A 144,179-nucleotide genomic window follows, 5' to 3' on the forward strand; every position below is an offset into this window, starting at 1 on the left:
TTAGTACAGGGTAGTTTTCATACCTATTGGTGACTAGGGTCTCGAGATTGAGGCTAAAACGTGGATCACTGTAACACTAGGATGTGTATTTACATTATGGTTATTAAATTGAAGCTGTTGATGAGTGCTTTAGTACAGAGTAATTTTTATACCGCTGGGTGACGAATTAATAATACCCACATAACTATTTACATACGTCCTATTCGATTTGCCTGGCAATAAGGGATGAAGAAGAATGGGAAAAACTTGAGAGAAGAGAAAAGAGGGAAGGAGAAGGAGACTGAGAAAGAGATGGAGTGAGACGAAAATAGAGATAGATGAAGCGAAAAATACGGAGGCAGGAGTGAATAAAAAGATTAGGAAAAAGTGTAGAGGTGGAGGGCAGAGGTGGAGGGCAGAGTTAGACGGAAAAAGCTTATTAAAATGTATGCAGATAGACCAAATTTAGGGCAGAACAACGTCCAACGGGTCTGCTATTATATATATATAACAAGAATTTTAACCAGCACAATACAATAATAACAACTATAAACATACAACAATTGCTGCGACATCATTAATGTTGTTAATGGCACCAACAACAATGCCTAACATTTCATTGTAATCGGATTTTTGCCTTTCCTGTCAACAATGTGATTGAGATAAAGGAAAACAAGTAATTTACTTAAGAAACAAACATCGTAACATAAAAACATTAATGTAAGATAGTAAATACTTGTATCACGTCACTCAAAAAGTATCCGGATTCACAAACAAATAACAGGTAGGTGCAATGCTGTTGTTGTTGTAAGGTCACAATTACTGTATTAAAATTTTGTGGCGCTCTCACTAAAAGACAGAGCTGCTGGCTAATTGCAATGTAATCGAAGGGATATTCCCGAGCGTACTCCAATAAATTATTATGCATAAGGCCATGAAAGTTAAGCAGTCCTCGTTTACCTTTTTAGTTGTATTTTTTTAAGAGCAGTTTTACTCTTGTGGACTGGAAGCACACCAACACGAAAATCCGAATAGACAGTTTTGGCTGGCGTCAGGTTGGTTAGAAGCGGCACGCATTGTGAAGGGCGAAAGAGTGGCAGAAAGTAAGCACTTTTTCAGTGCACTTTTTCAGTGTGATTGCACCTGGTGGTAACGACCCCACCAACTTCTATTTATAACCCTACCAACCAACGACTAACCTACCAACCAGCGTCTGTTTTCCCAATCAACGTATAGATGTTTGGAAAGATCGACGCTGGTACAACTGGAAGTATGGACCTACATGTAAAGAGTAGATGGGCGTGTGGTATTATGGATGAGTAATCCGAAATAGACGCAGGTTTTGGAGCATATTAAGCCCACGAGTGAACAGTTGACAGCACGTGATGGGACTGATGACTGCTCGGGTAGGTAAAGACTGTTTTGATGTATGTTAGGATGGTCGCTATTAGATAGTGGATAGTGTGCTTGCCTGTCATACGGAAGGTCCCGAGTTCAAGCTTCGATGCAATTAACATCAAACTGGGAACAATATACTTTGTAAAGTTGATATGAAAAAAAGGATAGAAAAGAAAAGAAAAGAAAAGAAAAGGAAAGAAAAGAAAAGAGAAGAAATGAAAAAAAAGAAGAGAAAAGACATAATGTAGAATAAAGAGTGGAGTAGAAGGGAAAGATCCGTTGAAGCTAGTTTTTGTATGGTATAGTGGAGACATGTAAATGCATACATAAGTAATCAAAATAAGGTGGGCAGACTAGGCCAGGGCAGAGAACTAAATGAAATACAATTTAATGTTTCGAAAATAAAATTTACGCAGCAGGCAATTTGATATAAAACAAGGAAGGAAGGCTAAGTTCGGGTGTAACCTTCTTTTGAATGTGGGCGGCGCCACGCCCATTGTCCAAAATTTTACTAATTTTCTATTCTGCGTTATAACGGTAACCCACCTACCAAGTTTCATCGCTTTATCCGTCTTTGGTAATAAATTATCGCACTTTTTCGCCTTTTCGAAATTTTCGGTATCGAGAAAGTGGGCGTGGTTATAGTCCGATTTAGTTCATTTAAAATAGCGATCTGAGATGAGTGCCCAGGAACTTACATACTAAATTTCATTAAGATACCTCAAAATTTACTCAAGTTATCGTGTTTACGGAGAGACGGACGAACGGACGGACATGGCTAAATGAATTTCTTTTTTCGCCCAGATCATTTTGATATATAGAAGTCTTTATCTATCTTGATTAGTTTATGCCGTTACGGAGTACCGTTATGCGAACAAAATTAATATACTCTGTGAGCTCTGCTCAGCTGAGTATAAAAATTGTCCGCCAGCGGGTTAAGGAGCTTAGAATATACCAGCGGCAGGTATGCCTGTCGTAAGAGGCGATTAAAATACCAAACTGATTCAAGGGGTTGCCACTTGACACCCTCCAGCGGCACTATTCCCCTCTCTTATGCTTGATCTTCTTTATTTAATAGCAATATTATCAAAATACCAGCCAGCATCTAAGTGGACCATCTTTTGGAAGCTAACAAATACTATCGTAAAATATTTTTGTAATTTTCTCTTTACTCGACTTATTTTATTTGATTTTAATTTAATATGAACACGAAGATTGCTTAAGTAGTTACCGAATTACGGTCGATCAACTTGTTCAACATTTTGTTGTTGGTTCTGTTGGTGCCGTTGCAGAATTTGCTGAATTGTAAATTGTGATGAAGGTCATTTGAATTGAGCTCCCGGGCTTCTTGAATTCAGTATTGAATAAAGACAATTGCTTGATATTTCGTTTTCTTCCTTCCTGGCTCTTTCCCGTGCTTCCAAATAACGTGGTCGAAAGGAACACTTTGGAATACCATGTTCATATCTGCGTTAAGCTCATACAACTCATCACTAGTCGCCATCCGAATACTCCAAAAGCCAATCCCATCAACTTGGGACACCTTCAATTAATTCCGGGCCAGGTTTGATGAGACTTATAGAGCGTAATTTTTGTTTATCGAGAGAGGTTTTCTACTCTACAATTTCCTACTCAGAATTTCTGCTGCTTTCTTCACGGCTATAGTTTCCACCTGAAAGACACTATAGTGGTCTGGCAGCTTGTTGGATGTACTTAATTTTGGATCAACACAGTTTAGTTTAGAACCATAAGTATACACGTGGAAACATGTCCTGCCATTTCGCCCTGTTGAGCCAACCCTTATTTATATGATGAATTTCATATCAAAACCGATATGCATTGAACCCGACTCCCTCAGATTTTGATGAAATTTTGCATACAGGTACACTTTACTTATACATACACAACCTCATTTTTATAAATTGCATTTCGTCAAAGTTGTGAAAAATGCATGAAAAATGGCGGCAATAGGTACTTTTGAGCTGTGATAACTACGGAACCGCTAAACCGATTTCAAAGATCTTGATACCATTGGAAAGGTATTTGAATCATTTGAATCGGCTTTCGAAAATATACACTGTAAAAAAATATTATTACACTGAACAATTTTTTGTTTCAAAAATAATATTTTAAACTTGGAAAAAAATTCAAAGGCCAAGTGTTTAAAATAAAATATATTTTTATTAGAAAGTTCTATTTAATATATATAACATATCCAAAAACTAAAATGGCGTTTTTTTTTCTTTTTTTTATAAAACTTTTTAAGTAAATTCATCTCTTTATATTTTGATATCAATGTACTTTTGAGCTGTGATAACTACGGAATGGCTCAACCCATTTCCAAGATCTTGTTACCATTGGAAAGGTATTCTAATCGGCTATCGAAATCGTACACTGAAAAGCATTTTTTGTTTGTTTTTAAATGCTTGATCTGTGTAATTTTTTCCAGGTTTAATTTTTAAAAAACTTAAAAAAATGGTTTTTCAGCGAAATAAAAATTCTTACAGTATACGTTTTCGAAAGCCTACTTGAATGCCTTTTTAATGGTACCATGATCTTGGAAATCGGTTGAGCCATTCCGTAGTTATCACAGCTCAAAAGTACTATGATGTCAAAATATAGAGAGATAAATTTACTTAAAAATTTTTATAAAAAAAAGAAAAAAAAAAACGCCATTTTAGTTTTTGGATAAGTTATATATATTAAATAGACCTATCTAATAAAAATATATTTTATTTTAAAACGCTTGGCGTTTGAATTTTTTTCCAAGTTTAAAATTTTATTTTTGAAACAAAAAATTGTTCAGTTAATAAAACTTTTTGCAGTGCATATTTTGAAAGCAGATTCGAATACCTTTCCAATGGTACCAAGATCTTTGAAATCGGTTTAGCCATTCCCTAGTTATCACAGCTCAAAAGTACCATAATATTAAAAATAAAGAGATGCATTTACTTCAAATTAAAAAAAAAAAGAAAAAATACGCCATTTTAGTTTTTGGTTATGTTATATATATTAAATAGACCTTTCTAAAAAAAATTTTTTTATTTTAAAACGCTTGGCCTTTGAAGTTTTTTCAAGTTTAAAATTTTATTTTAGAAAAAAAAAATTGTTTCAATGTATTAAAAATTGTTTGCAGTGTATGTTTTCTAAAGGCGATTTGAATGATTTTCCAATGGTACCAAGTTCTTGAAAACTGTTGAGCCATTCCGTACTTATCACAGCTCAAAAGTACCTATTACCGTAATTTTTCACTCATTTTTCACAACTTCGACACCTTGCCACGCCCACAATTTTTCAAAAATGCAATTTCTAAAAATGAGGTTGTGTTTGTATAGGTAAAGTGTACTTGAATGCAAAATTTCATCAAAATCTGGGGGGGTCGGATTCAAAATGTGCTTTTTTTATAGGTTTTGATATGAAACTCATCATATGCGATAGCGAACAGGTTGATAATTGACAAGGTTCGCAGGATCGTATTTCTTGTGGATTACATCGCCATCGTCCTATCTTATTTAACATAAGAACTGCTGCATGTTCTTAATCAACGCTTCGCCAGCGTGTTTGAGTATCTTGACCGTTAATACGTCGTATCCCCCTTTGTCATTGTCGAGTCCCGGAATGTAGATTCCGTAGTCAGGGCTGGAGGTATTGGTATGGAGGTTTGTCATCGTCCGCGTTATCCAGAAATGAGGATAAAGGTTTCCTTCGTACCTTAAGCACACTTCAAACATCAGCTACCAGTGGCCTGTTTCACAAAAAGTACAGGTCTTGCAATCCAAATAAATTTCTTCTGAAAAGAAAAATTTGTCATAACAAATTCACTTGTATTACAAAACTTGTATCTTTGTGAAACGGGGCCCTGGTCGCCTTTATCAACATGCAGAAACTTGCCTCGCCATGAAACTTTCCTTGGTTCGCCGCATTTACTGGTGGCATTTTCTGGTATTATTCCTATCAGCCAGTATTTGAAGCTCTTCACACTCATTCCTTTCAATCAATCGTTTCTTTTTCTAAACAGACGTCTCAGAGAAAACGTGCAAGGGAAATGCTTTTTGACATTTCTTCTTAGTTTCGTTTTGAAATATTTTTCTTTAAGTAGATTTAAATAGCATTTCCCTGTTGTTGTTGTTGCTGTTGTAGCAGTGCTTCGCCCCATCCAATAGGTGCGACCGATCACAAATTGTCATCAATATCCTCTAACGGGAGTCCAAGGAAAGTATGCGTTCCTCTTCCACAAGTTTTGGGTATTGTTCTTTGAGTACTGGATTCACCGGGCAATTCCTAGCATAAAGGTCCGATGCCTATTTGTGGAGTTCACTGAGGACCTGCTTGTGTTTTTTGGCTTCATACGGCTGAGTTCTCAGGTGCCGTATTTCCTCATAATGCTTACGGAGATGACTTCTTAAGCCCCTGGGCGGTGTTGGCTCATCAATCAGATGTCTGTTGGGATGCCCAGGTTTCTGGGTATTCAAAAGGAACTGTTTGGTTAGCATCTCATTTTTCTCCCTGATGGGGAGTATTCTCGCATTATTATGTAGATGGTGTTCTGGGGACATAAGAAGACAACCCGTGGTGGTTCTGGGAGCAGTATTTTGGCAGGCCTGTAGCTTCTTCCACTGAGTAGTTTTTAGGCTTGGCGACCATATAGGGGACGCGTAGCATGCAATCGACTGGCCAATTGCTTTGTAAGTGGTAATGAGCGTTTCTTTGTCTTTTCCCCAAGTACTGCCAGCAAGAGATTTGAGGATTTTATTACGGCTCTGGATTTTCAGTACAATTGCGGCTGCATGCTCACCAAAATGTAGTTCCTGATCAAACGTCACACGCAAGATTTTGAGGTGTTAGACAGTTGGCAGCGTAGTGCCATCGACGTGGATGTTCAAGATGGTCGACATTTGGGAAGTCCGTGTTGTAAATAAGGTCGCGGATGATTTAGTCGGTGATAATGCCAGGTTTCACGAGATGAAAAAACTGAACAGATCGGGGAGATAGCCGTTTATTCTGTTGCAAAGCTCATCAATCTGTGGGCCTGGGAATGTGGCCATTATTGTGCAGTCATTGGCGTAGGAAACGATAGTAACTCCTTCTGGTGGCGAAGGTAGCTTTGATATGTGGGCGATTCTCCGCGAGCTGTCAGGTTTACTAACCCAAAATTTTGGAAAAAAAATATTCGATTTTCAAATATTTTCAATCATTTTTCTATGACTTTTTATAGCTAAAAAATATTCCTAAAGTGGACGAGCTACAGCTATTAATTTCTGTTCTTGATACTGAAACCTGCCACGGTTGTGACATTACACGCGTGCCACGGTTGTGACATTTTGACAATAAATTGCTCATTAAAAAAAGCTAGTATGACTCGCAAGATTTTCCGTAAAATTTTGAGGTTATGTCAGCAAACTTGACGGAAAAATGGTACAATAGACGGTACTTAACTTAAAACTACAAAGATACAAGTGCCACGGTTGTGACACGATTTTTTGATACGTACCGTTTTTCCAGTTCTTGAGTATTTAAAAATGGATATTAGTTATTTTAAGACTGCAAACATTAACATGAAAATATGCGGGGACACTTGCTGATCAAAATTCACAGTCACATATCACAACCCAGTGTGCAATAAAGCAGTACCAACCTAACGATTTGAATAACATTTTTTACTCAAAAACTCATGGACACTTTTCAAAACCAAATTACAAAGCGAAAACAGAAATGTTATCATTAAAACAAAATTTAATATTGCAGATTGAGTCAAGTATTTAATATAATGACAGTTTATTACTCGTGTAATTAAAGATTAAAAAAGTTACCACCTAAAATGTTATGAAAAATGTGGTTGTGGACATGCAACGGTTGTGACATTTGTATGGTATTATGAACTATAACTTCATATCAATAAAATAAATAAAATTCAACATGAAACTTTAAAATAAACATAATTTTAACTCAATTACATAATTTAATTCATAGAAAATGCTTTAATATATTTCAAATTTCGAAAAGACACAAAACTGAAAGCTCGCAGAGAATCACCCATGTAGAAGTTAAACAAAAAAGGGGATAGGACACCGCCCTATGGAACCCCTTGTTTAATTCTTCTTGGCTTTGATGTGCGTTTCTAAATTGCACCGATGCCTGCCGACCACCCAGATAATTTGCGGTCCACCTTTTAAGACTTGGGGAAGGGTAGACCCTTCCAGATCTTGCAGTAACGTGAAAGTTACGAGGACGTCGGGTTTTGGGATCTAACCCAGAACAACCTGTCCGATGCAACCATCCCTTGCACGAGACGCACTGACAAGAGTATGACCGTCTTAAAAATATTCTTTTCCGCCAGCAGCATTTCCCTGCTTTATTCTTGTGACATGCACATTTGTAGTGTTGGCTATTTTCGCAATACTTCTCGTTACATGGATGGGTTTTTCATAATTCGGAATGGAACACTGTTCTCCAGCGGGGCGTGCCAACGCCTTTGGACGGTCATTTCTTGGCTTGTCATTCACTAAGCCACCTTCTTTGGAGCACAAAACCATTCTTCGGGCAGTTTCATAGGATTATCCTGTGAGTTTCGCCAACTTTTTCTACCTTACAGTCGGATTATTCGTCCAAATATACAACATTTTTTTACGTATTGTGACGAATATTAGTATCACTAAGCTGATACTAAGTAAATAAAGGCACAACAGCAATAAGCAAGCTGCCACTTTTGTGTACATCAAATCAATCATTTACCCATATACATACAAGGCAACGAAGAGATAACTCACACACAGATGTAGTCATCAGCCGCAGTGTTACTCACCCATACACACGCATATGGCTATAAGGGAAACATAAACTACAAATAGGTATACATATACATATGTAACTCAATTACCAAGCAGGAGATGCAGCAGTTCTAGAAAGCGAAACGTCTAGACTTTTGCAGAAATATGCGAATGAAGCAACGGAGAGTATAAAAGCAGCGCAAGCTAAATAGTCAGTAATCAGTTTGATTTAAACACGCAATTAGTTGTGAAGTATAAGTGTTATTGTGAATTACCTTAAAGTAGTCTAATAAAGACCATTTTACATTACTGATTATCGGAGTTATTTAAAAATGGGGATAGGACACCGCCCTATGGAACCCCTTGTTTAATTCTTCTTGGCTTTGATGTGCGTTTCTAAATTGCACCGATGCCTGCCGACCACCCAGATAATTTGCGGTCCACCTTTTAAGACTTGGGGAAGGGTAGACCCTTCCAGATCTTGCAGTAACGTGAAAGTTACGAGGACGTCGGGTTTTGGGATCTAACCCAGAACAACCTGTCCGGTGCAACCATCCCTTGCACGAGACGCACTGACAAGAGTATGACCGTCTTAAAAATATTCTTTTCCGCCAGCAGCATTTCCCTGCTTTATTCTTGTGACATGCACATTTGTAGTGTTGGCTATTTTCGCAATACTTCTCGTTACATGGATCGGTTTTTCCTAATTCGGAATGGAACACTGTTCTCCAGCGGGGCGTGCCAACGCCTTTGGACGGTCACTTCTTGGATTGTCATTCACTAAGCCACCTTCTTTGGAGCACAAAACCATTCTTCGGGCAGTTTCATAGGATTATCCTGTGAGTTTCGCAAACTTTTTCTAACTTACAGTCGGATTATTCGTCCAAATATACAACATTTTTTTACGTATTGTGACGAATATTAGTATCACTAAGCTGATACTAAGTAAATAAAGGCACAACAGCAATAAGCAAGCTGCCACTTTTGTGTACATCAAATCAATCATTTACCCATATACATACAAGGCAACGAAGAGATGACTCACACACAGATGTAGTCATCAGCCGCAGTGTTACTCACCCATACACACGCATATGGCTATAAGGGAAACATAAACTACAAATGGGTATACATATACATATGTAGCTCAATTACCAAGCAGGAGATGCAGCAGTTCTAGAAAGCGAAACGTCTAGACTTTTGTAGAAATATGCGAATGAAGCAACGGAGAGTATAAAAGCAGCGCAGGCTAAATAGTCAGTAATCAGTTTGATTTAAACACGCAATTAGTTGTGAAGTATAAGTGTTATTGTGAATTACCTTAAAGTAGTCTAATAAAGACCATTTTGCATTACTGAATATCGGAGTTATTTATTCGACGATTTAGCGATTCGAACTTTTGCAGAAGGTTGGAAATAAGCGTAATTTCTCTAAGTTAGTTACACTATGTAGCTCTTCGTTCGTATTAATTTTTTTCGCTGTTGGCGGCTTGACTTCAGAAGCTAATATATTTTTATAAATGCCATGAAACACCACTTCAAAAACAATTTACTTTGTCCAAGGCGAATCCATACCAGGTGGTGGCAAAGCGAATTCAACCGATTCGCCGTGCAGAACAATGTCAAGTCAAACGAAAATTCTAATTGAGTTCGATTAATTGACATATTAAAGTACAAGGCGCTTTATGGAAAATAATCAAGAAGAAGCAATCCGCTGTTGAGATAACACCTCGTACTGAATTCGCCTTGACTTTGTCATTACTAAAAAACTTATAGGGAGTTCTAAATTTGCAGAACTTTCTGTACCAGTCCTTATACGCTATGTTCTAAGCTCTCTTGCTAAGACTTTGCGATCTAGAATGTTTTTACCAAATATATTTATACTATATATATATACTATAATTATATTCCCCTTAAGTATTAAAAACGCTCTTATTTTTTTTTTTTTTTTGCTTTAAAATTGTGATTTTATTTCACTTCATACATACAAATAAATGTATTAGCATCTTTGAACATATCTTTATGTAAATAAATAAATATGTACATGTAAATATATATATTAAAATCTGAGTTGTTGTATTCTTCGTCTATTTATGTACACATTGCGACGTTGGGTAATGCTTTTTGTTCTTGCTATTTTGTACATATGTGTTTAATAGATTTGATATATTTCACAGATATTTTGTAAATATTATTTTGGTTAACATTTTAATAAAGCTAATAACAAAATCGTCTTAATGCTTTCAACGAGCAACATTTGTATATTAATTTTATTTACTATAACTAAAATCCCTCAAAGTATTATAAAATATTTTATATTATTTTAGTATAAATTGAATTATGAGATTAAATTACGCTTTATAACATTTTAAAAGTTATTGGTTGGGTGCGATGTGATTCCCTATCTACGCCACAGAGGTATATCACCCTTTCTCGCCAGTTTTAAAAAATTGATTGAAGAACGTCCTATCTTACAATTTTTTTTTTTTTTTTTGAAAATGTCCGGGTTTATAATTCGGTTGCATATCTCAGATATACGCATTAATAGAGTTCAGGATTTTGTTCAAATGGCCTAGCATCATTGCATTGCAAACTTCTGTAGCATATTTTTTACAGTACACGGCCATGCAGTGGCTCCGTCAGTCAGTGCAAAAATACAACATAAAAACCGTAGTATATTTTGTCAATATTGAATAGCAAATCAACTGTCAAGAAAAATCACGCAACGTTATGAACGTCAAATACACATAATTCTGAACTCCCTTACTATCTCAGCTCTAAATGTACTAAGATATACTGAACGAAGGCTCAGGCATAGGGAGCTCTTCTTAAAATAGAGCGTTATTCAATTCTCAGGAAGCGAAAGTGTGGGGTGAGACATTCTTCAAAACAATTCCGATAATTGGCTATTTTTCCCAATATTTGCGAATAGTCGAAGCTGTCACTCAGTTCAGAAAATTATAATTGACGTTCAATTGAAAATTCTGAACTTCAATTTTAATTTTCTGAACTTCATTTAGAAATTCGCAACTTCAATTGCAACTTTCTGAGCTTCTCTGAACTATAACTGAAAAAGATGTGGTCGATTAGTGATAATCGGTTATTTTACTAAGCAGCTTTTCGACTATTCGAATAGTCGATTATCAAGAGCTCTAATACAAATGCTTCGAATAAACTTGTAAATTTTCATAATTTAAAATAATTTTGAATAACTAATTTACCACGAATAGCTGAAGTATATAAACTGAAGTTATTTGATGCATCACCTTATTAAACCTTTGGTTAATCAGAACAGATTTTTAATTCAATTAATTTACTTTTTGATTAATCAAATGATTACTTGAAGAAACTTCCTTTTTGATTAACGCAGCTTGATGCAGGAGCAGAGAAATTCACACACTTTTGCTTTAAAAGGTATAGTCTTTCAGTAATTGATTGCAATCATTGATTGTAAAATGGTTATGGATTGTAAGTTTTATAATGATGACAATCAAATAACACAGGCCGACAAAATTTTAGATCCAGTAATGAGGCCTTTGCAACATCTGAATGCGGTGTCAGAATTTTTTAATTGATGCTGGCTTTCAAAATTAACAACACGTTTTTTCCGCTAGATTCACTACGCCTTTTGTCGCGAAAACGTTTTAATTGCACAACATACAAAATATGAAAGTGCAACTGTTTTCCTGGAAAATGTAGTTTTATATTATAAAACGCTTTCTTTGGGAGTTGAAATATTGTTCTTTAAACTCTATTAGGTTTGCGAAATTTTTCGTATACAAAGTATTTTCACAAATTTAAAGTATACTTTTAGGCGGGTTCAGCAAACAATGCATGTTCGAAAGAAAATTAGGTTACATATATTGAAAGTCCAAAATTAATAGTTTTGCAAGGAATTATATTATAAAAGGAATAATAGTTTCCGTCCCTGCCTGCGGCAGATATGTCAATCCGAAAAGGCGACTAAGATACCCAAATGATTCAAGGAGTTGTGTAGCGCAACCCTTTCAAAGGGCTGCGAGCGCAATTTATAGCTTCTCCAACCCAATTGTCAGCCTCACCTACCCGTGACGAATACTGTTTTGGAGGCTCTGGCAACGCCAAGAGTTTTTTTATTGCTACAGCAATAACAACAGAGTTAAGCAAGCCCCTAACATCAGTGAAAATTATCATAAAAAAGCAAGAAGACAAATACAAGCATCATAGCCTTAAAGCTACTGCAGTTTCACCATGTGATTCGCGGTTCGAAATTCGGTAACACTTTGGCATGATTATTACGTGGCGGTTTTCGAAATACCATCGCAATATGCCAGTAAATGTTTCTTTCTTTTCAGTTTCTCTTAAGCAAACATAATAAATGAATATTCAATTATTATAAGCCGGTGTTAAGCTCATAAATTCTTAACTATTAAACATAAATTCAACACACCATTAAACAAACAAACATAAATAAGAAATATCGTTAAAATTTTGTGAAGAAAAAATTCTTTTTAAGGTATTTATAAGTTAAGCACCCTTTCTCGGAAAATTTGCGAGTAAAATTTGGAACAACTTAGCCCACTGGACACACTCATTAAACAAAATAATAATAACCTAAGAATGCAATACGTTGTTTAGTAAGGTGGGTCAAATTTATTGTTGAAAAGGCACATCCAGTTTCTGAATCTATGGGTCATACTGAGTAATATTGCCCATGGGACCATAGGTCTGAAATGAAGTTCGAGCCTCCCCAATTTAGTTAGAAAATTGCATATCAAAATTTTCTCACTTGATTGAGATTGACTTAGAAACAGCATTAAAAAGACAAAAAAAAAACTTTTTTTATGCATGTGTATGTGGGTTTTCGAGTACGAGGAATCCGAATTTGGCATTTATTTTCATGTATTTTATTTGTGAGAGCCGCTATAGGGCATTTTATCGCTTCTTTTTGGGGAAAATCGACGAATTGGTTTCAAAAATCGACGAATGTTTTACTTTTCCATATTGCAAATTCAATCTTTAAAAAGCCCAAAATATTTTCTAACAAAATTAATAATAAAAATTTAAAAAAAAAAATATTTTCTAACAAAATTAGGAGGGCTCGAAATTCATTTCAGACCTATGTTCCCATGGACAACATTACTCAGATTCAGAAACTGGATGTGCACCTGAGGTTTTTTTCCAATACAATTTGACCCGCCCTATTGTTTAGGCTTACAATAAGTATAGATCTCTCATGCACAGTTCTTACATTTGAGCGCCCAAAAAATTGTATTGCTTTTTGTTTTTGTAAAGCCAAATAAAAGTTGCTACATTTTCGTACAAAAAAAATACAATGCACACTGCTTTTACAATTCTAAGCGAATGCATTTTAATTAATTATCAGTACAAAAATTAGTTATAACTAGAGATGGGATTGTACCGGGTATTAACCATTTTTATGGGTAAATACCAGGAAAATACCGGGAATATTCCTTTTATGTATCTTTTTTTGGATATTTAAAAATCATTTTGATCGAGGCTGCTTGGAGCTACAATTCATCAATTAAATTTATACGTCATTTGAAATCAAAAAAAAAAATCGTTTGGATTTTAAACAAAAAACCCAGCAAACACTCGGAGTGAACAATCACTCTGAAAGGAGTTCAAACTTTGAATCGTTTGCACTCATTATGAACTCATTTAGGAGCCTGAACTGATTGCTATATGACTTCTAGCACTCTCATATTTTGCCTCTAACATAAATCTTATACAGACCTCCTTCCGATATCATTTATGAGCTTTATTGGTCTCACATACTACTAATTTTGACTTCATTAATGACAGTACTTCCGGGCTTTTAGGTAGAATTTTTGACACATATCCGAAGCGAAAAACGTAGGGAAGAAAACTGTTGTGATAAAACTCCCATGGAGATAAGATAGAAATGAAATTAGTATTAGTTGAATTAAATTATAAAAATAAATTGTCGCAGAAATATTTCTGAGTTATAATTCCGGAGCTGCCTAGTTTACTAATTTTAATATTTTTCGTTTGTTCATAAGTTCCATGATTCAATCACAAGAGGTTTGCTCGACTGCAGCCATTTTGCTCCCAAATCGAATTAACATCCGTTAACTGTGTTTTTTCTTTGCGAATTTTCGAAAAATATTAGTAGTAGAAACAGGAAGCAATCAGTTTACAAACACCGGATAAGTATTGAACTGCATAATTCTTTAGAACATTTTTTGTTTAATTTTATAGTGAATTTATTAACTATGCCTCGATCCATTAGTATGGCTGAACATTGCACTTTTGTAAACCTATGAATATACGAAACCTAAACCAATTCAAAATTCATCGTTCAACGTCAAAACCTCGACTATTAAATCGATTCACGTAAAAATATCATTAGTAAATATTGGAGATGCCATAACGAAATATACTCATTGGGCATGCTAACTTATTCAGGTAACAGTCTAGAACAGGAGTCTACTGCTAACACGCGTCTAAAAATATCGAGAGAGGTGGCCGCTACAACAACAATCCGAAGGTGGAAAAGAAAAATTGTATCTCTGTCCGGAGATAATTGCAGTTGAAGTTGGCAATTTTCATGTGGTTGTTGTAATGTTTTTGTGCACTGAAAAAGATTTCGTGTACAAACGGATTTTGCACGCATTTAATTTTGATCCCACCTCATTGGTGACCGGCCAAGGTAATTTTTTATAAGCTCGACTGAAGGCCGCCAACGCAACCCGGGATCGGTTTTTCGTCAATATCTTTTGAACGAGCTAGAATTTTTATTTCCGCCTTCGAATTGTATTATCGAGGTCAATACGCGTCTTTTGACACGGATATTTGGATATTTTTGGGCGCGTATTAAAAGTCGACCTTCTGTTCTATTAATTCTGTACGTTGGGGACATTAGTCTCCATTTAAGAATTTGGGGAATCGGTTAATATTGGAAATATTATGTATATACTTATTTCATATATTCGGAACTCGTGTCTAAGTACCAAATGAACGTGTTTCGAATATTATAAATTAACGGTATATCCGGAACACTTCCATGGATACTTAACGGGAAGAGCTTTCCGAAATTTAAGAATAAAAAGGTAAATACTCCCTGTGTAGCAGGACCGCACAAAAGCTTAACTCTTCTGCCAAAGTCAAGGCGGAATATAAAGTTCTAAGTCAATAAGCCATTTTCTTTAATTTTTTTGTTTTTGTCAGTTCATTGCGGCTAATTAGTAGAGTATCACCCCATGCCGAATGCCAATTCGAAATCGCCCTATCTCAACATACTTTTCAAAAATTTCCCATTTCAGGATATGTCACAAAGACGCTCTATATCAGAATTAGGTTGAAGAACTCCTTTTGTCAGAATGATTTTCCTTAAGTCACTCTTATGTCAAAATGCATTGAGTTTATGCTCAGATTGGGAGTTTTTGAAACAAATTTTGAGATAGTGTATATTTGAATAAAACTCTGACGTACGGCATTCTTCAAACAATTTCTGAAAGAATGACCAACCCAACATAACTTTATCAATTCACGAAATATTTAGTAGAAAATGAATTATTTCCCCAAAAACTTTTGGTATTTACAAATTTATTATCACTATTAATATACTACTAAAGGTACTTTTCTACTACAATTTTCGCAGAGGGGGATTGAATTATTCCCCGCTTTCCATACTTCGTTAAAGCAACCCGTCCAGATTTTTCAACTTGGGAGTTTCAAAGATCTGTCATCATTGAAGAACAAACCTCTAGTAATTGAATTATGATAATTTCATCAAAATTGGAGTCGTAAAAGACTCTTAGGTGACAGCATTTTTGAGGCTGATATTTTTCACATATCTCGGGCCCATATTTTTTAAAATCCTTTTAAGATTCCAATGATATACGTTAATGGGATCATATAGGACGTCCATTGCAAGAAGGAAATACATTCACATTCAGCCTCCCAAATGAGCTCATAGCGAGTGTAAACGCTCCAATTTAGATATTTTTTCTGACTCCTTTTTGACTTAAAATTTTTGCTGGGTTAACTAAAATTTGGGCAACGGTATGCATAATCGGGTAAAGGTTTATTAAAAACTCTGGATTACAGATTAAAACTCATTCAACCGATAGCGCAATGGATAACTACCACCAATACATTACAAATCGGGTACATTTTGGATTGAATTTGTGTGTTTGTTTACCATATTTTCCAAAGAATTATTTTTACCCTTCTTTTGGGTAAATATTTGGGTATTTACCCATTTCCCATCTCTATATATAACGCTACTTATAAACTAAAGTTTTTATTAGGGCTAGGGCTATCCGCAAATTCGAATATACGGATATACATACGGATATCCGTTGACATGGATAAAAACCGGACGGCATGGATATCCGTTGACACGGATAAAATCCGGACGGCATTGATATCCGGTTAATATTCGTTTGTGAAGCTATCCAGATATCCGGATTTATGAAGATCCGGTTAATAACCGTATTTTTGGATATCCAGTCAAAGCAACAAATTGATGTACCATATATGTTTATTTAACATTAATAACAATAACTTCGTGGGGCATTTAAATCAATTAACAGTTTTTTTGTTTGCTTCGTTCAATTCTGATATGCATATATTCAACTTATATATTCCATTATCCGGACATACGGATATCCGGATTTTCCGTTTCCGGATAGCCGAACAGCGGATATCCGGATTCCCCATTTGTGAATCCGGATAGCCGGATAGCCGGATTGTTTGCTTATCTATCCGGTTATTCGAATATCCGGTTTATCCGGATAGTTGAAAAATCCGAATGCAGTTCACAGCGCTAGTTGTTATTAGTCACATGTTGAGTCCTTCAAAATAAAACGTAAATGCCAAGGACAATTCATTTTTACATACATACACATTTACATGCATACAAGTTATAAAAAAAATATCTTCTATTTTATTGCTTTTTGTTAAACAGCGCAAAAAATTTAGCTTTTTTACACTTTAGCAGTCCATTTAGATATAAAAAAATAATAATTAATATTCTTGCTAAGTTATTAAAAAACAAAATTCAAAGCTCTTATAAGATGCTACCCTTTTTTACCAACACCAACCCAGTGGTTCACCTAAAGCGATATGCTCAATACTCCACGAGGGTGTCTCTAGCCTACCAATACCCGTCACTTTACGCTCATCATCACCATCTACCGGTATACCGATATGTACATAGGGCAAACGAAATGCGGCATCACCATTTTTTGCCGCCAATGCTGCATACGTATGACTAAGGACAGTATTATTACTTGCATAGGCAGATATTGAATCACATGAATCGAATTGACGTAACGAACGACTTTTGCCCTCATCTGCTAAACGTACGAGTCCAAGCGCAGAGGAGAGGAAGACTTGCTCAAGTCCTTGATCAGTTTCGGCTGATGTCTCAAAGTATGTCGCTCCAATCGATGTCGCAAATAAATAGGCCTCATCGGGTGTTACCGCACGTTGCGCGAGCAAATCAAGTTTATTTCCAACTAACGTAAGGACAATGGGCTCTTGCACATTTCGATGTAATTCTTGTATCCATGCCTTAATATCAACAAATGTTTTGTGTTGTGATAAATCGAAAACTAAAATGGCTGCATTCGCATTCCGATAGTACATTGGTGCGACAGCTTTGAAGCGTTCTTGTCCGGCTGTATCCCAGATCTAGAAGGAAGAAATAAGATTAAATTGTTTATCAATTACACTGTTCAACACTCAGCTGGGTTTTTGGACCAAACCAATATTCTTTGAGGAGATCGAGCCAAAAGCAAAAAAAAAAAGTATTTTCCCGGTTTTGAAGTTAGCTTCCAAAACATTGATATTGGCTGTCGAAGTTGAACTTTGAAAGACACTGTAATGTTTATTGTAGATGCAGTCTGGAACATACCCCTCATTGGGCACCTGTAACCATTTACCAGCCTCTTGTTCAGCTCTCATCAACCCCGCAGCTCGGTTGGGCACCAGTAAGCTGCTGCCCGAGTCACCGTTCGCCGATTTCAGCGGTAATTCTGGGGTATCCATACTCTTTTTCTTGAGTGATAATGACACTGCCCCAAGCTTTTAGGGAGTTTTTTCGATGTTGATGTCCTTTGCCTGATATGAATACGATACGTTACGGTAACAAGCACCATTAAGATACTAGCCCTACCATCTCGGTAACGATTTTATATGATCACATGGAACATTTTAGGCCATCCCACAAGCCCCTGTTGTTGTTGTTGTATTAACTATAAAGACACTCCCCGAAGGCTTTGGGGAGTGTTATCGATGAAACAAATTAGATGGGGTTAATTCGATAACACAAGCAGGTCCTCAGTGAACTCCACAAACAGGCGTCGGACCTTTATGCCGGGAATTGCCCGGTGAATCCAGTACTCAAAGAACAGTACCCAAAACTTGCGGAAGAGGAACGCACACAACGGTTTGTGAGAAAATTTTAAAAGAGCTACGCCACAAATGGGAAGAGAAGCGCCGCCTAAATTTTCTCGGAGGCTATATGTATATCGGTCTAAATTATTATTGGTGTTAGCTCGTCGGTATGGGAAGCTGTGGTGATTATTTCTAGTATGGAATTGAGCTTCGATATAGGGAAATGAAACAGAAGTGTCCATATTTAATTCTTTTTCATTTTAATTCATGAATCCACAGATAGTTTGCTGTTCATCTTTTTTTTTAGACGGGGACGAGTTAAAAGGTGTCTCCTTGAGATATCTCTACGTGCTTAGTGAAAGAAACTCTTTTCAATACAACATCTAGTAAAGCAGAGATGGTTGTGTTAGCTACAAGGTATGAGATCTCTGAATTTAGATCACCGTCAATTGGGGAAATACCGCAGATGCTGTCTGACAGGGCTAAGGACTTAAGGGCCTAACACTGACAGCAAATCGGGGCTATGAAAACTTCTGTTCCCTTTTACTGATATCGAAAAATAGTTGGAAAAGGCGGGGAATTCTTTCAATGGGTAACCCTTCAAAATTCTGTTCGGCAATATGCACTTCTTCCATAGCGCTTGACGCCAGACCCTTCGTACAACACTTAGAATGGCAATAAATGCAATGCTGAATCTATACCAAGTTGATCGCGTTCTCGGGAAATTTTACTTTTTACTTTATCTTTACTTTTTCTTTGCTACAAAGTAATTCGCTTAATAATTTGAAGCCACTATCACCGTTAAATAATATGGTAACCCAACGAACCAATAAAGTTCAGCTGTTGTTGTTGCACGCTAATGACTAAGCAACACTTGAAGCAAAAACCCCACTTGTGAATTTTCATGTAATTCACCCCAAACGCGTACTAGTTAAATAGTATTTATGTATTTATAATCTGAGTAATTTAAATATCAGCAACAGCATTAACCTAAAACATTATGAATGCATTTTAAACTTAAGGCCGCGGTACAATGGCATTTTTCATATAGATGCGTTTAACACAAGCTTATGCATTCCAATAACATCGCCACAATCAACCAAGCTGTTGCGTTTGTAAATATGAAGCAACTTAAGACTTGGCAATTGAACTTTAGTACGCCTTGCCCATTCACATACAACATTTCGCGGAGCACTGTTGTAAACATTCTCCTTATACAACAAAAATACTTGATAACATATTTTGTGTCGTATTCGATTGTTATATTGCAGTTTTCAAATGCGAAAAATGTTAGAAAAGTTACCAACTAGTGGGAAAAAAAATTTCGCTTGCAAAGTGTGCCAACACCCTTAGCCAAAGCAAATGTCAAATTCTTCTTCTTATGATTTGCTTGGAACAAAATTAGGGAGTTGGCTACTTTTCAATATCAGATGGCGCTAGTGTCGCTCATTCTACCATTCTCCATAAAAATACATGCAATCTACTCATAATTCATAAGCATGTGTTACACTCATCTATATGAAAAACTGCTTGTGTCGGGGCTGTAACTCGATGAAAAATTTGGTGCACATGTATACCTTTTAACAGGAAATATTTTCAGTAATAATAGACTAAATCGATTAAATCGCCTTCTTTTATATACAAGATTTTGTAAAAGTGCGTAAATGCAGGTAATAAGCTATTTCTAGTAAAAGTTGGAAAATTTCATTAATAACCCTGCCCTTTTTTTTTTGTAATAACGCTTTTTAGTACAATGGCACTTGTGTGTTTATGTTTGTTGTTCTGTTATATCTTTATTTTAAAATAAACAGTAGGGAATCCCCATATCTGAAGGAAAACTGCATTGTTGCCCGCTCAAGGTCATTGGTGTTAGCATCTGTATCCTTTTTCCTTCTTTTAAACGAAAATTAGTTCAGAATAGAACCATATGTAAATGTATTATTGCGCAGCCTTGTAACACTATTATTCACACAAAACAAACAACAACAGCATTTCAAGTGTACAGCTGGGTATGTAATGTTCGGTTTCACCCGAACTTAGCCTTCCTTACTTGTTTAAATTGTGGTTAAACGCAACATAACTTTTCTTGTGGTACAAAAATAAGAAAAGAATGCGAAAATGTAAACAACGAAGCAAAAACAAGGATGCAACACAGCTGAGCTGACCAGAATTGCAGCTATTGCAATAATTATGTACGTATGTCAATCTGTTTGTGTGCAAGACCATTATGAATCATGAAGTTATGAATGTGCTGATCACTTAATGATCATTTGCATTACTCAGACCAGCATTCTTAAAACAACGACTTAGTTAGACAAATAATTGAAAGTTTTTATGAGCTGCTGATTGCGATAATTTTGTACTTTTTTTGTTGAATTTTTAAAACCAGATTCATTAAATATCATAGTTTTAAATGATATTAGTATGGCGTTTCTATTTTAACGTCTCACCTGCGTACAGTTGGATTTTTTTCTCTCAAGAATGGCAATGTATATTATGTACTTTTATAACAAATGTATTCAATTTTTAGTTTCTTTCGAACACCATGCATTTTGGCAGGGCGAGCAATCTGTGCAAGATTCAGGTCACGCTTGAAAGAGAGGTTGGGACCACTTGGTGGGTTCGCTTGGCTGAAGGGTTCACTAATGTTTGCGGGGTTTGTGCACCAAGGAGTAAGTGAATAATCTCTTCATCTACCATGACAGTTTGAATACTGGACTTGAGACTAGCCATAAAAAACGATCCGAACCATTTAAAGGTAAGGCCCCGATGACCGTCTTATTGATATTCTCGGGAATGCAAAGGCTGACATCACCGCGAAGCTACAGAAAAAGCAATATACATAGATGTAATGGATTCAATTAGTCCTTGTGATGGCCGCGTTGATCTTTAAACCGCATAACAATTCGTCGAGTTTTTCTTACTTTTGTAAAGCTCAAGTGTTTAATATACTGGCAACTGTGCCAAGTTGTGTAGGTATGCGATATTTATAGGAGGTATCGCACACCTTTTTTTTAGTTCCTCCTCTGTTGCTCTCATGACACAATATCGTTGTTGTACATCGACCTCTTGCCCTTCTATATGTCAGTAACCACCCCTCTATATACCGAAGTTGTCCACTATCTACTGAAAAATTCATTTATTCTTCATTTAGCTATAAGGATACTATCCGAAGTTTTTGTGGAGTTTAATGTTGTAGCAGTGCTTCGCCCCATGCAATAGGTGCGCAATTGAAAAGATGGTTGGCGTCATGTGGGGACAACTTGCAAGCAGGGCATATATTATGTATGTTGGGGTTGATTCTGGATAGGTAAGAGTTTAACCTGGTACAGTATTCGTAGCGAAGTTGAGCTAGAATGACGCGCGTCTCCCTAGGGTCATTTCTCTCCTCTTCTGCGAGTTCAGGGTATTTAACTTCCAGAACGGGGCTTACCGGGATATTCCCGGCATAGATGTCCGACGTGTCTTTGTGGATATCACTGAGGACCTTTCCGTGTTCTTCTTCTACATAAGGCGGAGTTCTCAGGTGCCGTATTTCCTCATAAAGCTTGCCGAGATGATTTCACAATTCCCTGGGAAGCGGGGCATCTTCAATCAGATGTATGTTGGGATGCCCTGTGTATTCAACAGAAACTGTTTGTTCAGCATTTAATTTTTCTCCCTAATATAGAGTACTCTCGCCTCACTCTGTAGATGGTGTTCTGGAGACATAAAAAGAGATCTCCTAGCGTTTCTGAGAGCAGTGTTTTGACAGGCCTGTATTTACTTCCAGTGAGTACCCTTGTTGTTGTTGCAGCGATAAGGTTGCTCTCCGAAGGCTTTGGGGAGTGTTATCGATGTAATGTCCTTTGCCGGATACAGATCCGGTACGCTCCGGTGCCACAGCACCATTAAGGTGCTAGCCCGACCATCCCGGGAACGATTTATGTGGCCACATTAAACCTTCAGGCCATCCCCTCCCTCCCCACACCAAGTTCCATGAGGAGCTTGGGGTTGCCAGAGTCTCGTCTGTTAGTGAAACAGTATTCGCCGCGGATAGGTGAGGTTGACAATTAGTTTTGGAGAAGCTATATATTGCGCTGGCAGCCTGAAGGGTTGCGCTACACAGCCCCTTGAATCTGGTATTTTAGTTGCCTCTTACGACAGGCACATCTACCGCGGGAATATTCTGACCCCCTAACCCGCTGGGGTGTGAGTACCCTTAAGAGCCGGCGACGCCAAGTGCTGGCGGCAAAAGATTTGAAGATTTTATTACGACTCTGAATTTTAGGTTAAATTGCGGACAAATGTCTTGTATTGGACATCCACGTCGATGCCATTACGCTACCGACTGTCTTACACCCAAAAATACTGTGTGTGACGTTCGATTAGGATCTACATTTTGGCAAGTTTAATCGATGGTGATGCTTCTTTGTCGGATACAGAAGGTACGTTCCGATAAACAGCACCATTAGGATACTAGTCCGCGCATCTCAGGAACGATTTGAGAACTCGTTTGCTACAGATTGGTGCCTGTTTGATTGAAATCATTCAAGCTGTGCGTCTTAACAAAGAATTGAGAAATTTAAGGGTGGCGTATTTATATATGGGCTATTCCATCCCATTTCGACCAATTTTGAACCCAACCCCTTTAGAATTGGCTGAAAGTTTTTCTTCTTTTTCTAGCTTTCGAAAGACGTTTTTCAGAAGTTTTTCAAATTTTTTCATCCAACTCAAAAAAAGTTATGAAATTTAAAAAAAAACACCGTTTGTGTTTTCAAAATGCTATAACTTTTTCAAAAAGTGACCGTTTGGGATCTTTTTTTTTTTAAATATGTTTTTAAATGTACTTTTCGGAAAAAAACTTTTAAAGTTTTTTTTTTGTAATTTTTCAGTTTTTCGAGATTTTCCGAATTTCGCCCTTTTTTTCTCATAAAAAACTTCAATCAATTCTGCAATCATCCCCACTAATCCCGGAGTGGGCCGAGAATTTTTTTTTTTTTTTATTTAATTGAAAAAAAAACTTTAAAATTTTTTTTGTATTTTCTCCCAAAAGTTTTTTATGAGAAAAAAAAGGGCGAAATTCGAAAAATCTCGAAAAACTGAAAAATTACAAAAAAAAAAAAAAACTTTAAAAATGTTTTTGAATTTTTTCCGAAAAGTACATTTAAAAATAAATTTTTAAAAAAAAAAAGATCCCAAACGGTCAATTTTTGAAAAAGTTATAGCATTTTGAAAACAAAAACGGTGTTTTTTTTAAAATTCATAACTTTTTTTGAGTTGGAAGAAAAAATTTGAAAAACTTCTGAAAAACGTCTTTCGTGAGCTAGAAAAAGAAGAAAAACTTTCAGCCAATTCTAAAGGGGTCGGGTTCAAAATTGGTCGAAATGGGATGGAATACCCCATATATATCTATATGTATATATATTAGACTGGGTCGATTTATTAACCGATATCGCGCCATCGATTTTTCGATGGGATTTGGGTTCATGAAAAAAAATTCCACAACGCATACCCAAAAAAAAAATTTTCGAGCCTGCAACATTTTTTTTTACTTTTTCGACGTTGATTTATAAGGTTTTTTTCATGACCTTCTACAAAAATTTTCATTTGATTGTAAAATTTTCATGTATACCCTCTTCCGACCCCAAAAAAAAAAATATTTTTTATATACAAGTTAACACGCTGGCGGCCCCCCATATGTTGGATTCCCACAAGCTGAAGTTTACAGGTGCAGCTGTGTCAGCATAATCATTCTTCCCACAGTCCCATGGGCCACCTGCAGCTGTGTCAGCATAATTATTCTTCCCACGTTTGATGGGCCACCTGCTGCTGCGCCAGCAAAATTATTGTAAGCAGCATAATTGCAACCCCACACCCGCTTCAAGGCCAAGTGCATTTCATCATATCGCGCAATGACAATATTGCGCAACGTTATCAAACCTATGGGAACCAAGTCAGTACCTATGCACATTGCAGCGGAATCAGCATATTTCTAACTCACAATGTTTTGAGACTTTTGCATTGCACATGCCAGCCAAGTAAGACATCTGCGGGAAGTCAAGGCCACACTCACACCCAGACGTCGCATATGTCTAGCACCAGAATGTAGCTGCACGAAATGTTATAAAAGGAAGCAGCAGTCCACGCAGAGGGCAGTTGCGTCGGGGCTTTCATACTAACCGCTTTCATACTTAATTATAGAATACTGAATAAAGTGTTAAATCTTAAATCTAATAAAGCTTCTTTTCTTATTTAATGTCCAGGGCAAGTTGGCCGTTTAATTTTTTTTAGTGTAAGGATCACAGATCCTTTAAGTTACATATATATTTTTAGTAGGTCATGAAAAAACCTTAAAAATCAAAGTCGAAAAAAAGTCAAAAAAAATTAAATTTCGCAGGCTCGACAATTAATTTTTTGGGTACGCGTAGTGGAACACTTCCTGAACCCAAATCCTATCGAAAAATCGATGGCGCGATATCGGTTAACTTTTGTCCATACAAATCGACCCACCCTAATATATATACATTAGAGCGGGTCAAATTGTATGGATGGATTTTTTTTCATCTGGAGTATAGCAAAAACGGAATCTACAGATGATTCTAAGAAAAATTGCTGAAGACACCATAGCTCTAAGTCCGATTTTATATATACTTATATGTGTTGCTAGCTTACTTATTGTGACGAATATTAGTAACACTAAGTGATACTCACATCACTAATCTGATACTAAAGCCGTGGTTACTCACGAACGTACGTAGAAAAAACGTGTCAGCTGACACGACCTACCTTATGAGTGTGCAATGTAAACGAAAACTCACCGACGTGCAACGCCCATACGTACGTAGCCCGGAACGTAGAAATCAAAACAATTTTGATTTTTTCCGTATGAACGTGTCAGCTGATCGCTCTCTCACTAGACAGAGTTGCCTAGTAAACTTTTGTGCGCTAATTTTTGACCGTTTGCAGTTTTATGCAAAAACACCTAATTAAAGTTTGAAAAATTGTGAAAATAATTCGAAATAATTTTGTAAAAGTGCAGATTATATATATGTAATCTATTTATATTTATTTAATATTAATTCCAGCCTTTTACAATATCAAAAATTAAATTGGAAAAAGTTGATGTTTCCATAAGCATGCATGCAAAATGGTCAATGGCAACAGTGCTTATCTGTGAACAATACACACACAAATATGTTATGTACATGTACACAGGCCCACACATTGATTCCTACGGGCTTGAGAGTTCGGTCAAACGTGTTTCGTACGACAAACGTCCGTACGTCCGGCACACGTCGGTGGGTAACTGCCGCATAAGTAAATAACGACACAACAATAAAGCAAGCTGCCACACTTGTATGTAAGTAAACAAATTAATCATCATGTACACACATACATACAAGCAGCAGAGAGATACTCACAAACGCATGTCATCATCAGCTACTATAGTATACTTCGCTCACATATACACACGCATATGGTTACATACTACAAATAGACGCGCATATGGCTGTGACCAGCAGTGTTGCCAGGTTAGCCTTTTCGAGGCTAGATTTAGCATTTTTTTTGCCTTTAGCCTCGAAATTTTGTGTTTAGCTTCGTGACTTTTTTCTAGCCTTTTTTACTCCGAATATATTTTTAAAAATTGGCGGCCACCGTGGTGTGATGGTAGCGTGCTCCGCCTATCACACCGTATGCCCTGGGTTCAACTCCCGGGCAAAGCAACATCAAAATTTTAGAAATAAGATTTTTCAATTAGAAGAAAATTTTTCTAAGCGGGGTCGCCCCTCGGCAGTGTTTGGCAAGCACTCCGGGTGTATTTCTGCCATGAAAAGCTCTCAGTGAAAACTCATCTGCTTTGCAGATGCCGTTCGGAGTCGGCATAAAACATGTAGGTCCCGTCCGGCCAATTTGTAGGGAAAATCAAGAGGAGCACGACGCAAATTGGAAGAGAAGCTCGGCCTTAGATCTCTTCGGAGGTTATCGCGCCTTACATTTATTTTTTATTTTATTTTTTTATTTTTTTTTTTAAATTTCTAAAATAAAATAATTTCAATAGTTCCTGTGAACACCTAATACCTAATAATATGAGTTCTCTACAAAAGATTAATTCTTTTTCTGTTGAAAATTCGTTGAAAATTTCAAAGCCAGATGTATTTTCTTACTTTGAAAAAGAGAAGTATAGTTATTCTAAAAGTCAAATAGCATTAATAGAGCTGCAGCGGCGAAAGCTTATAACTATACAATGGAAAAATGTACACTCCACCATGGAATTTTGGTCGGAAGTCCGAGAACATAAAAATGCATTAAACGAACCTCCTTTTTTAGAACTTGTCGAATTCATATTTAGTTTTTTAGTATTACCACTCAGTAACGCGGAGGTTGAAAGAGTTTTTAGTGGCATGAAAATTCTGAAAACTAAATTAAGGAACAAACTAAAAATTAAAATGCTTAATGCGCTGCTTAATATTAGATGCTCGTTAAAACGCTTATCTAAATGTTGTAATGACTTTGAAATTACCTATGATCTCATATCTATGGTAAATAGCCAAACTTTATACCCAGACATAAGCTCTTCTGATTCTTCAGACGGGGAATATTTTATATAAATAACTAGCAGACCCGGCAGACGTTGTTCTGCCCTAAATTTGGCTAATCTGCATATATTTTAATAAGCTTTTTCCGTCTAACTCTGCCCTACCCCTCTACACTTTTTCCTAATATTTTTATTCACTCCTCCCTCCGTCTTTTTCGCTTCATCTCCATCTTCGTCTCATTATATCTCTTTCTCAGTCTCCTTCTCTCTTTTCTCTTCTCCCCAGTTTTCCTCCTTCTTCTTCATCTCTTATTGCCAGTCCCAGAGGGTGGTATGTATTTTGTTCCAGTCCCATTCCGAGTCTCAGTCCCAGTCCCACTCCGAGTCTCAGTCTCAGTCCCAGTCCTTGTCCTAATTCCAGTCCCAGTCCGTCTCTGGTATACTTCACGGAAAAAAGCATCCTAAATACTAATATAGACAAATTTATATACGAAATTTCAGGCAAATCGAATAGGACGTATGTAAATAGGTATGTGGGTATTATTAATTATTGTCTTTATTTCGGCTTCGCATGCATATTTATCAGTTTTGCCAGGTTGATGCGACTAAATCGAATATCACAATGTACTTTAGAGCTCTCAGCAACAGTTTTTATTTGATATCCATAATACACACACATTCTAGGGGTATCCGGGTTCATGTTTTGGCCTATATCTCGAGACCCTAGTCACTCAGCGGTGTAAAACTTACTCTGTATTATAGCACACATCAACAGCTTCAATTTGATATCCATAATATAAAAACACATTCTAGGTGTATTCGGGTCCATGTTTTGGCCTATATCTCGAGACCGTAGTCACCCAGCGGTGTAAAGCTTCCTCTGTACTAAAGCATACATCAACAGTTTCCATTTGATATCCATATTGTACAAACACATTCTAGGGGTACCCTTTTCCACATTTTGGGCTATATCTCGAGACCCTAGCCTCCCAGTTGTATGAAAATTATCCTATACTATAGCACTCATCAACAGCTTTCATTTGACATCCATATTGTATAAACACATTCTAGGGGTATCCGTGCCCACGTTTTGGCCTATATCTCGAGACCCTAGTCACCCAGGTATATGAAAATTATCCTGTACTATAGCACTCATCAACAGCTTTAATTTGATATCCATATTGTATAAACATATTCTAGGGGTACCCTGGCCCACGTTTTGACCTCAAGACCCTAGACATGTAGCGAAAAAAAGGTAGACGTTGGCCGATTCTCAGACCTACCCAATATGCTCACAAAATTTCATGAGAATCGGTTCAGCCGTTTCGGAGGAGTTCAGCCTCTAAAACCGTGACAGAAGAATTTTATATATTAGATTAGTTTGTAATATTTTTTTTATGTATATACACATATGCAATCATTTAAAGTAATTCCATGTGCTAGTCAAAGAAAATGTGCCTGATATCTTTTGAAACAGGAAGTTATGCTTAAGTTATGTTTATAAGTTTTTTTATAAAAAAAATTTAATGAATTAACCAAAAAATTTCTGGCCTTTTTTTAGCTTCTTTTTTTCTAAATTTAGCCTTTTCTAACCTTTTTTTTTGCCAATCTAGCTTCTTTTTTTTGCATCACCTGGCAACACTGGTGACCAGGTAGAGGATTCTAGAAGAAGAAACGTCTAGTCATTTGGGCAGAGAGTATAAAAGCAGCAGAAGCTGAGTAGTCCGTTAGCAGTTTGATTTAAACACGCTATCAGTTGCGAAGCGAAGCTTAGTAGCGAAGTACTTTCAAAGTAGTCTAATAAAGACCATTTTGTAATACAGAATATTGGAGTGTTTTATTCAACAGTTTAGGGATACGAACGTAAGCAAAAGGTTGCAAATAAGCGGAATTTCCATACATTCGTTACAATATTACAATCGTGGAATGGTTATAAAACTATCCCTAAAGTCGTCTCGAAACCATTCTGAAATAGTCCCGCATTTATCCTTGAAGCAATTACCCTTGAAACAGTTCCAAAACTATCCTGATATTGTAAAAAAATATGATGAAATAGTCCCAAAAGTTGTCATAAAATGATAACAAATATAAAAAAAAATAAATAAAAAATTCTTAAAACAACATGGTATTTATTCCAAATGATCACGAACACAATCTTGAAACGGTCCAAAACGTGCCGAATTCGCAAAACTTTTCAGAAAAAGTCACCAAATTATCCCAAACGCAATCTCGACACGGTCCGAAGTATGTAGGCTTGAAAACAGTTCCGAAATTTTAAAACTAGCCGAAATAGCTCCGAAAAGAGTTCTAAAGATACATGGTGATGCCTCCGACAAAGCTGTTAAATGATCCCGAACTATCCCAAAGACAAACTTGAAACACGAAATAAACTCCGAAAATATACTAAAACAGTTTTTAACTATACCCAAGGAGCGTTAGACCGCTCCCCAACACACACCCTCCTCCCCCCTTCCATTTCAAAAAATATAGCCCGTAGATCATTATAGACTATTACCTTTCTGCATACCAAATATGATGACCAAACCTATTCTGGCGTGTCACAAAGACAAACGTCTGGACACTCAGGCGTCGAGTTAAAAACAAATTAAGTGATTTTAGTTTCATATTATTTTTCGCATTATTTTTAAGCTTACTTGTAATTTAATTTTTACATCGTCCAATACCACTTTACAGGTAAAAAATGAGGCCGCTATCGTTGGTCCAATATCCTTATGTAATGTGTTTTTTATATATTTGGTAACTAGGCGCGTTTTGCCTACTCCTATAAAAGATATGAGAAGTAAACTTATATATTGTACTTTGTCTAAATTTGACATTCGTATTAAGAATATTTTATTATTAAAGAAGTTTTTACAGAAATAATAAGCTACAAGAGGTTGTTGTTGTTGTTGTTGTTGTTGTTGTTGTAGCGATAAGGACACTCCCCGAAGGCCTTGAGGAGTGTTATCGATGTTGATGGTCCTTTGCCGGATGCAGATCCGGTACGTTCCGGTAACAAGTGCCGTTAAGCACCCCGACTATCTCGGGAACGATTTGGTATGACCACATGCGACCTTCTAGGCCATACCGCCCTCCCACCCCATAGAATCTACTTGGTATTCTAGTCGCCTCTTACGACAGGCAACCTACCGCGGGTATATTCTAACCCCCTGACCCGCTGGGGGAAGCTACAAGTGGTTCTATCCCTTTAGTTATTTTATTATTGATCTCTTGTCTCTTGTCTCCCCGTTCAACAGTGTGTGCAATGCCATTTTCTCGACCGATCACCTGTTTTTGCAAGTGTTAATACTGCTGTTAATAACTGTGGGCCATCGTCTACATTGCTTTCTACTGCTAACTCAGATAATGAAAAGAGTAATATGTCTTATGCACAACAGCTCGCGGCTCCAGCTGTAATTGTCAATAAATCTAAAGCTCGAGACATTGGTGCTTTATCGGTAACCGTATCGGTAACCTTATAACAGCTGATTCGACCAAACTTATGAGAATCAATGCAATCGATTATTGGTGCCGCTAAGGTCGTAACCATATCGTAGCCAACCAATTGGGTTTTGGTTTACCGTCGTAACGATAAACAGCTGATAACGTTAGGGATACGGTTACAGCGATACGACATACGGCACCAATGACTCCGGCTTAAATCTACTGTAGCAAATTCTGCTGATACTGCTAATGTTGTTGATACTGTAAATTATTCGACTGCTAATAACATTTCTGTTAACCTTAATGCTAAAGACATTGCCAATAAAACTGCAAAAACTGCAAATGCCCACGCTGCTGCTGAACACATAGCCGCTGATAAAGTAAACACGAATGCTAAACCTACACCCTTGGCTGTAAACAAGATTTCTCACGATAATGCAACATTAAATGTGGCTGCTAACACTCAAGTTCAAATTACTGCTGTTAATGATATAACAACCATTAATAATGACAATGCTGCTTCCAGCTCCACCAACACAGGTGGTGATTCTACCTCCGCCGCTGTGCGTTTGCCAAATGTTGACAATGCGCAACCGAGGCAGGTGACTGCCGTGCCGCCTCGCAGGACAATTTTTGTATCTCGTCTTCATTCTTCGCTTATGGAAAATGATATTATTAAGTATATAGAAGATAAGCTAGACCTTTCACAACCTATTAAAATAGGCGTTTATAAATTTAATTTTAGATATGATAGGGATATTTCATCATTTAAAATATCAGTGCCAGACGCTTATTTTGATAGAGTTCTTGAACATACATATACATTCTGGCCGAAACATTCAGTTGTGCATTTGTTTACAAAAAACCCTAACGCCGCAGGAACTTCAAAAAACTCAAAAATCCCTGCGGAAACAGTGAAAAAATAACCATCACGTACCAAAATGTTCGTGGCCTAAGATCGAAATTAAGTACCTTTTATCTGAATAGTTTTATTTTTACTTCTCAAGTTATAGCTTTTACTGAAACCTGGTTAAAAGCTGATGATTTTAACTCTGAACTCTTTTCACGTAAATATGTAGTTTATCGGCGTGATCGTGAATCTAGAGCAGGTGGTGTCCTTATTGCTGTTGACTCGACGCTTCCATCTGAGTTGCTGCTATTGGACACCACAAATGACATTGAATTTATAGCAGTAAAGCTTGCCTTGCACAATTTTAGTTTGTTTATCTGCTGCTCGTATATACCGACACGATCGGATATACACGTTTATACATGTCATAGCACTGTTATCTGTAGTTTGTACTCGCAATTGCGAGACAAAGACCGCCTAGTAGTTCTTGGTGATTTCAATTTATCATCAGTAAATTGGATCAATACCATCGACTCAAATTTTATGACTCCCACTACTCAGCACGAGTTTTTAAATAGCCTGCTAGATACATCTCTTCTCCAAATTAATAATATTTTAAATTCCAAAAGGAAAATATTAGACTTAGTTTTTAAAGATGACTCTCTACTCCTAATCAGTCAACTAAATTTTGCGGTTCCTGCTAGGGCGTCCAGACATTTTGTGCCTTTTCATTTACCTCTATGCCGGCAAAATTTTGCTAGAAACAGTCCCCTGCGTCATTGGTGCTCGCGGTACAATGATTTGTATAACTGCATTGGCTTTGAATGTTAGTTTGCTGCTTTACATACTGCTATACTCTTATGTTTAGCCTGATATTTTAATTTTATTTTTTCTTATACAATGCGATGTCAAATGTTTATAACATACAAATTTTCTATGTACCTTTTTTGAATTTTTTAATTTTAAGAATGACTCTGTATTTTACATATATATCTGTCTATTACAATAATTATTCGACCGCTTTGTGTTTGCGTCGACTTTAAATAAATAAATTAAATTAAATAAACAACCAGGAATATAATAAGGCCCTACAACACCGGAATATCATAGCAACCCAATCGCACCATAAATACAACTTTTTTATCAAAGAACTGTGCAATTTATCAAACCATATTTGCCACCACAAATATTCAAGATACGCTAGATTTCAATTATATGAAATGGGAGTTGATACCTTGAAATCAATAGAAAATGAAAAATTGGGGGCATGTTCAACGGAAGTAAGTTAATACTCAACACTCTTAATCATCCCATATACACGGTTTTTGTTGTTGCGTAGAAAAGTATAGCAGCCATCCAGTTGGTAATACCAAGTGAGATTAGGGCCTTTAACGAGTTATAATCCGTAATCGAGATCCGATTTTTAAATGAACACGCGTACTCATTAGATTGATAATTTATCATCATATTAGCAAATTTATTCAGTGTTAGCATTTTAAGAAAATGTCGAAAGTCAAATAAAACTAAATGCAGATGCGTTCATAGTAAGTCTGCCAAAAAAAATTTCTTCGAAGCTGTCACTGCGATTAACTTTAACATTTCAGTCGCTGTCACAAAATTCTCAGTACTTAACAATTTGCCTACTCTACGAAAGACCTAAAGTTTTTCTTCAGAAAGGCTGAGCTCCGACAGTTTTGTATAGTGCATACATGCAAAACTCTAACAAGGTTTGCCAAAATATAAGCGCAGGGCGACCCGATTTTGAAGGATACCGTATCTAAATCCCGCAAAGGATCACCAAAACCTTCGGTAGTGTCTTTATCGCCACAAGAACGAAAAGTCCGTCAGCGGGAAAAATATTTAGCAGATGAGATCAACCATGGATTATACAGGAGAATTATGTCGATACATTTCCGTGAGACTTACTGTACAATACCATATATGTGACCTGGAATCATGAAACGACCCTATTGTGCGAAAACAAGTTTTCAAGAAAAACGCGTTTAAAGTTTTTGTTTAGTTTCACTCTGTGTAGCGACCGACCGTTGTGAGCGAATTTTGTAATTAAAATTTAAGTAACTTCCCGATAAGCTACAAGCTTGAAACATGGAATATGGTTCAGAATCCGATGACAATGCAACAATAAGAAAAAAATCTCCAATAGGTGGCGCATGGATCGAAATATTTCAAAAAATCGTATTTGTGGTCCGATTTGGCTTTAAATGCGATTTGTGAAAAAACGAAAAAAAAAAATAAAAAACTGCAGTGTGTTCCATTGGAAAGAGCGTTAAATTTCCTATAAGAATCAATCAAAAAGTGAACAACGGTATTTTCGCACAATAGGGTCGTTTCATTATTCCAGGTCATATATGTATATGGCATATCTATGTATATATATATATGTAGGTATGTATTTAGTGCGCCGCAAAGAACCTTGAACAAATAAAGCCTGTGCTTCTCGATATATCAATGCGATCAAATACTTTCTTAGACTAGGGTTAGGCTTTACAATTTTATATTGCAATCGTATTTAAAGGATTGGTTCTAGCAGGCCATGTGCGTCTTCTTTGTTTAGATTAATCATTTTGTTAGATAAGAGCTGGCTTGCCTTTTTGGTTTTAAAAGATCGAAAAGAAGTGTTTTTATATTTCAAATGCCTACTATATGACTAGCGCTATGAGAAAGAAAATTATTTTATCTGTTTACATTTAAAATTAATACCTGCAAATTTACCTAGGTATGCATAAAAGGAGTATGTTTTTAATTAAGGCATTTGTTGGTTTTATAGTACTTTAGAGTATACAGATATGGACCAAAAACGTGCTTTTATAAGTTTTTTCTTTTCACTGAACTTAGAAGTAAAGCCGCATGTTGTTGTTGTTGTTGTTGTAGCAATGCTCGCCCCACCTAATAGCCGCGACCGATCACAAATTGTCATCAATATCCTCTAACGGGAGTCCAAGGAAACTTGCCGTTTCAACAGGGGTGGACCATAAGGAAAGGGGGGTTAGAGGCGTTGGTTCCACATTACAATTAAAGAGATGGTTGGTGTCATGTGGGACACATTGCAAGCGGGGCATACATTTTGTATGTCGGGGTTGATTCTGGATAGGTAAGAGTTTAACCTGTTACAGTATCCAGAACGAAGTTGAGCAAGAGTGACACGCGTTTCCCTGGGTAGTATGCGTTCCTCTTCCGCAAGTTCTGGATATTTTTCTTCAAGTACTGGATTCACCGGGCAATTCCCGACATAAAGGTCCGACGCCTGTCTATGGAGTTCACCAAGAACCTGCTTGTGTTCTTTCGCTTCATACGGCTGGGTTCTCAGGTGCCGTATTTCCTCAAAATGCTTACGGAGATGACTCCTTAGGCCCCTAGGCGGTGCTGGTTCGTCAATCAGATGTCTGTTGGGATGCCCAGGTTTCTGGGTATTCAACAGAAACTGTTTGGTCAGCATCTCATTTCTCTCCCTGATGGGGAGTATTCGCGCCTCATTATGCAGATGGTGTTCTGGGGACATAAGAAGACAGCCCGTGGCGATTCTGAGAGCAGTATTTTGGCAGGCCTGTAGTTTCTTCCAGTGGGTGGTTTTTAGGCTTGGCGACCATATGGGTGACGCGTAGCACGTAATCGGCTGGCTAATTGCTTTGTATGTGGTCATGAGCGTTTCTTTATCTTTTCCCCAGGTACTGCCAGCAAGGGATTTGAGGATTTTATTACGGCTCTGAATTCTCGGAACAATTGCGGTTGCGTGCGCACCAAAATGTAGATCCTGATCAAACGTCACACCCAAGATTTTGGGGTGTAGGACAGTCGGTAGCGTAGTGCCATCGACGTGGATGTTCAATATGGCCGACATTTGGGGCGTCCATGTTGTAAATAAGGTCGCGGAAGATTTAGTCGGTGACAATGCCAGGTTCGCGAGGCGAAAAAACTGGAGAGATCAGGGAGATAGCCGTTTATTTTATTGCATAGCTCATCGATCTCTGGGCCTGGGCCTGTGGCCATTATTGTGCAGTCATCGGCGTAGGAAACGATTATGACTCCTTCCGGTGGTGAAGGTAGCTTAGATATGTAGAAATTAAACAAAAGTGGGGATAGGACACCACCCTGTGGCACCCCCTGTTTAATTCTCCTTGGTTTTGATGTTTCGTTTCTGAATTGCACCGATGCCTGCCGACCACCCAGATAATTTGCGGTCCACCTTTTAAGACATGGGGGAAGGGTAGACCCTTCCAGGTCTTGCAGTAACGAGCCATCTTGTGTACCTATATACTTAGCTGGATATGTCTTAAATTCTATAAAAGCAGTGTTTTCTACTTATCAACAAGATTCTACTCTGAGAAGAAACATTCAAGTTTTTCTGTGTTTACCCTTCACATCAGCTACGTTAAGTGTTGGCAGTTCATCAAGCATACATACATACTACATTCTGCCTAAGCTTAAAAACAAAAGAATTCTTTTAATACTTTAATATTATTTCCGAATGAATTACCTAAATTATTTACTTACCTCGTGAACCTAACACCACTACTTTGCCCTCAATTCCGCGCATATTTCATGTGTTTGGTGCTGTTCCTTACTTCGATCCCCAACAATCTTTCGCTTGTGTTCGAAGCACAAATTGCTCATAAATTAGCAACGTATTTGCTACTTTTCGCTAAATTATTTCACAAATTTTTCGTTCCACTGATGTTTTTGAAAGCACTAAATTTCGACCGAATTTGAAACTTTGTATGTTCCTTTCAATTGAATTCTATTTTGCTGATGCAATAATAAATTTGTAGAAAAAAATTAATCACAACAAATGCTTTGAGCCAAGGCGAATCTATACTAGGTGGTGAGAAAGCGAATTCGCCGTGCGGAAGAATGTCAAGTCAAAAGAAAATTTTCATTGATTTCGATTAACTGACATATTGTTGTACAAGGCTTTGTATGGAAAATCAAGGCGAATCTATACTAGGTGGTGGCAAAGCGAATTCAACCAATTCGCTGTGCGGAAGAATGTCAAGTCATAAGAAAATTTTCATTGATTTCGATTAACTGACATGTTGTAGTACAAGGCGCTGTATGGAAAATTATCAAGAAGAAGCAATCAGCTGATTGGATAACACCACCTGTAATGAATTCGCCTTGATGGAAAATTAACAAGAAGAAGCAGTCAGCTGTTGGGATAACACCACCCAAGGCGAATTCAGTAGAGGATGGGATAACACCACCTGTGATGAATTCGCCTTGCCCGCCTCATAAGCAGTCTTTTACACAGTGCTTCGCAAAATTTTTTATGTGAGTAGTAAAGGCGAAACAAATTTTAATTTCGAAGCAAAGAGGATAGATATACAAGAGGGCGCACTGTAGAGTTGGGAACAGTTTGTGAAACCCATCGCGGTTCTGAAGAACTCGATTAGGTTTTCGCAGTCCGTTTTGCTATCTGCCTTCGTATCCACCACCTTCAAATTGGTGAATTTATGCGGCGCACCAAAATAAGAAATGTCAAAAAGAAATCGGCGAACAAGAAACCAATTCGGAGCGGTTGAAGGAAATATTGCAATAAATTGAATTGCTATTGATATATATTAGATATTTATTGAAATATGCCCAAATTTGTTAAACACACATGGAAAGAAGGGAAAACAACATAGAATTTGGCTGTGCCAAGGAGAATCATGTTTGTAAAGAGCATGTACAACACATAAGTGCATTTATATACTTTGTTATTGAAAGTGATTTAATATATAAGCAAATAAAAATTTATAAATAAATAATCATATCAACAATCAAGTGCTGTTATTTATATTTCTAATTGTTCTAATGCATTATTTTGAAGAATGTGTATGTAAATATGCATACAAAAGTCCTTGTATACATAGCGGAACCATAAAGTCATGGCCGCAAATCAGTTGATTGGTAATTTTCTTATACAATTTGACTCTTCATCTTCCGGCGCAGTACGATTTCGACATTAGTCCGTCGAAATACAAAAACAAAGTACATGCAATTTGTCTTTATGTATGTCGCCCTGCTATCTCCTTTTATGGCTCCGGCATGCTTGCTCAGAATTGTGCTGATCATCCCCATGAATCAGGAAAAGTGCCCGCCCATTTTTCCCAAAATAGCCGATTTTACCAGGCGATCAGAAAAAGGGAACAATATATTTGCTGAAATAATATTACCGCAAATTCGAATATCGAATTTCCATATTGTCATCTTCCTCACCTACAGACAATTCATGTTACCGTCTTACTCATTTGCATACAATCTGATAAAAATTTATTCATATCGAATTTCCTCATTTCCATATTGTCTTGTTATCTTCCTCATCTGCATACAATTTTATTTTTCCCTCTTCCTCCCTAACGCACCATCACTTTTTTTTTGAAATCATATGGTATATGGATGGTTAAGTGCCTTATGCTGCGCGCACAACTTTTATAAACTCAGAGTTCGACTACCGCGTCGACTCCATGATTTATTTATTTTTGTTTTTTGTCTGCTTTGGTGGTTGAAAATCAATCAAAAATCAATAAAAAAGTTTCTTTTTACAAGGCTACAGAGGAAGGCAGAAAATTTTAAAAAAGAATTTCGCATCTCTGAATGCTGCTAAGTAAAAAGTACTATACAAACCATAGAGGATAATCGGGCTATCTCCTTTGTACAACATATAAATATGTTTCCAAGTTAGAAATTAACATTAGTTATATATATCTCCCACGCATTCACTCACCATCACTTGATTGAAAATCATGCTTATAACTGCCTGTTAGGGTATGAAATGATATAAGCTATTGTGGCACGGATGTATAGGCAAATGAATTGTTGTAGGATTTCGTAGGTTCGAAGCTCGCTCCAGTTTATTCTTTTTAATTTTTTTTTTTTTAGCTGAAATTATAAAAATGCTTGATATTGCTGCGAAATAGCAAAATTTTGCCGATAAGCGCGTTTCTTTCAACATTTCACAAAACCAAAATTTCAAGACCATCGAAAGCTGGCATGGTAATAGGCGACCACATAAAATATCGAATTTCGCTTAAATATGAAAGCATTTTTCTTAACTTTCATGCCCGCCTTCGCCTCATCCACAAGCACAAAAGTCAAACCAGAGACAAAATCTTAAATTTTGTTTTGTGTCGATTCTTATTACCAACACATTCAAACATTTCGTCCGTCCTCGTACATATAGGCCAAAACTACTACAACCTAAGAGAAAAACTTCCGTTCCCGCCTACTACACCTTGTCCAAAAGCAAACTTATAGAATTAATTTTTTCAAAGGCATTGTAAAAATCCTTGTCTTCAAAGTGTAAGAAGAAGAATCATTGGACAAGAAACATTTTTATATTACCAGGCACTCATAAAAGTTGGCGCGTGTGTGAAATGTATGAAAATAGTTTTTTGGCTTTCGTACGCACATATGCCATTCCTTTTACGCATGAGGCTATACCATACAAAACTTCATATTTCCATTTCTGTTCTGATATTTCGAAGTTTCGAATGAGCAGAAAAAAATCTTCTTTTTCTTCACCGCCTTCACCTGACCATCAAACAAAATAGCAAAAGCGAAATATTTTTGAGGTCGTTTGCACTTGAAAGCGCAATGTATTTGAAATTACGCATGGTCAGTTCATAAGGTTAGAATAATGTAATCAAAGATTTTAAACGCAAAATAGTGAAAAAGGGGAAAAATTGCCAAAAATCGGCGGAATTTTTTATGAACTTGACACTTGCACTTTGTTAGGGTAGAATTAAAAGGGCTATAAAACTGTATACTTGAAATATAATTTCAAATTACAGAAAAAAATCCACACTTAATAAAATAATTAACAAAACTTTAGTTTTTCATATATTTATATTTTTATTTATATTTTTATTTTATTTTCATATGTTTAAATCAAAAATAATTTAAGCAAGCCTGAAACGAAAAGAGAAAATTAGATGCAAAACAATTAGAAAAGGTATGTAAAAATAATTATTTAAAAACCTGAAAGTAAAACAAGAATAATTAATAAAAAAGCTGAAAAGAAACAAAAAGAATTATTAAAAATCTGAAAAGAAAAAAAGGAAAAATTTATTAAAAATATTTAATCAGTTTAATGAAAATTGGTATAACTAGACACGATTTACGAATTCGCTAGACTCTTAATGGCGAATTCTCTCAGGATATAATCAACTAAGATTGAATCATTTCTCAGAGAAGCATAAGAGCATATTCTCTGATTTTTTCACCTGGTTTACAAAAACGACTAACATAATCGATTTTGAAAACCTAGGCTCGTGTGTCAAATGTTTATTTTAAGAGATTTTTTGAAGGTAAACACGATTTTCGAGTTCGCCTACCACTTAATAGCGAACTCTCACACGATGTATCAATGCAGAATACATCATTTTCACCGATTATGGGAAAAAGTAAGTATTATGAATGTGAGTGAGAGGGAGATTTCTTTGCCATTTCTTAGGAGTTTTTCACTTGTTAAATTAAAGGGGAGGATGCATCAAAATAGTTAAAGGGAATTGGTTCTTTTTAAAAAGAACACTTATTTGTACAAATTTGTGCTAAAATAGATACATTCTACCACAATATTCTTTATTTTAAGTCGAAAAGTTTATCATAAGCAACGGAAGAGCTCTTGGTATATTTGATGCTGCAATCCAGAAATTGCGCAAGAATTTTTTAAGAAGGCTTAAATAGACTTTGGCATATGACGAAAGGCGGATGCAACTCGACTTGGCCAGAAAATTGCTTTGCTGAATGGAAGGAGGCAACTCCGGCGAATTTGTGTTATCCCGCCGTCTTCTTCTTATATTCAGTGAATACCACATGAAATGCAATACAATTTTCAAACAAATGTGCAACAATAAATAAACTTTTAAATTTTTAAACAAAATAAGAAATGCGCAATGAAATTTCAATTCACAAAACAGCTGACTTCGAAATTCGAAATTCCTATTCCCCAATTATTGTTCTGCCTAGGAGAATTGGAGGAATTTTTCCGCGGGAATAAAAAAATCCGCGAGAAAAAAATTTCGAGGGAATATTTAAAATTGGGCTGTTTATCTCCAAATCGGTTTCTGTGCAGTCCAGAGTCATTTTTCGGATTTTCGTGAAAGGCAGTTGTTAGAAGCAACATTTTTTTTTTTTTTTGCCCACGGATTATTGATATTGAGGTGAAAATGGATCTTTTGACACAGCTGATCTAGATTTGTATCCGTTTTTAACATTTCCTTATAATGCATTTGCATGTTAAACCTCTATCCGTATCTGGTTCATATTTCATTGGAACACAAGGATTAATTTCGAAAATTTTCACCTTATAATGAACCACCCTCTTAAAATAAGCCAGGGCAACGGAAAAGATTATGGAAATCAAACCGGAGCAAAACAAAACAAAAAAACAGCTGATCAGAGAATGCCGATTATCTTTGCTGGTTGGCATTCGCATTCTGCAATCGTAAATTTTACCACATACCCGCATATATTCTCCTAGCTGTTTATAACACGTCTAAAAATCTGCAAAACATATTGCATTTCAATTGTTTATAGCACTACACCTGGAAACAGAGTAAATGCAGAACTAGTTTAGTTTAAAGGCAACCGATTCGCTGATCGTCTACCAACTGAATCACACACCACATCGCTCGCCTGTCTGCCTTCACTTCTCTTTTGCACAACATTCAACCCGAAGAAATATGTCTGAAGTAAATTTTGATTGTATACATTCAATTGAACCAAATGCTTTGGACAATACACCCACCGCCGCCCTCAAAGCAACCGATACTACCTCCCCCACTGCCCCCTCTTCAACAACTAATACATTCACCGCATCTAATACCCCTTCTTCCACTGATGCAAATGGTAGCGCAGTAACGTCGGAGCAAGCACCGAAGCCATTAAAAAATTCCAAAGATTCCTATCTTGAAGCAACGCGCATTTTAATTGTGCTCTTGGAGAATATATTAAGCGAACCGCAAAATACAAAATATCGCACAATACGTTTTCAGAACAAAGCAATTAAAGAAAGATTACTGTCTGTAGCAGGCATTGCGCAGCTGCTTGACGCGATTGGTTTCAAATGTAACATCTCAGATTATACATTGCCACAGGAGGTGCCATTAGAAAGAATTCAAAAGTATAGGGACGTTTTGAAGGAACGACGTGAATCCTGGCTGAAAACCACATCATCGACAATTGAAGGTATGAAGATATGTCTCTGTGTAAGTTTGTGATAATCTGATTATATAAATAATTGTGGGCATATATGTACGTAATAAACGTGGGACATTTTTCCATTTTCAGGTTTGGCTGTAAAAAACTCTGCAAAAGTGAATGGCAATGAAATGGCGGCTGATACGCAGCGGGAACAAGAGTTAGCACCAACAATTATTGTACCGTCTGTTCCTTATCAAGTACGCATAAGATTTCCACGTGTGCTGGTTCGTAATTTATTCTTATGTTTTTGCTTTTTATACCCATAAAGTAGAAAATATTGTTTCACCACATTCATACACGTTCTCTGTCTAATAGTCTACGAATAATGCCTTCCTACAATCTTTGGAACATCATTCAGATGAAGTTATGCAGTACGAAGATGAAAAATTATTAGCTGCTGGTCGTGCTCTAATTCCCATAGATGAGCTAACACAAAAAGCAAGCGAGAAGCTTATTGCGTTTCAAGAACAAATGAACGCTACAGCATCTAACGAAAAAGAGCCTTGTATTAGAGATCTTATAATAGTCGAATTGTGCAATTGGTTTAATACAGAATTTTTTGAATGGGTAAATAATGTACCTTGTTGCGTATGTGGTAATGAGGATAGTAAATTGCAACGTACACAAACGGAAGACGATGTGCGTGTTGAAATAAGCTTTTGTTGTGGTCAAGAGACAAAATTTTATCGTTACAACGATATAGCGCAACTGTTGGTGTCGCGCAAGGGACGATGCGGTGAATATGCCAATTGTTTTACGTTTCTTTGTCGGTGTTTGGACTATGAAGCACGACTTGTATATTCACGCTTCGATCATGTTTGGACGGAGGTATGTTTTATATGATCGAAAATTAAAAATTATTTTAATTGTTTCAATGAATTATGCATTCTTTTTGTAGGTCTACTCAGACACTCAAATGCGCTGGTTGCATATAGATCCATCTGATAATGTTGTAGACTCTCCGCTCATGTATCAGCATGGTTGGAAGCGTCCAATTGATTATATTTTCGCATACTCTTGCAATGATATACAAGATGTTACATGGCGTTATGTGAATAATCATAAACAAACATTAAAATTAAGACGACATTGTAATGAGAATGACTTGATTACCGCTATACTAGCTATACGTAAAAAACGTCAGACGGGTCTTAGCGCTGAACGCATAAAAAATTTGAGCCAACGTTCTATGTTAGAACTTTTTGAGCTCACTCTGCAGCGGTTGGCACTTCTGAAATATTTTATGTAACACCATTATTACGTTTTTTTTTTTCATTTATAGTCAACCTACTGAAAACGAATTAAAGGGTCGTAGCTCGGGTAGTTTGGCTTGGCGCCAATCACGGGGTGAACACACTTTTAATAATGTACGATGGTTTTTAAGTAATGCGATGCAGATGTAGTTAAATAATTCGATTGTATACATTTTTTTCAGATCTTTGTTTTCAAACCCACCATTGACGAAATTGACGCCGGGCAATTTAATATGCGTTATAGTTGTGCCAAAGATATCTATGAGCGGTATCTTAAAGGTAACTGACGTTTTAAGTTTTTCATGTGTACCATGTTGTTGTTGTTGTAGTAGTGCTGCTCATCCAATAGTGCGACCTCCCATCCCAGCGGATTAGTGGCACATAATATACCCGCGGTAGGTATGCCTGTCGTAAGAGGCGACTATAATACCAGATTCAAGGGGCTGTGTAGCGCAACCCTTCAGGTTGCCAGCGCAATATATAGCTTCACCAAACCCAATTGTCAACCTCACCTATCCGCGGCGAATCCGGTTTCACTAACAGACGAGGCTCTGGCGACCCCAAGCTCCTCATGGAACTTGTTGGTGGGGATGGAGGGATGGCCTGAAGCTTAAATGTGGCCACAAAAATTGTTCCCGCGATGGTCAGGCTAGCACCTTATTGATTCTGTTACCGGATCTGTAACCGCCAAAGGACCAATCACGTCGATAACTCTGTAGATGCCAATGTTTTGACAGGCCTGTATTTTGTTCCAGAGAGAACCTTTAGGTCCGGCGACCATATTTGGACGCGTAGCATCCAAGCGCTCGCCCAATTGCTTTGTAAGTGGTAATAAGCGTCTCTTTTTCTTTATCCCAAGTGTTGCCTGTAAGAGATTTGAGAATGCATGCTCGCCAAAATGTATATCCTGATCGTACGTCACACCTAGTATTTTTGGATTTAAGACAGTCGTCAGCGCAATGCCTATAGCTTAGAATAAAACTATATTTTTTTAAATTTTATTAATTTTTTATATTAAAATATTAATATTCATATTGAAATTTTAGATAAGTTTAGATTATTTATTTATTACGGCCAGAAGCCTAATTCGTAAATTAGAATATATTACAGTTTATTTTTATCTTATAGCTAAGGTTTTACAATATTCATATAATTTTGTTTTAAATACTGTTATTTCGTTGCAACTTTTTATATCCATAGGCAGATCATTGTAACTTTTCAGACCCTTGTAGAAAATGTTCTGTTGATCAATTTCAGTTCTAAAAAATGGCAATTTGAAATTATGTTTGTTCCTCGTATTTATGTTGTGAGTTTGCTCAACTAATGCTATATTTTTATTTAAATACTCAGGTACATTTCCATGTTTTATATTAAATATAAATTTCATGGAGTGGAACACTGACAAGAAAATTTTCTTTGTGAAATATTATTCAAAATAAATTAATTCAAAAATAATTTATAAAAATATAGTTTATCTAAGTAAAGTAGATAACTCCACATTTACTCCCCCTCCAGTGAAACGAAAAATTTATATTTTAATGTTAATTTACAGTGTATATTAAGTACTGTAAGAATTTTGTGTTATAGTTTGAAAAAAAATTTGAATTGTGTTAATTGCGTTAAAAGTTTATGTTAGTATTGATGTAAGTACCCAATCTTTTGATGATTTGATGTACTTGATAGCTTGTTTTTAGTTGTAGTTATTGTTTACTTATTGTATTAATATTTTATGTATATAAATATTTGGTTGTGTTATTGCTATGTTGTTGAAGTTAAAAATAACTTATAAGCTGTTTGTTGAATATTGTCAATTATGATTATGTTTTTGAAGAGCCTAGAATGAGGTTGAATGATAGTAGATGGCAACTTTGTGTGCACAATCACTCAAAAACTAAAAACTTGTATTATGCAGAATATATGTTCAATATATAATTGTACTCTGCATAATGTATGTCCAAGTTGTTGATAAGGAATGGAAAGTTGATTCCTTTATTCGTTTGAGGGTGATATGAAATTGTCAATGATTTGTGTCATGTTAATGAGTTTAATATTGAATTTTTAATATGATTTTAATTTCAATATGAAATAATTGATATATGTCAATAAAAATTATTTTAAGAAATCTTTTGAGATTTTTTAAAATTGATTGTAGTTATTAGTTTGATTTTAAAAATTTAAGTTATTTCTTGTTTTTTTTTTTTTTTGTGTTGTTTTCGAATTGAAAATGAGGTTATCGTTTGTATTTTGGGTTAGAATATTTGGTGTTGTGAAAGTTCTTGTAAACATAATTGATAAATATATTTATTTATATACTGGAGAAGAAGTTTACACAAGTAAAAATAAATTTGGGAATATTTAATTGAATAAAGAAACATTTTATTTAATAATATGGTAATCAAGAAAAATATTTTCTTTTAAATGTATCAACATATAATTAAAAAGTTAAATATTGGAAAAATATTAAAATAAGTAAAAAATATGAATCTCCAAATAAATTTTTTTTGAAATTTTGATTATTGATTGTTGTTATCGTAGTTAATTTTAAATTGATTGAATAGTAGTTTCATGTAAAATTATTGATTGTTGATATTGGTAGAAAATGTTGAAATTTGATAGAAGAAAAATTTGTATTGAAAAAGGTTGAAGATTGTTGATAGATGCTGGAGTTAAAACCATAAATTGATATTGAGATTGAATGTTGTTAATTTGCACAGAAGAAACTAATTCTGAATTGAAATTGTAGTTATTTGTTAATATTGTAGATGCGCAAATGAATCAAGTTTGTTTTCGTAGTACAGAAAGAAGATCCAAAGATATTCAATTGAGAAAGTTGAAGATGACGTGATTAAAATATGGCACGAACACAAAATTCATGGTAGTATTTTATCCTGTTAATTTCGGGTTTTTTTATTTTTTATTTAAATTTTAATGGTTGTTCTAGTTGTATGAGAACGCACTGAGTTTAATTTTTAAAATTTATGTTAAACAGTATTCAATGATGTGATGATTTGGAACAGGATCGTGTGCACATTTGCTAAAACCGGTAGATAGTCTGTAATTGGTTCAGGCAACTAAAACAAATTTTCTTTGGTAGCACTTCACTTTGCTGCACTTCTATTTGTGGTATTGTATTGGTCAGTAGTTTTGCGATACGTAAAGCGCCACATTCAGCAATTATATAAAATATAGATATAGGCCCGTTGGTAGGATCGCCATTATAGTTTAGAATAAAACTATATTTTTTAAAATTTTATTAATTTTTTATATTAAAACATTAATATTCATATTGAAATTTTATAAACACTGACAAGAAAATTTTCTTTGTGAATTTTATTCAAAATAAATTAATTCAAAATAATTTATAAAAATATAGTATATCTAAGTAAAGTAGATAACTCCACAATGCCATCGACGTAGTTGTCCAATATGGTCGACATTTTCGATGTCAGCCGGTTCTATGTACCGGAGCGGCTCGGTATTTTTCCCAACCAAGTGGCGTCATTTCAGTGTAAGCCCATTTGATGTGTAACATCTTTGCTCATGGTATGGGAGGAATCCCAAATGTATGTGAAAGGGTAAGTGCGGAGGAGCACTGTACTTGGTTAAATTAATATGAGCGCAATCAGACACCAAATAAGTGAATGAAAAAAGAAAGGGGAAGCGGAAAGAGGGGGGATAACTCATTAGAAAGACAATGAAAGAGAAGTTGACGTTTTATAATTATATGGTGATGGTAACGACGCTTATGGGCATCGTAACTGTAACAGCGAAAAGAAAGAAAGGTTTGACAAAGGAAGGAACGGAATATAAGTAAAAGGAAAGAAAAGTATGGAAAGAAAAAAAAAACACGAAAGCAAAGCAAAGAAAGTAAATGGAGAGAAAGGAAAATAAACCAAAGGCAAATTACCTAAACTGATGACGAACTAAAGTCGGACCTTTGCGAAGATCAAACCAATACCGGAAAGAAACAAGAACCGAAATCGGAACCTAAATTAAAACCGGACCGAATCCAGAACCGAAACAGAAATCCCACGCAGATACGGAAAGAGAATGGAAAATCCAATTCTGCAACCCCAGCCGAAACCAAACTGAAACCGGAAATGAAACTGAGGCCGACCCCGGAGCCGGAAGTTGAGACAAACCGAAACTGGAATCGAAACCAGAGCTAAACCCTGATAAAAATCGAAATCGAACCAGAATGAACCAAAGTCGAAAGCAGAAAATATACTATAACCATAGCTGAACCTCGAGCCATAATCACGGTACTAGGACCAAAAAAATTAAATGCGAGTGTCGATTGGAGTAGAATCAACTATTTGTCGATTCCATATTTTCCTTTTAATTTTGTTACTATGCAAGTTAATCGCTAAATTTATCTTATACGAAACACGATTTTGATATTTCTTTAATAAATCGATTTATATAACATACTTTTTATCCACTATAAAGATAATCCATTATCGCTCAGCGGTAGAATATCTACTGCGATCGACACTTGCAATAGGGGGAGAGTGAGGGCGGAAATCTATGTTGTTCTTGTTGTTGTCGCGATAAGGTTACTCCCCGAAGGCTTTGGGGAGTGTTATCGATGTGATGGTCCTTTGCCGGATACATATCCGGTACGCGTCGGTAACACAGCACCATTAAGGTGCTAGCCCGGCCATCTCGGGAACGATTTATATGGCCACATTAAACCTTCAGCCCATCCCTCCCTCCCCACCCCCAAGTACCATGAAGAGCTTGGGGTCGCCGGAGCCTCGTCTGTTTGTGTTTAGTGAAACGGACGCTTGAAGGTGAGGTTGACAATTGGGTTGCGGAATCTATATATTGCGCTACACAACCCCTTGGACCCCATCTTTTTTGCCAATTCAAAAATATTAGCTTTCACATTAAACTTCACGAGTACAAGAGATTGTTGAGCGCAATTCAAAGCGTTATAGTTTCACAGCTTCTCAAATCCATTTGTCAATTTCACCTACCCGAAGCAAATCCTGATACTAAGATGTATGTATCATACACATATTTTTTTAGGAGTCGAGGGTCTCTCGACCTCAGCGGACATTCTGAAGCATTTGCGAAAGCATGCTATTGTATTTTGTATTTAGCAAATCCCGCAACTGGGTATATATTCAGTAATTTCATACAATCTTCATTTTCGTTTTTACTTAGTGCCTTTATGACTTTTTACTTTAGAGCAAAGCTCCCATACAAAAGTACTGCAAACTTACAAAACATGGCAGAGTGCACAATTTTCATCCAGAAATATATTTCGCAAAGTAGAACGCGACTGGAAAATGACCTATCTAGCGCGTGAAGGTTTGTTGCTTTACATTTTCTTTAAAAAACAAATTTAAATCTCTTCCTTTCCATTTGCAGAAGGTACAGAAGTAGGTGAAATCATTTGGAAATTTGACTTTACTGGCTTAAAAATTAAATCATACAATTTGCGTTTTGAACGCAAAACATTTGGCGAGGGACTGATCGATGTAAATGTGATTGCTGACAATGGTAATGTAGACATTGTTGGCGCCTCAGTATTTGAAATAAAGGCTGTGTTGTCGGGTGGTAAAGGTGATGTTGCTTGGCAGCATGCTCAATTATTTAGACAAGGTTTAAATCAAACTGAATATTTGTACGATTTACAAATTGAGTTTATGTAAGTATTTTCTTTTTTTGCACTAAATTATACCTCTGTGCTGTTTTAACTAAAAAAAAAGAATTGTGACAAAAGTAGATATGTATATGATTCCTACTACTTAAATGTTGACGAGGAAGCAAAACAAGAACAGAAACCCAAATGTGCAACATTATGTCTAAATTTAAATTTTATGTAAGCTATACTTTAAAGCATATTAATGTGTGTATGAAATATTTATGTATGTATTTTTAAATCTTAAAAATATAAAATTTATATTTGATATACCACAAAAGTATACAAAGTTACATCATATTTGTTAAAGACAAACTTAGTATTTTACTCGGTAATTCATTTCCTTCAAGGCATATCTTCTTCACTTTTTTACATTTCACTATTTACTAACTCGAACCACTGACGCATGGCTTCGCTTAGCACCAACGGTAGTTGATTTAAATCGCGCACAATCACATAATACGGGAATGGAAAATCATCCAAATACGATTTAATATTCATACGTTTGTCGGGTAGCATTTCCATTGTTTGTATGTCAAGTATGGAATCCTAAGAAGAAAAGGAATTTAAGAAAATTTATTTTGAAAATTCTTTATAGTATGAAGTAAGCAAAGATGGATGATTATTCCATGTCTAATGTATTATTTAGATAAATTTCTACTATAAAATATTTTGTGTAAAATCCCTTCGACGTGCTTGAGAAAGCCTGTAAGTTTTCACTGTTTTTTGAAGCACGTCTTTTTATTAGATGGTCAATGAGCGCTTTTAGCGAATACAACAGATTGCCTTTTGCCAGTTGCATGGCAAGAGGACGACGAAGATCTCCCTTCCTCGTCGCGCTCTCGCCGGCAATAAAGCCGAGAAACGAAATTAGTTGGGGTAATTTATACCCGTGTATGAACAGCGACAAATATGAGAATATTCTGCTACAGTATTTGCATAGTTATTATATCCTATTTTTATTGAATGTGGTATTCTGTTTGATTACAGACCATAGCTTACTTAAATCATTTATCGCAAAGATTGATAAGGATGGATGAACTTTTATTGTTTCAATGCATACATACATTCCAAAAATTAATACTAAATTTGCCAAACGAACCCAACGAAGAATTGGGTTAAAAAACGACTTCAAGGAAAAATATAAGGGTGCCAACACTTAAGGAAGTTTTAAAAGTAACGTTCCTTACAAAAAAAGGAAATTTTTTGAAGTCGCGACAAAAGTTGTATAATATTATAATTTTATAATAAATATTATCTAATCGAACTGCAAAGTGGAATAGATTTTTATATACAACTAACAGACCCGGCAGACGTTGTTCTGCCCTAAATTTGGTATATCTGCATACATTTTATTAAGGCTTTTCCGTCTAACTCTGCGCTCCCCTCACCACTCTTCACTTTATCATAATCCTTTTATTCATTCCACCCTCCGTATTTTTCGCTTCATCTATCTCTATCTTCGTCTCATTCTATCTCTTTCTGAGTCTCCTTCTCTCTTTTCTCTTCTCTCGAGTTCTCATTTTCTTCATCCCTTATTGCCAGTCCCAGAGGGTGGTATGTATTTTGTTCCAGTCCCATTCCGAGTCCCAGTCCCAGTCCCACTCGCAGTTCCAGTCCTAGGCCTAATCCTAGTCCCAGTCCGCCTCTCGTCTACTTCCTGGAAAAAGGACCTTAAATACTAATATAGGCAAAGTTATATACCAATTGATGTAAAAGTCGAATTAATTAATAATATAATGATTCAGGCTATGGAAAGTTTAACCTACGAGAAAGAAGTGCATATCAAGTTAATGAATAAATGGTATGATAGAGAATTGGCACAAATGAATAAATATAAATACAATATGTACACGCGTGCGTTACAAACTGGAGAGTGGGATGAATATAAAAATATAAATAGGTCTTACAAAAAATTAGTCAAATTGAAAAAAATAAAGTATATGGAGAATAAAATCATTTTGAATGAATATAATGCTAAAGAAATGTGGAAATATCTCAAACAAACGGTCAACCAAACTAAAGATAACGAAGGGATAAAAAAGGTGATACTGGATGGCATACTGGTTGAAAACGAAACCGATCTGGCGAATGGTCTAAATAGATTTTTTGTAAACAGTGTGATTGAAATTAATAATAACATCGAAACCTGTCAAGTAGCACTAGAGGATACACAAGTCCATTCAAAATTAAAGTTTGCTGAAATTACCACCGATGATGTTATTAATATCTTAACAGACTTTAAATATAAAATAGGTGGAAGAAAACTGCTATCCGAAGGTGTACTAAAAGATTGTATATCGTATACCGGATATTTCTATGCTCAAATAATTAATAACAGCTTAGAAGATGGTGTAGTACCTGAAATGTGGAAAACGTCAACAATAATACCTGTGGAAAAAGTTAAAAAGACAATGCAACCTGAAGAACTTAGACCCATAAATACCCTGCCAAGTGATGCTAAAATTCTCGAAGTCGTTGTTAAGAATCAGTTGGTGAATCATCTTGAAGTAAATAATATATTAGTCTACCAACAGTCAGGATTTAGGAAAAAACACTCCTGTGAGACAGCGCTGAACTTGGTGATATCTGATTGGAAAGAAGAGCTAAACAACAAAAAATTAGTGGTTTCAGTTTTCCTTGACCTCAAAAGAGCTTTTGAAACGGTGGATAGAGAGATATTAATAAAAAAAAAATGCAGCGGATTGGCATAACTGATATTGAACTTAAATGGTTCCGCAACTATTTGAAGCAGAGAAAGCAGAAAACAGTTATAAATGCTGTGACGTCGGATGAATTAGAGGTACCCATAGGGTTACCTCAAGGCTCAGTATTGGCACCTATATTATTTCTTATATACATAAATGACATAGTCAATGCTATCGAAGGTTGTGAAATTAGACTTTTTGCGGATGATGCATTAATTATGATAAGTGAAAATAATATTAATACTGCACTCGCCAAAATGCAACATGAAATAAATAACTTGTATAAATGGTTGTGTGGTAATAGACTGAAACTAAACATAAATAAAACTAAATATATGATAATAACAAGGAGGAATATCAATGAGGAGGATATAGCCGAGCTAAAAATAAATGATGAAATCATACAAAGAGTTAACAGTATAAAATACTTAGGAATAATAATTGATAATAAACTCAAATTTGAAGATCATATAAATTATACAATTAAAAAAGTTGCTAATAAAATAGGAGTGATGCAGAGAACAACGAAATTCATTCAGAAAAAGTACAAAATAATCTTATATAAATCAGTTATAGAACCGCACTTGGTGTACTGCCCGTCCATTCTTTTCATAATATCGGATAAAGAAGTAGACAAGCTCCAAAAGCTTCAAAATAGATACATGAGATTTATTCTTCAGAAACCTAGAGATACACGAACGGCTGACATGTTGAAGACTTTAGACTGGTTAAGTGTGAAACAAAAGATTTTTCTCCACTCCATGAAATTCATATTTAATATTAAACATGGAAATGTACCTGAGTATTTAAATAAAAATATAGCATTAGTTGAGCAAACTCACAACATAAATACGAGGAGCAAACATAATTTCAAATTGCCGTTTTTTAGAACTGAAATTGATCAACAGAACATTTTCTACAAGGGTCTGAAAAGTTACAATGAACTGCCTATGGATATAAAAAGTTGCAACCAAATAACAGTATTTAAAACAAAATTATATGAATATTGTAAAACCTTAGCTATAAGATAAAAAACTGTAATATTTTCAAATTTACGAATTAGGCTTCTGGCCGTAATAAATAAATAATCTAATCTAATCTAATTTCAGGCAAATCGAATAGGACGTATGTAAATAGGTATGTGGGTATTATTAATTCATGTCTTTATTTCGGCTTCGCATGGATATTTATCAGTTGTGCCAGGTTGATGCAACAGCTTTCATTTGATATCCATATTACACACATTCTAGGGGTATCCGGGTCCACGTTTTGGCCTATATCTCGAGACCTTAGTCACCCAGCGGCATAAAATTTACTCTGATCCTAGTGTTACCCTGATCCTGTTAAGAGGCGACTAAAATACCAAATTAATTCAAGGGGTTGGCAGCGCAACTTATAGCTTATCCAACCTAATTATGAACCTCACCTACCCTTGGGGAATCTTGTTTCTCTAGCAGTCGAGGCTCTGGAGACCCCAATTTTCTCATGGATCTAGAAGGTAGGAGGGCGGGATGGCCTAGAAGGTTTCATGTCGTCATACTAAATCGTTCCCCAGATGGTCGGACTAGTACCCTAATGATGCTTGTTACTGGAACGTGCTGTATCTGCATTCGGCAAAGGACCATCAAAATCGATAGCACTCCCCAAAACCTTCGGGGAGTGTCCTTATCGCTACAACAACAACAACATGTCTAGTGTGTTTCTTATCAGTCGCTTGTTTAATTTCATATATTTCTATCGTAAATAGAAACAAAGTTTATTCCACCCGGCACCCAACGTTGGGCGCCTGAACATTCCAAGGGGCGCTTGAAGGTTTCAAAGAAATTTTGAGAATTATCTACCTCTAAGGTGAAATAAGATTGGTTTTTATTTGCACTATAGCCTGTTAAATCAGCTCAAGTTCAGAATGCAAAGCAATATTAACTTATTAACGTACAAAATCTTCTATAGCTTAATTTATCCCGTAGAATGCGATCTCTTCACTACTTCGCTACAAAATCTCTCAATCATTGACAAAGACGTGTTGCCTTAAAAACTAAAAAAAATTAGTTTTCGAATATGGCTTAAATTTTAAGCTCGTCGGTTTTAAGGCTCAAATTGGATTAGTTTAAATTGAAATAAAAATATTCCGATAACAACATTGTAGTTTTGAGATGGTGTGATTCAACATCATAAGCTACGTAAATAAATTTGTTTAAATTTTAATACAAACCTTATTATCTGGATTATCTATTATTATATAGACTATGAATATGCGTTGCAAGCGCGCCAATTTAATTGCATTTCGCACCTGTTTCAAATAAAAGCATGATTAAAAGTAGTTTTAAAATATCAAACCAAATAACACAAATCTAACCTTAACACGACCCTCGCCAAAAATGTTACGTCCATCACTCAGCACAAGCAAAAGGTTTTCGAACAACCCATTATCGCTGCCCATTGAACCTTCTTCCACATTAGCCGTACGAACAAAATCGAGCAACTCCGCAATTTTCGTTTTATCTTGAGCAAAATTGAGTGCATTCACCAATTTGGGGCCATCAAATTGTTCTGTATGGTTTAAAATGATTTTTGGTGCTTCTCCGAATGAAATAATACTCAAACGACCACTTTCGAGTAAAGTTAGCGCTTGCGAAACCAGCGAAATCGCTTCGAGTGTTAGAGTTTTTGAATTGTTATGATGCATCGATTTGGAATCATCGATGGCAATTGTAATTTTGTAATCACGTTGTGCTGCCTTCGTGCGACGTAACCATATTTTATCTTTTCGAAATTGTGACGCTATATAGGGTATTATCTTTTTCATGTTAATACGCCTTCCCGTACGGTAATCACCTTTCAGTCTTGTACATTTTGTGGGTTCCAAAATTAGTCGCAATTGTTCGCAGAACTCACGTGCATTTTGTGCCATACGATTTGATATTGTTTGCCATGTTTCGTAATCTTTATGTACTGGTAGAGTCTATAAAAAAAGAATGGATTATTGGTGGATCATTCCATGTTGAATAGACGCCGCTTATGAGAATCGTTTTATTGCGATTTTAATGGACACAGTGTAAATTTTTAATTTACCATAGTTGTATAATTAAATTTTTAGAATTTTTAAGAAAAAAAAACCAAAAATAAAAATAGCTTCCCAAGGGTGCATTTATGGATCGAGGCTGGTGTCACAGCTTCAGCATGGGCATTAAGCGGTATTCCCTTGAGAATTTTTTTTAAAGAGCTGGCAGCTCTATGAACATACTTTGCTATGTACTCTAGACTGTGTCAGAAATGATCTGAGGACAGTTCCGAAAGCAAACCCACAATCATCTCGAAATAGTCCACATGTGATGCGGACATGAATCATGAAATTGTCCTTAAATGATCTTAACTGATCCCGAAATAGTCAAACCGGATCTCGAAAGCAATCTACAAATAGCCTTGAAATGATTCCGATCACCATTCCAAAATTATTCCTACAGCAAACCCGAATTAGTTCCGAAACGGTTTCTAAATATTCACGAAACGGTTTTTAAAAAAATCTGAAATCATCCAGATAACAATTCTAAAAGGATACAAAGATAGCCCCAAAGGCGATCCCAAAATAGCAAAATAAAAATAGTTCCGAAATAGTCAAAATGGTCCCGAAAAAAAATCCGGAAATATCCCGAAATGATCCGGAATTAAGGAGCCTTGTGTGATTCATTCATTCAGTTTTTGGAACTTAACCGCTCTGACGTTAACTAACGCCAATTGGGAGCAGCAAGACAGTGCAAAATTTTCTCTACTCGTCATTTCCAAACCAGTGAAGGTCTCCCCTTCCTCTGCTTCCAAAACGGTCTTCTTACATTTTCATAGCATCTAACCAGCGAAGCCATTCGTCTGTTGCGTGAATCGCGCTAATATTTACCAGATATTCAATGGGAAAATCCAAAGTTTTTATCATGTTCTACGTGGTTCTTTTCGAAAAAGAAAACATTCGACGTTAGAATAATAACGAACAGATAAACACATTTTCTGACACAATATTTGAGCCTTTAAAACTTGTTTACAAGAAACAAAGTAATCACACCGCTACAACAGACACAAAACAATAAACGCATTAAAGCAACAAACCCACAAAGAAGGTCAAACGACTAGAATTACTGACTTTTACCTCCCTCAGTCAGCCACAAAAAACGATGAGTAAAAACCACCCTCGGTTCTGAGAACACACAGCACATTAAAGCAACAAACCCACAAAGAAGGTCAAACGACTAGAATTACTGACTTTTACCTGCCTCAGTCAGCCATACAAAACGATCAGTAAAAACCACCCTCGGTTCTGAATGAACACACAGCACATACACATACATATACACAAGCATCAATTTTGACAATACCTGCTCATGTACCTACGAATTATAAATACAAGACAAACGACAACAACACATCAGAACGAAAATCGACACTGATAATGGCACAACGCCGAAACCGGTTTGTCTCGAAACAAAATTTGACAAGGGATGACGGAAAATCATTCAAATAAACATTCAAACCTACCGTTTTATTAGCCGTCAGCTGTTGCTGATATAAACGTCGCATTTCCAATTGCTCAGCTGTGCTTAATTCCTCACTTCGTGTCACATTCTCCAAAAGTATCTCTTTACTAAATAGTAAAATATGATAATAATTTTATATGTATTTCATTACACTAACAATTTCTACTCACTTGCAATGAGCTGATGTATCATCACTGCGCTCTGCGGTCATAGTGGTAACAATTTCACCTTCAACTTCCATTTCTTCCTTGGTGTTCGTGCGCTCTTTGCTACGATCTGTTTTTGATGGTTTATCAGATCTCTTATCAAACTTTTCTGCACTCATTTCTTGTGGATCCTCCGCATCTTCGTCAGTTTTATGGCTTTCGTCTTCATTGTTTTCCATTTCGTCGTTTTCCGCATTTTGTTGTTCTTCGTCGTTTTGTTCATCTTCTTGATGTTGTATTTTCTTTGATTGCTCTTCGGTCGCGTTATCCAGCGTTGTTATATCGCTTTTCTTTGGATCTTTAACATGTTGGAATTCTTCGGCATCTGTTTTTTTATCATCATCTTCTTCGTCTTTGGCGTCGTCGCTCTGTTGTTGTTGTTCTTTCACTTTATCTATTGTTTTCAATTGTTTCAACTTATTCATTTCCGCTTCACCTAAAAATAGGCAGTTTTATAAGTATAAAAATATTGAGCTTTGTTAAGTCAAGTCGTTAACTCACCTAATGTTCGCTCTTCATTCGTTTTTCCCTGTTTACGCTTCTCCTTGGACTCTCGCTCTTTCGTGCTCTCATGCTTGGCCACCTTTTCCTTAGTTTCAGCGATGCCTTGGTGGCCGCCTTCATTGGTCTATTTAAAAAGTTATTGCTCAAATTATAAACCACTTGCTCTAAAAAAAAGCTTTATATACTCACATCGTTTTCCGCTTGACCAACTCCATCTTTCTCTTCTCCCGTTTCTTGTTCATCTAATTTTTGTTCCTGTTTCACTTCTTCATCTTTCTCGCTTTGCACTTGATCTGGTGTGCCTTTGTTTTCTGTTTCTGGTACTGATTGCATATTCTCTTCCTTGCTCGTTTTGTCCTTAGACTGTTCGTATTCTTCCGGCTTTTCGCTATGTTCCTCCTCCTCTTTTTCAGCTTCTTGTTTATCCTCTGTGGTGGTTTGTGCTTCTTGTTCGCCACGCGTTTGTGTTTCATCTGATTCCCCATCTTTGTCTTCTTCATCTCGCTCTTTTTCTTCATCACTATTTGTATCTTTTCGCAGTTCGGTATCTGCATTTTCCGCCTCTGAGTCGCTATCATCTGATTTTGTTTCGTTTTCTTTTCCTTCTTCCTCTTGCTCGTCTTTAGAAGGCTCATTTGGGTTCTCTTCCATATTTTCTTTCATTGTATCAATATCGAATGGATTTTCTTCGCCTTCGCGCTCGTCTTCGCCCTCTTGCTCATTATCCATATTCATATCACCCAAATCCATTTCCTCGGCCTCCGGTGGTTCTTCCAACTCATTGTGATAAGGATTGGGCTGATCTTCATCCACTTCAGGTTCTTTCATATTTTCAACGTCCTTTTCTGGTTGCTTACGTTTATCGTTTGTTGTATCATTTGTAGCATCTAGACCTTCGTTCTCGTCATCGTTTTCTTTGGCAGCCTCATTCTTTGTTTCCAAATCATTGTGCGTATCTTTTTCATCTTTCGTGCCCTTTCCTTGTTCATTATCATCCTGTTCCTGCTCTTCATCTTCTTCTTCTCCTTTCTCTTCATCATCACCCCATATTTGCTCATCCAACTTTTCTGCCTCCTGCCCGGTCTCACCCATTTCTTTATTCATTTCACCATCATCTTCCGATTCACCGCTGTCATCTTCTTCATTCTTCTCTATATCCTGCATTTTTGCGTCAAAGTCCTCACTCACATCAATTGACTTATCTTGCTTGCAGTCTTCCGGCTGCTTGCCTTGCTCCTCTTTGCGATCCTCCGGCCGTTTTGCGTCGTCTAATTGATCTTCAGACTCAATCCTATCCGACGCATCATTCTCACCAGTTCCATCTTCCAAACCGAAACCTTCACCCTCTTTCTGCTTCTTGGCCTGCCCTTCTTCATCATGCATCAGATCGGGTGGCACACAAAAACCTTTGCTGCCGATCTCTACAAAAACGGTCAACATAACAGAGAGCATTTTCGCTGAGACTTTGTGTGCGCCCAATTGTTGGAACAGATAGTAATCGGCCAATAAATAATATTGTTCTAAAATGGGCATAAGTGTGATGAGCTTGCGCGCAGAAGCCAACTTTAGCTGCGTTGGTATTGCATGTTTGAGCGTGAGTAGGACGTGCGACAGTTGCTGCACGATGTTTGCGATATTAAGCGTCTCCCAATCAGATTCGAGCGCAGTATGTAATTGTTCCTTCAAATGTTTTTCTTGCAACTCGAGCTCATTGTGCGCTTTACTGGGTGACGACGTTGACTCCTCAGTCGACTGAGTAGCAGTTGGTATTTCAGTGTGTTTTTTGTAAAGTTTCTGTAAGGCCAGTAATACAGCATGTAGAATACGTTCCAACACAGCTTCCACTTGTTCTAAATTTGTTGGTGCAGTAGAGGGAGATGAGGAAATGCGATTCCTACAAGCTTTGATGTCTGAAAGCAGCGCTGAAATCGGTTTAGCGAAAGGTAAATCTTCGCCAACGGCTCTACTCAAGCTAGTAAATATTTGCTGAATGTTTTGTTGCAATTCTGCATGCGTTGCTTTGTAACCGCTTACCATTGCTACGCTCAGGAATTCCTTATCATTTTTTAACATATCAATGAGCGTTGATTTGGCAGTTGTAAGCACATACTCACAATTTGAAACGATGACACTATAGTATGGTGAGTTTTGCAGCAAACGATTTCCACTACTCAGCAAAACATTATCTGCTGCACTTTCGGTAGATGGCGCACATGTCAACAGCAACGCGAACTGTTCTATAACATAACGTATGTGGGAGATGGATTCGCGCAAGCAAATATAAGCTTTACGCGTTTCGTTAAAGCCGAGGGCCTGCACAGCTTTAGCAGAGTCTTCAACACATGCTACATCGTGAATATCTTTTATTTGCTGCATTAATATTTCTAAATCATAAATTTGCTTACACGTACTGGAAAGTATACGTCGTTGACTTTGCACCAGGAGAAACATATCGACAGCAAAACCTTTGATGCGTTCGATATTGGGTGGACCCAATTCGGAAAGCGGTGCTAGCATGATGTTTTGCAGTAAACGCAATTTAAATTCACATTTAGCATAATAACGATCTAAGTTCTCATTTAAATGCAATAAATGTGCGTGGAGACGCTTATCATTGCGCGCGCCTAACATTGTCTTAATACAGAATGGCGGTATGGTCAGCTCTGAGAAATCATTACGTAGCGATAATTCCATTAAACCTGATTTAAAACTCAAACCAAGTTGTGCGAGCGTTTTAAATAGATCAGCAAGCCCTTTGCGTTTTTGCTGCAATATTTGTTTGGCTTCTATCAGTTGTTTAGGGCGTTCCTTGCTACGATCCACACTAAGCGCTCGCAATTCATCACAACGCTCCAATTGCGCACAAAGCACGCTATCCAAAGCGATTGTCAGTTTCGGAAACTTAGCGTGACGTACAGTTTCTTTGACAATATTCCGTGATATTTTGAATAAGCGACCAACTTTTTGCAAAAGTTGCTGACTATCATTTGAAGCCTGCACTACAAGGTCTTCAGCGTGTGCGGCGCCATTATTAGCATCATGAGCGAATTTCTCCGACAACTTTGCTGCTGCTATAAAGTTTTTAACTTCTACTAAATAATATTTAATGCGCGCATCATAGCGTAATTCACGTCCTTTATCATTTTCAAAATTGTAATCTTTAACAGTAGCATCTTTTGGTTGAAATACTGGTGTTATTTTTTGCTGCAATTGTTGTTGATATTCTTTTAAAAATTTATTCAAATTACGGTGAACGCGCGCCACATTATTTCGCATACTAAAGTAAGATAAATCTTTATTATAACTTTCAATCTTGACGAGCTCTTTTAGTTTCTTTTCAATAGGCGAACGCATGTTCAGCGCAGTCTCTTCAATTTCTTGAACAAATTGCGCAAAATAGATTTGTAAATTGCGCAAGCCGGATATGAGTGCGCGCGCTTTTTCAGTTGCGGCGCTATTTACAGTAAATTGGTCGAGGTTATGCAAATATAATTCGAATGCTTGTAAAAGTTGTAGGCGCACATGAAAATCGCCATAATTTGCTGCTTCAACAAACTGGCGTAGTATGCGTACAATATCGTTAGCGCTAACTTTCGACTTTTTGTGCAAACAATCAGACTCATCGAGCACTTCACCATCGGCGAAACGTTTTTCTGCGCTTTTCATATCCGTAAATGTGCTATCCAGATCCCGTTCTAAACGATATTCACGCAAAAGTTGATAAATGAAAAACCAATATTTATGTGCATTAGCTTCGACTTTTTCCTTAGTCTGATTGAGGCAATTGCGCCAACATTGCAATTCCAATTTCATCCAACGTTGCACACATTCAGCTACTCCCACTTCTTGCTGACGCATATGATTACCTTTATGCGCTATCTCATTCCATTGTGCCAACTTTTGACGCAGTAGTTGAAAGCCAGTGTTGAAGCGTACCACTGGTGCTGTGGCTGGCAGCGTGCGTATTCGTTCAATTACACGTTTTATATCAATCAAGCCTGCATGTTCAGGATATAAATCTAGCTGGACCTCGGTATGCGCTTCAATATCTTTAAGTAACTCAATACAACCCATTATTTCAGGTATGTTCGAATCTTTGTAGTAATTATAGCTGCTTTTATGTTCATTCAGAGTTTGCGGCATCAATAAATCAGTATTGGAGAGTTGCTGTTGTTGTAGCGCAAGTGCAAAAATGCAGCTGTTATATGTCTCCTCTGTGAATGCATCATTTAGGCCACGTTTGTAATACGCATATAAGGGAACAAATGCGCGCATGCGCGCTTCAAATGGTTCAACGAATTTTAATTCATCGCGTTTCGTTTTCGTTGCTTTGTAATAATATACGCGCGTATACTGCTCCATTAAATCTATGAAATTTGTCGATAAAAATGTGTAATCTTCATCGCTTATTAGTTGCGTGATTTTCTTCTTCAAATTAGCTTTTTTATCTAATTTAACAACTTTCTCAAGCGTTGCCTCTATTAGAAATTCACCAAAATCTTCTTCAACATTTGTGGGAAAATGTGTTTCGATTTCTTGGAGCTCCAGCAATTCTTCATCTTCTTCAGCGCACTTTGTTTTATTAACATACAAACTTTCCTCTTCTGCTTTTTGTGCTCGTCTGCGCTCCTCTTCAGCTTGCCATATTTCATTTGTTACAGAAAAAATAAAATCAAGCTCATGAAATATGCATTCATTTATTGTTTGCGAAATTGCAATATTGTTGCGCAGCTCGGTGAGTTTTGCTTTCAGTAAACCAAAATAACTGTACTCACTATGTGGCAGCTGTTGCATTACACAATTTATATATGAGCTCTGCTTCAGCACTGCATGTGTTGAATATTCCACTTCTGATTTTATTAAATGATGAGTTGCTGGAAATTCTGCAATATTTGCCAAAGTTTGCGATAATTTTTCACTTGAATTCAAATTTGTGTAGACTTGTTTGTGCTCACTCTGCAATTGCACAATATTACTACTCGCTTGTGTGAGTAAAATTTTCAAGCCTTCAAAGCTGAAACGTAGTTTATCGATAGAATATTGCAGCGGTTGTATGAAATCTTGATAGTGATCCATATACGCTTTTAAAGTGTGATTTAGAAAACGTTGTGAGTTCGTTATCCATAAATTCAGTTTACCTATAACTTCAGCATTATTGTTAAGAGATTTTTGTGCTGTATTTGTGTGAAATTCACGTGTGAGTAGCAACCATGAACGTTGTGCGCTTTCGATAAGCGTTATTAAACTTTGTGGTGAGCAATTTGTGCGAAGATAATGCCCAATATCTTCGACAAGTTTGCTATAGAGACATTTTTCTGGACGCAACGCTAATTTTTGCGCAAATTTTTGTTGTTTAACGTGCAATGCAATTAAGCGCGCTTCAAACGCTTTGTATATTTCAACACCGAAATTTTTATATTTCATAACAATGCGCATAAAATCATACGCTGTAGTCATTGTATACAAACAATTTATATCCTCTACAACATACAAATTCTTCAAACGATTCTTTTCAACGGGATCAATGATTGGCGTGAAAGTGAGCAAACACACTTCAATAGCACCAATCAAACTATTTAGTAATGCGACTTGATATTGCATTATTTGTTGATTGTAGACTGGAACATGCGTATATTGCTGCTGCAAGAGATTCATACTTTCAAGCTTTAAAATTTCTGTATGCTCTTTCTCTAAAATCTGTACCAGTTTTTCAAAGTGTTCATTATATTCATTAAACTCCTCCCTTTCCAAACTCTCACAAATATGTCGCACATATGCAACTTCATGCAGCAATTTCTGTGCATTCATTTTCACAATACTAAAATTATTTTGCACGATACTGTAATCGGTTGCCATCAAAGCAGCATTTTGCCATAGAAGTTGCTGTAGATGTTTCAATGTTGCTTGCCATTCACTCAATTCATTTAGCGGTATGGGGCGAAGCGTGCCATTTTCTTGATATACTAGTGACAAGAACACATTTAGAAAACTACAGCCATCATAGGTATAAGTACAATCAATATCTTCGGCCACTCTGCGCACATTTGTAGCATTTTCGCGCGTCGCTAAATTGCACAATTGTATATTGTTAACCGCATTTATTAATTGTGCATAATATGAATTAAAATGTCTATAGCTGCCATTTAGATATTGTAATAGCTGCTCGAATACCTGCACGCTTTCAACGCTTTTTAAATACTCCATCATATGTGTCCATACTTTTTCATAGCGCTTGTACATGTTCGAATTGTATGTTTTAATTAAACACCATGTAAAATTATTGAGTGATGTAGTTTCCTCACAGTAAATTTCATTAATCTTGGTATCGTTGGAAGCACTGCAATTGCCAATAATACATAAAGCTTTAGCTAAGTAAAATTCACGCAGCGCAAGCAAGCGCAAATCAAACTCTTTCGGTTGCAATTCCGCCTCCAGCTCATCTTGTGAGTTCACAGCATTTTGTAGTGCAACAATTTCTGTTTGAAGAAGATCTAAATCTTCATATGCTGCATTGCTTTTTTCTTCCAGTTGCTCATTTATAAATTCGTGTAATGCTGATTGTAGATCGTCAGGTATTTCAGTGCTATGTGTTTGTTGTACTTCAATTTGCTTCACCTTGCAGCTGATACGTTGTTCGAAGCATTTATTGATGATTTCGCGTGCTCGTTTGGCATTATCGGATTTTTGTGTAAAAAATTTTCTTAAAACAAATAACGGGGTATAGCTGCCATATAACGGTACAACATCAAGCACGTGGTCCATGAGCCGTATCAGTTTGTAAAATTTAATCTGTAAAAAAAATAATTGGAATTACGATAATTTGAAAAAAAAAAAGAAAAATTAAAAAAAATTTTTAAGTTAAACCCCAGCCAGCATTTTTTGAAATTTTTGATCATAAAATATTTAAATATCATACATCAAGATGATTAAAAACGTTCAAATTTAAAAGTATTTTCCATGACGGAACGATACAAGGTGGCAGCATGGTGACATACCTACAAACATAAATAAAAATTCTATGTATTTTGTTTTTGTAAATTCGATGGACAAATGTCAAAATCGTACTGCGCCGAAAGTTGATGTATCAAATCAAATAAAAAAATGGTATGATCAGCTGTCCCATGCTGCCACCTTGTATCGTTCCGCCATGGTATTTTCTATTCGAAAATTAATGTATCGTCGGGAGAAAAATGTACCATAAATGTGATTATTCTTGAATAATCATTTTTGATTCATGTTTCGAAACACTTTTTATTCATATTTGATATCACTGTAAAATTTAGCATTAATTGTTTTAGAGTAATATTTGACTGCTTTTCACAGTCATTTTCTGATCATATTCGTGAACATATTTCAATCGTTTTGGTTGAGATTTTTGAATCATTTTTGAATGCGATTATGATGCATTGATTCTTCATATATCATTCAAAATAAGATACTACATAGTAATCTTATTTCATCAGGGGAAGAAAGAATGCGGAAGTGAGCTATTTGAGCCACAGGTCACTCGCAAACAAACTTGACCGATATACACCTGCGACTACAACATCCAACCTCAGCTATGATCGACAATATCTTAAAATACGGTACAGTACGGGATGTTGAAGACATATCCAAGTACATATGTCAAGAGAGTTTCACTTACCTAGGGTTCAAATAGCTCACAACCTTTGTATTGTCCAAATATTATGTACATATTTTCTGGGAAGCCGAAGGTGGAGAAATGGTTGGGGAAATCTTCGTTCGAGCAGCATTTGCATTATATTTGCTTAAAGAACATCTTAATAATAAAATTTTGATATATGTATGTACATATTTTTTCTTAGCTTCATGATTGAAAAAATGTGTGCACGTGAAAAAATAAGATTTTCAATGAAAAGTAAAATTTTAACAAGTATAAAATTTATTGCTCAGTCAACAAAGATAGTCGGAAAAGATTCAGAAAGCTGATTGAAAAATTACTACAAATTTTTGATCACTCAAAGTAAACACATTTGATTCAAATATGATTCCAAAATGTGATTGAAAAACAATATTCAGTTTTTGATCATCAAAAGTATTCATATTTGATTATTCTTTTTGTTGATTTTTATGAAATATTAAAATCTAGTCATCAAAGGACTTAAAAAATGATTCCAAAAAGTGATCGAAAATGATTTTCAGTTTTTCATCATCAAAAGTATTCATATTTGGTTATTTCTTGTGTTCACTTGTATGATAACTCATTATTGTGATTATTCAGAAAGAGTAATCAAATTGTATTGATATGTAGGGAAATTCAAAATTGAATCAGCTAAACGCTAAGTGGGATTGAATGCAAACATCACAATATAAACATCCTTTTATAAATATCGTATCAAACTTATCACATCACTAATATAAAAAAGTAAGGAAAGCTAAGTTCGGGTGTAACCGAACATTACATACTCAGCTGAGAGCTTTGGAGACAAAATAAGGGAAAATCACAATGTAGGAAAATGAACCTAGGGTAAACCTGGAATGTGTTTGTGTGACATGTGTATCAAATGGAAGGTATTAAAGAGTATTTTAAAATGGAGTGGGCCATAGTTCTATAGGTGGACGCCATTTCGGGATATCGCCATAAAGGTGGACCAGGGGTGACTCTAGAATGCGTTTGTACGATATGGGTATCAAATGAAAGGTGCTAATGATTATTTAAAACGGAGTGGGCCTTAGTTGTATAGGTGGACGCCTTTTCGAGATATCGCAATAAGGGTGGACCACGGGTGACTCTAGAATGTATTTTTACGATATGGGTATCAAATTAAGGGTATTAATGAGGGTTTTAAAAGGGAGTGGCCCTTAGTGGTATATGTGAAGGCGTTTTCGAGATATCGACCAAAATGTGGATCAGGGTGACCCAGAACATCATCTGTCGGGTACCGCTAATTTATTTATATATGTCATAACACGAACAGTATCCTGCCGAGATTCCAAGGGCTTTTGATTTCGACCTCCACAACTTTTTCATTTCTTCTACTTAACATGGTAGGTGTCACACCCATTTTACAAAGTTTTTTCTAAAGTTATATTTTGCGTCAATAAACCAATCCAATTTTTGATATTTGGTACAGAATTATGGCATTTTTTTCATTTTTCGTAATTTTCGATATCAAAAAGTGGGCGTGGTCATTGTCGGATTTCGGCCATTTTTTATACCAAGATAAAGTGAGTTCAGATAAGTACGTGAACTAAGTTTAGTAAAGATATATCGATTTTTGCTCAAGTTATCGTGTTAACGGCCAGCGGAAGGACAGACCGTCGACCGTGTATAAAAACTGGGCGTGGCTTCAACCGATTTTGCCCATTTTCACAGAAAACAGTTATCGTCATAGAATCTATGCACCTACCAAATTTCACAAGGATTGGTAAATTTTGGTTCGACTTATGGCCTTAAAAGTATTCTAGACGAATTAAATGAAAAAGGGCGGAGCCACGCCCATTTTGAAATTTTCTTTTATTTTTGTATTTTGTTGCACCATATCATTACGGGAGTTGAATGTTGACATAATTTACTTATATACTGTAAAGATATTAAATTTTTTATTAAAATTTGACTTAACAATTTTTTTTTTTAAGTGGGCGTGTTCGTCACCCGATTTTGCTAATTTTTATTTAGCACACATATAGTAATAGGAGGAACGTGCCTGCCTAATTTCATCATGATATCTTTAAGGACTGCGAAATTACAGCTTGCAAAACTTTTAAAGTACCTACTTTTAAAAGTGGGCGGTGCCACGCCCATTGTCCAAAATTTTACTAATTTTCTATTTTTCGTCATAAGGTCAACGCACCTACCAAGTTTCATCGCTATATCCGTTTTCGGTAATGAATTATCGCACTTTTTCGGTTTTTCGAAATATTCGATATCGAAAAAGTGGGCGTGGTTGTAGTCCGATTTCGTTCATTTTAAATAGCGATCTGAGATGAGTGCCCAGGAACCTACGTACCAAATTTCATCAAGATACCTCAAAATTTACTCAAGTTATCGTGTTTACGAACGGACGGACGGACGGACATGGTTAAATGAATTTCCTTTTTCGCCTAGATCATTAATTTGATATATAGAAGTCTATATCTATCTCGATTAGTTTAAGCCGTTACAGATTACCGTTATGCGAACAAAGTTAATATACTCTGTGAGCTCTGCTCAGCTGAGTATAAAAAAAATTCGAAAAAGATCACGTTCCAAATACTACTACAACAGTCTCAGAGGACACAATATGACTTCTCCTTAAAAAATATCCCATCAAATGTTATAAGCAAAATAAAAATTATTCAGGTATTTTGTTTGTTAACTTTTTCTCTACACCACAGTAGTATACCGTCAATTGCCTCATCTTGGAATATTCCCGCAAGGAAAGTTATTAATGTTTGTACATGGGGCAAATATACGAAATTTTCGCCAAAAATTGGAAATCGTCAAAAAGTGTAGAAAAAAAAAATTTGTACCAAATTTGTGTTTCTTTTCATTTACTTTTAAATAAAACCTGGTTTAAAAAAAAAATAATTTTCTACAGTTTTTGACGATTGCCAATTTTTGTTGGAAATTTCGTATATTTGCCCCATGTACAAACATCAATATCTTTCCTTGCGTGAATATTCCAAGATGAGGCAATTGATGGTATACTACTGTGGTGTAGAGAAAAAATTAACAAACGGGTATGAAGTGATAAAAGTAAAATTGTAGCTGTGCCCACAAAGAAACATGCTCCTGAAAAAAATTTACGCAATTAAGCGCTTCCACTTTTCTGCCTCTACCTTCAAAACTGATAGGGGCACATCGAATTTGAAGCTCCAGGTATTTTTAGTCCCTGATAGGCTATTATCGTGCATAATCCAAATTTCAATACTCAGTTGTCTCAAAAAGCTATAAGCAAAAAACTGTCAATATTGAAAATGACAAAAAAAAGTATCGCTACTTTGATTGATGAAAGTTTTGAGTATTGGAGGGGCTCATTAATTTTGCTCATACTTTTAGAACCTCCGTCTCAAAAACAACATTCGGTTTAAATTCCATAGCGTTTCAGCGATACCTCAAAATTTTATTGAAAAAATTCAAAAAAAAAAAAAATCAAGGGTATCGCTTGAAAAAGTGTAAAAATCGACGTTTTTTACGTTTCCAAGTTCTGCAAAAACTTACTATCAACTTTCTTGATTTTTAAAATCATCAGATCGTATAGTCAAACGGTCAAACTTAATGTGCTTATACTTTTTTCTGGCCTTAAGTTTTTTGCCCGTGTGCAAAACCCGAGTATCCAAAAAAGTAAAAGTTTTTGGGATTTGCCCATAAGACCTTCATATTATTGAACAAATAAAAATTCTATATAACAAGTAAAGATGTCTAAGTTCGGGTGCAACCGAACATTATATACTTAGCGTGAGCTTCAATTTTACATTTCATTTCAGATAAATTACTTTTCTACATAACACGTGGCACCGCCCTTAAAATAAAAATGTCTCCGCATTTCCTCATACAGTAAAACTTGATAAGTGAAATATATATTGATTCAAAACTAGTTTTTGCTAAGTTATAGCTTATTATTATAGTCTACGACTTTTTATACCTTTCATGAACATGAAATGGTATATTAACTTTGGTCCGATGTTTGTAACGTTGAGAAATATAGAAGATAGACTCACCATTATGTATACCGAATTGATCAGGGCGACGAACTGAGTTGATATAGCCATGTCCGTCTCTCCGTCCGTCTCTATGTTTGAACGCAAACTAGTCCCTCAAATTTTGAGATATCTCAATGAAAATTGGCACAAGGATGTATTTTTGTATTATATTAGACATTTGTCGGATCCGGTAGGATCGGACCACGTTAACATATATCTCCCATACAACCGATCGTTCAGATAAGACGATTTTGGTCATTCCTGCCACAATTTAGAAAGTATAGCCACCGTGGTGTGATGGTAGCGTGCTGCGCTTACCACACCGTATGCCCTGGGTTCACACCCCGGGCAAAGCAACAACAAAATTTTAGAAATAAGGTTTTTCAATTAGAAGAAAATTTTTCTAAGCGAGGTCGCCCCTCGGCAGTGTTTGGCAAGCGCTCCGGGTGTATTTCTGCCATGAAAAGCTCTCAGTGAAAACTCATCTGCCTTGCAGATGCCGTTCGGAGTCGGCATAAAACATGTAGGTCCCGTCCGGCCGATTTGTAGGGAAAATCAAGAGGAGCACGACGCAAATTGGAAAAGAAGCTCGGCCTTAGATCTCTTCGGAGGTTATCGCGCCTTACATTTATTTTATTTTTTATATCATAGAAGATATCCTGAAAAAACCACTTTGATCGGAGCTACATATATACATATAGTTATAGAAAAGATAGAAAGATTTTTGGCCATTTCTCCCTTAATTTAGAAAGTATAAACGTAAAACTCGGTCATATATATTTTAATATATCATAGAAGATTTTCTTAAAAAATCACTTTGATCGGAGCTATATATAGTATATATCCCATACAACCGATTGTTCAGATATAAAGATTTTTGGCAATTTCTCCCTTAATTTCCAATATAAAAACGTTAAACTTGGTGATATTTATTCTAATATATCAGAGAAGATTTCATGAAAAAATTACTTCGATCGGAGCTATATATAATATATATCCCATACAACCGATCGTTCAGATAAGGGGGTTTTTTGCCATTTTTATACCTTTCATGAACATGAAATGGTATATTAACTTTGGACCGATGTTTGTAACGTTGAGAAATATAGAAGATAGACTCACCATTAAGTATACCGAATTGATCAGGGCGACGAATTGAGTTGATATAGCCATGTCCGTCTGTCCGTCCGTCTGTCTGTTTGAACGCAAACTAGTCCCTCAAATTTTGAGATATCTCAATGAAATTTGGCACTAGGATGTATTTTTGTATTATATTAGACATTTGTCGGATCCACTATAAAATATATCTCCCATACAACCGATCGTTCAGATAAGACGATTTTGGTCATTCCTGCCGCAATTTAGAAAGTATATACGTGAAACTCGGTGATATATATTCTAATATATCATAGAAGATATCTTGAAAAAATCACTTTGATCGGACCTATATAAAGTATATATCCCATACAACCGATCGTTCAGATAGAAAGATTTTTGGCAATTTCTCCCTTAATTTCCAATATAAAAACGTTAAACTTGGTGATATTTATTCTTATATATCATAGTAGAATTCATGAAAAAATCATTTTGATCCGAGCTATATATAATATATATCCCATACAACCGATCGTTCAGATAGAAAGATCTTTAGCCATTTCTCCCTTAATTTCCAATATAAAAACGTTAAACTTGGTTATATTTATTCTTATATATCATAGAAGATTTCTTGAAAAAATCACTTTGAGCGGAGCTATATGTATATAATATATACCTATCCCATACAACCGATCGTTCAGATAGAAAGATTTTTGGCCATTTCTCCCTTAGTTTCCAATATAAAAAAGTGAAACTTGGTGATATATATTCTAATATATCATAGAAGATTTCCTGTAAAAATCGTTTCGATCGGAGCTATATATAATATAATCCCATACAACCTATCGTTCAGATAAGGGGGTTATTTGTCATTTTTTATTTTATATTTATCTTAAAAATCGTTTAGGTATGTACATCTGTTCACTATATATTTCTTATCTTATACGTCCGATTATTTTGAGATTACGAACGGGATAAGATTATTGTTCAGCCCCATTCATGAAAGGTATGAAGTCTTCGAGACAGCCGAAGACAGTCTCGTCCTTACTTGTTTAAACTTGTTTTATATCTAAGTAGCCGTGGTCTTTAACCGATCTCGTCCATTTTTCTAGAAATATTTCCTGCTATAGGGAAAATTTGTGTACCCAATTTTGTTACGATATGTAAATTTTTCTTCGTGTTATGGCCGCCGAAACATAGAAAATTGCTTAGTCATAAAATGGGCGGTGCCACGCCCATTTTTTTAATTTTTATTTTAATTTATTGTTATAAATCCACTTGGGAAATGAAATACCATTGATATAAAGCTCTTTGCAATAGCTTATTTTATTCGTCCACGACCCTTTTAAAAATATTTTATATAAAAGTGGGCGTGGTCCTTAACCGATTTCGTCCTTTTTCTTCAAAGCATTCCTTATAGTAAAAGCAACCTTTCCGCCAAATTTTGTTACGATAGGTTTAACGATTTTTGATTTATGATTAATAATATTTGTACAATTGATTTTATCACAAGTGGGCGGTGCCACGCCCATTTAAAAAAAAAAATTTCAAATTTTTATCAAGAGTCTTAATATCAGTCCACACGTCAAATTTCAACATTCTAGGTGTATTATTTACTAAATCAAGTTTTTTGTGTTTTCTAAAATGTTATATATATAAAAAGTGGGCGTGGTTATCATCCAATTTCGCTCATTTTCAATACCAATCTATTCTAGGTCCAGCTCGTGTACCAAATTTGGTGAAGATATCTCAATATTTACTCAAGTTGTCGTGTTAACGGACGGACGGACGCACGGACGGACATGGCTCAATCAAATTTTTTTTCGATACTGATGATTTTTATATATGGAAGTCTATATCTATCTCGATTCCTTTATAGCTGTACAACCAACCGTTATCCAATCAAAGTTAATATACTCTGTGTGCAAAGCACGTAATATACTCTGTGTGCAAAGCACGCTGAGTATAAAAAGGGCGAACTCAAAAACATCACATCAAAAATATTATATCAGACTCAACCACAGATATCACATAAACAGTTTCTAATTATATGATAAATATGTAAAACTGAGCCCGAATTTACAAAGCTTCTCATTCGCAACGAAGAAGAAAAAAAGTGAAACTTGGTGATATATATTCTAATATATCATAGAAGATTTCCTGTAAAAATCGTTTCGATCGGAGCTATATATAATATAATCCCATACAACCTATCGTTCAGATAAGGGGGTTATTTGTCATTTTTTATTTTATATTTATCTTAAAAATCGTTTAGGTATGTACATCTGTTCACTATATATTTCTTATCTTATACGTCCGATTATTTTGAGATTACGAACGGGATAAGATTATTGTTCAGCCCCATTCATGAAAGGTATGAAGTCTTCGAGACAGCCGAAGACAGTCTCGTCCTTACTTGTTTAAACTTGTTTTATATCTAAGTAGCCGTAGTCTTTAACCGATCTCGTCCATTTTTCTAGAAATATTTCCTGCTATAGGGAAAATTTGTGTACCCAATTTTGTTACGATATGTAAATTTTTCTTCGTGTTATGGCCGCCGAAACATAGAAAATTGCTTAGTCATAAAATGGGCGGTGCCACGCCCATTTTTTTAATTTTTATTTTAATTTATTGTTGTAAATCCACTTGGGAAATGAAATACCATTGATATAAAGCTCTTTGCAATAGCTTATTTTATTCGTCCACGACCCTTTTAAAAATATTTTATATAAAAGTGGGCGGGGTCCTTAACCGATTTCGTCCTTTTTCTTCAAAGCATTCCTTATAGTAAAAGCAACCTTTCCGCCAAATTTTGTTACGATAGGTTTAACGATTTTTGATTTATGATTAATAATATTTGTACAATTGATTTTATCACAAGTGGGCGGTGCCACGCCCGTTTAAAAAAAAATTTCAAATTTTTATCAAGAGTCTTACGTCAAATTTCAACATTCTAGGTGTATTATTTACTAAATCAAGTTTTTGTGTTTTCTAAAATGTTATATATATAAAAAGTGGGCGTGGTTATCATCCAATTTCGCTCATTTTCAATACCAATCTATTCCAGGTCCAGCTCGTGTACCAAATTTGGTGAAGATATCTCAATATTTACTCAAGTTGTCGTGTTAACGGACGGACGGACGCACGGACGGACATGGCTCAATCAAATTTTTTTCGATACTGATGATTTTTATATATGGAAGTCTATATCTATCTCGATTCCTTTACACCTGTACAACCAACCGTTATCCAATCAAAGTTAATATACTCTGTGTGCAAAGCACGTAATATACTCTGTGTGCAAAGCACGCTGAGTATAAAAAGGGCGAACTCAAAAACATCACATCAAAAATATTATATCAGACTCAACCACAGATATCACATAAACAGTTTCTAATTATATGATAAATATGTAAAACTGAGCCCGAATTTAGAATTAGAAAACATAATAATTGAAATTCAATTATTATAAGCCGGTGTTAAGCTCATGAATTCTTAAATATAAGTATAAACTGAACACACCATTAAACAAACATACATAAATATGTAAAACTGAGCCCGAGTTTACAAAGCTTCTCATTCGCAACGAAGAAGAACTTTACAAAAACAAATCTACATGGCACACAAATTAATATAGAGACAATGTCTCAATTGTGTTGTTAGTGTAGAAATGAGAAAAACTGAATTAAGCATGAAAACAAATACCAGCAGGATAGCCTAGTGGTTAAAGGCAACTGCAATTTCACCATGTGATTCACGGTTCGAATCCCGGTGAAGCCTTTGATAATATTACAAAATTGCCTGATGATGATTACGTTGGCGGTTTTCGAAATGGTTCCATCGCAATATGCCAGTAAATGTTTCTTTCCTTTCAGTTTCTCTTAGAAAACATAATAATTGAAATTCAATTATTATAAGCCGGTGTTAAGCTTATGAATTCTTAAATATAAGTATAAACTGAACATACCATTAAACAAACATACATAAATATGTAAAACTGAGCCCGAGTTTACAAAGCTTCTCATTCGTTGGCGGTTTTCGAAATGGCTCCATCGCAATATGCCAGTAAATGTTTCTTTCCTTTCAGTTTCTCTTAGAAAACATAATAATTGAAATTCAATTATTATAAGCTGGTGTTAAGCTCATGAATTCTTAAATATAAGTATAAACTGAACACACCATTAAACAACCATACATAAATATGTAAAACTGAGCCCGAGTTTACAAAGCTTCTCATTCGCAACGAAGAAGAACTTTACAAAAACAAATCTACATGGCACACAAATTAATATAGAGACAAAATGTCTAAATTGTGTTGTTAGTGTAGAAATGAGAAAAACTGAATTAAGCATGAAAACAAATACCAGCGGGATAGCCTAGTGGTTAAAGGCAATTGCAGTTTCACCATGTGATTCACGGTTCGAATCCCGGTGAAACCTTTGATAACATTACAAAATTGCCTGATGATGATTACGTTGGCGGTTTTCGAAATGGTTCCATCGCAATATGCCAGTAAATGTTTCTTTCTTTTCAGTTTCTCTTAGAAAACATAATAATTGAAATTCAATTATTATAAGCTGGTGTTAAGCTCGTGAATTCTTAAATATAAGTATATGATTGAAAGTTTCACGTCAATAATACCATATCAAAAGCATCAAATATAATTCAATCTGAGACTTGGGATGTATTTATCAGCTGCATATATCCGGATAAAATTTTCGATTCTAGTTCGAGTAATCTTGTGCAACTCATTAAAAAAACATATCATATATTTTAGATTTGATGTCTTAGTATAAAAATACATATGCTAACTTACCTGTTCCTCTTGAAAGAATGGCGCAAAATATGTCAGATGTTTATTATAGACTTTACGCATTAAATTCAGCGGCGCTTTGATGCTTAGCAAATACTCTCTTATGCCCTGTAGACTTTCATTAAATTCCGCGTTCAATTGACAATAATTTGGAAACATTGATGAGAGTAATTCTAAAAGATTTTTTTCCAGCCACTTAAAATGTAACATCAATTTATCCATTAAACTTCTATTCAATTCATCTCTTATCAACAACTGCATTTGAGTTACACCCAAAAGACGATTATGCCATAAATAAGCCGTTATCAACGCCGTAAATGTATTCATATCAATATGTGCATAGTCCATCGAAGCGCTAAGTACTGCAGGTAGACTTTTAAGAAAATTTGAGAGACTTCGCAACAGCAGATTATCATAACGATCCACAAAACGGCGCGCAACAATAGCCTGCGAATAGGTGAGTGCATTCATAACGCTCGTATTGCTTTCGCTTGATTGTGGTATAGGTTGAAGTAGTAAATGTGCGATAAGCTGTGCGCTTAGGCAAAAACTTTTATGATTTTTATCATGCGCTGGTTGGGTGGCATAGGCGCGTATACGTGGAAACAGTTTAGTGTTCCAAGGTAGTTGTTGTAATGTGGAATCAAATTGCGCGCTAACATGTTTAATACAATCAAAGAGAGATTTTGATAAATTCTGTAAATCGCTGAATGAAGACGAGCACAACAATTTTTCTAAATACAAAAAACGCATTTCAACATCGCGCATTGTGCTGGCTTCGTACAACATATAAATGCAATATCTCATAATTTCAGCGCGTTCTAATTTCAAAAAATTCACATCTGCAAATTCGACAAAAACTGCTGTTAAATGCGCTTGTATGTCATCAACAACAGCAATGTTTAGCAAACTTTTAAGCGGTTGAGTTTGTAATTTAATTAAAGCAAGCACATCCAATTGATCGGCATGCAACATTATGTCCGCAAAACGATCTTCGTCCTCTATAGTCGGTGTTGTGTTGTTTTTACCATGCTTTTTAGATTCATCCAAGACAATCACACGTAACTGATCTTGATAATATGCCAAACCATAACCAATTAAATCTGCATTTGCTGCATAAACATACACTTCCATGCCGCTTACATATATCGCACGTTCCATCTCATAACCGATGCGTGCGTAAGATGCCGTTAGAAAAGCGAATTGCGTTAAATGTGATATATTATAGTTATTGATCTCTGTCGAGTTTGTAAGACGCGTATGTATTTTGAGTATACAATTAATTGCATTCATACCACGCACGCCATTCAAATATACAATTAAACGCATATCATCTGTGTTGTAGTTTTCTTTTGCCAGCGCCAATTCAATACAACGATTACGCATGGCACGCGATAGTTCACCATTTTTAGGATCAATTGTTAGAAAAGCACGAAAGTTGGGCGCTTTTTCAACCACTTCTGCGCCCTCATTTGCCGTCACACCTTTCTCGGATATTAGTAAATTGCCATTGGGCTCAAAAACAGGATTGAGACGATCTAAAACTGCTGATGAACATAAATTGACATGTTCCAATAAAATGTGTTGTCCAAATTTAAGTGATTTAACAATTTTCGAATCAATCCATTCAAATGAGCCACCAGTATTTAATGTATCAGCATTGCGCACATGTTGCTCTAATGTTTTAAGCCGTTGTTGTTGTTGTTGTTGTATTAATGTTGTTTGGAATAAGGATGCGTCCATTGATGATGATAATGATGAATCATTACTGCTGGCGCACGGTAATAGCACATCAATCACCTTATTTAAACGTTGTATACGCTTTCGAAAACTTAACAGCTCATCTGACATGGACGACGTGGCATTGTTTGTGGCTATGTTTTGGAAATTTTAATATTATTTGTGTAACTTTTTTATAAGATCACAATTACTTGAATGTTAATCATACCTAGTTTAATATTTGATTCTTTGCAGTAATCACTCCAAACTTGTAGTATCTGTGCTGCATTTTTATATGCATTTGATTTTTTTTCTAATACCAAGCGACGGAGTTGATATGTGAGCTCTGCTTCAATACTCTGTGATATCTCCTCTAAATGCCGGTTTAAATCGATCTAAGGATAGTCAATTGAATTTAGGTTGTTTAGTATTTGAAAGACTTAAGCTGTAACCATTTTTGCTTTTAATTCAATTCGCAGCCGGTTTATGAAAATTTCTATAGACAAACTTTAGCTTTATTATCCCAAAGTGTAGGTTTTCACAGCAAAATGAGTTAACTCAACCAACAGATAATAGCTCAGAGCCCTAAGTACTCCTCCCTCTTTTTGCTTTTGAAAAACTACTTGCCCTCTAAACCCCTAAAACAGTGGTCACGAAAATTTAAACTGTTGCTGTGTTTGTAAGGGTAAAACTATCGTTGTGGAAGTGGTTTAGTCGTTGATTAACGAGCAACGACGCAAGATGTATGCAAGCATGTTTGTTAGCACTCAAATATTAATTCGTAAATATGATTTTTTTTGCTTGAGTCTAACAAAAAATTAAAACAAAATATGTATTGTTACGAATGTTAGCAACACTAAGGGGTACTGCGATCTATATGCCGATGCTAAGCAGTGACGTGAATGCATATCAATAATTCAATCATTATGTCTACACATACGCGTGCATGCGGCGGAGAAGCAACGCACAAGCGCATGCAGATATCTTATCTGAAATGCTCCTAAAGGTATGCAATTGTGATTGTGGAAGTGTCGCTCACACATACAAGCGCATGGAGTATGAGAGAAGCTATAAAAATTATACATCTGTAGTTGTAGCTGAGAAATTTATAACTAACTAGTAAGTTCTGGAATTAGAAAAGCCTAGAAATATGCAACGCGGAGGTCGGACAGTATAAAAGGGCGACAACAGTGGAGGCGAGAGATCAGTTTCATTTAAGCTATCAGTCAGTTTGGTTATTAAGCAAGCTAGTTGCAAAGTATAAGTGTTATTGTGAAGTACTTTAATAAAGGCCATTTTTCCATTATTCAATATTGGAGTTATTTATTCAACACTTTTGCGATACGAACGTTAGCAGAATATTGCAAATAAGGGGAATTGCAGTAAATTCGTTACAATTGGTGTCAGAAGTGGAAGTGTTGAATAAATTCCAGAGGACAACAAGGACATGGCAAAATTCAGTGAATTGAAGATCCAGCAACTGAAAAAGGAGTTGGACAGCCGTGGATTGAATATAACCGGCAATAAACTCGAACTTCAGGCACGACTACGAGAGGCAATGGAATTAGAGGGAATTAACGTGGAAGAGTATGTCTTTCATCTTGATGGCGAGGAGACAACAAAAATTGAAGAGAAAAACGAAACATCGCATACAGTTACCAGCACAGACTTGAACACGATATTGGCTGCAATATCTGCACAAACATCGACAGTAACATCAATGTCGTCGCAAATGTCAGAAATGTCGTCACAAATGTCATCCCAACTGGAAGCGCAAGAGGCACGTATAACAGAAATGTCATCACAAATATCCACAAATATGTCATCCCAACTGGAAGAGCAGAAGACATATATGGCATCCCAACTGGAAGAGCAAAAGACATATATGACATCTCAGTTGGCTGAACAGTTGAAAGCACAGGAGGCCCGCATATCCTCGCAGCTGGAGGCACAGGAGATAAGGGTAACATCGAAGCTGGAGGCCCAGGATACAAAAATTTTACAGTTTGAGGAAAAAATCGAGGCCGAGGTGGATGCTTTGAGAGGACGTATCGAGCAGTTGCAACTTAATCGCACAGCAGTTTCAACGAGTAATCCAAAGGTAAAAACACTATCCTTTGACGGTTCTGTTCTTTTCCAGGTCTTCAAGCTGCAGTTTGAGAAGAAGTGAACAACTGGAATGCGGAAGATAAAGTTGCTGCACTGTTCGTGGCATTGAAGGGGCCAGCAGCCGAAATCCTACAGACGATTCCCGAAGGAGAGCGGAACAACTATGAAGCATTGATGGCTGCTGTATAACGACGTTATGGAAGCGAGCATAGAAAACAGATATTCCAAATTGAGTTGCAAAACATCTACCAAAAAGCAAATGAGACATTGCAGGAGTTTGCTTCAGATATTGAAAGATTGGCTCATCTTGCAAATGCGGACGCACCCGTGGAATACACTGAAAGGGTAAAAATTCAGTTTCATAAATGGCATACGAGATGTGGAAACGAAGCGGGCTACATATGCGAATCCAAAACTAACATTTGCTGAAACGGTATCGCATGCACTGACTCAGGAAACAGCCTCACTTTTGAGTAAGCCAGCGTACAAAGCTCATGGCGTGGAAGTGGAAAGGCCAGACTGGGTAGACGCAATTTTGGAAGCATTGAAGGGTACGCAGCAGAAGAATAATGATGTAGTGAAATGCTTTAAGTGTGGAAAGCCAGGGCGTATTGCGTGTTATTGCCACACCAACCCTAACAGTTCCAACAATGTGGGTGGTCGTAAACGCAGAGCAGAAGGAGATGAGCAAATCTCCAAGACCACTCAATTGTTAAACTAAATCGAGTCAGCCGCAAGGGGCGACAGCTGGCTCCCGCAATTGAATGCCCCATAATCTCTATCTCGCAGATTGGAAGAAGATCGAGCAATCTTACTGTTGGAGAACATGTGGATGGAAAGGAACGTTTACTGACTGTAGATACGGGTGCATATGCTTGGAGCAAGATTACGTACAGCCACGGGAGAGGACACTCAGGTAATTGGAGAAGTAGAATGTGAAGTAGCAATTGGGAACGTCACGGTACTACACAATTTTATAGTGGCAAATATTGTTGATGAAATCATAATTGGAGTGGACTTCTTAATCAACCAAGGCATCAAGATCGATATGCAAAGCAAGACGATGCGATATAAGAACATGGATGTGCCACTTAATTTCGGCTACGAGAGGCTACAGCAGTAAACGAGTGCTGGTGGAAGAGAGTCAGCAAATACCACCAAAAGCCGAAGCAGTCATCTGGGCAAAGGTTGATGGAGATTGTGGGACAAACAAATTGTGGGTTGTCGAAGCAGCAAACAAATAAGCACTGCAAATACTTGTAGGAAAAATCCTGGCTATGAGATATCGGACGATACGACTCCCCTATGTTAGCTGGTTTACCAGTCTTTAGTAGCTGGACCACCTTGGCCATTTTCCATTTCTCGGGTATGACAAAGGTGGAAAGAGACAAGCTCCTGGTAGTGTTCCACTGGCGAAACGGGAAGTTGTGAGTCAAATCATACACGAAATGAGCGACAGCGGCGTCATGATGGACGTATTCCGGTAAGAGTATTCAATGAGTTCAAGTCACCATTCAATTTGACCAAAGGAGCTATTTTGAGAAGATGCCAAGAGGCTAAAGTAGTTATTAACTGTGAACAGCTCCAGGAACACGTTTCATCTAGTAATACTGATCTTTCAAATGACATCACGGCATGGACGCAGGGGCTAGAGGAAGCCTATCAGAGTAAGGCAAAACAACTGCTCTTAAAGTACGCGAACATATTTGACCAGGATGGTTCCAAACCAGGCCGCACCAATGTTGTGAAACATCAAATTGACACTGGAGACGCGAGGCCGATACGTCAAGCTCCTGTTGTTGTTGTTGTTGTAGCAGTGCTTCGCCCCACCTAACAGCCGCGACCGATCACAAATTGTCCAAGGAAACTTGCTGTTTCAACAAGGGTGGACCATAAGGAAAGGGGTGTTAGAGGCGGTGGTTCCACATTATAATTAAAGAGATGGTTGGCGTCATGTGAGGACACATTGCAAGCGGGGCATACATTTTGTATGTCGGGATTGATTCTGGATAGGTAAGAGTTTAACCTGTTACAGTATCCAGAACGAAGTTCAGCAAGAGTGACACGCGTTTCCCTGGGGAGTATGCGTTCCTATTCCGCGAGTTTTGGATACTTTTCTTTAAGTACTGGATTCACCGGGCAATTCCCGGCATAAAGGTCCGACGCCTGTTTATGGAGTTCACCAAGGACCTGCTTGTGTTTTTTCGCTTCATACGGCTGGGTTCTCAGGTGCCGTATTTCCTCAAAATGCTTACGGAGATGACTCCTTAAGCCCCTAGGCGGTGCTGGTTCATCAATCAGATGTCTGTTGGGATGCTCAGGTTTCTGGGTATTCAACAGGAACTGTTTGGTCAGCATCTCAATTCTCTCCCTGATGGGGAGTATTCTCGCCTCATTATGCAGATGGTGTTCTGGGGACATAAGAAGACAGCCCGTGGCAATTCTGAGAGCAGTATTTTGGCAGGCCTGTAGCTTCTTCCAGTGGGTAATTTTTTGGCTTGGCGACCATATGGGCGACGCGTAGCACATAATCGGCTGGCTAATTGCTTTGTATGTAGTCATGAGCGTTTCTTTATCTTTTCCACAGGTACTGCCAGCGAGGGATTTGAGGATTTTGTTACGGCTCTGAATTCTCGGAACAATTGCGGCTGCGTAGTGCCATCGACGTGGATGTTCAAAATGGTCGACATTTGGGACGTCCATGTTGTAAATAAGGTCGCGGAAGATTTAGTCGGTGATAATGCCAGGTTTCGCGAGGCGAAAAAACTGGAGAGATCAGGGAGGTAGCCGTTTATTTTATTGCATAGCTCATCGATCTGTGGGCCTGGGCCAGTGGCCATTATTGTGCAGTCATCGGCGTAGTAAACGATTGTGACTCCTTCCGGTGGTGAAGGTAGCTTAGATATGTAGAAATTAAACAAAAGTGGGGATAGGACACCACCCTGTGGCACCCCTTGTTTAATTCTCCTTGGTTTTGATGTTTCGTTTCTAAATTGCACCGATGTCTGCCGACCACCCAGATAATTTGCGGTCCACCTTTTAAGACATTGGGGAAGGGTAGACCTTTCCAGGCCTTGCAGTAACGAGCCATGGTTGACCGTATCAAAAGCTTTTGATAGGTCTAGCGCTACGAGTACTGTTCTATGGTGGGGGTTTTGATTTAAACCGCAATTTATCTGGGTGCTAATGGTATTTAGCGCGGTGGTAGTGCTATGGAGTTTTCTGAAGCCATGCTGATGAGAGGCTAGCTGCAAATTTGCTTAGAAATAAGGGAGCAAAATGGCTTCAAGCGTTTTTGCTACTGGCGATAGGAGAGATATCGGACGATACGACTCCCCTATGTTAGCTGGTTTACCAGGCTTTAGTAGCGGGACCACCTTGGCCATTTTCCATTTCTCGGGTATGACAAAGGTGGAAAGAGACAAGCTCCTCGTAGTGTTCCACTGGCGAAACGGGAAGTTGTGAGTCAAATCAAAGAAGAAATGAGCGACAGCGGCGTCATCGAACCATCAGCTAGTCCATGGAGCTCACCGGTAGTACTTGTAAAGAAGAAGGATGGAAAAATGAGGCTTTGCGTGGACTACCGGAAGTTGAATGACGTTACGAAAAAGGATAGCTACCCAATGCCAAGAATTGACGACACTCTGGACTCGCTATCTGGTACGAAATGGTTTTCCACACTGGACTTGGAAAGCGGCTACTGGCAAGTTGAGGTGAAGGAGGAAGATAAAGAGAAAACAGCCTTCAGTGTTGGTGATGGTCTTTGGCAATTTACAGTGATGCTTTTTGGACTTTGTAATGCACCAGCTACTTTTGACAGACTCATGGACCAGGTACTGAAAGGTCTACATTGGAAAACATGCTTGGTGCACCTGGACGACATTATCGTATTGAATTTTGATGAACATCTTAAGAACTTGGAGGAAGTTTTCCAGAGAATAGCTGGCGCTAGTCTGATTTGTACCAAATTTTTCCAGCGCAGCCCATAGCCTACATGAGCTTACAAGAAAAAATAAAGCTTTTGAATGGAAGGAAGAGCAAGAAGTGGCTTTTCAAACATTGAAGGAGCGGTTGTGCACTGCCCCAATGTTAGCATATCCGATTCCAGGAGCAACATTTATTCTAGATACAGATGCGAGTGGATATGCTATAGGAGGCGTTTTATCACAACTGGTCGATGGACAGGAGAAGGTAGTTGCATATTACAGCCGTTCGATTGGAATACCAGAGAGGACCTACTGCGTTACGCGGAGAGAGCTGTTAGCATTGGTAGAGTGCATTAAACATTTTCACAAATACCTCTACGGCCAGCGATTCCGTGTCAGGACAGATCACGCAGCGTTAAAATGGCTTCTGCAGTTCCGCAATCCGGAAGGACAATTGGCACGATGGATCGAGCGACTACAAAGCTATGACTTTTCCATTGAGCATCGAAAAGGTAGTACCTATGGGAATGCCGATGCAATGTCACGAAGACCATGTAGTTTGGAATGCAAGCACTGGTCAAAGGCCGAGGCTAAAGAAGACATTATAGATCTCCGGCTAATGACTATAACGTGTACGGATGAATGGGACAAGGAACAACTAAGAGTCAGCCAGAAGGTACAGATCTGTCACATGTTATGCAAGGGCTCGAACGAAACGAAAGACCAAGCAGAGAGGAGATGTCAGCAGAGAGTCCCATTGCGAAGTCATATTGGGCACAGTGGAACAGTTTAGAATTTATATCCGGTTGCTTGCATCGAGTATGGGAGAGTGAGGATGGTCAAAGGAAAAAGAAACTGATAGTTGTTCCCAGAAAGAGCTGCATAATGGTCCAAGCGGAGGTCATCTTGGAATCACGAAGACGCTCGAGAAGATTAAACAGAGATTCTATTGGGTTGGTTGTCGTCAGTCGGTCGCTGAGTGGATTGCGAACTGCGAGGTTTGCAGCAGAGCGAAAGGGCCCAAAACCCGAAGTCATGGCCAGATGAAGCAATATAACTCAGGTGCGCCATTTGAAAGGATCGCTATGGATGTCGCCGGTCCATTTCCTACTAGCAACGGCGGAAACAAATATGTACTGGTAGTTATGGATTATTTCAGCAAATGGCCAGAGGTATACCCAATCCCAAATCAAGAAGCGGAAACAGTAGCAGAAGTGTTTATAAACAATTGGGTTGCAAGGTATGGTGTACCAATGGAGTTACATTCTGACCAAGGCAGGAATTTCGAATCAGCTCTGTTCCAGAAAATGTGTAAATCATTGGGCATTCGAAAAACATGGACAACTGCATTGCATCCTCAGTCCGATGGTATGGTGGAACGATTCAATAGAACATTGGAGGAACACTTAAGGAAAGTAGTGGGTAAGTTCCATAAAGAGTGGGATACCCGCATACCATTATTCTTGATGGCTTACCGATCAGCAGTGCATGAGACAACGGGCCAAACCCCTGCAAAAGTAATTTTTGGCAATGACCTTAGACTGTCAGCTGATTTGAAGTTTGGGATAGATGCCGATGCAGAGAGAAATGTCAAGAAATCCACTGGTGATTTGGAAGAAGAGCTGAAAGAAATACACAATCTGATAAGGCAACGAACAAAGATTATGAGTGACAAGATGAAAGTCAGATACGATAAAGCAATCAATTCGGAAGGTTTTCAGGAAGGAGATTTGGTGCTGTCATACAACCCACAACGGAAAAAAGGTTTGTCCCCGAAATTGCAGTGCAATTGGGAAGGCCCATACAAAGTCGTAAAACGGATCAACGATGTAGTGTACCGCATACAAACCATCGGTAAACCACGAACCAAAATGAAAGTGGTCCATTTGGAAAGGCTGGCAGCGTTTAGATCGAGAGATTTGTCTGATCGGGACGATCAGACTTAGGTGGAGGGCAGTGTTACGAATGTTAGCAACACTAAGGGGTACTGCCATCTCTATGCCGATGCTAAGCAGTGACGTGAATGCACGTCAATAATTCAATCATTATGTCTACATATACGCGTGCACGCAGCGGAGAAGCAACACACAAGCACATGCATATATCTTATCTGAAATGCTCCTAAAGGTATGCAATTGTGATTGTGGAGGTGTCGCTCACACATACAAGCGCATGGGGTATGACAGAAGCTATAAAAATTATACATCTGTAGGTGTAGCTGAGAAATTTATAACTAACTAGTAAGTTCTGGAATTAGAAAAGCCTAGAAATATGCAACGAGGAGGTCGGACAGTATAAAAGGGTGACAACAGTGGATGCGAGAGATCAGTTTCATTTAAGCTATCAGTCAGTTTGGTTATTAAGCAAGCTAGTTGCAAAGTATAAGTGTTATTGTGAAGTACTTTAATAAAGGTCATTTTTCCATTATTCAATATTGGAGTTATTTATTCAACAGTTTAGCGATACGAACGTTAGCAGAAGATTGCAAATAAGGGGAATTGCAGTAAATTCGTTACAATATATTGCCCACATTAAAAAAATTTAAGAATTATGTGCAAGACAATTTCTTTGCAAGATGTATTTTTTGCAATGCGCAACTAAACAATAATAGCCTCTTTCGATGTTGCTCATTGTTGCTCTTGTTGTAGCAGTGCTTCGCTCCATCCAATAGGTGCGAGCAATCACAAATTGTCATCAATATCCTCTAACGGGAGCCCAAGGAAACTTGCTATTTCAACAGGTGTGGACCATAATGAAAGGGGTGTTAGAGGCGGTGGTTCCACATTACAATTAAAGAGATGGTTGGCGTCATGTGGGGGGCACATTGCAAGCGGGGCATACATTTTGTATGTCGGGGTTGATTATGGATAGGCAAGAGTTTAGCCTGTTACAGTATCCAGAACGAAGTTGAGCTAGAGTGACTCGCGTTTCCCTGGGGAGTATGCGTTCCTCTTCCGCAAGTTTTGGTACTGTTCTTTGAGTACTCGATTCACCGGGCAATTCCTGTCATAAAGGTCCGACGCCTGTTTGTGGAGTTCACTGAGGACCTGCTTGTGTTTTTTTGCTTCATACGGCTGAGTTCTCAGGTGCCGTATTTCCTCATGATGCTTACGGAGATTACTCCTTAAGCCCCTAGGCGGTGTTCGCTCATCAATCAGATGTCTGTTGGGATGCCCAGGTTTCTGGGTATTCAACAGGAACTGTTTGGTTAGCATCTCATTTCTCTCCCTGATGGGGAGTATTCTCGCATCATTATGTAGATGGTGTTCTGTGGCCATAAGAAGACAGCCCGTGACGTTTCTGAGAGCAGTATTTTGGTAGGCCTGTAGCTTCTTCCAGTGAGTAGTTTTTAGGCTTGACAACCATATAGGGGACGCGTAGCATGCAATCGGCTGGCCAATTGCTTTGTATGTGGTAATGAGCGTTTCTTTGTCTTTTCCCCAAGTACTGCCAGCAAGGGATTTGAGGATTTTATTACGGCTCTGGATTTTCGGTACAATTGCGGCTGCATGCTCACCAAAATGTAGATCCTGAGCAAACGTCACACCCAAGATTTCGGGATGTAGGACAGTCGGCAGCGTAGTGCCATCGACGTGGATGTTCAAAATGGTCGACATTTGGGACGTCCATGTTGTAAATAAGGTCGCGGAGGATTTAGTCGGCCATTATTGTGCAGTCATCGGCGTAGGAAACGATAGTAACTCATTCTGGTGGCGAAGGTAGCTTAGATATGTAGAAATTAAAGAAAAGTGGGGATAGGACACCACCCTGCGGCACCCCTTGTTTAATTCTTCTTGGTTTTGGTGTTTCGTTTATAAATTGCACCGATGCCTGCCGACCACCCAGATAATTTGCGGTCACCTTTTAAGACATGGGGGAAGGGTAGACCATTCCAGGTCTTGCAGTAACGTGCCATGATTGACCGTATCAAAAGCTTTTGATAGGTCTAGCGCAACGGGTACTGTTCTATGGTGGGGGTTTTGATTTAAACCGCAATTTATCTGGGTGCTAATGGCATTTAGCGCGGTGGTAGTGCTATGGAGTTTTCTAAAGCCATGCTGATGACAGGCTAGCCGCAAATTTGCTTCGAAGTAGAGGAGCAAAATGGCTTCTTGGCGTTTTGGCTACTGACGATAGGAGAGATATCGGGCGATATGACTCTCCTATGTTGGCTGGTTTCCCAGGCTTTAGTAGCGGGACCACCTTGGCCCTTTTCCATTTTTCGGGAATGACAAAGGTAGAAAGAGACAGGTTGAAGACATGTGCTAAATATTTGAAACCCTCTTTAACTAGGCTTTTAAGCATCGGCATGGCTTTGCCGTCTGGGCCCACTGCTTTGGACGGTTTAGCATGACCGATGGCATCATCAACCTCTTTGGCGGTGATGGTAATTGGAGACGCGTTGAATTTATGTTTATGTGCGTGCCTGTTGGCCCTCCGTCTACCTTTCTCGACAGCAGAATGCATTATATATGTTTTTGGTCTATCGGCCTATTGATAAAGGATTCAAGGTTCGAAACGAGCTCAAGGCCAGAACAATACTTTTTTTTAATGATTATTGTTTTCTTTAATTCTTCTATAATTGAAAAATTGTATTTTGTTTTCGGAATAGTAAGTAGAAATTTTTCAGACAACCTGCGATAGCTGCGCAGATAGATCCATTTCGAAGGGTGCTAAGCCTTCATCATCAGTACGCTTAAGGCAAGCTGCGCTAATCATTTAGCTATACAGCGGTTGTTGTTGTTGTTGTTGTAGCAATGCTCGCCCCACCTAATAGCCGCGACCGATCACAAATTGTCATCAATATCCTCTAACGGGAGTCCAAGGAAACTTGCCGTTTCAACAGGGGTGGACCATAAGGAAAGGGGTGTTAGAGGCGTTGGTTCCACATTACAATTAAAGAGATGGTTAGTGTCATGTGGGGACACATTGCAAGCAGGGCATACATTTTGTATGTCGGGGTTGATTCTGGATAGGTAAGAGTTTAACCTGTTACAGTATCCAGAACGAAGTTGAGCAAGAGTGACACGCGTTTCCCTGGGGAGTATGCGTTCCTTCTCTGGATATTTTTCTTCAAGTACTGGATTCACCGGGCAATTCCCGACATAAAGGTCCGACGCCTGTCTATGGAGTTCACCAAGGACCTGCTTGTGTTTTTCCGCTTCATACGGCTGGGTTCTCAGGTGCCGTATTTCCTCAAAATACTTACGGAGATGACTCCTTAGGCCCCTAGGCGGTGCTGGTTCGTCAATCAGATGTCTGTTGGGATGCCCAGGTTTCTGGGTATTCAACAGAAACTGTTTGGTCAGCATCTCATTTCTCTCCCTGATGGGGAGTATTCTCGCCTCATTATGCAGATGGTGTTCTGGGGACATAAGAAGACAGCCCGTGGCGATTCTGAGAGCAGTATTTTGGCAGGCCTGTAGTTTCTTCCAGTGGGTGGTTTTTAGGCTTGGCGACCATATGGGTGACGCGTAGCACGTAATCGGCTGGCTAATTGCTTTGTATGTGGTCAAGAGCGTTTCTTTATCTTTTCCCCAGGTACTGCCAGCAAGGGATTTGAGGATTTTATTACGGCTCTGAATTCTTGGAACAATTGCGGTTGCGTGCGCACAAAAATGTAGATCCTGATCAAACGTCACACCCAAGATTTTGGGGTGTAGGACAGTCGGTAGCGTAGTGCCATCGACGTGGATGTTCAATTTGGTCGACATTTGGGGCGTCCATGTTGGAAATAAGGTCGCGGAAGATTTAGTCGGTGACAATGACAGGTTTCGCGAGGCGAAAAAACTGGAGAGATCAGGGAGATAGCCGTTTATTTTATTGCATAGCTCATCGATCTTTGGGCGTGGGCCTGTGGCCATTATTGTGCAGTCATCGGCGTAGGAAACGATTGTGACTCCTTCCGGTGGTGAAGGTAGCTAAGATATGTAGAAATTAAACAAAAGCGGGGATAGGACACCACCCTGTGGCACCCCTTGTTTAATTCTCCTTTGTTTTGATGTTTCGTTTCTGAATTGCACTGATGCCTGCCGACCACCCAGACAATTTGCGGTCCACCTTTTAAGACATGGGGGAAGGGTAGACCCTTCCAGGTCTTCCAGTAACGAGCCATGGTTGACCGTATCAAAAGCGTTTGATAGGTCTAACGCTACGAGTACTGTTCTATGGTGGGGATATTGATTCAAACCGCAATTTATCTGGGTGCTAATGACATTTAGCGCGGAGGTAGTGCTATGGAGTTTTCTGAAGCCATGCTGATGAGGGGCTAGCTGCAAATGTGCTTGGAAATGAGGGAGCAAAATGGCTTCAAGCGTCTTTGCCACTGGCGATAGGAGATATATCGGACGATATGACTCACCTACGTTAGCTGGTTTCCCAGGCTTTAGTAGCGGGACCACCTTGGCCATTTTCCATTTCTCGGGTATGACAAAGGTGGAAAGAGACAGTTTGAAGACATGCGCTAAATATTTGAAACCCTCTTTCCCTAGGTTTTTAAGCATCGGCATGGCTATGCCGTCTGGGCCCACTGCTTTGGATGGTTTAGCGCGACCAATGGCGTCCTCAACCTCTCTAGCGGTGATGGCAATTGGTGACGCGCTGAGTTTGTGTTTATGTGCACGTCTATTGGCTCTCCGTCTATCTTTGTCGACCGTAGGATGCATTATATATTGTCGGCAGAAAGCGCTCGCGCATTTTTTCGCATCCGACAGCACCTTATCGCCAAAGGCGATGGAAACTTTGTCTTTGTGCATAGTCTGATTCGATAGGGACTTTACGGTGGACCAAAGTTTACCTACACCGGTAGAGAGGTTACAACCTCTTAGGTGCTCTTCCCATTTCGCCCGCTTGTGTTCGTCCACAAGCAATCTGATGCGTTGGTTTATATCCCTTATTTGGGGGTCGCCTGGATCAAGCTGTCTTATAAGGTCGCGTTCCCTCGCTAAGCTCGCGGCCTCCGCCGGGAAGTGGGGCCGGATTTCGGGAATTCTCCCGGCGGGAATGAAATGTGCCGAGGCGGATTCAATGACCTTACGGAAGGCACGCTCCCCTTGGCGGGCATCAGTCGGGATAGGGAGGGCAGCAAAGCTGCTGTCTGTTGCAGATTTATATTCTTCCCACTTTCCTTTTTTGAAGTTTTTGAAAGTGCGTTTTTCGGTGACGATGAAGTCGGCGGTACGCTCGAACGAAATAAGTATGGGCAGGTGGTCGGATGCCAATGTTACCATCGGCTGCCAGTTGACGCAGTTTACGAGTTCTGCGCTCACGATTGAAATATCTGGCGAGCTATGACAGCTTCCTACCATACGTGTGGGGGCGTCTCCGTTAATTGTGCAGAACGTCGTTTCGTCTATTTGATCCGCCAACATCTCACCCCTACTGTCCGCCCGCAAGTTTGAATGCCATAGGTCGTGATGGGCATTGAAATCGCCTAAGATAATGCGATTGTTGCCAGTGAGTAAGGCCTCGATATTAGGGCGGTATCCACTGGGGCAACAGGTGACAGGAGGGATGTAGATGTTGATGATTTCTAGATTTGCATCGCCTGACCGGACAGATAGGCCTTGACGTTCTAAGACATTGTCACTGCGGTCGATGCCAGGATCAAATATATGATATTGCACAGAGTGGTGTATAATAAACGCGAGGCCGCCTCCATTTCCGCTCTCGCGGTCTTTCCTGTGGACATTATAACCAGAGCAGGTCTGCAATGCAGATCTTGCTGTGAGTTTAGTCTCTTGAATCGCAGCAATGCGGATGTTGTGCCGCTTCATGAAATCGACTATCTCCGTAATCTTCCCAGTTAGTCCATTACAGTTGAACTGCAGAATTCTGAAGTGCATGAGGGGTGACGCCGCCACTCTAGGGGTAAGTGAGGGGTGACTACGCCTAGGATGTGGAAGGCCAGGACGCACTTGCTGTTGTGGCCTTGGGACTGGGCGCCCTTGGGCAAGCATTGGGGTACCCGGATGATTTGGGTTTGCGACCTGGCAACATGGCGCGATGAAACCCGTCGAGGGGTTGCCGTCGCGGAGACCAGAACATCTAGGAAAGTGGCACCACCCAAGGCAGGAGCTGCATTGAGCGGATGTCGCAAACCTATATATTCTGTGCTGGCAGACGGTGCAAACGGAGGCAGGGACTAAGAGTCTGTTTCCCTGACCTGCACGATTGCTGCCAGAAAAGAGGGGAGGAGAAGAAGACTGGGGCAGGGGCTGATGCTCAGCATTGCTACCAGCTCTACTACGAAGGTAGTAGTTATGAGTGGTATCAGCTGTTTGAGTTGTTGGCGCCGTGGGGCGCGAGCAGCAGCGGGTACTTGTTGTGGCTTGCTGAGCAGCGAAGCTGCTGGAAGGTAGTGGGGATACGCTTAGGCGTAGACTACGGGACGCCCTTGGGCGTGAGCAGCAAGGAGCCACAAAAGATTTATAAAAGTTACGTGGACGTCGGGTTTTGGGATCAAGCCCAGAACAACCTGTCCGATGCAACCATCCCTTGCACGCGACACACTGAACAGAGTATGACCGTCCTAAAAAGATTCTTTTCTGGCAAATGCAGCAAAACCATTTCTCAGGACCGGGGTGAGGAGACGGACCCGGATTGGGTTCGATACCTTCCCGGAGTAAGAGAATATGTAGCAGTCCTGCTGCAAGGAGCTGCTGGGAGGATGACAATTTGTGGGAGGGACGAAACAAATTAAATGGGGTCACACTGAAATGACAGTCCTTGGTCGGGAAAAATCCCGAGTCGCTCCGGTACATAGAACCGACTGCCTTGGGAAGCTATACAGCGGTATTTGGTTTGACTGATAAATTGCTACTTCTATTCTTCTTTACCAACTATATTTAATCAGCGTTGCGCCATCTGTTGCAAGACACTGATAATGTTGGATTGTTTTATTGTCAATTACTTTGTTTGACATTTCCCAAGTGCTCTTGGTTTATTAACAATTGTTTTTTTTTTTGCTTTATATATTGTCGGCAAAAATTTTGTCATTGTGCTTACACGGATTCGATAGGGGCTTTACGGCGGACCAAAGCTTACCTACACCGGCAGAGAGGTTACAACCGCTTAGGTGCTCCTCCCATTTCGCCCGCTTGTGTTCATCTACAAGCAATCTGATGCGTTCGTTTATATCCCTTATTTGGGGGCCGCCGGGATCGAGCTGTCTTATAAGGTCACGTTCCCTCGCTAAATTTGCGGTCTTCGCCGGATAGTGAGGCCGAATTTCGGGAATTCTACCGGCGGGAATGAAGCGAGCCGAGGCGGATTCGATGACCTTGCGGAAACCACGCTCCCCTTGGCGAGCATCAGTCGGGATAGGGAGGGCAGCAAAGCGGTTAGCTGTAAAGGATTTGTATTCATCCCGGAGCAAGAGAATATAGAGCAGTCCCGCTGCAAGGAACTGCTGGGAGGATGACACTTTGTGGGAGGGACGCAACAAATTGAATGGGGTTACACTGAAATGGCAGTCCTTGGTCGGGAAAAATCCCGAGTCGCTTCGGTACATAGAACCGACTGCCTTGGGAAGCTCGTCGACTTGTTCAGCGACTACTAAACGAGAGAATACTAATATATGTGAAGTGAGCGTAAATAATTATTTCACTATCTGACGACCTCTGCCGTAAAGCTTAGATGTTCAGACTATGAATTGTTTTTTCGCGTTTTTCGCAATCGGAGTGGGTTCTTCTGGTTGTTGTGAGTCGTCCCGTCAAAAGGGCACCACCATTTACGAATTCTCCCCGAAGTCTTCTAACAGAAGTGCAAGGAAACTGCCGCTTTCAACAGGGTTGGGCCATAGAAATGTCAAAGTTATAGGTTTCCGTTCAACATAACAATTAACAAGTAAGGAAGGCTAAGTTCGGGTGTAACCGAACATTACATACTCAGCTGAGAGCTTTGGAGACAAAATAAAGAAAAATCACCATGTAGGAAAATGAACCTAGGGTAACCCTGGAATGTGTTTGTATGACATGGATATCAAATGGAAGGTATTAAAGAGTATTTTAAAAGGGAGTGGGCTATAGTTCTATAGGTGGCCGCCATTTCGGGATATCGCCATAAAGGTGGACCAGGGGTGGCTCTAGAACGTGTTTGTACGATATGGGTATCAAATGAAAGGTGCTTATGAGTATTTTAAAACGGAGTGGGCCTTAGTTCTATAGGTGGACGCCTTTTCGAGATATCGTCATAAAGGTGGACCAGGGGTGACTCTAGAATGTGTTTGTACGATATGGGTATCAAATGAAGTGTTAATGAGTATTTTAAAAGGGAGGGGGCCTTAGTTCTAAAGGTGGACGCCTTTTCGAGATATCGTCATAAAGGTGGACCAAGGGTGACTCTAGAATTTGTTTGTACGATATGGGTATCAAATGAAGAGTTAATGAGTATTTTAAAAAGGAATGGGCCTTAGTTCAATAGGTGGACGCCTTTTCGAGATATCGCCAAAAAGGTGGACCAGGGGTGGGCCTTAGTTGTATATGTGAAGGCGTTTTCGAAATATCGACCAAAATGTGGACCAGGGTGACCCAGAACATCGTCTGTCGGGTACCGCTAATTTATTTATATATGTAAGATCGCGAACAGTATTCCTGTCATGATTCCAAGGGCTCTTGATTTCGCACTGCAGAACTTTTTCATTTTCTTCTACTTAATATGGTAGGTGTCACACCCATGGTCATAGTCGGAGTTCACCCATTTTTATTACCAAGATAAAGTGAGTTCAGATAAGTACTTGAACTAAGTTTAGTAAAGATATATCGATTTTTGCTCAAGTTATCGTGTTAACGGCCTTCAACCGATTTCGCCCAATTTTACAGAAAACAGTTACCGGCATAGAAAATATGCCCTTACTATATTTCACAAGGATTGGTAAGTTTTTGTTCGACTTACGGCATTAAAAGTATTCTAGACAAATTAAATGAAAAAGTGCGGAGCCACGCCCATTTTGAAATTTTCTTTTATTTTTGTATTTTTTTCCATCATATGATTACTAGAGATGAATGTTGACATTACTGTAAAGATATTAAATTTTTTGTTAAAATTTGACTTAAAAAAATTTTTTTTTTAAGTGGGCGTGTTCGTCATCCGATGTTGCAAATTTTTATTTAGCACGCATATAGTAATAGGAGTAACGTTCCTGCAAATTTCATCATGATATCCTCAACGACTGCCAAATTACAGCTTGCAAAACTTTTAAATTACCTTCCTTTAAAAGTGGGCGGTGCCACGCCCATTGTCCAAAATTTTACTAATTTTCTATTCTGCGTCATAAGGTCAAGCTACCCACCAAATTTCATCGCTTTATCCATCTTTGTTAATGAATTGTCACACTTTTTCGGTTTTTCGAAATATTCGATATCGAAAAAGTGGGCGTGGTTAAAGTCCGATTTCGTTCATTTTAAATAGCCATCTGAGATGTGTGCCCAGGAACTTACATACCAAATTTCATTAAGATACCTCAACATTTACTCAAGTTATCGTGTTTACGGACAGACGGACGGACGGACATGGCTAAATGAATTTCATTTTTCGCCCAGATAATTTTGATATATAGAAGTCTATATCTATCTCGATTAGTTTATGCCGTTACGGGGTACCGTTATGCGAACAAAGTTAATATACTCTGTGAACTCTGCTCAGCTGAGTATAAAAAAAATGTATTTAAAAATATATTTCTTAAATACATTTGCCCTTTTCTCAAATAATGTTGGAAAAGATGTAGTTTGGTAATACATTGCATTGTCGAAGACAGTCAATTCCACGACTGTCGACGCTATAATTTAGGTATGGCAAACCAATACCGTATACGTACGTGTAGCTAATACCAAATTCTAAAAAAGCTTACCTGCTGAAAACTGCCCGTCACAGAATCGTCTATGTTATCCGTATTACAGACTTGATTCGATAGCGTGCACAAAAGATCAACCAACTTCGTTTTCCCGGTATCAGTTGGTCCGCAAAGCAATACAGGCTTCTCCATACGTACACACTCCACCAAATTTTTCAGAATCTCGCGCTGTGATGAAAGCAATATCGGAGATTGTTCCCTATTCCTTAACGGGCGTAACGCGTAAATATTTTCATTACGCTCTAACACTATATCATTCAAATATATCTTATCTGAAGTCCAATAGAGTGCGACATCCTCAGAAATGGCATTCAATGCGTCAGCATCACAGTGGAATACACGAGTGAATGCATTGCGTATAAAACGTTTATCCTCTTCACAGCGCATGCGTTGGTAATATACCAATTTCATGCGTTCATAGAGTGTTAATAGAAATGATTCGAAATTTTTACAAAATAGATCCAAATGATTTCTTGAGGAGGAATCAGTGTGAAATATAAAACCAGTATCTGTGTGTACAAGCAAATCACACCAGCGTAATATATCACGTAGATTAATTTCGTAGGGACCACCGCGATAGCCAAACTCTAGCGTGGATATGCCACTATCGAGTATTTCGGAGAATTGTACAAGACGTTGGGTGAGGTCTAAAATTACTGTGGGTGCATTCAAAGCGGTTTCATTTATAGATTCAATTTTTGAGTCGATCTGCTTTGTTACTTTTTTGTATAGTTCAAATAAATTTACGCGCTCAGCAATTTGACATCTCGTAAGTAATTTAGCAAAACGATTTTGTAATTCTGTAAAGTGTGTTTGATATTTGCCATTCACAACGTAGAGTAAATCTTGTGTTGTAAGTTTGCGCAGATAAACTTTATTGAAGCGATTCAGAAAGGATTGCGGCAAGCCCTTACGACCACCACCTTGCTTCAGCGGATTCTGACAAGCAAATACGCGCGTCTCTTTGCTAAGAGTGAACGTTTTATTCAGCTCAGGTATATAAACCTCACCACGATGATCGAGTATAGCATTGAGTCCTTCCAACACCGATTGTGGTGCCAAATTTAACTCATCTAATAAAATCCATGTATTTTCAGCTTTCAAAGCGGCCAATAGGGGACCATCACGCCACACAAAAGAGCCAGCAATATCCGATTTGTGGCTTTTATTTGACTCCGCGACTGTAACAGCATCTAAGATATTATCCTCAGCTGGCAAATCAGTACCGAAGAGATCTGCCAGATCAGTATGCTCGCATAGATTTATGCGTACAATGCGATAACCAGCAATAGCAGCGATGCTCTCCACTGTGGATGTCTTACCAACGCCTGGTGGACCTTCGAGTAAAATCGGTTTGCGCAGTGATAGCGCGGAGAGCAAGCGAAATAGATTTTGTTTTGTAGTAGGTGCTTCGAATAGAAAACTTTTGCTTGTAGCAGTGCTTGCGCTGGCATTGGTGGCTATGAAAAAAGGTTGTATACCAAATTTTTCACCCGAATGTATAACTTCGGTGCCACGCTTTTGCGCCAATTCATCAAAGGTAAATTTCTGGTATAATATCGTAGAAGCGCGCGCAATAGCAAATTCAATTACGCGCTTACGTAGCAGTTCAACATGCGCCAAGGTTTCATGCGGCATTAGCTCCAATGCATCTAAAAATATTGTTTCCAAACCAAAAATAGCTTTCTCCGGAAATGTTAAATGCGCATTGCTTACAATATAATTAGCCCACGCTAGAATGTCACGTATAGAATATTTGAATTTCTCAATTGAAGCGCTCATGTGTAGCACGACTTCTACAAGATATGTGGCAATTTGTGTTATTTCCGCTTTGTTAGTGTTTTCTTTAGTGGTTTTGGCCTGCTCTAGCATGCAGTTGCTTGCTATTTGAATAAGGTCTTCTTTGCAGTCTGAAGGCAGACACCATATTTCAGTGAAACGATTACGTAGCGCAGGTGATAGCTCCTTTTTGCCAAAATCACCACCGGGATTCATAGTGGCTAGAAATTGAAAACCTTCTTTGGCTTGCACAACAAAATCGTTTACAAAATCTGTTGCATTTGCTGCAAGATCGCCCTCAGCAGCTACGCCACCTTTTTCTGCAAGTAGCACAGTGCGTTCTGGTTCTAATATGCAATTTAAGCGTTCAAGTACTGAATCTTCTGCTAACGAAATTTCATCAGCCATAAAATAAGAACCTTCTTTCATGGCTAATATCAAAGGACCATCAGCCCATTCAAAAAGTTTCTTGCCAGTATTATTTTCCTCATCCAAACTGCTGTTATCGCGGCATGGTCTGAGGCCACCCAAAAAATCTGCGCCCTCAGTGTGCATATGACAATTGAGTATGCGCAATTGTACATCACGTATGCTGGCCAACAGCTGGCATACAGTAGTTTTGCCACAGCCTGTAGGTCCTACCAACAGCACAGGTTCGTTAAATTGTAGCGCCTTAGCAGTCAGCACAGCCATGCGCGTCATATTACGCGTCCAAACAATGTCGGCGCGCATTTTATAAGTTTTAATGTCATTTATAATAGCACGCGTTACTGGCGAGCAAGCTTCGTCGCTAGAGTGTGCATCGAAAAGGCGCGTGCAGTCAACGTGTTTGCGAAAGTTTTTGTATAAAGTTTCTTCAATAATTTCTATCTCAATATCTGTGCGCACTTTTGATGACAGCACCAAATAGCCTTCCTCTACCAAATGCTGATTCCAATCATATTGCGCATTATCTAATAATTGCTTATCAGCATACGTGTAACGATTACCCCAACGAAAGAGATCCCGCAGCGTGAATACATTTTTGGTAGTAGTTTTACGATTCTTCTGCAAATCCGACATACATAGCACCATCTTTTTGGCATACGACGTTGGGATGAGGCAACGTTTTTCTAAAATTGTCTCCAATTCATCACGTGGTATTTCTGGAAAATGTAGCTCGATGAACCGATTTTTGAAAGCGCGCGATAACGTCTTACGGCCGCCGTATAAACCTGGTGGATTTTGTGTAGCGAAAAGCATGAAATTTGCATGAGCTTTCACAAGAGTTTGCGTTTCTGGTATATACAATTCACGATTGTCATCAAGCACACGATTTAAAGCTTCCAAAATATCAGTGGATGCCAAATTGAGTTCATCCAATATGATCCAATAACCATTACGCATTGCCTGCACGAGCACACCTTCTTTGAAACTTAATTTGCCTGTAACATCTGCTACATAAGTGCCGATATATTCTTGTAGATCAGTGTGCTCATGATTGTTAATGCGTAAGCAATGATTACCACTACGACGTGCCACATAATCAATTAAACTTGTCTTACCAGCACTGGTGGGTCCCTGCAATAGCACAGGTAATTTACCAATTGATATAATACGCGCCAAGTCACGTAGATTTTCTTTAACGCTTTTTGTTAAAATATAGCTAACGTATTCCTCAGGTACTTTGACCCCTTGTTGTATCCAATAACCTTCGAAATTTAAATAGTCCTCACCAGGTTTGGGTATGCTTTGATTTAGCACAGCCTTAACATTACTCAGTAGCGCTTGTTGTATTAAATATAGCACCACATTATGTGACACAGCATCGAGTTGCGTTAGAAAGCTCATACAGAAGCTCTCATATAAATTGCGCTCAACGGAACCACATAAATTTTTAGCACATATCCGTAGTGAACGACACAGCGTGCGTAGCGAGTATACTGGCCGATTACCAAGTCCATCATTCAATTCGAGTTTAGATAATTGTTTGAGTTTCTTATATAATTGTACTAAATTTGCAACGCTTCTCGATTGTATACCAGTATTTTTTAAATAATCACTTATAAGCAAAGTTAAATCAGCATCTGTTGTTAGTTCATCTACGAAAAATTCTGTGAAACGATTACGTATGCCAACTGGTAGATCTTTCTTGCCAATATCTGTATTAGGGTTCATGCAAGCAAATATGCGAAAATCGGGATGTCTCTTAACAGGCGTAAAATCGCCGCGCTCCAGCAGTACCACTGAACCATCCGGCTCGAGTATGGTTGACAAGCATTCTAACATTTCAGCTGATGCCAAATTGATTTCATCCAATAATATCCAATTACCATTTTTAATACAATTCACCAGTGAGCCAGGTATGAAGGCAAATGATATATTAATAGACTTGCTTAGCTGCGTATTCAACTTTTGCGCGCAAACTTTAAGCGCTTTCCAACGCGGTATTAAACCCAATTCCTTTTGTCTTAACTCATTACGTTCCGCCTTGGCGAATACTGAATTTATTACTGTTTGCATTAATTTGATGATAACAAAATGATTGCCTTGATTATAACAAATTTCTAATTTATTCAAAAATGTTATATTTTTATCAACATTAAAAGTTTCACGAAAGAGCGCATCAAACTCAAGCCGCAAAGGTGTCATAACGTACGTTAAATCAACGGGTTTAAAGCCGCCAATTAGATCGGATACATCCGATTGATTATTCATGTTTACCACAACCAATTTGCGGAAAGTGCGTTCAGCCAAATACTGTACAGCAGATGTTTTACCAACACCCGTCTCGCCCACAAGCAGTACTGGTTCCGCATGTGATACGCAAACCGCTATACGCTCCAAAATACATGAAGCCATACGCGTAAACGAAAATGTTGCATTTTTTGCTGCACTCAATGAACGTTCTAACATTACAATTTCTTGCTCGGCTGTTTCTTTCATAAGCTTTTGCCGTTTCCTGGCTTTTGTTGGACCTTCGATTTCAGAGTCTTCCTTCAAATCTATTTGCGTTTTACTGCTTAATTCATTTCCAATTGGTTTCACATATAACTCGGTTCTACCCACTTTTATGCGTTGATTATCAGCAAATACTTCAGGTTTATATTCATCTGCAAAATATTCACAACGCGATTGTATAATTCCTAATTTAGCACCAATACTTGTAATTAGTTTGGTTTTATCTTTGCCTTGTGACAAGTAAGAGCAGAAAACGTCGACAGCATTTTGAAAAACGAAGTACGCACATTCTGTGCTGGTTACAGAAAATCCCGGATTCGACCGTTGACATAGCTTGATTAAATCGCGTGTAGAAACTAATCGTGTTGAATTCGGTATAGATGTAAGTGTCACGGGTTCAAATGGCAAAGAAATATATTTTTCTGTGGTATCTGCTTTGTCTGACGACTCTTGCTGTCGCAAATTATCGGCTGCTGTGTGATCACCGCTAGAGAAGGTGAGAAATACGTCGACTATGCGATTAGCTATTGTGGCTAATTTTTGATAGTTGGTGCTAACTATTTTACAGAGTTCATTACGCGATAGTGGTAAAATGTTAATTGTATAAAGATATTTTTCAAGCAATGCATAGAGTGATTTTTGACTGGAGTTTGTTACTGATTTATTGGTGCTGAAACAAAAAAATTAGTTTATTAAATACAATTTCTAATTTGAATGTAAGTTGGCTTACCGCACAGTCACAAACAATTGAAAACCAGGCTCAATTTTAACACAATCACGAAAACCAGGAACACTTAAGTAATTATTTTCCAGCAAGCTACTCAAAATCGTATAGGTGTCCTGCGTGGCTGAGTCAAGGTCCTCTAAAAGCAGCCAATAGCCATTCATGACAGCCTAGAAATATATGAAATTTTTTTTATTATTATTAAAAGTAATATTTGACAAACGACCGCCGCTATGCACAAAACTCCACCAAACCTAGGGAGTGTATTGTGGCTGCACGTAATAAAATACAAATTATACGCTTTTGCTCACCTTTGTAAGCACACCAGGCAGCCAAACAAATTCGCCTGGAACATCGGTGCAACGATATTGCCCCAATAGCATTTTACTATCAGTTTGTTCTCCCAATTGTATACGTAAAAAACCATTTGTATTTGCGTAATTTTCAGCTGCGTTATCTTCAAAATTATTTAATATATCACGGCTTAGTTTTCTTTTATTACCCCCCGTTAATTTATCATTTCCATTAACAGTGACACCATTACTTTGTGCTTTAATTTCCGTTTTTGTCTGATTGACTTCACTTGGCTTTGGATAAATACGTCCGGTTTTACGTGCCAAATACTCTACAAGCGTAGTTTTGCCACAACCAACCGGCCCAGACAAGCATATAGCTTTCGCTGAAGATATACCTAAAGCGATGCTACGCAAGTTAACTTTTGTAGAGTCCACATTTACTATATTATCGTACAAGCCATCATTCTGTGCATAAAATTCATAATTGTTCTTATTGAAAATAGGCAATAGTACGCCTTCAATATTTGTAATTAAATGCGACTTTATGGTCAATGTAATTATCTTATCTGTTGTTGCATCTTTTAATGGTATATTTGTTTGAACGGACGTGCGTATATTTCGCTCCTCATCCCATTGCAGTAGTGTTGAAGGTGAAAATTTATCATTCATATTTTGTAACTGTGCGGCAGTCATATTGGTTAATATTGCGATGATGTGATTGCAATATAATTGATATAAGCTTTTTTCTTTTGCTGTTTCAACATATTGTTCCAGAAATATAGACCAATTCCAAAGATCTTTGAAAAATACTGGATTCGCCCTCAACAAGTTATGGCAACATTTTACAATGTCGAGCGAAGCGATGGTTGAACCATTTTTGGAACGTTTTTTAGATAGAGTACCTTCGGGACACTCAAATGGTGCTGGTTTATTTCGGAAGTAAGCGACTGCATAACTAAGTTATAAATACATATAGAATTAATACATATAAAATACTAAATTTATTAAGTTACCGTTGCATATCTATGGACAAACGCACCATCGTAGAAAGTGCAACACATTTTTTTTGATATGTTTCAAAGTTGCTTGCATCCACCAGCTGCTCATCATGAGGAATACTGCGTGTGACTAGCAGCAACAAAACATGTTCAAAGGAAAAAGCTATAGCAGCCGTCCATCGCTCATCCAAAATATGGTCACTCAAATATGTGAAAAGTGCAGTTAGATCATTTTCATCCAATTCCTATAAACGAAAAACAAAAACAATAAAAAATGTTTTTAGGATGTCCGTAAACAAAAAAGTTTAATTGTTTGTTTACATTTTTATTTATAAACTCTCGCAGTATTCTCTGCTCAGCTGTTTGTGACGTCGACTGCAGGTGCTGCAGCAATTTTACAACGGAGCGCCGTATTTTGTTTACACTTATTTCCATTGAAAACTTTTATAAATTTATCTATTTCGCACAAATTATGGTTGAATTTATATAATTGTACACTCTGCTTGGTATCTAAATAGAAATTTTTTCAGGTTGTTAACTAATTATACCAAAAAATCTCTTAATAATAGCACATAGCTGAAAGCGACCAGTTCAAAGCAAACCACAGAAAACATGCGGCTTTTCGAACACGTGTACGAACTAGTGATGTACCGAGTCAAGCTGACTCGAGTACTGACTCGAGTACTGTAGAAGTACTCAGGTACTCGAATCTGCAAAATTTAGTATTCGGATACACGGACTCGAGTCCAGTACTCGAGTACTCATAGAATTCGAAAGCGGAGTACTCATAGAAGCCAAAAGCGGACAGCGATTTAAATATCGCAATAAATATTGACTGTGTGACATAGAAAAATGAGCTTACGATATTTATGTATCATCAAAGGCAGGCATGCTTAACCAACGAACCGATATCATTTCGTTACGATAATTAACGTTAATAAACGAAACAAAGTCATTTCGTTTCGTTTATTAACGTTAAGAACGTCAAATTAACGAAATGATTTTGTTTCGTTTTCTGCCATATCAAAACGAAATCAAATCGTTTATGTTGATTATTAATTTCAAACTATGCTGGCAAAGCTGATTGATGGCGGAGTCATTAAGGTGAAAGCATTAGCCAAGCTGATTGCAGCTTTTCTCATTAATTTTGACAGTACGAACATTTCTCAGAGTAATTTTGACATTACCACCAACGAATTACACAAACAAATTACATGGAGTTTGTGTGTATGTCCGCTCGCTGTTACCACCTTATGGCCTCACCATGGCTATAGCATTGCCAGCACAATTCAAACATAAAGAATCACTTTTTTGTTAACGTTTTTAACGTTAACGAATGCTTTTCGTTTCGGTTAAAAACGAGATACAATTTATCTTGATAATTCTTTTATCGGTAATATTTCGAAGTGTTTCAACGGAAACGGTGGAAATTTTTTGATAAACGATTAGCTTAACGTTAAGGTGCATCCCTGATCAAAGGTATCAACATTCCCTGCAAAAATTGTTGGATTACGTGTTCCATTTTCTTCATGTTGGAGTACTCTAACAGTACTCCTTTGCAATGCGTTTGCGGACCACCATCAGCCGATCATTGCTCGTTTTTTAACGACCGTGATCACGACACGATGACGATCGAACAGAGTTGCCAAAAGTAAAATATTGCATACAAATAACTGATAATAAAATTCTACTATGGCAACTCTGATAAAATCCAACCGCGCACTAGTTTTATGTATACATACTATAGTATAGAGAAATATTAGTTTCTTTATTCACGCAAATGCTAAATAACATAAGAATATTCGTAGTAAAAAATATAAAAGTTTTATTGCCCCTCTTCATTTACCTTCATTTTAAATTAAATTCACTCCGATAATTCTTTCCGACACAATTTCTCTTTAGTATTTTGGCATATGATCCTCTGTGGGTGCTCCATGGAGTACTACAGTGAAAGTACTTTGGAAAGTACTCTCACGTATGTACTCTATGGAATACTCACAAACAAAGCTAGAGTGGGATCACCTACTCCTCTCCTAGGACATCGCAATGCTAATTGGAGCACATTTTTTGTATGAATAAAGATTAGTTTTGGAATACTCCTATACTCCCAAAGGACTATTCCTTACATTATTTATGGAGTGCTCGCGTTTTTTGTAGGGTTGGATCTCAATCATTTACATTTGACGTCTTCCAGTGAGTTTTACTGCTCCGGCTCACGCTCACTTCTCACGGGAATGCTCTGGATCATTGAGAGACTTGAAAAGCAGATGTCGTGAAATTTTCGCACACGTGAAATGTGATAGGCAGATGTCGCCGCTGTTTTTCATTTAACTCATACGGCGAAGGACTAAGCAGCGACATCTATTTTTGAAAAAGTAGGTTTATTAAAGGCCGCGTTGCCAACCTAAAAAGAAGTAATTAACAAATTATCTGGCTCACAAATAGAACCAGACTTCTATCTAGATTTGTTTGGCTCAAATCGTTGTTGTTGCATTTACATGCAAAATTATTTATCTGGCTCAGGATTTTGCCACCGGATAACTGCAATTATTACTGCAATTGTATTTTTCAAAAATGTATTCTTCGATTGCGTGTGACATGCGATTGATTTAACGAAATCATGGCCCCCAAAGGTTTGTCAGATATTTGGAGATTTTATAATTAACTTGAAAATAAGAAAATGGAATGCAAGGAATGTAAAAAACTTTTGTAGATTTTGGAAATACACAAATTGGTTGAAGCCTTTTAGAAAAGTGCATTCACGTCTATATTTGACATATCTTAATATATAAAAATCACGTGTCACAAATCTTTGGTCGCGATGGACTCCTAAACTACTGAACCGATTTTGAATTTGTTTTGCACCCCGTGTGTAGTTTGATCTAACTTGAAAGAGAGGATAGGTTATATCTCAGTTTATAGTCGGGGGTTTCTGAGGTGGGCCGCGATTTAGAGGTACTATGAAATTTTTTTAATTCAGGAGAGTCTTTAGTTGTTCCATGTGTAATTTTTAAGCCGAATTTCAAAAGCAACGACAATCTGCATTTCGTTGTAATATTATAGTGAAGTGTGAAAAATAAAAATCTATATATATAAAAAGAAAGGCTAAAATATGTGTTAGTTGGTCGCCGGTGTTTGAAGAGATGCGTCGGTCGATTTTGTTCAAACTTTCACACAAGTTGCGTAAACCTCACGCGGTGGTTACTACATATGTTTGGTTGCGACCGACGTACAGCGTCTGGAGATATAGGCCTAAACGTGGACCCGAGTACCCCTAGAATGTGTTTATAGAATATGGATATCAAATGAAAGCTGTTGATTAGTGCTTTAGTTACAGAGTAATTTATTATCCAGAGACGGACTTGGACTGGGATTATGACTAGGACTGGGACTGAGACTCGGAGTGGGCCTGGAACTGAGACTTTTGGAAGAAAAAAACAAAATCAGCTGCCAAGATGACAGCTGGATGGTTGGTAGCACTGCGATATTGTAATGTTACCTTCAACGAGCTCTTGTACTTTACATAGGCAATATACCAGAGCTCTTGTATTTACATAGGCAATATAACAGAGCTCTTGTATTTACATAGGCAATAATGTTAAAGTTTCTCGCTGCGGTAACGCTGCGTTTTGACATTCCAATATAAACGTCATTTAATCATATGGTATACAATTTTTGTTTGTGTATATTGCAGACAATTTTGGTTTTATTGATTGAAAAAGATAATATTCCATTTTTTAATCAGATAATAGAACAGCAGTTCCCTCAAAATGGCAGATGTACGCGATATTCTGGATATGGAGCGCGCGAATACGCCAGAATTGACAAAAGAAATGTTCCTTATCCAAAAGAAGAGGAACTTTGAAAAGTAAGTAAATTTTCCCATTAGTTTAATATATATTGCAAGTATTACTCTTAAACACAATATTAACAGAGTCAAAGGAGTTTCCAAACGACCAGAAGGCATGCACCGTGAAGTTTTCGCCTTGCTCTACAACGACAACAAGGATGCACCACCGCTGCTGCCTACAGACACAGGTAAGCTACTGTTTTTGGATATATTGTACTTTATTTTATGCTAAATTTATAATATTAAATAGCTCTTGGTATTGGTTCTGGTTATAAGCAAGCAAAGGCACGTTTGGGTATGAAAAAAGTTCGTAAATGGGAGTGGGCACCATTTAATAATCCAGCGCGTACAGATGGTGCAGTATTTCATCATTGGCGGCGCACAACGGACGATCAGAAGGAATATCCATTTGCAAAGTTTAATAAGCAATTACAAATACCCACTTATTCAATGTCGGACTACAATACACATTTGCGTACAAATATACAAAAGTGGACTAAAGCGCAAACAGATCATTTGTTTGATTTAGCAAAGCGGTAAGTAGATATAGAAATGGCAAACATCATAAAATATAAAGGCTAGCAGGTGGCATTGGAGAGACCAGAAAGTACCACTTCACTGCTTATGTCGTGATTTTAATAAACACTGTAAAAATTTAGACGTCTGCGACTCGTTTCTTGGTATTAAAAAATACCTTTTAACTACATTAAATTTGTAATTCGAAATGAGGCAAAGAACGCTAAACCGTGATATACTGTTCAACCCTCTGTTTCAAATTTGAAGTACCAGTTACTTGAAACTTGTTTGCAAAATTGCGTTGTGATCATTATTTTTTTTATGTATGCAATCAAATTTACTCTGTATAAATTCTATTCTGTATATATTTTATCTACTATTAATTTGCTTATTGTCAATTTCATAAATTATTATTTACTAGCTCCTTCATGAGTACATTTTAACACATTTTCAACATTTTATCTTTTGCTTACTTCTAAGTTTTCAATTGAAATTGTCAAGCGTTTAATTCAATACTGTTTAAATATTACTTTAAAATTGATGACTGCTTATGTTGTTTATATCGTGTATTACATCTGAGATTTAAGTGTCGGTATATTTGGTCTGTATAATTGTTTAATTTGTAGACTGATAAATAAATAAATAAATAAACTGAATGCTTATTTTTGTCTCAGTCCAAAAACCGCGTCTAATTTTGCCTTTTTGAAAGAGTTAGCTTAAAGAAGATATCTGGCAAAAAAATTATTTTTAGTTCGCATCGCATTCACACAATATCAATTCTTCAATTATTCTTTTTTAAAAATATGCATTATCCTTGCTTAGCTTCGATTTGCGATTTATTGTTATGGCAGATCGTTGGGATCGCGCCCAACATGGTGTTAAATCTGTAGAAGATCTTAAAGAGCGGTACTATGAAGTTGTTGGCCTACTCAGTAAGGCCAAGGCACTGTCAGGTGACAAGAAGGCTTATGCTTTTGATGCCGAACATGAGCGCAAACGTAAAGATCAACTTAAAAAACTGTTTGAACGTACAACACAACAAGTCGAAGAAGAACAAATGTTATTGAATGAGTTGAAGAAGATTGAAGCACGCAAGAAGGAGCGTGAACGTAAAACACAAGATCTACAAAAGCTCATATCGCAAGCGGATCAGGTATGAATATATAAATATAAACTTTTTTAATAAAATAAATGTCTACCTTTTTCTTTCAGAAAAGCGATGTTATCGCTAATGTGCAAAGTGTTCGCAAATATGAAAAGAAACTTGTCAAAAAGAAGCTTCATCATCAACCGCGCCCGTCGAAAGTAGACTCCGTTGTAAATGCTATTGAGATAGGTGGAAGTGGCATCAAATTTTCAGATCTTCGTGGTTCTGGTGTGTCATTGCGTTCACAAAAAATGAAACTGCCAGCAAATATTGGACAACGCAAAGTAAAAGCTTTGGAACAAGCAATACAACAATTTAAAGTTGGTGAGTTTCTTAAATTTCATCTTCGTATTGTAGCGATAAAGGCACTTCCGGATGGTATTGCGGATTGTTATCGATGTTGAAGGTCCTTTGCCGGATATATATCCGATACGTTCCGGCAACCAGCACCATTAGGATACTAGCGCAACTTAGGGATAATTTTATAATATTATCAAGAACCTTCTTGGTGATCCTGCACCCGTCCCCTAGGTCATAAGGAACTTGAGGTTACTGCATTCATATCTCTAAAGGATTTAGTTTCGAGTAGGTGAGGTTGACAATTGGGTTGGGTTAGCTTTGAAGCTATAAAGCTTAATAACCCATTGTACTCAAATTTAATTCCTTACAGTTTTGTTCCTTAATGGCTGGTGTTGGATTAAGTTATAAGTGGTTGAAATTACTATTAGTATGTAAACAACAGTTGATCATAATGTTGTTGTTCTTATTGGGATGGGATAATACTGTTCCTAAAATAAAATTATCGTGACCTAAGTTTGGCCGCAACTAGATTTCGCCCCAGTTGGATTACAGTAGGAGGACGATATCAAATCAAAAGTGTTGGATAACCGGCTAGTTATAAACAAAGTTTTGATTCCGTCCATAGTTCACGAAAATAAGTGTAATGATACATAAAAAATAAACATAAAGAGCTCTCCTTGCACTATTTTTGTTAATTTACTTTTAAACATCCTTTTCCCTTCCTCAGACCCCTCACCCCCACCCACAGAAGACATATCCAATGCATTCAATGAATTAAGGTCAGATATGGTTCTGTTGTGTGAGTTGCGAACGGCTTTGGCTACGTGTGTTTATGAAATGGAAAGCTTGAAACATCAATATGAGGCAGCATGCCCGGGAAAGGTATGTTACCGCTAATATTTTCTTGATTTTTTAATTATTAAACAATATTTTGTATCTTTTGCAGACTCTAAATATTCCACCGTCTTTGATACCAGCTGAGCATATTAAACAAGAAGCAATAGATGCGGGCACCTCAAGCAACAGCACAAACGCATAAAATTATTTCTAGTCAATGATATCAATATATGTATGAACTATAGATTACGCGGCATGAAATATAATAATTACTATTCTACGCCTTGTAAACAATTCAAAAGCTCTTTTTTGTTAAAATGGTACATTGTCATGAACTAAAGCAAATTTATTTTCTACAAGTACAACTTGCACTGCCTGTCTCAAATTCTACATATTTAATAGTGCACATAAACGTAAGCAAGATATAGACCTCGTATATAGCAAGTTTGAATGTACGCCTCTTAAGGTGCTAAATGGCTGGTAGAGCGTACATTGTGTTTAGAAATACATAATGGGAAAGCTTAATGAACTCGTTTCGCTGTTTTGTCCTTTTGTGTGTAAAAATGCTTTTATGGCAGCTAGTAGGTGGCTAAAGCATGGATACAATTTTTCACAACTTTTCTAAATGATTGTAAGCTAAATCTATTTGTACTACTGTAAAAGAAATTGAAGATGATACTGTAATTCTTGGTAAACGATATTCATTCACTGTTAGCAAAGAAATGGAACAGCGCCATTAGTTTCGCTTGCTACCTAAATGCACAAATAAGGAAGTTTTGCGAAAGGCGGTCAAATGCTTTATATATTCACACATATTTGGAATTATTGCTAAAGCACGCTAAGAAAAAGGAAGAAAATGATTTGTAAAATAAGAATATCATCACTAAAGAATGTATTTTTATGCCACAATGATACTAATTTGGTGTGTTTAACGCGCACATTCATTAAGTGTCAAATTACTAAATGAATGAACGAAAGACTAGCTCAAATACAGGTTTAGTGGTATGGTCATCTTGGTATGTATAAACGTTGATTATTGCATTACGTTTGTACTTTTTGTCTGAAAGATATGTGAATGTTGAGAATGATGATTTAGCTGGTTACCTTCGCATTGCCACTCACTTAACATCACACCTACACATACACTCATCAGATTGCGACAATGCTTACGTTTTGTTCAAATTGTGTGGCTATCGTGTTTACGGTTTTTTTTTATTACTATATCACACATACGAGGGTACTAACAAAAGTTCGCTTCCCCAGGCAGTCGGTTCTATGTACCGGAGCGACTCGGGATTTTTCCCGAACAAGGACTGCCATTTCAGTGTGCCCCATTTAATTTGTTGCGTCCCTCCCACAAATTGTCATCCTCCCAGCAGCTCCTTGCAGCAGGACTGCTCCATATTCTCTTACTCCGGGAAGGCATCGAATCCAATCCGGGTCCGTCTCCTGACCCCAGTCCTGAGAAGTGGTTTTGCTGCATCTGCCGAAAAAGAATATTTTTAGGACGGTCATACTCTGTTCAGTGTGTCTCGTGTAAGGGATGGTTGCGTCGGACAGGTTGTTCTGGGCTTGATCCCAGAAACCGACGTCCACGTAACTTTTATAAATCTTTTGTGGCTCCTTGCTGTTCACGCCCAAGGGCGTCCCGTAGTCTACGCCTAATGCCCCCCCCCCCCCCCCCCCCCACTACCTTCCAGCAGCCCCGCTGTTCAGCAAGCCACAACAAGTACCCGCTGCTGCTCGCGCCTCACGGCGCCAACAACTCAAACAGCTGCTACCACTAATAACTACTACCTTCGTAGTAGAGTCGGTAGCAATACTGAGCATCAGCCCCTGCCCCCGTCTTCTCCCCCCCCCCCCCCCCCCCTATTTTCCGGCAACAATCGTGTAGGTCAGGGAAACAGACTCTTAGTCCCTACCTCCGTTTGCACCGTTTGTTTGCCAGCACAGCATATATATGTTTGCGACATCCGCCCAATGCAGCTCCTGCCTTGGGTGGTGCCACTTTCCTAGATGTTCTGGTCTCCGCGACGGCAACCCCCCGACGGGTTTCATCGAGCCATGTAGCCAGGTCGCAAACCCAAATCATCCGGGTACCCCAATGCTTGCCCCAGTCCCAGGGCCACAACAGCATTTGCGTTCCGGCCTTCCACACCCCAGGCGTAGTCACCCGTCACTTACCCCCAGAGTCCCCTGCGAAGACAGTCACCTTGTAGCGGTGCAGGGGCTTACGCCGATCGCATATGATACTAATTGGTCAGATGGGAGCGGGGCAACCGCGCTCACCTGACAGATGTGGTCGAATGCGATCGGTAACCAGGAACTGTCACCTCCTAATCCAGGGTGTCATGCGTCACCGTGCCCATTGGAGTGGTTTGCAGCCAGGAGGTCCACAACACCGGCTGTATTATAACGGCGCCTCCCCAACACCGGGCCACCTTGGGGAGTAACCATGGCCTTACCGCGTCAAGGGGCTCTGCCGCGGCGGACCAACCCAGTTCCCCAAATTAAAGCAGTGACAACAACGCTTGCCATGTCAAGCAAGTTGTCGTAAGATAAAATGATGAACAACAAAAAACCAACAACAACAATAACAATAAAAGCAGAACAAAAAAAACAGGCTTCAAGAAGAGCAGCGGGCAGAGATGCTCTTCTTAGAGCATCAGAGGGATGAATCTCCCTCCACTAGCATTGGAGTATACAGAGAACCGGCGCTTAAAACCGCGAACCCCAAGGGCAACACCAAAACCCAAGGAGAGCAGCGCGGGCCCGAAGAGCACTCCAACCAGGAAGCAGAGAAACCCGCGATCCCCAGTGGACCCCTATACACTGGTGAGCAGCGCGGGCAAGGCAAACAAGGTGAACAGAAGGCGGCGGCAGGCAACAAACCCGCGATCCATGGAGGGCCCAGTACCTCCATTGCGCAGCGCGGGCCGCAAGAGAAAGCAAAAGATCCCTCTAGAGGGACGAGTAAGTCTAGGCGCTCACCGTCGGAGCATGACTCAAGTAGCAGCTCACAGAGCAACTATGGAAGGTCCCAGGAAGGGAAAAATAAAGAGCAGAACCCGGAGGAGTGGAAGCGGCCTAACAGAAGGCACAACAGAGGCAGGCAACCTGCACTTCCACCACGGGGCAGTCCAGGAGCGCTGGATGATAAGAGGCGCTTTGGACTAAGTGGGGCTGGGGTAAAAAGATATCTCCGATATCTAGAGGAAGGCCTGTCGCCCATGGAGGCAAGAGCCAGGGCAGATGAGCGCAGGCATGAACCAGACCACGGGCAGAGAAAAGCCAATGCTCAAAGAGGAAGCAGAGAAGGAAGAAGAGCACAGCCAGCGGCAGCTGACCAGTATGCGCCCGCTCCCGCTGAAAAGAGCAGGATCGGGCAAATTATGCCGGAGGAAACTCCAAGCTCAAAAAGGCAACGGGCCCACGCTCCCAGGAACACTGCACCCACGGGCAGGGAGATTCAATCCAGGGCGACTGGCGTACACGCTGGGATGGCACCAAGGCAGCAGAGCTGTTCGGAAGCCCTTAGGGGTATCCGAATAGCTGTTCTGCCCAGTAACTACCCGGCGGAGGCCCTAAGTCAAGAGGACCTGACGAATCTCCAAGAGCTCATAATGGACGGAGTGTTCAGGGGATGTGGGCATGCCCTAGTTGTTTGCGGGGTATACTTCCGAGCAGGGCTCCTCCTCGTGGACTGCGAGGACGAAAAAACGGTTAAGTGGCTCGTTGAAGTGATACCGACGCTTGAGGGGTGGACAGGGCCACAATTACCCACGAGACGCGGGGATGAAATACCGCCAACGCATAATGTGACTATGTTCCTCCCCAGAAGTGCGGAACGCCCCAAAGAGTTTGCGTTACGGCTCCTCGCCAATCAAAATGAGGGCCTCAGGACGCAGAGATGGCGCGTCATTAATTGTAGCGCAGAGGAAACAGGCCTACGTCTCGACGTGGGCATAGACGAGGAATCGTATCAAATCATACGCAGGAACGGACTTAAGCTGCACTATAGGTACCGCCTGGTCCTAGTGAGACCCTGGAGGCAGAGGCAATCAGGGAATAGTGAGCAGCCGGAAGACAAGGCGGAGGCAGAGGGCACCGACAGAGGCGAGCTGTCGGACGAGAACATGACGGACGCGAGCACCGATACCATCAGAGCTCGCGAGACCACGAACCCTCCCACCGCAGCAAGCAAGGACAAAATCGTGCAGCCTGGGGATGAAAAAGAAATCCCCACCACACAAGAGCTCATCGAGGGCCTCGACCTCCAGGAGCTGGAGCTGAATAGGTGGGACGAAAGCGAGAGCGGATTGTCGAATGACGATGATCCGATGAGGCCGGCCGGGCCAAAATGACCGGCACAAGCATAAAAATAGCCCAGATCAACCTCCATCACGCCATTGCAGCCTAGGCTGTACTGATGAGGAGGTTCGCCTCGGATGATCTGGGCATCGCCCTCATACAAGAACCTTGGGCTTCCAACGGACAGGTGTGGGGCCTTAATGTAAGTAATAACAAAGTTATTTGGGATCTCTCACAGCAGAGACCAAGAGCATGTGTAATGCTTAAGTCAAACATTAACTATTTTTGCATTACAGAATTTTTAAGCCGGGATCTGGTGGCGGTGCAGATCGAGGCAAAGGTGAATGGAGACAACACCAGCATTGTGCTGGCCGCAGCCTACTTCCCGGGGGACGACAGCACAGTCCCTCCAGTTAGCGTGCAGAAGCTAGTGGAGCACTGCAGGAAGCGATGCTAACTCCCACAACACGGAGTGGGGCAGTAATGATACCAACCAAAGGGGTGAGTGTTTACTAGAATATATAGTCAGCAACGATTTGAATATATATAACGTCGGGAGCAAACCGACGTTTGTCACGAGAGTCAGGGCAGAGGTCCTAGATATAACACTTGGCAACAACCTAACTGAGAATATGATCTCGAAAGGAGAGTATCAGAAGAACCCTCCCTATCGGATCATAGGATCATAAGGTTTGAGCTGGGTGCTGTATCGGGGCAATCCAGCCCTAAAAGAAATCCCAGGAAAACAGACTGGGGCAGCTACAAAAGTATCATTGAGGCTAACGCGGATAGTCTCAGAAATAAGAGCAGAAGCACTAACTGTACTGAGTTAGAGGGCAGAGTGGATAGAGCAAATCAGATAATGATAGATGCCTACAACTCCAGTTGCCGAGTCTCCCTAGTTAAGGGTAAGAAGGCAACCCCCTGGTGGTCGCATGACCTGACACTACTAAGGAAGAAAGTCAGGAAACTCTTTAACGGAGCAAGGAGAACCGGCAACTGGGAGGAATACACTCAAAATCTAACAAAGTACAATAAAGAGATAAGGAAAGCTAAGAGGGAAAGTTTCAGAAATTTCTGTGAGGGAATTTCTAGCACACCTGCAGCGGCAAGGCTCCACAAGGCCCTAGCCAAAGAGCAGAGGGAGATTAACTTAGCGATTAGGCTTCCAGACGGTACCTATACCGGAACGGTGGAGGAGCGAGCGAGGGCCCTGCTACATACGCATTTTCCGGGTGCCTCTCCGCAAGTACCGGAACCTGTGTTCCCCAGAGTGAAACCAACCCCATCAGACTGGCAATTGGCCAACTCCCTCTTCAGTGAGGCCAGAGTCAGATGGGCAGTGGAATCCTTTGAGAAATACAAATCTCCGGGGGTGGATGGCATCTACCCGGTGCTAATGCAGCAAGGGACAAAGATTATCCCACATCTGGCCAGGATCATGAGAGATAGCCTGGCACTGGGATACATACCCATGATGTGGAGAAGAGCAAAAGTGGTTTTCATACCAAAAGTAGGAAAAAAGGACTATTCGCAGGCAAAGTCCTTCAGACCAATAAGTCTAACTTCCTTTGTCTTGAAGGCAATGGAAAAGATATTGGACCCAGAAATTAGGTTGAACGCCCTCAAGAGCTGGCCCCTACATCATAGCCAGCATGCGTACAGAGCGGGTAGGTCCACGGATGCAGCTCTGTACCAATTAACATCTGAAATACAGAGGGCGTTCGAAACAGAGGAAACAGTGATTTGCGCTTTCCTTGACATTGAGGGTGCCTTTGACAACACATCTCATGAAAGCGTAAACATAGAACTGCAGATAAGAGGAATTCAGTTGCCTATCCAGAGATGGATTGACAATCTACTCCGCACAAGAATCGCTGAAGTCCATGTAGGCAACAGCGCAGTTAAGGTTAATACCACGAGGGGGTGCCCTCAAGGAGGTGTTCTATCACCCCTTCTGTGGAGCCTAGAAGTGGACGAACTCCTGCAAAAGCTATCTGACAGTGGCATAAGATGCCAGGGATATGCTGACGACATCGTCATAATTGCAAGGGGTAAATTCGAGAGTACGCTCTGTGACATAATACAGAGAGCATTGAATATTACAAAGGGATGGTGTGCCAGTGTGGGGCTTAACATCAACCCATCTAAAACGACCATCATCCCAACCAGAAGAAGGGCCCTACCAACCCTGAGATCAATTACAATAGATGGCGTGGCACTAGAACATGGAACCGCGGTGAAATACTTGGGGGTCATTTTTGACACCAAGCTCCTATGGAAACAGCACTTCGACTCCATGACAGCTAAGGCCACGAGGTCCATCATGATATGCAAACGTTTAGCAGGCAAATCATGGGGCTGTAGCCCGCATGTGCTAAGATGGATGTATACCATGATAGTGAAACCTATGATAACATACGGTTCGATAGCCTGGGCATCGAAAACAACTCGGGCGACGACGAGGCAAGCGCTGTCAAAACTTCAGTGACTGGCATGTGTATGCATCACGGGAGCTATGCGCACATGCCGTACAGCAGCGCTGGAGGCTATCCTCGATCTGACCCCGCTGCATATATCAATAGAGCAGTCAGCCAAGCGAACCCTCCTGAATATTGCTAAGGAGGGCTCGGGCATAGGTAAAGTCATATCGTCCCGAAACATGGAGGAATTGAGAGAGAAGATCCCAATCTCTTAACTCCCGAGGGACGATATCCTCAGGCAGATAGTCTATGAGAAAAGGTACAAAGTAGAACTGGGAGACAAGGGTACGTGGGAGGAAAGCAGAATTGTGTACATTCATCAGCTAAATAGAATAGTATGGTACACAGATGGCTCGAAGACGCCAGAGGGGATTGGATCTGGAGTCATTGGACCCAGAGCCAAGATATCAACGCCTCTGGGAGCACACCCGAGCATTTTTCAAGCGGAAGTATTCGCTATAAGCCAGTGTGCTGACCTGACCCTTCGGCGCGAATACTCCAACGAGACAATTGCCATACTCAGTGACAGTCAGGCCGGCCTCAAGGCGATCTCGGCGTCTGAAATAAAATCAGCACTAGTACTTGAGTGCGTTGAAAAGCTAAATCAACTAGGAGCACACAACAAACTGTTGTTGGCCTGGGTTCCTGGCCACAGGGGAGTGGAGGGCAATGAGCAAGCGGACAGCCTGGCAAGGGAGGCAGCAACGACACGACCTATTGGTCCTGAGCCCTTCCTGCCAGTAGGCCCGCAGGAAATCAGAGGGCATCTACTATTAGAAGAAAGGGAAAAGAGGGAAGAACACTGGCGCAATATGCCAGGCTTGAGGCAATCTAAGTTACTGCGGGGGGGCTATAACACAACTCGATATAGGGCATTAATGGGCCTGTCGAAAGATAACCTGAGGATCCTAACAGCTATTCTTACAGGACACTGCAGACTGAACAGCCACATGCAGAAGCTGGGCATACTATCGAACAACACATGCCGATTTTGTGATCGATCAGCGGAGACGGCGGAACATATACTCCTGGAATGTGACGCAATCTCAAGACGTAGGGCTAAGTTTTTGGGCTTACCATGGCCAGAGCATTCTCACATCAAATCCCTCAAGCCAGGTGAACTGCTAGGGTTCATCAGAGAAGTCGGCTTGGATGAGGTGCTGTGAAGCAGTTGAGGGCACAATAGACCAATGGTCGTAGTGAGATCCTCAATTAATTATCTATCTACCCCCAGAGTGGCGGGGTCTCCCCTTATGCACTTCAGAATTCTGCAGTTAAACTGTAATGGACTAACTGGGAAGATTACGGAGATAGTCGATTTCAAGAAGCGGCACAACATCCGCATTGCTGCGATTCAAGAGACTAAACTTACAGCAAGATCTGCATTGCAGACCTGCTCTGGGTATAATGTCCACAGGAAAGACCGCGAGAGCGGAAATGGAGGCGGCCTCGCGTTTATCATACACCACTCTGTGCAATATTATATATTTGATCCTGGCATCGACCGCAGGGATAATGTTTTAGAACGTCAAGCGATGCAAACCTAGAAATCATCAACATCTACATCCCTCCTGCCACCTGTTGCCCCAGTAGATACCGCCCTAATATCATAGCCTTACTGGCAACAATCGCATTATCTTAGGCGATTTCAATACCCATCACGATCTATGGCACTCAAACTTGCGGGCGGACAGTAGGGGTGAGATGTTGGCGGATCAAATAGAAGAAACGAGGTTCTGCACAATAAACGGAGACGCCCCCACACGTATGGTAGGAAGCTGTCACAGTTCGCCAGATATCTCAATCGTGAGCGCAGAACTAGTAAACTGCGTCAACTGGCAGCCGATGATAACATTGGCATCCGACCACCTGCCTATACTTAATTCGCTCGAGCGTACCGCCGACTTCATCGTCACCGAAAAACGCACTTTCATAAACTTCAAAAAAGGAAAGTGGGAAGAATATAAATCTTTTACAGACAACCGCTTTGCTGCCCTCCTTATCCCGACTGATGCCCGCCAAGGGGAGCGTGCCTTCCGTAAGGTCATTGAAGCCGCCTCGGCGCGTTTCATTCCCGCCGGGAGAATTCCCGAAATCCGGCCCCACTTCCCGGCGGAGGCCGCAAACTTAGCGAGAGAACGTGACCTTATAAGACAGCTTGATCCAGGTGACCACCAAATAAGGGATATAAACCAACGCATCAGATTGCTTGTGGACGAACACAAGCGGGCGAAATGGGAAGAGCACCTAAGAGGTTGTAAGAGGAGGTTACAACCTCTTAGGTGCTCTTCCCATTTCGCCCGCTTGTGTTCGTCCACAAGGTTCAAGGTTGTAACCTCCCCCCCAGCGGGTAAGGGGGTAAGAATATACCCGCGGTAGGTATGCCTGTCGTAAGAGGCGACTAAAATACAAGATTCAAGGCGTATGTAGCGCAACCCTTCAGGTTGCCAGCGCAATATATAGCTTCTCCAAACCTAATTGTCAACCTCACCTATCCGCGGCGAATCCTGTTTCATTAACAGACGAGGCTCTGGCGACCCCAAGCTCCTCATGGAACTTGGGGGTGGGGAGGGAGGGGACAGCCTGAAGGTTTAATGTGGCCACATAAATCGTTCCCGAGATAGTCGGGCTAGCACCTTAATGGTGCTGTGGTACCGGAGCGTACCGGATCTGTATCCGGCAAAGGACCATCACATCGATAACACTCCCCAAAGCCTTCGGGGAGCAACCTTATCGCTACAACAACAACAACAATAGGATGTAACCTCTCCACCGGTGTGGGTAAACTTCGGTCCACCGTAAAGTCCCTATCGAATCCGACTAAGCACAAAGACAGAGTTTCCATCGCCTTTGGCGACAAAGTGCTGTCGGATGCGAAAAAATGCGCGAGCGCTTTCTGCCGACAATATATAATGCATCCTACGGTCGACAAAGATAGACGGAGAGCCAATAGACACGCACATAAACACAAATTCAGCGCGTCACCAATCACCATCACCGGTAAAGAGGTTGAGGACGCCATTGGTCGTGCTAAACCATCCAAAGCAGTGGGCCCAGACGGCATAGCCATGGCGATGCTTAAAAGCGTAGGGAAAGAGGGTTTCAAATATTTAGCGCATGTCTTCAACCTGTCTCTTTCCACCTTTGTCATACCCGAGAAATGGAAAATGACCAAGGTGGTCCCGCTACTAAAGCCTGGGAAACCAGCTAACATAGGTGAGTCGTACCGTCCGATATCTCTCCTATCGCCAGTGGCAAAGACGCTTGAAGCCATTTTGCTCCCTTATTTCCAAGCAAATTTGCAGCTAGCCTCTCATCAGCATGGCTTCAGAAAACTCCATAGCACTACCACCGCGCTAAATGCCATTAGCACCCTGATAAATTGCGGTTTAAATCAATACCCCCACCATAGAACAGTGCTCGTAGCGCTAGACCTATCAAAAGCTTTTGATACGGTCAACCATGGCTCGTTACTGCAAGACCTGGAAGGGTCTACCCTTCCCCCATGTCTTAAAAGTTGGACCGCAAATTATCTGGGTGGTCGGCAGGCATCGGTGCAATTTAGAAACGAAACATCAAAACCAAGGAGAATTAAACAAGGGGTGCCACAGGGTGGTTTGTTTAATTTATACATACATATCTAAGCTACCTTCACCAGCGGAAGGAGTCACAATCGTTTCCTACGCCGTTGACTGCACAATAATGGCCACAGGCCCAGGCCCAAAGATCGATGCGCTATGCAATAAAATAAACGGCTCCCTGATCTCTCCAGTTTTTTCGCCTCGCGAAACCTGGCATTATCACCGACTAAATCTTCCGCGACCTTATTTACAACATGGACGTCCCAAATGTCGACCATTTTGAACATCCACGTCGATGGCACTACGCTACAGACTGTCCTACACTCCAAAATCTTGGGTGTGACGTTTGATCAGGATCTACATTTTGGTGAGCACGCAGCCGCAATCGTTCCGAGAATTCAGAACCGTAACAAAATCCTCAAATCCCTCGCTGGCAGTACCTGGGAAAAATATAAAGAAACGCATGACTACATACAAAACAATTAGCCAGCCGATTACGTGCTACGCGTCACCCATATGGTCGCCAAGCCTAAAAATTACTCACTGAAAGAAACTACAGGCCTGCCAAAATACTGCTCTCAGAATCGCCACGGGCTATCTTCTTATGTCCCCAGAACACCATCTGCATAATGAGGCGAGAATACTCCCCATCAGGGAGAGAAATGAGATTATGACCAAACAGTTCCTGTTGAATACCCAAAAACCTGAGCATCCCAACAGACATCTGATTGATGAACCAGCACCGCCTAGGGGCTTAAGGAGTCATCTCCGTGAGCATTTTGAGGAAATACGGTACCTGAGAACCCAGCCGTATGAAGCGAAAAAACACAAGCAGGTCCTTGGTGAACTCCATAAACAGGCGTCGGACCTTTATGCCGGGAATTGCCCGGTGAATCCAGTACTTAAAGAAAAGTATCCAAAACTCGCGGAAGAGGAACGCATACTCCCCAGGGAAACGCGTGTCACTCTTGCTCAACTTCGTTCTGGATACTGTAACAGGTTAAACTCTTACCTATCCAGAATCAACCCCGACATACATACAAAATGTATGCCCCGCTTGCAATGTGTCCCCACATGACACCAACCATCTCTTTAATTGTAATGTGGAACCAACGCCTCTAACACCCCTTTCCTTATGGTCCACCCGTGTTGAAACGGCAAGTTTCCTTGGACTCCCGTTAGAGGATATCGATGACAATTTGTGATCGGTCGCGGATATTGGGTTGGGCGAAGCATTGCTACAACAACAACAACAACAAAAGTTCACTAAGTTAGTGGCACGAAGCACACAACACAATGCTATACCTTCCACCTCTTGACCTGGTGGCGAAGGAAATAGCGGTCATCGCCGCTCTACGCATAAGGGAAACAGGTCTCTGGTCAAATGGATCTAGTGGTCACGCAACAATCCTGGACACGAACGCCCCAGTCCCAATACCGGTGCGCACTGACTACTGCACGGCAAAGAAAGTCTTCGTTAAAAACTATAGTATATATATACCATCGCGGGGGTGGGGAGGGAGGGATGGCCTGAAGGTTCAATGTGGCCATATAAATCGTTCCCGAGATGGTCGGGCCAGCACCTTAATGGTGCTGTGTTACGGGAGCGTATCGGATCTGTATCCGACAAAGGACCATCACATCGATAACACTCCCCAAAGCCTTCGGGGAGTAACCTAATCGCTACAACAACAACAACAACCAGAAAACATACGGTACCGGGTGGAATCAACATTTTCACGGATGGTTCTAAGCTTGGCGGGAAGGTGGGAGCAGGCCTCTTTTCGCCGGATCTGGGTCTAGAGGTCTCTTTTCGCCTACCAGATCACTGTAGTGGTTACCAAGCGGAAATGCTGGCAATACACAGGGCTGTGAACCATCTCGGGTCTATGCCTAAGGATGGTAAACGGGTGTTTATTTTCTCAGACAGCCAGGCCGCATTAAAGGCCCTGGACTCACTCGTCGACAACACATTCGGTCACTGAATGCCGCAGATCTCTTAACGAGATGGCTCAGCACTTCAGTATCAGCCTTATATGGGTACCTGGGCACAGGGATATTGAAGGCAATTGCAGAGCAGACGAGCTGGCCAGAAGAGGCACCACCGACCATATCCTTCCGGGAAATGATTCGGTAGGTATACCCTTGGCCACTTTCAGGCTTCGTGTGAACACAAGCACTATAAGAATTGCGAATGGACTGAGGTCAGCCATATCTTCGTGTGAGACATCCAGGCAAACCTGGCCCTCATATGACAAGGCACGCACAGAAGCGCTTCGGATTTTAAACAAATCAGTTCTATCGTCCCTGATAAGGGTTCTTACAGGGCATTGCTTAATAGGCACGCATGGTGATAGAATGGGGGTAACGACCTTCGACTATTGTCGAAGCACCTTCTCTGTAATTGTCCAGCGCTTAGTAGGCGTAGGTTGGCCATCCTTGGTAAACCTTTTCTACATGACCTCGCTGATGTCTCTAGCTATGAAGTAAAGGCTCTAGCAAAATTTATTATTTCCACGAGGTGGTTAGACCCGCTTTAGGCAGGGTAGGGGTCCTCTTTGACACCGTATAGGGTATTACAATGGGCCCATTGGTGGCCTAAGTAGTGAGGTGTTACCATAGTGTCCAGCTCAGCCCTTGCAACCTAACCTAACCTAACCTAGTGGCACGAAATTTTTTAGAATATATTCGATTTTTGCAGTTGTTTTGAAGTATTAATCGCTACAACAACAACTACAGCGTAATGTGCTATTTATTAATTCTGTTCTTGCTATTTATTAATGATATTTATACGACAATAAAATATTTCAAAATCTTAATGTTATCGTAATGTAACTAAAATAACAATTAACTTCCTTTTGGCATGTTATGGCTCTGAAAACTATTGGAGGGATACCGCAATAGGCAAAAATATGCAGATTAACGTATGTGGGTAATGAATATTTATATGCTGGATTTATTTTTGCGATACTGCCTTTGTTTGTGCCGGTTGTGGCTCAGCATTAAACATTTTCTCATGGTGTCTTCAAATTCGATCCTGCCTTGCAGTTTAAAAACATCTAAATTAATAGGAATGAACAATGTGAGTATTGAGATTTTAAAACTATTTATATTACAATACCAAAAAGTACGCTGTTCACGAATTTCAGTTTAGATAAAGGCCGTTTGCCATGCACTCCGTCCCAGTTAAAATAGAAAAGAACTTTGTCAGAGAAAAGTTGTCTCATTACTCCAGTAATGTCTGATGATGCACCTTTCAGCATAAAAATATATGATTTCTAAATACCGAAAAACCAATTTAAGTTATGAAACACAATTAAAAATATTCAAAAATACCATTGATTCTTGATAATCATCTGAGTCCAACTTTTTCTCAATGTCATAAACTGAAGCCAGCGATGTTAATGGCATAACGGCGGAGAGCTCGGTGTGAGTATCATTTTCCGTTTCTCCGCTGATACGGCATACTATTTTGTGCGTTTTCTCAATCAGAACTTTGGAGTCACGCATGACTTCATGTTGAGCCATGACTTCTGCCAATTCTGGAAGCTGAATGGATAGAATAAATATTAATGAATGAGAATCAAGGTATTGCGGCTACAATTACTAGGGTTTCACAAATAACAGTTCAATATTTCACTATGCACCTTTTCTTCGATCTTAGTCAATCTAGATTCCAGGTCGATATGCTTCTGTAATATTGTTTGTAGTATCGCCATTAAATTTTCGTTCGTTGTAGGGAGTGGCCCTTCGTTGGTTATGGAAGTAGCCGCATTATTTAAAACGGTACTCGTTGTATTTAAGGTGGAGCGAAAGGACGCGCTGTGTTGTGCTACATCGACGAAATCGGCGTTTGTTGAATTAGAGGGAAGTACATCAATCAATTGGTTGTGTATTTGGTTGGTATTCGAGCTGGATGAATTATTGAAATTGTTGTTTATATCGTTTGAGCTAGATGGAAACGGTTCGCTGTGTTGTGCTACATCGCCCAAATGGGCATTTGTTGCATTCGAAGTGGAAGGAAATGCGACGACCAAATTGACACTTACTTTGCCTTTTACCAGCTTAATCTTCTTATTTCTTAATTCGTTGGCTGAAGAGCTAGACGAATTACGGAAAATGGCGGTAATTGCGTTTGATTTAGATGGTATTCGCTCAGTGTTTGTGCTACATCGACGAAATACATCTGTCGCAGCTGCATTAATATCAGCATCTACCCGAGCAAATTTTGAAACATTGGCGTAGTCTACACTGCGCTTAACATCTTGATTTTCTTGACTGGCAAGATTATAAAAGGTGTGTCTCTTCATATTTCTTACCTCCTCTAGGGCACGTTCAGAATCACCCCAAAATAGCAAAGACCCAAACACGCAAGCGTAAAAGTTCTGCTTCCACAGCTAATATAAAAGAGGCTTAATATTGGACAGACGAATAAGGTAATATTTAAAGACGGAGGTCGACTGCTAAACACGTTCTTCAATCATGAAGGCCATACTTCTTAAGGAGCATAAGATTATCCTCAATAAAAGTTTAGAACAGTGGTCGACTGTTAATACGCGTCCAAAAATATCGACGCGTCTTGACGTCAGTCTTAATAATCCGAAGGCGGAAAATAAGTATCGTTCCGGTCAAAAGGTATTAAGGAAAAACTGAAAAATTACCCCGGGTCCCCCGACAAGGGGTATGATCCATAGTACTTTAGCGCAGAAAGCTTTTCTGCATTGGCGGCCTTCAAAGGGCTTATAAATAATTACCCTGTCTGGTTCACCAATGGGGTGGGATCAAAATTATAGCCGTGCAAAATTCCTTTGTACACAAAATTTTTTTCAGTGCACAACATTAAAACAACGAAATGCAAATTGCCAGCTTCAACTGCAAATACCGAGGTGCGTGTCTGTTGACACCTCTCCCGATATTTTTGGACGCTTATTAGCATTAGTGGACCACTGTTCTAGATTTTTACCTTATCCTCTTTTAATGTGGAGTACCTGGGTACCTGGGTGACCGGATTACCGGTGCCGAGATCAAAACGCGTCTTTTGAAACTACTCCCGACATTTTTAGAGGTGCTTTAGCAGTCAACCACCTTCGTAAGCTATTTCTTCCAAGAATTTTTATCAGCAACCACTGTTTGTTCAACACACGCACGTACAATAAGAGAGTTACTCTGTTGGTCTGTTGGTGTACCTTTCGTATTTCGTTGTATAAACAACTTTTGCACACTTTATTAAATTTATTTGCAATTTTAATTGCTTTTTTGTTGGGAAATTTTAAATTTTTGTAAAAGCACGCGCACAATATGAACATTTAGTGATGAAACGATATTTCGCTTTTGGTGATTGCATCGCCGCTATTGACAAATCGCTAATAGCTATTGCAATCCAAATATATCAGCGATTGGCGATTTTCCTTCATTCGATTCTTTTGAATGACAATCACCTATGGCAGAATATCGCCAATAGCGATTGGCGATTTTCCTTCAGCATGAAATTCTAATACTAATAGTGTTAGCGGCGATGTAATCATCGATAGTGAAATATCACTACTCATTTGTGTGGTTTACTTTCCGACTGAGTAAAAAAGTTTATTGGATACAAAAGGAATAATTTTCTCGAGAATTGGAATAAATATGCTTTTACAAAAGTTTGCCAGCTTTTATCGAATAATCGGGATAGTTGTCTCAAGAACTGCACAACGAAAAAAAATTCTCGTCAACTGATGGTGGTAAATAAGGCCTGCTTTTTGTGCAGAGAAATTGTGGAAACGGCGAACGGAACAAAGCAAACTTGTGCAACAACAATTTCGACGACGAAGTGATGTGCAGTAATTGCAAAAAAATGGTTTTGCAATGGACGTGGAAGCACATCTTGATCCCAAATTGTTAATCATTCGGTGAGGGCTAAACATAGGGAAGTCACCCCACATTCTGAAGGTACACTTGGAGAAACAGTACTAAAATAGGTAGTAGTGCAGTTTACGGTACCCACCCTAAAGTTGGGCCAAGATTTTCGAGTGGGCTATCAAAAGACGCGTATTAATCTCGGGAACAATAATCCGAAGGCGGAAAAGAAAAATGTTATCTCTGTCCGGAGATATTTGCAGGTGAAGTTGGCGATTTTCATGTGGTTGTTGTTGTGTTGGTACCCAAAAAAAAAATTGTGCATCACCGTGGCGGTAGCCACGGTTATACCACACACCCGGACTTGGCATGGCGTAGGCCAGGATTATTTTTTATAAGCGCGGCCGAAGGTCGCCAACGCAGAAAGGTGTTCTGCGAAAAAATACTATGGATCCCACCCCCGGTTTCGGGGGCCCTGCGGGTCTTTATTTGGTTTTTCGTTAATATCTTTTGATCGGTTAAAAAAAGGTACCTCCGCTTTCGGATTCTTGATCTAGACGTGAATACGCGTCTTTTGATACCTCACCCGAAAATTTTGGCCCAAATTTCGGTGGGTACCGTAAACTGCACTATTACCCTAAAATGTTACTCGTGTGGCGTACGTAATGTATTTGTATTAGGATTCATTCCAGCACAGCCAGATTCTGTTGTAGTGTTGTTATGCCGGTAAGCTGAAAATGGAGTAAATATTAAAAACAAATAAATTTAAATTTTAGTCAACCATGTACAGCGCAAAACTCTTTGAAAAATATGAATTGGGATCAAGAACAATGGAAGCCACTTATAAGTGATCGTGGTTGCCGTGGTTGGTTAAGGTGCCTACCGAGCAAGAGCAGTTGCTTGCGCGACAAATATCAGCAGCACAAATAAACAAATTGAAGGAATTATGGAAGGAAAATATTGATGCAACATTTCAGGATTTAGAGAAGCCAGGTATAGATGCTGAACCATCACAAGTGCTTTGCGTTATGAAGATGGTTATCAATACGAGCAAGTTTTTGGTCCACTTTTGCGCCTAGAAACAGAATACGATAAAAATTTAAAAGAATCGAAAACACAGGAGGGTATAGAAATAAGATGGGACGTTGACTTAAACAAAAAAACAATAGCATATTTTACGCTTGCTAAAACTGATTCGGACATGAAACTAAGGTGTAACGTTTTACAAGACGGTGCACCACCTAATTTTTATCAAAATTTCTGAAAGGTGGTATCAAAAGACGCGTCTAGGCCTCCGTTTTAAGAATCCGAAAGCAAAAATCAAAATTTTATTTCAGTAAAAGTTATTTACAAAAAACCGTAAAACGACCCCGGGAGGGTCCGAAATATGGGGCCTAATCCACAATTTTTTTTGCATAGAATACCGTTCTGGGTTGGCGGCCTTTGGCTGCGCTTATAAAAAATTACCCTGGGTGGATCCGACACCGGTTTGGGGATCAAAACTAAATGAGCGCAGAACACCTTTCTGCATTAGTGTGTGTGTGCATCAAATGTGGCAAAAAACAACAACCACATGGAAATTTGAACCGATTTTTTGCTTATATCTTTTGACAGAGATTCTTAAAACGGAGGTCGAGACGCGTCTTTTGATACGACCTTGGATAAATTTCGATAAAAATTAAGTGGTGCACCCTCTTGTAAAATGTTACCGAAACTAATGCATGTGTTATTCATAAGCTAATACTTCTAGACTGTAGCTTTTAACAGTATTATAAAATTTGTGTTTTTGATGGAAAAATAAAAGAATTATAGAAGCATATATCACTCGTCTTATTGTAAACGGATTAACTCAAAATTTAAGTTTTTTTGGGAGAATGCAATTCAAGCTTTGTCATATGGTTTGTATATGGTTGAATTCCCCGGCTAATTTGTGGGCACTGAAGTGGGTGGCTAATTTTCTGCTAAAGAATATTTTTATAATAGTTTGAAGAATTTGCTATATTTTTCCTCTGTATTTTTCATAAAAAATTGATTCAATTTACTATACAAATATGCAGCCAAATACAACTTTCAGAATAAATTCATACGGAGTATTTTTGAATACATCGGTGTAGTATAATATAGTAAATAAATCATGTTTTTATGGTGTTACATATACAGATTTATTTCGGGTTGATTCATCTTACATTTAAAAATCAAAGCATTTTCAATTAACAAAATTTATAAGTAAAAGATACATAGACATCTATTTCCGCTAGTTTTATCTCAATGAGTGTAATACGAGACTGAACATAATGTCAGCCAGTTAATAATATATATCATAACATCTCAGAAAATTAGAATTTCACATTACATCAATTTACAATAAAAGGTACATATTTTTTTCTTTTTATTCTAATTTTGATTCATGTATTCTGTATACTAAATTATATTAATGTATAACATTCAATCTACTCCGGTAAACAAACTTAAACATTAATTTTTTAGATTAGATTAGATTATTTATTTATTACGGCCAGAAGCCTAAGGCAAGGTGCACACGAGGCTACGCGTCATAGACGCGTACAAGATGTTTCATATAGCTACAATTTCTCTACGCCTCAAGATCTGCACACGAAACTACTTTCGAGCGTCGCTACAAAAAAGGAAACAATTATTGAAAAAAATAAAAAATTTAATTTCTTCAGCTGTATCCGTCCCCGAAACCAAAGGAAAATAGGTATTAAACGCTGTTTGCATCCCCGTGCCTTTGTAAATTATAAAAGGCAATTTTAAACCACCGCGGACTAGAGAAAAGGGTGATTTCTAGTTTCCAACACTTTTTAGCCTTTTAAACGATTCAACAATGTCTAACCAAGCTGTTGTGGTGTTTAATACTCTTTTTCGCTTTGTTAATATACCTTTCACGCACTTTTATTAACTAAAGTAACATTTTTTAACTAATTACACAAATTTGCATACAAAAAAATGTAAACAATATTTTGTTCTTCCTTTTTTTCAAGCGTACGTACGCTCATCGACCAACATTGCTGTACGCTTAGCTACACGAAAATTTCATGCTTTGTCGCTTTCATGCAGCTGACGCCTCGTATGCAGCTCTCCATTCAAATACATGTGTTCGGCATCAAAGCGTACAAATTTCGCCTGCAGCGTCTATGACGCGTAGCCTCGTGTGCACCTCGCCTAATTCGTAAATTTGAAAATATTACAGTTTTTTATCTTATAGCTAAGGTTTTACAATATTCATATAATTTTGTTTTAAATACTGTTATTTGGTTGCAACTTTTTATATCCATAGGCAGATCATTGTAACTTTTCAGACCCTTGTAGAAAATGTTCTGTTGATCAATTTCAGTTCTAAAAAACGGCAATTTGATATTATGTTTGCTCCTCGTATTTATGTTATGAGTTTGCTCAACTAATGCCATATTTTTATTTAAATACTCAGGTACATTTCCATGTTTGATATTAAATATGAATTTAATGGAGTGGAAAAAAATCTTTTGTTTCACACTTAACCAGTCTAAAGTCTTCAACATGTCAGCCGTTCGTGTATCTCTAGGTTTCTGAAGAATAAATCTCATGTATCTATTTTGAAGCTTTTGGAGCTTGTCTACTTCTTTATCCGATATTATGAAAAGAATGGACGGGCAGTACACGAAGTGCGGTTCTATAACTGATTTATATAAGATTATTTTGTACTTTTTCTGAATGAATTTCGTTGTTCTCTGCATCACTCCTATTTTATTAGCAACTTTTTTAATTGTATAATTTATATGATCTTCAAATTTGAGTTTATTATCAATTATTATTCCTAAGTATTTTATACTGTTAACTCTTTGTATGATTTCATCATTTATTTTTAGCTCGGCTATATCCTCCTCATTGATATTCCTCCTTGTTATTATCATATATTTAGTTTTATTTATGTTTAGTTTCAGTCTATTACCACACAACCATTTATACAAGTTATTTATTTCATGTTGCATTTTGGCGAGTGCAGTATTAATATTATTTTCACTTATCATAATTAATGCATCATCCGCAAAAAGTCTAATTTCACAACCTTCGATACCATTGACTATGTCATTTATGTATATAAGAAATAATACAGGTGCCAATACTGAGCCTTGAGGTAACCCTATGGGTACCTCTAATTCATCCGACGTCACAGCATTTATAACTGTTTTCTGCTTTCTCTGCTTCAAATAGTTGCGGAACCATTTAAGTTCAATATCAGTTATGCCAATCCGCTGCATTTTTTTTATTAATATCTCTCTATCCACCGTTTCAAAAGCTCTTTTGAGGTCAAGGAAAACTGAAACCACTAATTTTTTGTTGTTTAGCTCTTCTTTCCAATCAGATATCACCAAGTTCAGCGCTGTCTCACAGGAGTGTTTTTTCCTAAATCCTGACTGTTGGTAGACTAATATATTATTTACTTCAAGATGATTCACCAACTGATTCTTGACAACGACTTCGAGAATTTTAGCATCACTTGGCAGGGTATGTATGGGTCTAAGTTCTTCAGGTTGCATTGTCTTTTTAACTTTTTCCACAGGTATTATTGTTGACGCTTTCCACATTTCAGGTACTACATCATCTTCTAAGCTGTTATTGATTATTTGAGCATAGAAATATCCGGTATACGATATACAATCTTTTAGTACACCTTCGGATAGCAGTTTTCTTCCACCTATTTTATATTTAAAGTCTGTTAGGATATTAATAACATCATCGGTGGTAATTTCAGCAAACTTTAATTTTGAATGGACTTGTGTATCCTCTAGTGCTACTTGACAGGTTTCGATGTTATTATTAATTTCAATCACACTGTTTACAAAAAATCTATTTAGACCATTCGCCAGATCGGTTTCGTTTTCAACCAGTATGCCATCAAGTATCACCTTTTTTATCCCTTCGTTATCTTTAGTTTGGTTGACCGTTTGTTTGAGATATTTCCACATTTCTTTAGCATTATATTCATTCAAAATGATTTTATTCTCCATATACTTTATTTTTTTTAATTTGACTAATTTTTTGTAAGACCTATTTATATTTTTATATACATCCCACTCTCCAGTTTGTAACGCACGCGTGTACATATTGTATTTATATTTATTCATTTGTGCCAATTCTCTGTCATACCATTTATTCATTAACTTGATATGCACTTCTTTTTCGTAGGTTAAACATTCCATAGCCTGAATCATTATATTATCAATTAATTCGACTTTTACATCAATTGATAAGTTTATGGTAAAGTTGAAGTTAAATGATTTAAGGATGTTTATTAAAATATCACTATTATATTTGTCCCATGCTATGATTTTCTTGGTCAGTCTCATCTTGTATACTTTGGACGTTTTAATATTAAATTTTATAGTTTCATGATCAGATATTTTGTATTCCTGCAAATTATTACAGAGAATTTCATCCGAGTTTGAAAATAATAGATCAATTTTCGTTTCACTTGTATCTGTGATTCGCGTATTAAATTCTATTTTTTGGTTCATCCCCATCACAGCAAATATCTCATTTAATTTAGTACTATATGTTGAAATGCAGTTCATGTTAATATTAAAATCACCGACTACTATATTATGGTTACTTTTTTCATATTTATCAATTAGGATTTCATTTAGGTATTCAACAAAAGTTGCATCACTACCCTGCAAAAATCGTTGGATCATGTGGTCCACTGGAGTACTTACCATTATGCTCCACTGTAATGCAGCAATGGACCAACTCATGTTTCTACACGAACATATTGTAAGCCGATCATTGCTCGTTTTTAACGATTGTAATCACTATACGATGTTTATTGGACTGTGGGTACTCCATCGATTACTCTGATGTAATGCGGAGCTGGAGTATATGGTCCAGTCCTAGGACATCGCAATGTTAATTGGACCATATTTTTTGTATGAATTGTGGTCAATTTTGGAGCACTCGGTTGGTCCATAGCGAGTGCTACATACATGCATGTATGGAGTACTCGCGATTTTTGCAGGGTAGTGCTGGGCGAGTGGTACAGAACTCCAATCTGCCACTTTTTATCAACCTTCTTCAGTTTTATTACAATGCACCAAACGTTTTCATTTATGTTATCATTATAGATTACTTTAACATCAATTGTACTATGCACATAAACTAACACACCTCCTGTGTGCCTGCTATGGGAATCACATCTTATCATTTTATAGGTTGCTATTTTTAATTCATTGTATACAAATAATTGCAGATTCGCTTATTAAAGATAAATTAAAGCGATCGCCATAGCTGTAAAAAATACCAATATCTATATTCACTGATAGCCCAAATTCGCTGTATCGCCCATCAATATGAACATTCCAAATAAAGCTGCCGGGCAACGAACAAATTTGCATGATGGTTACCATAGCAACGGGTAGTTGTGTGCGTCTTGTGTGTGCCTTTACACAATGCCTGCACACAAAAATAAAGGTCCGTTTGTCGCACCATCTGTGGACGTATGTAATATTTGTATAGTGTCAGAGAAAGCTTTTAGCTGGAGACATTGGTGCTTTATCGGTAACCGTATCGGTAACCTTATAACAGCAGATTAGACCAATCTTATGAGAATCAATGCAATCGATTATTGGTGCCGCTAAGGTCGTAACCGTATCGTAGCCAACCAATTGGGTTTTGGTTTACCGTCGTAACGATAAACAGCTGATTACGTTAGGGATACGGATACAGCCATACGACATACGGCACCAATGACTCCGGCTTTAAGCTGGAGACATTGGTGCTTTATCGGTAACCGTATCGGTAACCTTATAACAGCTGATTCGACCAACCTTATGAGAATCAATGCAATCGATTATTGGTGCCGCTAAGGTCGTAACCGTATCGTAGCCAACCAATTGGGTTTTGGTTTACCGTCGTAACGATAAACAGCTGATTACGTTAGGGATACGGATACAGCGATACGACATACGGCACCAATGACTCCGGCTTTAAGACAAGTTCTTAAGGCATACCCAATTGGAAATGGAAAACTAAGTTTAATAAATAAAAATTTTCAAAATACAAGTGACGCATTCTCCAATAGTAAAATGGACGATCACATAGTCATCGAACATTTATTTAGCAATGACATCTTTAATAATCACCGGACACAGCTGTGTAAGGAAGTAATAAGTTTTTATTTCCATATTCGTTTGTTTTTTGAAACGAAAAAAAGCACGGACGAAAAAGAGTATGTTAGAAAAAAATTTACAAAATTGATATTATTTCAACACCAATAACAGCCAGTGAGTACTGGACTCATATTTTGTTTACTTCATCAAAAATGTACATCATTAAAAAACTCAAAACGTGTAAAGAAATGCTTGTTGGGATGTATGTATAAGTATATTTTTATACATGTATATTTGAATTTTTTTCATTTTTAAAATATGAATACTTCGCCTTGTTTTTTTTTTTTACTATTTATGTAAATAGTGTACTTTGTATGGCTGCATCCCATGTTTAAAAAATAAATACATCAAGCCTTGTATTGTATTTGGTGGCCTTTTCATTGTTTAATCGACTAAACTGAGATTTTATAACAATTATATTGCAGAAGTTGGGTAAAGGGGATAGTGACTCGTTGTAACCCCTTTAATTCTTTTTTTACACACGCTACTACAATTCACTAACACTAACAAAGCCCGCGCATGCGCAGAACCAGGGGTGCACCTTAACATTAAGCTAATCGTTTAACAAAAAATTTTCACCGTTTCCGTTGAAACACTTCGAAATATTACCGATAAAGAAATTATCAAGATAAATTGTATCTCGTTTTTATCCGAAACGAAAAGCTTTCGTTGAAGTTAAAAACGTTAACAAAAACGTGATACTTTATGTTTGAATTGTGCTGGCAATGCTATAGCCATGGTGCGAAATGATATCGGTTCGTTGGTTAAGCATGCCTGGTTTCAGCAAATAATGATCGACAGAAAATTTGCACATTAGGAAGATAGGAAGGTATTGATATAGAAGTGTTATATATATGACTAACAATCAACTTTTTTGTAGAACAAGGTGGGATTTTTTGTTGTTGGCCGACATTTTCGGTCACTAGATTTTTGCTAGGTTCCTACAACCTGTTAACACAGCGACATATTCCCTGCAGTAAAATCAACTGATTGTAAGCAATTTCACAACTAGTATCATACCCAAGCTCAATTACGGAGTCATTTGAATTTTAAACTACCTTTATATAAACTAAGTATCAGAGCTGTAAAAGTGTGCAATCATTTGAAATTTTAAATCATTGATTTAAGAGTGCTGTTTCTTCATTCTTTCATTCCTTGTTAAGGAACGTGGCTTAAAAGTCAACCCATTCTTCATTCAGTAGTGGGAAAAAAAGAATGCACTCTTGAACTCCTTGGAAGAAAGAATGAAGTAATTGAATGAAACACAAACATTTTCTAACACATAATAAGCATTCAAATGAATGCAGCCTTTGCTGAATGTACACACACTTTTCTAGTACCAATCAGTTATGAAAAATGTCGTACATGCACAAAAACCGCTCATATATCACATGGTTGCATTGAATTAAAGCCACTTCAAAATATATACACACAAATTTAATTATTGTCCGTAATGACCAGTTTTTTTTTCGATATTTAAATGGTAATAAAGCACAAAGAAGTTAACTGGAAAAGTATTCTTATTGAAATTTTCTTAAAAATTTAATAATAAAAAAAGCAAATGACAAAATTGTCATCGTTCTAAATAAGTGTCGCCAATGTGGCATATAAAAGACTTGCAGGAAAAAGTACTAATTTACATTTGAACGTCCTCAATTGTTGATTAAACAATTGAAAGATATATATTATAAAAGCTCTTAAGTTCCTTTATATATTCTTCCTAGCGGTTTATGGTCAAATACTGTATAGATAATGGTTTGTGAGTTTCCAAATTACAACAGCAATATACTTATTTTTCACTATTTTCTAAGAAAAATATTCTTCTAAACACAATATTTTCTAATTAAAGTCATTTAAAGTAGGCTCTATAGGTAGTTGAAGCTTTGTTGATAGCAAAGAAAATTAACTTTGAATACAAATCTGCTCAAGTAAGATAGAATTCAACTACAAATGCCATGCAAATAGGCAGAGAGACTAATGGTCCTTCTCAATCACTCGGGTCCTATATTTATATTCCGTCAAACACTGTCAAAACATCAGCTGTAAAAAACTGTAATCCGATGGAGCCAGTCAATCTCTTTGTGGGGAGGGAAATTAATAACCTCTGAAGAGTTTCTCCCAATGAAAATTTTTTTTTCGTGGCACATAAGAAGGAAAACTAGGAAGGTGACTCAGGTGAATATAAAAAGCCTGAATCGGTGTGGGACGATGCCATGTAATTAGAATATCGAAATTCTCGTAATTGGGAAGCTCCAACGAAATCGCCAATAGACCTATGTACTTTGATGTATTTAAATTTAAACGACTTAAACTCATGTATCTGTTTTTGTTATATTATCGGAAAAAATATCCACAATTTACTCTATTTAGTTAATGCACAATGTGTTCATTTACAATATACATTTTACTACAATAGCAAAATAAGTAGGACATATAGAACCATTTTGAAATATAGCAAGAAAGCAATAGATTATCTTTGCGAAGTTTAAAGAGAAACTGAAAAGAAAGAAACATTTACTGGCATATTTCGATGATTTAAGGCAACTGCAGTTTCACCGTGTGATTCGCGGTTCGAATATCAGTGAAGCCTTTGATAACATTCGAAATTGACTGATGATGATTATGTGGCCGGAGCGTTATCTTTTATTCGCATAACATGGTCTAGCCAGCGCAGCCGCTGCATTTTAATTCGCTGAACTATGTTGATGTCTGCGTAGAGCTCGTACAGCTCATCGTTAAATTTTTATAGGCAGCTCCTTTTCATGCTGTCGAAGGCGGTTTTAAAATCGACGAAGAAGTGATGTGTGTCTATTCTTCTTCGCGGGTTTTTCCAAGATTTGGCACATTGTGAAATTCTGGTCGATGGTAGATTTACCAAGTCTGAAGCAGCACTGATAAGGTCCAACCAGCCGATTCACGGTGAGCTTCAGTCTTTCGCATAATATGCGATATTAAGAAAGGTAATTCCGCGATAGTTGGCGCAGTTTGCAGTATCCCCTTTCTTGTGGACTGGGCAAAGAACACTTAGATTCCAATCGTCTGGCACTCATCCAACCATATTTTGCGAAGAAGCTGATGCACGCGCCTTACCAACTCCTCGCCGCCGTATTTGAGTAGCTCCGCAGGCAATCCATCAGCGCCCGCGGCCTTGTTGTTTTTTAATCTGGTTATTGCTTTTCTGACTTCGTCATAATCGGGTGGGGGGACATTTATTCCATCATCATCGATTGCGGGATCGGGTTCGTCATCCCTGTGCGGCAAATCGCTATCTCCATTCAGGAGAGCAGATAAGTGTTCCCTCCATAATCTAAGTACTCTCTGGAGACCAGTTACAAGATCTCCGTTTTCGTTCTTACAAGAGTTTGTCCCGGTCTTAAAACTTTTCATCTGTCGCCGAATTTTTTGGTAAAATTTTCGGGCGTTATTCCTGGTGGCTCAAACTTCTGGCGCTCACGCCATCCTGCCTCTGCTTTTTTCTTCTTGAAAAAGCGCCTCGCTTCCCTTTACAACTCGCGATAGCGTTCGCACACTTCTCTTGTTGCGCTCGCTTTTAACGTAGCCCTGTAGGCAGCGTCTTTTCTTTCGGTTGCAACGCGGCATTCTTCATGGTATCAGTTGTTTTTTTCGTGGTCGCCAGTAACCAATTTTTTCCTCGGCGGCAATACGAAGTGCTTTGCAGATATGCTCCCACTGCTCCTGCATTCCGTCGGGTTGAGTTGTGCTCTCAGAGAGCAGGTGTGAGAGTCGAGTTGTGAAATCATTGGCAGTCTGTTACACTGGAGGTATGCCGTCCGTCTATCACAACCTGGTCGATCTGATTGCGAGAATTTCGATCGGGGGACAGCCATGTAGCTCGATGTATCTTTTTATGCATGAACCTCGTGCTGGATATGACCATGTTTCGAGCACTGGCAAAATCAATCAGCCTCAGTCCATTAGAAGAAGTTTCATTGTGTAGGCTAAACTTTCCGACTGTGGGGCCAAAAACACCTTCTGTGCCCTACTGTGGTATCCGTAGGGATAAAATATAAACGACGCCCATCACATTTCATATCAGCTTTGTAGTGAAAGAAATAGTTTTGTCGCTAGTTACAATTTTTTACAACAGTCAAATAAGGTCTTACTCGAAATGCGATAAAGATGAAGATCAGCTGGTGGGAGGTTGCCTGAAGAGATCTATTTCAACCAAAAGCCTAAAGCTTAGTCCTACCGAAAGGGATATCTGCAATAATAGTCGATCATATAACAGAAGATTCATCGAGTAGAGCTAAGTATCCACCTCTCAAGAAAACTCATACCATTTCTTCTACGATTTTCTAAAGATTTTTCCATAAACGTGCACAGCGGACCCTGCAAGAACATAGTCGGGTAAATACCAGCGATAAAAGGGACTGAGTTTATACGTTTTTTAATGGTATTTGCAACTTAAATTCAGCACAAATTGGCCTTTTCTCTTGTTTAGTGTATTCTCTGTTACTTAGGTGCATTTTCAAATCGAATATATTAATTTTACCCAATTTTTCTTCTGATGCATTGTTGAATCTGATATTTGTGTCGCCACTACATAGGGGGCAGAGCGGTAAAGGAAATATCAAAATTACTTGGCCACTACTACATTTTGTACTAGAAATATATACGAAATATTTTGAGTGTTTTCTTATGATGTCGATACATTTGTTGATTAGAGCCTAAATCGTTCCATTGACCACATTTGTTGTGCTCTCTACTGTAAGCATATTTTCCATCTCCTAGTAACCTAAGACGCCTACTCGTGCTATATTTAAATACGTTTACCCTACAAGCTGGCTTGGCAGAATTGTTGGCGTAATTGTATGAAACCACAAAGATCACAGAAGTTTATGAAAGTGCTCTTTTTTATGTTGGTACTTGCTAAGGGGTGGCCGTCGTGGTGTGGTGGCAGCGTGCTCCGCCTACCACACCAAAGATCCTTGGTTCAATTCCCGGAAAAAGCAACATCAAAAATTTAGAAACAAGATTTTTCAATTAGAAAAGCGTGTTTCCAAGCGGGGTCAGCCCTCGGCAGTAATATGGCAAACACTCCGAGTGTATTTCTGCCATGAAAAGCTTCTCAGTGAAAACTCATTTGAGTTGCAGATGCTGTTCGGAGTCGCCGATTGGTAGGAAAACAAATATTAAAGGAGCACGATGCAAATTGGAAGAGAAGCTCGGCCTTAAATCTTTCGGAGGTTATCGCATCTTGTATTTATTTCTTTTTATTTGCTAAGGGGTTTTCCGATTACAGCAAGTCAGTTTTTACTATATCAACGAACCAAGTAGTTAGCCAATGTTGTAAATAGTGCCAATTTTGCCAAAAATATTGGTGCAATAGGGTAAACATGCCCAATCCAAAAGTTTATGTCTTCTTACACGAGCTCTGCCCAATATGTAGAGCCTTTGTGTTAGGTACAGTAACCTACTCGTGTTAACGTTATGAAGAGACGGAGTTTCAGTGGGTCTGTTCTTACATATTTGGCTAACAACCTCGAAAGTGAGCAGTATTTTTGTCTTTGGAACATGTTTTGTTTATGTTCTCGAGAATGCGAAGGCTGTCAAGTTGTTGTATTGATTGGATACCGCACTATTTGGGAACGATTTGATATGAACATGTCTAACCTTCTTGGTCATACGCACCCCCTCTTTCCCTAAGAAATTTCTGCTCTGCAACTAACAACCTCATTGGTCATTCTCAGGATCTATTATAGAAATACATATCAAACTATAACTTAAGAGTTTTATACATGTATACGGGATTTACATTTAAGTGTCCTTTCACGACAGGCATACCTTGTGCGAGTGTATTCTAAGACCCCTAGCCAGCAGAAGATGGGATTTTTCTTGGAGTATTCAAGATAAAAGTGATCTTGAATATTTAGGGAACTCTGCGTAATTCTGACGGGTGGTATCGAAAGAGGTTTCCACTATGAGCTGTATAAACATATTGTGATGAATATTAGCATCACTAAGCTGATACGAGTACTAAGCAGACACTCGTATGTACGTAAACAAATCAATCATCATTTACACACATACATACACGGCAACGGAGAGATACTCACAAACACTTGTAGAAGTAGTACTCACATATACACACGTATATGGCTACAAATATACATGTATATGGCTGGTAACCAAGCATGAGGTTCGCGAAATTACTAGACCTTAGAAGAAATGGGTGAACGAGGAAACCGAGAGTGTGAAAGCAGCGCAAGCTGAGGCATGACTAATCAGTTTTGATTTAAGCACGCTATTGGTTGTTAAGTATAAGTGTTATTGTGAAGTACTCTCTAAGTAATCTAATAAAAACCATTTTGCATTATTGAATATTGGAGTTATTTATTCAACAGTTTAGCGATTCGAACGTTAGCAGAAGGTTTCAAATAAACGGAATTCTCCAAAATTCGTTACAATATTAAACATCTGAAGCCGATAATAACATAGTGGGTCAATGGACGAAGACGCCCCGATCCAGATAGTGTTTCAATCGACAAGGGGTAATTGGAGTTAGAGTTGGGAGAGATGGGTGGATGAATAGTGATCTTTCTTGGTGTTCCCAATCAGCGTGAGTTTTTAAACCGCATAGGCGTTAAAGCTATGAGTAATGATTATGATTATAAAAAGCTTGTATATTGACTTCCTGTATAAAGACTCGTCCACATTAAATCGTAAAGGGCCATCAGTAATTGTAAGACGATGCTTTATGCAGAAGCCGATCTATAATATCATGCTCTTGAGGGCAAAGGAGAAGGGAGTTGAGGGCTTCAAAATATGTTGAAAGCAATATATACCATTATAGAATATGAATGTATACCTGAGATGACATTTCCCAAAACCATTTAGGGGTAAATTTGGAAGCTACTGAAATATGCATTACAAAGCATCAAATAACATCAATGACACAAAGATAATACAACAAATATAGCCAGATTATGAGAAGAATAGATCAAAAAACTTACTAAATAGGACAAATGGAGTGGTTGCGAGGAGGAGGGCTCCAAAAAGGAGTCTAATACTTCTTTTACGAATGCCGAGCCGTGGTACAAATTAGTATATAACTCTGCGTAGCTAATATCGCCCCAGCGCTTCCTTAGCTGACTCGAGGCTCCCTAATAGAGGAGCAGACCACATATGGCCAGGAGTACCACGTATTCCTTACAGATGTAATTATTCGGTTCAGTTGTATCCATGCGCGCTAGAAGGTCCGCGTGACAGTTGCCATGTCTCGGGGCCCAGATGGTATTAATTATAATATAGTTCTACCCGTGGTGTGACGTTCCCGTTGCACCTTCGATCGGACCACAGTTGAACTTAGGATTTTAATAGTTGCTTGGCTATCGGAGTAGATGTGGAATTATCTAACCGTAGTAGCACTGGACAGCATCCCATTCACCGCATCATTAATCTCGGCCACATACGCGTGGAAGCTGCTGCATTGATAAGGCAACTTAAACTTGCGGCTTACATCGAGTTCCCAATAGAAAACCACTTTCCTGCCTAACTTCGAGCCATTTGTTAACCAGTAGACGAGTCCACCGTCTCATATTAATTCCTTTCTACACTCCTCTATCGAGGCGCATTCTATGTTGAAGCTAAGTTTGATCAGTGCCCGAGCCGCAGCCGCCAGGCTCGCAGTATCCACCGGATGTATTTGCAGCATAACATTCAATGCCAAGGTAGGTGTTAATAAAGGCAATATATTGACTACCTCCCTGTAGCAGTACAAGGCAACCTAGATCTTCCTGTCCTTACTCTCCACATTTTCTGTCCAGTTTCACACAGTTTATTGTACAATATAATCCCCAGTTACTTAACTTTATCAGAAAGTAACAACGGTATTCCCCCTATTGAGGATGTTCTAAAAGCGCAGGTCTTGTATCTCATCGCAAAAAGAACCGCTCCGTTTTTCGAGGATTGATTTCCAGGCTTTGTTTGTTTGTTTGGTCAGACTTTATTAAGCATTACTCCCCTAAAATCATTATTCAGCCCACCTAGTCACGGGGTTCATATAGCCCTGAAAAATATCGCACAAGGCGGCAAGAGATAAACCTTTGACAATGATTTCCACGTCACCTGAATAGGCTACAACTCGGCTACCACTGCCTTCTAGACCCACCAGAAGGTCGCTTACTACCACAGCTCAGAGCAGAAGAGATAGAAAACCCCGATGTGGCGTGCCTCTGCATATATCTCTCTAGATTTTGGTCCCTACGCCCTTCGCTGCGAAAATTCTGTTGCACAGAAGTTTGTTATGGAATTCAACCATAGCCCCAGCTACCTCCAAGCCAATTAGGGCGTTGCTAAAGGCCCCAGGTAGGACATTGTTAAAGTGCCAAGAGCAAATTCTTTGTGCTCTAGAAAAAACGACGATTGATTGATTGGTCCGAAGTGCTACAGTGATACGTCAGAGCTCCTACCAGCCTTTGGAATAAAAGTTAGACTGACCTTGTTCCAAGACTGCGCTATGTAGCCCCGTTTAAGGCAATTATTGTAAACAATAGCCAACCATCGGCAAGAAGTTTAAACATTTTATCGTTTCTTTCATACGCCTTTACATATGCTGGCAATTCTCATCAATATTATGAAGTATTCTAATGGCATACTAGCTTAGTTTGTTATTTATAATCCTCTAAAAATGATGACAGATAGCTCAACCAATAGCCAATACCTTAGAGCCGAAAAGCGTATATAGGAATATAATTAAGGGGAAAAAAGGAGTACACGCCTTACAAATACCTAAAGCTTTGGTAAAGGATTCCATGACATAAATCAATCGAATAAAAATGCTTTAGGAGGAAGTGCATTAAATCGGCGCTCCATATGTTACTTAGGTGCAGGTTCGAATTATCTGGGCATCACAATAACCAAAAAACCCAAAGCCCAAAGGTTTAGGGGGCTTAAAATACACCCGCGGCAGGTATTGCTGTCGTAAGAGGCGAATAAAATAACTAATTTATTTAAGGGGTTGTGTAGCACAACCCTTTCCAGGGGTTACCAGTTCCAATAAATAGCTTCTCCAACCCAATTGTCAAACTCACCTACCCGTGCCGAATCCTGTTACTTTAACAGACGAGGCTGTGGCAACACCAAGTTCCTCATGGATCTAGGGGGTGGGAGGGCGGTATGGCCTTGAAGGTTTCATGTGGTCATACTAAATCGTTCCCGGGATGGTCGGGCTGGTGCCTTAATGGTGCTTGTTACCGTAACGTAACGGATATGCATTCGGCAAAGGGCGATCAACATCGGTTGCACTCCCCAAGGCCTTCGGTAACACCCCCCAAGGCCAACAACCAGACGTTTACCAAGAAGACGAGACTGAACTGTAAACTTCCATAAATTCAAAGTTTGCAAAATTCTTCTTGTTGTCAATGGCCAGTCCATTAGCATTTTTCGAAAATTAACTCAAAATACTTAAGGCAAATTATTTTAAGTATAAGTTTAGTTCTGCACAAAAGTAAAGTGGAACAAAATCAAACAAATAGGAATTGGTAAGCCTAAATGTGACCTGTCTCATCCCCCCGATGTCAACATCAACGAAATAAATAATACTTTTGTAAGACTACCAAACTCAGCCGACAATGTGTGCATTGATAACTACTCTGCGCGTGTTAATGTTGACACTAGCCCTTTCGAGTTTGTTTGTGTCGATAATTGTGATGTTGTCCAAGTCATACTTTCTGTGAAGTCTAACGCAATGGGGCTTGATGGTATATGTTCAAAGTTTTTAAAAGCCATTCTTTCAAAAATCCTTCCCCACATTACTTACTTGATCAACTCAATTTTGACGACCGGTGTCTTCCCAATATACTGGAAAGCTGCAAAAGTTATTCCAATCCGTAAAGAAAATAATGAGTATCGACCAATAGACATACTCCCTTTCCTCTCTAAGGTCGTTGAACATATTCTACATGGGCAAATCGTATCATATGTACATGAATACAAGCTCCTGTCAGACAGTCAGTTCGGTTCCAGGTCAAAACGGAGCTGTACAACGGCACCATTATCTGTGACAGACGAAATTCGTGAGCGAGTGGATGAAAGTTACATTGCCTTCTTAACACTTCTTGACCACTACAAAGCTTTCGATTCTGTAGACCACACTCTGCTCTGTAGGAAGCTGGAAAACCTATTTAACTTCTCTGGTAATGCAGTTGCCCTTATAAGATCATATCTTGGCGATAGGACTCAAGCAGTATGTATAGATAGTGAAAAGTCTGACTTCCTACATGTCTTAAAACGCGTCCCTCAAGGCTCTATCCTGGGTCCTCTGTTATTTGTTCTGTACATCAATGACTTACCCGATGTCCTTAAGTATTGTAATGTTCATATCTACGCTGATGATGTGCAGTTGTTTACGTGTTGTCCTCGTGATCAAACTAGCTTTTGCATAAGTAACTTAAACCACGATTTGAATCAAATATTTTCATGGGCTGCTATGAATGGCTTATGTATAAACCCGAATATGTCAAAATGTATTGTTATTCATAGAAGGTCCTTTCCCACTAATGATTTAGAGAATGTAGTGTTCGACAATTTCGTTATAGAATACGTAGATAAACGACGAAAAACATAGGTGTAATTTTTAACAAAGCATTGACATGGTAATACCATATTTTTAGAACGGTTGGAAAAGTGTATGGAATGCTTCGTACACTATGGTTAACACAGTATTTCACGCCTTTGCACATAAGACTACTTCTCGCTAAAGCGTACTTAATACCTACGCTACTCCATGGCTGTGTGATTTACTCAAACTGTGACTATCTGTGCAAGAACAAACTAAATGTTGTTTACAACAACATTGCTAGATATGTTTATGGGTTGAAAAGACTTGACCACGTATCACAACATGCTGAAAGGTTGCTAAACATTTCTTTCGAAAATCTTTTAAAAGTCAAAACACTGTCCTTCCTCCATAAGTTTATACACACGGAACCTGAACTACGAACACGAAGGAACCTGACTATCTATATCGTAAGCTTATTTTTCTGCAATCATCAAGATCGGTGCTTCTTCTTACGCACATTAGATACCGCACGCTAACCTCTGAGCGCCAATTCTTTGTTACTACAATACGTCTTTGGAACTCCCTACCTACAAGTCTTCGACGCTTAATTAATGCTCTGCACTTTAAAAAAGAGCTAACATCATTTTTTAACGACTCTTAAACTGGATCTCAAATTGATGTTGTTAAAATGTTCATTTCTAAGTCCTTTTCCTTTCTCTGTGTCTTATTTCTTCATTTGTTAAATACTATTTGATCTATAACCAGCCAAAGGTTATCATCACTATTGCTGTCTTTTAATATTTATTAATTACTTTTATTTAGTTTTAAGATTTACATTTACATACATATATATTTCACTATTATCCGTTATATTTAATTTAATTTGATTAATCTAATTTATTATTATTATAAATGTTCAATTTTTTTATAGCTCATGCTATTCATGACTAGCACTGTTAAATAATTTGTCAAAATTGTTGTGCTGGGAACAAATTTTCAAATAAATACATACATACATAAAAACAAAATATGAGTTAGTTGGTACTCCTCCTATTATTCTCCAAATAAATAATATTTATTTAACCAAGTTTGTGTGTGTGTGTGTGTGTGTGTAAACTACAATAGCCATATTAGCTAATCAACATCTGTTTGATGCATAAATTTTGTTTGTATTATTTGATTATTTGTTCGTTTACTTTAACAAAAAATCGAAAACGAAACTCAACTGCCTACACAAAAGACTGAATATTTAACTGGTGAGAGTCACCAACTCTCTTGTTACCAACAACAAAAAAAAAATACTTTGCAAATGTTCAAAAATGTTGAGTGCTGCAGTAGCGTTGAGCGTTGTTCTCGTTTAAGTTTGCCGGTTGACTGCGTCGGTTTTTGTGAATGAATTTATGAATGAGGTGCGCGTAGGTTTTGTTAAATAAATACAACAACAAACCCAAATAGGTACAAAGGTAGTAGCGTTGACGACGAGAAGTGATCGTACAAACAGCCATGTAAATAAGTTGGAGTTGTTCAATTGTTATATGAAAGTATGTTTCGATGTGTGTGTATTATACAGTGACTCAAAGTATGTGCATAAAGCTCAGCGGTGGAACGTGGTGCTTAGTTGCTCCAGAGTGCAAGTGCGAGTGTGAGTGGTAATGGTGGTGAGGGTGGGAGTGGCAGTGGGCTTGAAATGGAGGCGAAAAAGAGGAAGGAGAAAGATAATAATACGGAGAAGGCTGAATGATATTGAGAGGAGTGTGCTCAGAGGAGAGTGCAGAAAATTCTTAACTATATTGTTACGAATTTACTTGCAAATCCTCTTATTTGCAATCCTCTGCTAAGTTCGAATCACTAAACTGTTGAATAAATAACTCCAATTTGTAATAATGCAAAATGGCCTTTATTAAAGTACTTCACAATAACACTCAAACTGTGCAACGAATAGCTTGCTTAATAACCACACTGATTGATAGGTCAATGAAACTCTACTATTCAAAATAATACTACTATTGCTCGCTAGAAATCGTCTTAATCAAAACTGCTTGACAACTCAAATCAAACTGAAATACAGCGCCTCTACATCTGTCGCCTTTTATACTCTTTGATATTAACATTCGCATCTTCTAGTCGCTTCGAGAATCTACTAGTCCAGTAGCTCTCAAATTTCTCAGCTGTAACTACAATTGCACAATTTTATAGTTTTTCTCATTCCATACTTATAGGAGTATCTCAGATATATGCATGTATTTGTGCATTGACTCTCCGCTGCTCGTATACGTACATGGTACATATATGTAGACGCAGTTATTGTTTCGTTTATGTAGATACATGATGATTGAATTATTGATGTGCATTCACGTCACTGTTTAGCATCGGCTTAGAGCTGGCAGCACTCCTTAGTTTTGCTAATATTCGTAACAATATGAAGGCCAATGTTTGCACAGACCAAAGTATGCTGGGTCCGCTGTAATTCAACACGGCGGCCACTGCGGTGTGATTGTAGCGTGCTCCGCCTACCACACCGAAGATCTTGGGTTCACGGCCCGGGCAAAGCAAAAAAGCTCTCAGTGAAAACTCATCTGCCTCGCAGATGCCCTTCGGAGTGGGCATAAAACAAGTAGGTCTCGTCCAGACAATTTTTACGAAAAATTAAAAAGGAGCACGACGCAATTTTGGAAGAGAAGTTCAGACAAAAACCTCTTCGGAGGTTATCGCGCCTTACATTTATGTTATTTTATAATTCAACTCACAAAATAACTTACTTTGTGGCCACTTAAGAAAAAAAAAGAATTGACTTTATAACAATTTCGGAAAAACAGAATGGTCATAACGTTAATATCGTTCACATTGTAGCTCTTTGAAATTTGGCATGGTTTAATTTATGTTATGGCCGTTGACCTGATATCACACCTCCGTATCAGGTATGAGAAGTAACCACATTGAAATGTAAGTCAGAAAACGCTTAGTGACGGCTTGAATGGTCATGCAATATGCCGCCTCGAAGATCCCATGATCACGAAACTATCTGAGTGAGTAAGTAGAGAATACCACGCGCTTACACCTCCAGTTAGCTGGAAATTTGTTATAAATGCTAATAGCTCATTCTAAAGAAATCTAACCTTCTGGTCTGTCAGATGCTCCTTTGTGCGAAATGTTTTTTCAGTAGAGTCTCAAATATTGACACCACTCGCCGTTATACTGCACAGAGAGCATCACAAAGACTGCTATTTTACCACTACACAAGCCCCAACTATAAAAACAGCAAGCAAGATTGTCCAAGTGAGCGTTTTACTAGCGCGCAACCGCGTAATAGGAGCACGTAAACTATTCAAAAAGTGTATCTAGACCTCCAGTGTTTGACCATCCAT

The 144,179-nt window shown here is 38.5% G+C and overlaps 5 protein-coding genes and 1 long non-coding RNA gene across 14 annotated transcripts; 3 read left to right on the forward strand and 3 right to left on the reverse strand.

Annotated features, from left to right (window-relative positions):
- Positions 1-10,075: 10,075 nt before the first annotated feature.
- Positions 10,076-36,135, reverse strand: RabX1 (RAS oncogene family member RabX1). Its single transcript, XM_067775235.1, has 3 exons — positions 35,836-36,135; positions 29,684-29,811; positions 10,076-17,806 (listed from the first exon to the last, which is right to left on the reverse strand). The coding sequence occupies exons 1-3, from the start codon at positions 35,876-35,878 to the stop codon at positions 17,201-17,203; spliced, it is 777 nt and encodes a 258-aa protein (XP_067631336.1). The 5' UTR covers positions 35,879-36,135; the 3' UTR covers positions 10,076-17,200.
- Positions 36,136-40,750: 4,615 nt separating this feature from the next.
- On the forward strand, positions 40,751-48,743 carry Pngl (N-glycanase Pngl). The gene is made up of 8 exons (XM_067775238.1): positions 40,751-41,511; positions 41,614-41,750; positions 41,842-42,354; positions 42,425-42,747; positions 42,809-42,893; positions 42,962-43,058; positions 47,973-48,095; positions 48,156-48,743. The coding sequence occupies exons 1-8, from the start codon at positions 41,007-41,009 to the stop codon at positions 48,437-48,439; spliced, it is 2,067 nt and encodes a 688-aa protein (XP_067631339.1). The 5' UTR covers positions 40,751-41,006; the 3' UTR covers positions 48,440-48,743.
- LOC137245103 (midasin) lies at positions 48,636-100,838 on the reverse strand. 2 transcript variants are annotated; one of them, XM_067775236.1, is made up of 14 exons: positions 100,588-100,838; positions 100,282-100,511; positions 99,284-100,223; positions 98,979-99,142; positions 93,527-98,918; positions 75,873-76,038; positions 73,928-75,798; positions 56,560-63,159; positions 56,368-56,494; positions 55,831-56,302; positions 55,662-55,767; positions 53,494-54,099; positions 53,350-53,427; positions 48,636-48,978 (listed from the first exon to the last, which is right to left on the reverse strand). In XM_067775236.1, the coding sequence occupies exons 1-14, from the start codon at positions 100,699-100,701 to the stop codon at positions 48,799-48,801; spliced, it is 17,046 nt and encodes a 5,681-aa protein (XP_067631337.1). In that variant the 5' UTR covers positions 100,702-100,838; the 3' UTR covers positions 48,636-48,798. The 2 variants fall into 2 exon arrangements, with proteins under 2 accessions (XP_067631337.1, XP_067631338.1); XM_067775237.1 differs by lacking the exons at positions 73,928-75,798; positions 75,873-76,038 and having other exon boundaries at positions 100,588-100,835.
- Positions 100,839-103,952: 3,114 nt separating this feature from the next.
- DMAP1 (DNA methyltransferase 1 associated protein 1) lies at positions 103,953-107,217 on the forward strand. Its single transcript, XM_067778042.1, has 7 exons — positions 103,953-104,134; positions 104,201-104,304; positions 104,367-104,652; positions 105,455-105,785; positions 105,845-106,103; positions 106,807-106,961; positions 107,026-107,217. Exons 1-7 carry the CDS (start codon positions 104,037-104,039, stop codon positions 107,116-107,118), a joined length of 1,326 nt encoding a protein of 441 aa, XP_067634143.1. The 5' UTR covers positions 103,953-104,036; the 3' UTR covers positions 107,119-107,217.
- Positions 107,218-120,032: 12,815 nt separating this feature from the next.
- LOC137245105 (uncharacterized) lies at positions 120,033-122,718 on the reverse strand. 8 transcript variants are annotated; one of them, XM_067775240.1, is made up of 5 exons: positions 122,478-122,718; positions 120,939-121,688; positions 120,628-120,840; positions 120,413-120,569; positions 120,033-120,350 (listed from the first exon to the last, which is right to left on the reverse strand). In XM_067775240.1, the coding sequence occupies exons 1-5, from the start codon at positions 122,595-122,597 to the stop codon at positions 120,235-120,237; spliced, it is 1,356 nt and encodes a 451-aa protein (XP_067631341.1). In that variant the 5' UTR covers positions 122,598-122,718; the 3' UTR covers positions 120,033-120,234. The 8 variants fall into 8 exon arrangements, with proteins under 8 accessions (XP_067631341.1, XP_067631348.1, XP_067631344.1 ...); XM_067775247.1 differs by having other exon boundaries at positions 120,939-121,703; positions 122,478-122,716; XM_067775243.1 differs by having other exon boundaries at positions 122,443-122,716.
- A 75-nt stretch (positions 122,719-122,793) lies between these two features.
- Positions 122,794-124,948, forward strand: LOC137245106 (uncharacterized). The gene is made up of 3 exons (XR_010951251.1): positions 122,794-123,222; positions 123,810-123,855; positions 123,920-124,948. It is a non-coding gene; the product is annotated as an uncharacterized lncRNA (long non-coding RNA).
- Positions 124,949-144,179: the final 19,231 nt, after the last annotated feature.

The sequence above is a fragment of the Eurosta solidaginis genome, chromosome 3 (genome assembly GCF_040869045.1).
Source record: "Eurosta solidaginis isolate ZX-2024a chromosome 3, ASM4086904v1, whole genome shotgun sequence".
Classification (NCBI taxonomy): domain Eukaryota; kingdom Metazoa; phylum Arthropoda; class Insecta; order Diptera; family Tephritidae; genus Eurosta; species Eurosta solidaginis.

What these genes read in the sequence shown, in the direction of transcription:
- LOC137245105 (XM_067775240.1), bottom strand. Translation starts at nt 122,597, where the DNA reads ATGTTCATATTGTGCGCGTGCTTTTACAAAAATTTAAAATTTCCCAAC. An exon ending in TATACAACGAAATACGAAAG is followed by an intron (nt 121,689 to 122,477) that starts GTACACCAACAG and finishes CTTTTATATTAG; the next exon opens with CTGTGGAAGCAGAACTTTTA. An exon ending in ATGATTATCAAGAATCAATG is followed by an intron (nt 120,570 to 120,627) that starts GTATTTTTGAAT and finishes TTCGGTATTTAG; the next exon opens with AAATCATATATTTTTATGCT.
- LOC137245103 (XM_067775236.1), bottom strand. Translation starts at nt 100,701, where the DNA reads ATGGAAATAAGTGTAAACAAAATACGGCGCTCCGTTGTAAAATTGCTG. An exon ending in CAATTGTTTGTGACTGTGCG is followed by an intron (nt 98,919 to 98,978) that starts GTAAGCCAACTT and finishes TTTTTGTTTCAG; the next exon opens with CACCAATAAATCAGTAACAA. An exon ending in GATACATCAGCTCATTGCAA is followed by an intron (nt 55,768 to 55,830) that starts GTGAGTAGAAAT and finishes TTTACTATTTAG; the next exon opens with TAAAGAGATACTTTTGGAGA.
- DMAP1 (XM_067778042.1), top strand. Translation starts at nt 104,037, where the DNA reads ATGGCAGATGTACGCGATATTCTGGATATGGAGCGCGCGAATACGCCA. An exon ending in GCTGCTGCCTACAGACACAG is followed by an intron (nt 104,305 to 104,366) that starts GTAAGCTACTGT and finishes AATATTAAATAG; the next exon opens with CTCTTGGTATTGGTTCTGGT. An exon ending in AGGCAGCATGCCCGGGAAAG is followed by an intron (nt 106,962 to 107,025) that starts GTATGTTACCGC and finishes TATCTTTTGCAG; the next exon opens with ACTCTAAATATTCCACCGTC.
- RabX1 (XM_067775235.1), bottom strand. Translation starts at nt 35,878, where the DNA reads ATGCGCGGAATTGAGGGCAAAGTAGTGGTGTTAGGTTCACGAG. An exon ending in AGTGGTGTTAGGTTCACGAG is followed by an intron (nt 29,812 to 35,835) that starts GTAAGTAAATAA and finishes TATCTTTTATAG; the next exon opens with GAGTAGGCAAAACGCGCCTA. An exon ending in ATGTAAAAATTAAATTACAA is followed by an intron (nt 17,807 to 29,683) that starts GTAAGCTTAAAA and finishes TCTTCCTTCTAG; the next exon opens with ATCTGGGATACAGCCGGACA.
- Pngl (XM_067775238.1), top strand. Translation starts at nt 41,007, where the DNA reads ATGTCTGAAGTAAATTTTGATTGTATACATTCAATTGAACCAAATGCT. An exon ending in TCGATCATGTTTGGACGGAG is followed by an intron (nt 42,355 to 42,424) that starts GTATGTTTTATA and finishes TTCTTTTTGTAG; the next exon opens with GTCTACTCAGACACTCAAAT. An exon ending in GTGAACACACTTTTAATAAT is followed by an intron (nt 42,894 to 42,961) that starts GTACGATGGTTT and finishes CATTTTTTTCAG; the next exon opens with ATCTTTGTTTTCAAACCCAC.